The sequence below is a fragment of the Rhipicephalus microplus genome, chromosome 1 (assembly GCF_043290135.1).
Source record: "Rhipicephalus microplus isolate Deutch F79 chromosome 1, USDA_Rmic, whole genome shotgun sequence".
NCBI lineage: Eukaryota > Metazoa > Arthropoda > Arachnida > Ixodida > Ixodidae > Rhipicephalus > Rhipicephalus microplus.
The window spans coordinates 90962051-91098499 of NC_134700.1; the positions used below are offsets into that span (position 1 = coordinate 90962051).

The following is a 136449-nucleotide window of genomic DNA, read 5'->3' on the forward strand; positions in this document are numbered from 1 at the left end:
TGATGGCGTGCTGAGAAGGACCGTGTCACCACGCTGGAAGTTGACATGGCGGTGGCGGGCATTGTACAGCAGTCGTTGGTGGTCTTGCGAATCACTAAGACGCAGGCGAGCAATTTGACGTGCCTGTAGAGCTTTAGAGGTAACATCGCGGGCGTAGTCCGATGTGTGGGTAACGGTTGGGAGGAGCGTGTCAAAAGGTAGCGTGGGTTCTCGTCCATACATGAGAAAAAAAGGCGAGAAACCTGCAGTATCATGCCGGGACGTGTTATAGGCAAATGTCAAATGGAAGGACCGCGTCCCAGTCACGATGGTCGGTGGAAACGTACATGGCGAGCATGTCTGCGATAGTTCGATTTAGCCGTACTGTGAGCCCGTTGGTTTTAGGGTGATAGGCTGTTGTGTACATGTGACTTGCAGCGCAACAGTGCAATATGTCTTGTATAACCTGGGATAGGAAGTAGCGACCCCGATCGGTAAGTAGTTGGCGAGGGGCGCCGTGATGTAGTATCACGTCCTCTAGGGGAAAGTCGGCGACGTCGGTTGCACAACTGGTAAGAAGGGCCCGTGTGATGGCATACCGATTAGCGTAGTCCGTGGCGACTGCTATTCCCTTGTTCCCATTGACCGATAGAGGTAAAGGTCCAAGTAGGTCGAGACCTACCCTATAAAATGGTTCCGGTGGTATTTGAATGGGCTGTAGGCGTCCTGCTGGAAGGGTTGTTGGCTTTTTGCGGTGTTGACAGGATATACAAGAAGCGACGTAATAATGGACGGGTCGGTACATACCAGGCCAGAAGAAGCGATGTCAAACACGGTCATAAGTTCTTGAGACACATAAGTGACCAGCCATTGGAATGTCATGTAGCTGCGCGAGGACAGTCTGACGCATATGTTGGGGTATGACCAGTAGCAGCTCAGGTCCGTCAGGATTTATGCTGTAGCGATATAATACGCCGTCTTGGAGCAGGAACATGAGGAGAGACGGAGGAGTTGTGGGACCAGTCAGCTGAAGGATGATATCTCTCAAGTACATCACCACTGTCGTATGCGACGGTAGCCAAGCGTGCTTCAGCTCAGAAAAACAAAAGTACAGCCAAAATGGACCATAGAGGACGATCACCAAGCGTTAAAAGACAGACAAGCGACAGCAGGACACCGAAACCGCCAGCAACTCAGGATAACCAAGTGTCTACACCTTTCACCTCGGCAAATCCAAAGGCACAACAGCAACGTGCACCAAAAACAAGTGATGTGGATATGGTTATGTCACTGCTCTTCCTTGATTTGAAGGCAATCCTGCGTGTATTTTCACAGGCCAATGACCAACCAGAGGTGAGCGCAGCCCTTTCATTAGAGCCTCCAGCAGTACAACAAAAAATTGTTGTATAGCAAAATGGCTCTACAAATGAACAACTGTTTCTGCAACACAGCTGTGTTTCAGTGGAATGCCGATGGCCTTAGGTCCAAAAGCGCAGACTTTAGGAAGCTGGTCGCTCAGTATAGCTTCCCCGTTCTGTGTCTAAATGAAACCAACGTTGGCCCTGACTTTAGGATTTCTAACTATGTCACATATGCATCAAGAAGAAATCCAGGCTTGAGCAGGGCACTGTTATGCGTACGACGCGACATACCCTCTTTTGTTTTATTCTTGTTGGACTCGGACGTGCGAGAATATGTAGGGTGCAAAATTCAATTCCAGAAACTTACCATCATCATAATTTGTGTTTATTTGCAACCATCGACACGCATCTCCGAATCATCTCTTGTTCATTTATTGGGTAAAGCCGAGGTACCTGCCCTCATCTGTGGAGATTTCAATGCGCACAATACCACGTGGGGCAGTACTCATACCGATTCACGTGGGAACACACTCGAAAAAGCAATCGATCGATGTGGTCTTGTTGTACTGAATGATGGATCAGTAACGTTTTTAAGTAGTAATAATTATGCCAGCTGTCTAGAATTGGCTATAGCCTCTCCTGACATTGCACGAGATATGAACTGGTGTACAGACCTCGAAACACGAGGGAGTGATCATTACCCAGTTCTTATGGAACACCCAAGAATGCAAGTGCAAACGACCACTTTCATTTCGAAGCTAACTGACTGGAAACTATTTCGTGAACATACTGGACGTGACTTGGTGGGAGTCAATGAATTGGATACATTGATGTCCTGCATTAAAAGCAGTTATTCTCATGCGACAAGGTTTACAGCTGTCCCAGCAGGCCACTCCAGTGTAGATGCAGACTAAGAGCGCCTACGAGCTATTAGAAGGCGAGCAGAACGTCGCTATCGTTACACTAGGAGGCTTGAAGATTATAAGAAGAGTCAGGCCACACGCATCCAATCTAACCGACACATGTAAAAGTTAGGTCGCAAAAATGGCATGATTTCTGCAATTCATTGACCCCATTTACTCCACTTCCGAAAATCTGGCAAACAATCACTGATATAAGTCATCCGGTATCCCAGCAAAACCAATTCAGAGCATTGGCCATATCTCTTTGATTATCCGAGCGTGATGTCTCTAATAAGTTTTGAACAATGCTGACTGGAACTGGACAATTGGTTCACCGCACTACTGCACTGCCTAGTTCTGTAGAGCAGCAAATCCAAGATGCCTACACTTCATTACATGCTCAACTGGATAACACGTATTCTCTACTAGAGTTACGTACTGCTCACTAACCCACGTAAGAACAGCAACCGGTCCCGACAACGTATTGTACAGTGTTCTGAAAAATCTAGGACCCAACGGCATGCCTGTTCTTCTACGGATATATAACGACATGTGGACGAAGACGTACGTTTCAATGTGTTGGAAGGTCGCGAGAATCGTCCCACTACTGAATCCCGGTAAATCACCGCTTTCGTTTGACTCATTCCGACCAGTCAGCCTCACTAGCTGTGTATCTAAAGTAATGAAAAAAATGGTTGACAGAAGAATACAGTGGTGAATTGAACCTAACAACTCTCTTCCAGAACAGATGGCTGGCTTCAGGCGACAGCGATGCACCATGGACTGCGTTTTCGACCTCGTTACATTTGTAGAACATGAGATGAGCTGTGGAAACATGGCTGTTGTGGCATTCATAGATATTAAGAAGGCGTTCGACTCTGTGAGACACCTTTCTGTGAAGCACGGGCTTACCTCACTTGGGGTTCACGGTCGTATCCTTCAATGGATCGCCAACTTCCTATGTAACAGACAAATATACATTTCAACCAATAACGAAGACAGCGATCGTTTCAACATGAGCAGAGGCATACCCCAAGGAAGCGTTCTAAGTCCGCTTCTTGTCAATGCTGCAATGGCAGGTCTTCCAGAAGTACTTCCCGAAGCCTTGAACATATCCATGTATGCAAACGACATATGCGTATGGACGTCTCACAAATCACTGGAAGTGATCGAACGTCGGCTTCAACAAGGACTAGACGCAATAAGTGATTACCTCAAAGAGCGAGGCATGCAGATATCTCACGCCAAATCTGTAGTTCTGCGATTCACGAGTAAAAGAGTGAAAAACTTGAAGCTTTTTGTGGATGGCCAGAGAATCGAAATCGCACGAAAGCATCGCTTCCTTGGCGTTACCTCAGATAGCCAACTCAGATGGAGTCAGCATATTGCTGATCTAGAAAATCAAGTGAACAGCAGCATAAATGTTATACGTCGCATCGCGGGAACGAAATGGGGCGGTACATCAGCGTCTCTCCTCCACGTCCCTTGTGCACTAATCCGACAGAAAATTGCCTACTCTGCGCCAGTTCTCCACAACATCTCAGACGTCGCTACACCGACTTCAGCTGTTACAAGCACGAAGCTTACGCATATGTCTGGGGGTTCCACAGGCAACATCAAGTTCATTGACACTGGCAGAGACAAGAGAACCCAACTTTATAGTAATTAGAAATGTGGAGACATGTTGGCACCTCTTTAGTCTAGTCACGCAACACCATTCCCATCCGCTCATATCCAACATCGTGAACCGTGCTGAAGCACAAATACACCATGTGTACCAACAGTACATTTCCCGGCTTCCTGTGTCGACACATTGACCACTGGACCAAAACTACCCTCCATGGCTGCTTGAGCTACCAGCTATTGAAACGTCAATAGAAGGACTTCGCAGTAAACATGACGTGCCAACCGTTGCCGCTGAGCAGTTGACATCACAACATCTGTTTGACAGGTACCAAGGATACACTCACGTGTACACTGACGGCTTCGCCACCAAAGAGACAGTGACATCAGCATTCATAATTCCGGAATTGCACGAAGAATATGCATGTCGGTTGGGTCCCCTCTCTTCTTCAACAACGTCGGAGCTCGTAGCGATTTCGCTAGCCATAAGCTTTATTAAACTGTCAACGACCCCAAGAAAATGGCTGGTAATTACAGACTCTTTGGCAGCACTGGCATGTGTGGAAAGTGCAACTGCAAGACACATTGATGTGCGTATAGTATACGCTATACTAAAAGAGCTCTCAGAAGCTACGAATTCGAATAATCGAGTGGCATTTTAGTGGGTTCTCAGTCACTGCGGAATTAGGGGAAATGAAATGGCGGATGAGTTGGCGAAAACCACTCATAATTCTACGCAAACGTGCCTCATTCCGGTATCTCAATATGATGTAAATCGAATTTTAAGAACAACAAAACATGAATTATGCCTGTCTACCAGGTTCACAGACAAAACAAAGGAATCGATACTATATTCTGTTGATCCTAATCTTGAATACCAATTAGACCATGACCCCCCAAGACGTATCGAAACACTCATTCATCGCCTGCGACTCGGAACTGCTTACACAAAGCACTTCCTACTTCGTATTCATCGTGCAACCATCGTCAGCATGTTCATGCGGCCACGACTACGAGGATATCTGTCACTATTGCTCGACTGTCCGAAACACGACACACACCGAAGGCGACTAGAACAAGAACTGCAAAGGTTAGCGACCATTCGGGTTGAATAAAATACTAGGTCCATTCAAAACTAGGCCATCCAAAACAAATGGCAAAGCAATGAAGGTGCTGCAACAGTTCTTCGAAGAAACGAAGATTTGTGACAAATACTGAGCGGACAAAAGTTAAATGTGAGCGTGTCGTCTACGTGTTTGTTCTGCCCATATAGGAGAACTTTTGCTCTCACCCATGTAGGACTGTATATATGTACATATGCTATTGTTTTTTTTTCAAATTTTTATTTGTACCAATTAAGTGGAAAGGGGTAGTCATCACCAAGTAACGGTGACCAAAACTCCTTCGTTTATTTTCTATTTCAATAAAAAATATCTCTCAAGTGAGGATCACGACGTTGCTCATCTCCGATTTTGCCGAAGGCGGAAAGTGCCAGCACGCAAGTAGACTCGCCGCTCTCAGGAACGTCTGTTGGGTCGACTGGATGACGCGACAAGCAGTCGGCATCTTCATGGTGGCAGCCCGATTTGTAAACGACTGTGTACGAATATTCTTGCAGCCGTAGAGCCCACCGGCCGAGACGGCCACTAGGATCACTTAAGGACGACAGCCAGCATATAAGGCGTGATGGCCAGTGACAACTGTGAATGGCCGTCCATACAATATGGCCGAAGTTGGCCCACTGCCCAAACGAGCGCAATACAATCACGTTCAGTGATTGAGTAATTTCGTTCCGCTGGCAATAATAGACGGCTAGAGTATGCAATGACGCGCTCGCAGCCATGCTGTCTTTGTGCCAAAACTGCTCCGATTCCATGGCCACTTGCGTCGGTGCGCACTTCGGTTGGAGCGAGCGGACATATCAAAGTGGCCGAGAATCGGTGGCGTCGTAAGTCTGGCGGTCAGCTCAGCGAATGCTCTGGCTTGTTCAGGCCCCCACACAAAAGTCACTTCTTCAGTAGTTCCGTGAGTGGGCGCGCGGCGTGAGCAAAATTCCGCACAAATCTGTGAAAGTATAAACAGAGGCCCAGAAAGCTCCGAACGTCGTTCGCAGAGGTCAGCAAAAGAAAATCTTTGACTGCGCGGATTTTCTCAAGGTCGGGACGAACACCAGAAGAATCAACAAGGTGACTGAGGACAGTGAGCTGGCGGCGGCCGAAGTGACATTTGGATGAGTTCAACTGAAGCCCTGCCTTGCGGAAAGCAGAAAGAATAGTCGAGAGACGCTCGAGGTGTGTTTCAAAAGTCGGTGAGAAGACAATGACGTCATCAAGGTAACACAAGCAGATTGACCATTTAAAACTGTCAAGGAGAGCGTCCATCATTTGTTCGAATGTAGCTGGGGCATTGCATAACCCGAACGGCATTACTTTAAACTGATAGAGTCCGTTGGGAGTCATGAATGCTGTCTTTTCACGGTCTATATCATCAACTGCTATCTGCCAGTAGCAGGAACGGAGGTCGATGGAAGAAAAATAACTTGCTCCAATAAGGTAGTCAAGCGCGTCATCTATCCACGGCAGGGGATACGTGTCTTTTTTCGTTACATTGTTAAGATTCCGGTAGTCAACACGCAAACGCCAGCTGTTATCTTTCTTTTTGAAGAGGACGACAGGCGAAGCCCATGGGCTTGAAGAAGGCTCAATGATGTTCCGAGCAAGCATCTTGTCGACTTCTTTCTGGATCACGTGGCGTTCGGTGGAGGATATTCGACAGGGCCGTCGATGTACCGGATTTGCATCGCCGGTGTTAATCCGATGCTTTACGATGGTCGTTTAGCCGAGTGGTTGGTCATGCAGATCAAAGATGTCTTCATACGACGCAAGAAGGCCACGAAGCGCGTGTACATGCTCGGCAGGGAGATCAGATGCGATCATTTTTGTTATGCCATCTCGGGTAGTGCCCAACTCAAGACTGAGATGTGACGGTGTATCCTCTGTTAAAGCGGAAATGTTGTAGTCACTGGCCGAGGCAAGTGTTGCAAGGCATATTCCTCGGGGCAGTACTTGCGCGCAAATTCCAAAGTTGACAATAGGAAGACGTGCTACGTTGTCGTTCATAGTGATAATCGTGTGCGGGAACGTTACATTGAACAAAGAGAGAACGCTAGCGTTAGGTGACACCACATATTCTCCGTCGGTCACAGGTGGATCGGAAGAGACGTCCATATACGTCACAGCTCGACATAATAGGCGAATGTGCTCGACGGAGCATAGCCTTGGCGGCGCAGGAGCAGGATGGTCAACGGCGTGTGGTAAAGCAAGTTGAACAACACCAGCAGAACAGTCAATTAGGGTGGAATGCTCCGACAGAAAGTCTAATCCCAGAATGATTTCATGTGGGCAGTGGTCCAGGGCGTAAAACAAAACAGAAGTATGACATCTAGCCACAGTGACGCGAGCGGCATACATTTCAATAACAGTTGACGTTGCTCCATCAGCTACTCGGACTACAGTGATAGGAGCAGGCGCAAGCACTTTCTTGAACCGAGCACGAAGACTAGAGTTCATTACAGATATGTGAGCGTCAGTGTCAATGAGGGCTATTGCAGGTGTGCCGTCTACATTTACGTTGATCAGTTCTTGTGTCCAGGTAGCGTGTGCAAAGGAATTTCGTGTCGGGTCGTCAAGGCAGGCTCACCTCTAGGAGCTGCGCCCGCTAGTTTTCCGAGGACTGGTGGTGGTAGGAGGGAGAAGGTGAGCGGCGATGGTTAGAAACGCCCGCTTCGTAGAATCGTTGTGGATGTTGATTCTGGGAGGACCCGCACTCTCCCCCAAAATGTTACGGGGAAAAGGCGTTGGAGAAATATGTTTACTATCGAGAAAACAAGCAGGCATACAAGATGGAACCCAGTCTGCACGAGAGCTCCGACATCGTCCTCTTCCTTATCGAGTTTCGAGTTATCCGTGGCGCTACGTAGGAATATGTGGGGTTTAACGTCCCAAAACCACCACATGATTATGAGAGACACTGTAGTAGAGGGCTCCAAAAATTTCAACCACCTGGGGTTTTTTAACGTGCACCCAAATCTGAGCACACAGGCCTACCGCATTTTCGCCTCCATCGAAAATGCAGCCGCCGCAGCCGGGATTCAATCCCACGACCTGTGGGTCAGCAGCCGAGTACCTTAGCCACTAGACCACCGTGGCAGAGAAATTTATGAGGGCATTCCTCAAACAACGTTCCGCTGGCTAGTTTCTGACAAATATTGCGCCTGATAATAGTCATGCTCATAGACTGCTCAAGAGCTAGAAATACGTAGACGCAGATGGCAAAGTTCATGTCACGTTGAAAAGTGGAACGTGACACTTGTTTGTACCCATGCTTCTCGGGCGCTGCAGTGCTGTCAATCACCGCTGACGTAGCCGAAATGTCTTGGAGAGGCCTTTGGTGTGGTCTGTTAACTTTTTTGGTTGACCCTTGATAGAGTGCTACCTAATACTTCTTATTTTGTCCTCTAATGTCAAGTCATTTCTTACGAAGTACAACAGTCGGTTTGTATACGAAGAACATTGACGTCCGAACATGAGTTGTTTCATCCACGTCTGTGGCTCGTGAAGTTAAAGTTCGAGTCAGGTTTTCAACTATATACTCAACCTTCGTAAGAAGCTTTAGCTTGGAGGTTAGTTTTTGCAAGGTGCTTCGTGTCATGGCATTTGCATACAAAGTAAGCCATGCTGTAGTTCATTCACAAGAAAAGGATGTTCGCACCACTGCTACTAAACAAAACTTCTTCGACAAACGTAAAATGGCAGAATATGGTGTAGTGTGCGATGTCAGTGCATGGTAGGCAACCTCCGGTGATCAATATTTCCTGTGTCTTTCAGACTGGAGTTCCACGCTATCATATCCCAATTTCGGCACGTAGAACCTTTCAAAACGGAATTCTGAAATCATTAGAGCAGAGTAAAAGATGCATTTATCAATATAAAAGATTTTTTTAACCAAATTGCTCTCATTAACGTCAACCACGTCATTTTTATTGATAAGAAACAGCAGTGGATACAGGGAAAAAACCTTGTGGTACACCCCAAGTGGTTGTACTAAACATTCTAGAGCAGACGCCACGCAAGTGCGTGCATGTTCGGAGCTCAAGCCTGAAAATCTGGTCGGCAGCCAATCGTCCAGAACAAACGGAGGCGGAAACTGAATGAAAATACCTACTACTTAGAGGTCTTTTCTTCATTCCTTGGTGATACCAGAACTTTATTATTTGGTATACGCCAAAACTAACATAGCATAGCATTTGTGCACTTGGCACATGAATGAGACATCATCGCATGAACATGTCCTGCATTACACAGATCTCATTTTATACATGACGCGATCTTGTTTTTCTGGTGGCGCCTTTATTACGTTGATACTTCCGAAAATTTTCATTACATGAAATTAGTGTGTGACGAACTTAAATGACCGGTGAATACAAGAGGATCGCATTAACGGTAAACATGCTTGACAGAGATCTGTATGTCTTGGTCCCGAAACATCAGGCAAATTTTCAGTTTTTAACATTATTATTGAAAAACATGAACCATATAGACAGGAGAGTTCGTTTTATTCGCATGAATAATATGCATTTATATCACGCTCGTTAATGACACACATGAGGTGGTCTTAGCGCATGTGTGGCTGTTTAATTAGCCTGTAGATACTGCCGTTCCATGTCTCAAAATAGGCATGCAAAGACATGGATTTATGACGAACATGAATGGGAAGTCCTCAGATGAGTATCATGCCATGTATGTCTTGAACTGTAAGAAATAAATAGCACAATCTTGGTTCTTTTGGGGCTGCTTCATCAAACTTACAAGTGTCATGAGTGTATTCCGAAGATGTGTGACACGTCGTGGTATAAATATCATGTAATCCATGTCACGCACGTCATTACACGCATCACGCCGTGTTGCAACTTTTGTCTCTATATATCTATGGGGCACATACATTAATTCAAATGTGCAGCAATTAAAGTGGCAGTAGCATTTGATGACCACGACTGAGAGTTCAAAATCTGAGTATAATGTCATCCTTGTCATGACATTGCTGACATAGCCTACATACGCTTGCAGCAGTTCCAATGACTGAAATTATTTGTGTTGAATGGGATTAAATTACACGAGCGCAAGAAAAACGTAGGTGACTGGCTATATCGTATGTATGATGTCATGTGCATTATGGCGTGCATAATACGATATGTAATGCGCGTCATGACAGGATAGCATGTAATTAAACTGAATAGGTGTCAGCTGAGTGGGGATCATCGCAATGCGTTTAATCGCAATCAAATGATTCACCTTGAAACTCTAGAGTTCGGAAGGAGAGCGATGACTTCAAGCCACTGACGTGAATATTGACAGATATTTGAATACTATATCGCGTATTGCAAGACTTTATAAATGAGAACTTACTGTTTCCATTTACCCAGGTCAATCACATAAAAGCTATTCGATACTGCGTGTGACAAAATACAATGATGGCCCGCAATGAACTGGAATTTAGGTTACAGAGGGACGTTGGAATTGTGATGAGTGCTACAGCGTAGAAAAAGAAAAGGTTCATGAATTACAATCACAGGGGCTGGTATTTGAGAGAACACTTCACCTATTGGTTCCTAAATATCACTACGAGTGTTTCTTCACGTGAATATGCAGAAAATAGCCTGGAGGTTGATAACACTGTTCGTGGGCACAACTAAACAGAAAGGTGCTAAGAGCTGATAAAAGTGTTCGTACGCGTGATTTACCTTTTTGACATTGAAACTCGGAACGTTCGCTCGACTCAGGACTTTTCTAGGGTCCTTTCTTATAGTCGTGGACATTGTTACTTTTGATTTTGTTTATGTCATTACTGTTGCTATTCGAAGAGGCCGAAAACACATCGCTTTTCCCCTATGTTTCGCTAAAGCCCAATAAACCAAATGCAGCAATTACTTTTTCATTTTATTCGGGGAATTTACTGCACTGTAAAGATACTCTCCTATATTCCAGTGCTTTTCTCTTCTACATCCTCTCATAACCGGCCGAGCCTCCTCTCCCAACTGGGTATATCTTCTCCCTAAAGGCCACCGATCAGGCTCTTATCGCAAAGTTTCTTATCGCAAATGATATGCCACGCTGATAACACGTATGATGCTCGTGATGGCCCGAGAAGCGCGAGAAGAGATGCGAACCGCGAATGTTCGATAAATAGAAGGACCGTGCTTCCCAAAAATATCCGGAGACTTTGCTCCACAGAAACGAGCGAGGCATTGCTCAGCTAAAACTCTTCTTTATGTCTTCTGCTCCGCTGCCCCTCCGGTCTTCCGCTGGGCTTAAGAATCCGTAGATTATAGCTCTATGACGGAAAAAAATGTAAATGTTGGATAGTATTGTGTGCATTCACATTTTGTACTGCTATAGATAACCGCTTATGTATGTGTATACACGGGGGGTTGGCACTTTGTCAGGCTTCATTTGTCTTTACGCCAGTCCCCCAGGCAAACTGTGTATACGGGTTGTTTGAAACAAAATAAATAAATAAAATAAAAAAGAAGTAAAACTTGCTAAAAACTGGCTTGAGTTGTTTACCATCAATATAGAAATGAAGTAACAAGAGAATAAAACTATAAACCAGCGGCAGCTTGTATTGCATAGCTATGCACTGCTGCATTGTTTTGTGTTACTGTTGCAGATATGCACATATTTCACAAAACATGTTCAGAGGTTTTGAGTCAGTTGTGTGTGATTACTTGATAATCTCGGCCGCGGCGGCTGTATATTCGATGGAGGCGAGAACGCTGAGGCCCGTGTACTTTAATTTGATACATGTTAAAAAAACCCATTTGGTCGTAATTTCCAGACCCCCCACAACAGCGTCTCTCATCATATCGTGGTTTTAGCATGTTAAAGCGCAGCAACAATTATTATTATTATTATATTATTATTATTATTATTATTATTATTATTATTATTATTAGTTGTTAGCCTGTGAGACCCCTAACAAATGCGTTGAAAGAAAGTGGACCTTGATTCCGATATCATTTTGGTGTAATAGTCCTCTGAAGCTCAAAATGATTGAGCGTATTGCAATTTCTTTCTTAAAACGTTATGAATTGTATATGTCATGTCTCAAACTTTTTATTCAGGTCTTTGGGGTCTAGAAACGCGGGCTTTTCACGATAAATAATTGCACTTTGCAACCCTTTGCAAATGTTCAGTAAGCTTTGCAACCCATGCAAATGTTCAGCAGTGGAAAATGTCGAAACATTCAGATACCTAGGCGTAATTTTTCATAGTGGTCTGTCTTGGCAACATCACATAAAATTTATTTGCTCAAAACTGAGAAGTGTGGCATGTCTGCTTAGCAATACAACCTTGGTGCCTCTACCAGTGAAAAAAATTGATAGTTCATTCGCTAGCATATAGTGTCGTGAGATTTGGTATTACAGTCCTCGCATTTTGCTGAGAACGCTAGAAAACACGCGTTGATAATTTACTTCAAAATATTTTAAAAAGTGTTGTTTACGGTAATAAGGTAGATGGCAGTACTATTTTTCAGGATTTGGGCTTTTGTGTATACCAGAACTTGTTTATTAAACAGTTGTGCTGAGATACAATTGGTGTGAAGACTTTAAAGTGCCATATGTAACGCGTCGACCCCTGAGAGAAAAAAGCGTTTTCTTGTACCCCTGTTTTCTAACAGATATGGGGAAGCATGTAGAAGTGTATATATTTCAAAAAATTTCAATGCACTACCTGAAGAATTTCTTTAGCAAGTTCAAAAAAGCAATAAAGAAATTACTCGCTGAGTTGTAAAATCTTATGGTCTACTTGTATGTCACGTATGCTTTGGGTCCCTCCTCTGTTCTTCTTTTTTATTGACTTCCTGTAAAAAAACAGTGGTGTCGATCATTAGTCTGTTCGTTGGCAAAGAAGCAACAATAGTTTTTGTTTTCCTTGTATACACATCGCTGTAACCGGCTTTGCCGGGCCTGGTCACACAAGTCCTTGGGACTTAGACAGGCCCGTTCCTTTGTTTTTTTGTTATGGACGTGTACAATAAATTATTATTATTATTATTATTATTATTATTATTATTATTATTATTATTATTAGTGATAGCTCAAAAAGCCTTAAAAATTTTTCTTCGCTGAAAGCTTACTAGTAATTAATGTTCTGTGCGTCATACAGAAACAGTGTTCTGATGTTCCTTGTATATATAAAACTTTTATATTTGCGTTATACTGCGCGGTTTGTTGTCGGTCACAAGTGTACATCTCTATGAAATATACTGCAAGGGCCGCCCTCTGCAGGCCCCCAGGGCTTGTTAGGCTGCGTGCTCAGTTGTTAGCCTGTGAGACCCCTAACAAATGCGTTGAAAGAAAGTGGACCTTGATTCCGATATTATTTTGGTGTAATAGTCCTCTGAAGCTCAAAATGATTGAGCGTATTGCAATTTCTTTCTTAAAACGTTATGAATTGTATATGTCATGTCTCAAACTTTTTATTCAGGTCTTTGGGGTCTAGAAACGCGGGCTTTTCACGATAAATAATTGCACTTCATCAAAACAATTTGAAATGTGAGCTGGTTGTACACATGAGCTATAAGCTTAATTGGCCAGATTATTTAGTTATTACAATGAAATGGCATGTTCATTCATGCCGTGTTAAAAATAGTGACCCTGCGAAGGATTTCGAAACTTGGATGTCTTCGTGTTGGTAGCGGGAAAATAAAGAGCGGTTCTTTGCCTCAAAGAGCCCCAATATGTGAAATGTTCTTTCAATAGTCTGCGTCATTGTTGGTGAACTTCTCAAGACATTCACGCGAGATTTTTTTTAAATGCCACCAAATAAAGAAGGAAAAGTACGTTCACTTTGACAAGAACGTGAGTAGTTTCGAGCATTCATCAAAAGAGGCTTCTTGAGACCACTCTCGTAAGGAGTGTGTACAAAAAAAAAGGGCAAAAAAAAATGGGCGAAATGCCGGGAAAAATAGTTTTTTTATTTTATTCAGCGCAGTTGAAAAATTTGCTCAAATAATTTGAAAAATATACGTACAGAAAATAGGCTTCCGAGCCTAATAAAGCATTGTGCAAGAATTGTGCAATGGTTGGGCGAATTTCCGACGTGTGGATGCACTTCATGATCGTGAAGACCACTGGCGGGAAACGGGGAATCGCTGTCTGTATGATGATACATGTGGTGTTTAACGTCTCGAAACCACCACACAACTATGAGAGACGCCGTTGTGGGGGGCTCCAGAAATTTGGACCACCTGGGGTTTCTTAACGTGACCCAAATCTGAGCACACGGGCTTACAGAATTTTTTCGTCCGTCAGAAAAGCTGCAGCTGCCGCAGCCGGGATTCGATTCCGCAACCTGCGGGTCAGCAGCCGAGTACTTTAGCCAATAGACCACTGCGGTGGGGCATTGCTGCCTGTAGGCACTGCATCAGCAGCTACGCTTTTCCTAATGCAACATCTTTTCATGATGAAGAAAGCTACAGATGAAGCCAGTGATGGCGACTCTGAATACGAGTTGTAACTTCATCTTTTTACCATCTTGATCAATGTTTCCATAGTCGAAGCCACGGAGAAGTAGACACTTCTGGGTTTTTTATTCTAACTTCCGTAGCGATTTTAGGAAGCCGCAACCGAGAGCTAAATGAGTTCGCGGTGACGCTACTGACCTGCCCTTGTTCTGTTAAATTCCGTACTCGTTTGTGAAAAGAGAGAAATAATTTCATTTCTGTTATTTTCATAATGAAAGTTATTGCTTTTGACACTTTGCAATAAACTATTGCCATGTACTAAAGAAAATTTGCTCGACTCCATTTTCCCAAAATTTTGGAGAAAAAAAACTTGAAAACAAATGTCTAGTTTGATTGCTCCAAATTTCCGGAAATTTTGCATCTCTATAGCTGGGGGCTCATTTACACTTTCTCAAGCCTTTTCAGTTTCGCAATACACAGAAACACATGAACGCACGCACTAACGTTAAAAATGAAGGTCGCTTGAGCTTCGCCTTCAAGAGTATATCTGCGATGCGTAATCAAGCCTCGTGCGCAATGCCTTCTGTTGTGACTTCCTTCATTCATCCCTTGCAGCAGAATAGCAGTCATCATCATTATTGTGCCTCCTCACGAGCTGACGCTTGGCCTCGTGGCAGCGCCAGCTCACCCTTGTCTTTTTCTTTCTTTAGTTCCATTAAAGCCTTTCATCTGGCAAGACGTGTTTTTGCTTGATGTGAGCCGCGCCGCAGCAGAAAGGCTCACAGGTCCAACACATGATGCCGAAAACCCGAGACCTTTGACGACGCCAACATCATCAAAGTTAGAAGGCGCAACACCTCGGAAGACGGCGCCTGCGATCTTGACGAGCTACATCGACTGCGGGTGGCAGAATGGAACGACATCTTAGACGACGCCACAGCCTGCGGTCCCAGCTGAATGTCCTGTTGTCCGAGGCGGAAGACCACTTGCGAGGAAATCAAGCCGTCAGGGCAGCAGCAATAAGTGTATTCCTCGACCGAATAAGCTCATTTTACGGTCAGATAGAGGAAGTGGATGAGGCAATTTTTGAGGAGATGCCAGACGACCTGTTGGACAGTGAGACGTTAGACGCTGGAGAATACCGCGACAAGGTTGTTACTCTCACAGCGAATCTACGAGTCAAGCTGAATGAATGTCTGGCTCCTCCAGCCCCACTACTTACGAACGTTCACCCGTTATCATCTGGCAAAAGCAAGCTTCCCCAACTAGAACTCGTAAAATTTGATGGTAACCGCAGACTATGGCCGAGATTTTGGACACAGTTTACATCAGCAGTCCACAACAACAGCGAGTTAAGCACAGCTGACAAGTTCAAATACTTGAACGGTTTGGTTACCGGAGTGGCCGCGTCGGTCATATCGGGATTACAAGCTACTGATGAGTGCTATAAAGACGCTATTGAAATTTTAAAGAACCGTTTTGGAGATGAACAGATCTTAGTGCACGACCATTTGCAAGGTTTGCTGGATCTAAAGCCGGTGTCGTCGTCAGCAGACGTTCGTAAGCTTAGGCAACTTTACGACAAGGTACAGGTTCATATTCGAAGCCTCAAGGCGCTTGGCACAAACTCAACAACTTATTGCTACATGCTTCGGGAAATCCTGCTAAGAGTTCTACCGACGGACATGGTGCTGCGTTTTCACGAGATGCACAAGGCATCCTCGTCGGCTGCATCCTTTTCGAATGTGCAAGGCGATTCAAACCGTGTAACGGTTCCAGAAGATAACGATCTTCGAATGCTTCTGGAATTTTTCGAACTTCAACTCACTTGTCGGGAAGCTGTTGCTGAACAAGACGTAACAGAAACTCGTCGAGCCCCAGATAAGGGACGACTAAAACAGTCATCCACGTGACGTTTCCACGACAGCTGCTCTACAAAGTTCAACAAAAAGTCCACAACAATTCTTGTTCTGCCGGTCTGAAAAGCATCCTGCCGAAGTCTGTGATACGAAGAATATCGACTTCTCAAAAAAAAGGGAGATGCTCATCAAAGCTGGACGATGTTTTCGTTGCCTAAAGCAGGGCCACATGGCAAAAGATTCCAGAAGCCGGTTAAAATGCGGCAAGTGCGCAAGAAGGCACGCAACATCCGTTTGCGCATCCGATGACATCAAAAACGACAAGAAGGCGATATCTGCATCGGTAAATCTGGTGTCCAAGCAGGCAAGGTCAGTCATAATGCTCCAGAGTCTGACAGCCACCGTATTGGGCACTAAATCATCCGGTCGCTACCGAGTCCTTTTTGATGGCGGAAGTCAGCGAAGCTTCATTACAACCAAAGCTTATGGAAGACTTGGATGCGAACTAATAGAAGAAAAAAACATTAGCCATCGGTGTGTTCGGGGGTGATAACATAAGTAAAACCACGAAGAAGGTACGTGTATCGATTCTCCCTGCGAATCAGAAGCTTCCGATTTCAATAGAGGTGCTTGTGGTGGACACGACATGAACAGAATGTATTCCGGTACCAGAAGAAAACGTTATGAGAGAAATGAACAAGATGCACTTGGATACGCGAGCTCTCTCTTTACAAGGAGTAGAAGACAAACAAATTGCGGTCCTTATTGGATCAGACTATTATTGAGATATAGTAACGGGTATTGTGAAGCCTGTGTTCGAAAAGTTTAAAGCTGTCAAGACGAAACTGGGATGGACTGTGCAAAGACCATTCTCTAGTGCAGACGATGTTACACAGAGTGCCAGTATTGCAGTCCTACGATCCACAGTGACCGAGCCAGATATCTAGTAACTTTTGACTCGTTTCTAGGATATAGAAAGCACCGGTATCCAGGCCAAAAATGAAGAAACGACGGTAGCTGAATTGGTGCTGGCAACGTTTGAGAACAACATCAATAGGAAAAACAATCGATATGAAGTGGCGCTACCGTGGAAAAAAAGGGTTGAGATGGGTGAAAACTACGCAGTTGCACTCAAACGTCTGCACAGTTTGATGACGAAGCTTAGCAAAGACAGTGAGCTCTTAAAACAATACGAAGCAACTATTCGAATGTACCTCGAAGATGGATATGCTGAAAAAGTACCTTCAAAAGAAGACCAACCAATTGGACCCCGGTATTATATGCCACACCGAGCCGTCATACGAGAGAACTGATCTACTACGAAGGTACGCATCGTGTTTGACGCTTCGTCTCACGAATCCGGGATGAAGTCCTTAAATGACAATCTAGAAGCCGGCCCAAATCTAAATCCCGACGTAGTGACGCTACTGCTTCGTTTACGACGCTACAAGATAGCAATGAATACTGATGTTGAGAAGGCGTTCCTTCAAATTGGCCTGCAAGAACACAACAAAGATGCACTTCGCTTCTCGTGGTTCAAGACTTCACCTCAAGTGGACAGCGCACTGCCGGAAACAGAAGTTTGGAGAATGACGAGAGAGCCCTTTGGAGCTACTTCAAGTTCTTTCCTTTTGACTGCAACTTTAAAGCACCACTTGAGGTCCGAAGAAAATCGCTTTCCTTCGACAGCGTGGCACCATGTGTTGGACTGCTGAGCCTTTTTGCTGTGGCGCGGCTCACATCAAGCAAAATCACGTCTTGCCAGATGAAATGCTTTAATGGAACTAAAGAAAGAAAAAGACAAGGGTGAGCGGGCGCTGCCACGAGGCCAAGCGTCAGCTCGTGAGGAGGCTCAATAATGATGATGAGTGCTATTCTGCTGCAAGGGATGAATAAAGGAAGTCACAACACCTTCTGAACTACTAGATTAATTCAGTTTTCGTCGCATGCCTGAGCCGCGCCGTAAGAAAGCGAACGACTGGGTGCGTGACATTGGCCGTTTTAAAATATTGCTACGTAGCTGACGTATCAGCGGTCAGAAGACGACAACGAGGAAGTGGTCTGTCGGTTGTGCGTGCTGTCTTCCATCTTAGTCGACGCCATACGCATAAGTTTGAATATAGATTTTAAATAGACACGCCTCGTGTCATTTTTACGTAACATCTTTGTGGTGAACGTGCTGGGTACTTCCCCGTATTCATCACGAAGCTCCGCAACGGCCGCATCATCATAGGTCCAACCATGTCACAGGTTGAACAACCATCGTCTTCGCCACCTGCCCCTACCGTGACTTCTACATACGTCGTTCTGCCTCCTGCTCGTGATCACGGTGTATTTTCCGGTCAAGATGGCGTTGACGTCGACAAATGGATCAACCGGTACGAACGGGACAGCGCAAGCTACATGTGGGACCCGACTATTATGCTTGCCAATGTGCTTTTTTACCTCGATGGCCCACCATGAGTGTGGTTCGAGACGCACGAAGCGGAGATTACGAACTGGGACTCCTTTAAAGAGAAGATCCGCGACCTTTTCGGCGACACCGTTGGGCGGCAGATTGCAGCGCGGAATCAACTGGCGGCTCGTGCACAGACGTCGACGGAGTTGTACGTCGCGTACATTCACGACGTCATCGCCCATGCCGCCAGATTGACGAGCACATGAGTGAGTCGGAGAAAGTGGCCCATGTGCTGAAAGGCATAGCAGACGACGCATTTAATCTTCTAGTTTACAACAACGTTGCCACATTCGACGCCATCATTAAAGAGTGCCGGCGGTTTGAAGAAGCCAAGAGCCGCCGTATTACTCAGCGATTCACCCGGCTGCCCAACACGGCCGCGACCTCATCGTGTGAAGCCGCCCGCCAGTCCCCCACGTATGACAACGTCGCACGCATTGTTCGTCAGGAAATCGAAGCCGCCTGTCCGGCTCCTCTTCAGCCACCCGTTTTCGCAACGCTCGCCTCTGACCAACAACAGCCGTCAGTGGCGTTAATACAAGCTGTGGTGAGGCAGGAGTTTGCGAACCTCCGACTTCCATCAGCATGTCCCTTGACTCGCCCTGAAGTCCCGTCCTACTCCCGAGGACACGCTTGCCGTTCACCTCCAACAATGCCCTTCCGTAACCCTTCGGAATGGCGAACACCCGACGACCGGCCTATTTGTTTTTCCTGCCACCAGCCTGGGCACGTTTCTCGCTATTGCCGCCGCCGTTGGTCAAACCAACCACGTCAGACTTTCTCTACCTCGGCGCTCACGCATCCGACGACCCTTCGACGTTCAGTCGCCGTATCCTTCAATTTCTATTCGTCGTCATTTTACGAGCCTTCCACTGACGCCGCTTTGCCCGGTCGCCGCTACCCTGACGCCCCTTCGTCCGGTCGCCGCAGCTCTCGCTCCCCGTCGCCGCTACGTCGCCAATCCCGCTTTCCGCCACCTCGGCGCTTTTCCTCGCCGAGCTTCTCTGGATGACCGCAGCAATAAAACTAGATATTGCAGCTTTTAGAGGTGAAGCTGAAATACCAATGGCAGGCAAAAATCATCTACTGACGCTTCCCATGCCCCACAGCCTGCTTGAAGTACAAGTCGACCATGTTCCTGTGACCGCCCTCATTGACACAGGTGCGCACCTGTCTATTATGAGCGCTTCTCTACGCTGCCGCTTACAAAAGATTATGACGCCATCTACGACGCAGGCAATAGGCGTTGCCGATGGCGGTACTGTACCAGTAATCAGAATGTGCACTGCTCGTGTCAGCATTGCCGGTCGTCACGCCATGGTCCTTTCTGCCGTGCTAGCCTGCTGCCCTCATGACCTGATACTTGGCCTTGACTTCCTTTCGGCACACTCGGCCTTTATTGATTGTTCGTCTGGTACCCTCAGCCTTGATCTACCAATCTTTGCCGCCTACTCTGCAAAGCCCACCAGCCGCTTGAGCCCAACCACTTTCGTTCGCCTGCCACCTCGAGCCGTCACGTACGTGTCTTTGTCATCGACCCCTCCCGTTCCTGACGGTGATTATATCGTTACGCCAATTACTGACGTTCGGCTGACGCGCAGTGTTACTGTGCCCTATACCATCGCGACCATAGCGGATAACTGTGTGTTACTTCCGCTCCTTAACTTTGGTTTCACCCCTCAAGTGTTGCCCTGCCAGATGTCTCTAGCCCAGCTAACTGCCATAACAGAGGACGATGTCAGTGTTGTCGCTGTATCTGCTCTTGATCGAAGCGCAGTCTCACGGTTACCCAGCTCAGACGATGGTATTTTTCGAAACATGATTGGATCGGAGCTGTCGCCTCACCAGGCCGACGCTCTCTGCCAAGTTTTGGCCTCATACAGTGACATTTTCGACACCGACGATCGTCCCTTGGGCCCGACTAAAATTGTCACTCACCGAATCAACACTGGTGACTCTGTGCCCATTCACCGTCGGCCGTACCGCGTGTCAGCGTCCGAGCGAGAAGTGATTCAGAAAGAAGTGGCCAAAATGTTTACGAAAAACGTAATCGAACCATCAACGAGCCCTTAGGCATCTCCCGTGGTATTAGTAAAAAAGAAAGACGGCTCATGGCGTTTCTGCGTTGATTATCGCCACCTCAACAAAATTACCAAAAAAGACGTGTACCCTCTACCACGCATTGACGATGCCCTTGATTGCCTCCATGGCGCCACCTTCTTTTCATCTCTCGACCTCCGATCTGGCTACTGGCAAATTGCTGTAGATGACATGGACCGAGAAAAGACCACCTTCGTTACCCCTGACGGTCTTTACCAATTCAACGTCATGCCATTCGGGCTCTGCAACGCTCCAGCGACCTTCGAGAGAATGATGGACACGCTCCTACAAGGATTTAAATGGTCGAGATGTTCGTGTTACCTGGACAACGTGATCATTTTCTCACCTGCCTTTGCAACCCACCTTGAACGTCTTTCGACCATTCTATCCATATTTCGACGGGCCGGCCTGCAGCTCAATTCCTCCAGGTGCCACTTCGGTCTTCGTCAGATTACCGTATTGGGTCACCTTAATGATGCTGCTGGCGTACGGCCAGATTCGGTGAAAGTACGCGCTGTAACAAACTTCCCAGTCCCACGCTCTGTCCATGATGTTCGCAGGTTTGTGGGCCTCTGCTCCTACTTTCGCCGGTTCGTGAACAACTTTGCGGTACTCGCACGGCCACTCACCGACCTTCTCAAACAAGACGTCCCATTTTCTTGGGGCCCTCCTCAAGCTGACGCCTTCTCTCAGCTAATCACCGCTCTAACGACACCTCCTATTCTTGCACATTTCGACCCCGATGCTCCTACAGAAGTGCGAACAGACGCGAGTGGTCACGGAATTGGTGCAGTTTTGGCGCAAATTCAGTGGGGCAACGACCGTGTAATCGCGTACGCAAGCCGTCTGCTTTCTAAGTCTGAACGCAATTATTCTATAACAGAACGGGAATGTCTCGCTCTTGTTTGGGCGGTTTCGAAATTCCATCCTTACTTGTATGGCCGCCCTTTGCGTGTCATCACAGATCATCACGCGCTGTGTTGGCTTTCTGTGTTGACCCCACTGGACGACTTGGTCGTTGGGCATTACGCCTACAGGAGTATTCCTACTCGGTTGCTTATAAGTCTGGCCGTCTCCATCCGGACGCCCATTGCTTATCCCGCTACCCTATTGATCAGGTCGATGAACCAGACATCGAGCCTAGTCTCAGCGTTATGTCAGTGTCCCAGTTTCTTTAGATTGGTGATGAACAACGTCGTGGTGCTTCTCTGCGACAACTTATTGACCGTCTGGAATCTGCTCCGTACGACACGTCACTTCGCATGTACGTCCTCCTGAATGGCACGCTGTACCGTCGTAGCCTCTAGCCAGATGGCCCTGAGCTCCTTCTTGTCGTGCCGAAAATTTTGCGTTCAACCTTGCTGCACGAGCTTCACAATGAACCAACTGCTGGTCATCTGGGTGTATCTCGGACGTACGACCGCGTGCGTCGCCGCTTCTTTTGGCGCGGTCTCGCCCGGTCCATTCGCCGTTACGTGTCCTCCTGCGATAAATGCCAACGTAGGAAGCGACCTACTGCGCCCCCGGCTGGACTTCTTCAACCGATCTCCATCCCAACCGAACCTTTCTTCCGTGTTGGTATAGATCTTCTCGGTCCTTTTTCCGAGTCGAAATCGGGCAACAAGTTGGTCGCCGTTGCTATAGACTACGCGACTAGGTACGCCATCACTCGAGCGCTCCCCATCAGCACCCCTACTGAAGTGGCGGACTTTTTGCTCCACGACGTCATCCTACACCATGGCGCTCCTCGCCAATTACTCACGGATCGTGGCTGCGCATTTTTGTCCCTTGTTATCGACGATCTTCTGCACTCTTCCTCGACGCACCACAAGCTGACCACTTCCTACCATCCCCAAACAAATGGCCTTACCGAACGGCTAAATCGGACCCTAACGGACATGCTCGCGATGTATGTGTCCTCCTGCCACCATGACTGGGACCTGGCGCTACCTCACGTGACCTTCGCGTACAATTCTTCGCGCCACGACACTACTGGTTATTCACTCTTTTATTTACTTTATGGCCGTGATCCGACGTTACTACTCGACACCCTACTTCCAACCCTTACAACGCCGTCAACCGATTATGCACGCGACGCTATTGCTGGCGCCGACCACGCACGTCAGATCGCCCGCTCTAGACTTTCGGCTTCGCAAGCCACCCAGAAAGCCATCTAAGACAGCCGGCATGCTGACGTTCACTTCTCACCCGGTTCTCTTGTTCTCCTGTGGTGCCGAGTTCATCGAGTTGGCTTATCAGAGAAGTTGCCTCGCTACATGGGTTCTTACCGTATCATCCGCCAGGTAACCGACGTCACCTATGAGATCATTCCTGCATCTGAGACCACAAGCCTGCCTGCAACCACACCCAGTGATGTTGTGCACGTCAGCAGGCTAAAACCTTACCACCTGCCTACTGAAGACCGTAGTTAATGTGCATCGAGACGGCGCTTTTACCGCCGGGGGGGGGGGTAATGCTACGTAGCTGACGTATCAGCGGTCAGAAGACGACAACGAGGAAGTGGTCTGTCGGTTGTGCGTGCTGTCTTCCATCTTAGTCGACGCCATACGCATCAGTTTGAATATAGATTTTAAATAGACACGCCTTGTGCAATTTTTACGTAACAATATCATTGAATGCTTACCGTAAGCAAAGATGTTCAGGGCCCATTACGCCACAATCATTTCCATTGCGAATAGCATAGAGCTCAATATATGCATCCATAGGGCAACCGAAGGAGCTGTTCGTTTTGTACGTGGTTCTGGGGCTGATGATAAGTAAATATGCCCAAGCACTTTGTAATGAATGGGTCCTGAAAACACCCACTCGTTGCCCAATTCACATCTTTTGGCGCCAGGCGCTATCCTACGACCTTACCGTGCAATATAACTCGCTCCAGTGCGTGACATCCATATAGTGTTTTTTTTTTCAACATAGGTTAAACAAATCTTGCGGTTTTGAGGTAGAACGCCCACTTGTCACACAAACTGCCGATGTTGGATCCTCACTTAGAACGGGATGTTTTTATCGTTTACCTTATTTACATCTTTTCTGATTCTTAGGTCACAACAAACTACGCCAAAAACAATGCCGTAATATCCGTGAAATTACCCCTTTACCGCTATCGCGTTATTCACGTATGCCAGGCCTCCCCTTCTACCCCGAAAAAAATTTCCTGGCTACATCATTGTGTGTGACTTTATACATCATGACGCGGGGACATGACAGATGAGAACGTGATGTATAAACCTATTTTTCAGAAAATAAAAAAAAGCTGACTGTCACTGTCAGAATGTTCACGACTAGATGCATGTTCACGACTAGATGCAGAACAGGAAGGCGTCGAACAACGCGAATAGCGTAACGAGTGGGTCATCAAATGGTGCAACTAATTACAAAACCTTGTTCTTGTGCTCGCATTGACTGTGGCCCATACCCACTTCAGCTATTATTCCTGATCGTCGTCAGCCAGTGTATGAACGATTGGCACAAAAGTTCTTGCTAGTGTTTAGCGGATACCACGCTACTCAGAAAATTGACGGAAAATACCATCGTGAATACCGGCCTACTACGCCCTAAAATTTATTATTAATGCCCTAGTGGGTATCAACCAAGTGAACTAGCAGTAGTTGCGCAGTGAGTGTTTAAAAAAGGCTCTTCTCGCTTTCACTGTGACTGTGCATGCTGTGGTTACCGCGCAGGCCTGACGTTTCTTTTTTTAATTTCGTGCGATGCGGTTACGGACACCGGCGGTGGCAGTGGACAACTGCGCGTGACCTGAGTTGTGATCTCATAACAGCTTTCGCTGTAATTTCGCTGTGAAAAGGTCACTGCATATTCATGGAGTGATGAAGAGGGGGCGAAGCCGTAGGATCGTTCGGTGTTACCGTAAATCACCCGCCACATTCACCACTCACGCATGTAAATCAGAACCAAGTGGTTTACAGTCATATATAATGCTGATTGGCCATAACTGGTATGACAACGAGGTAGTCATTATCCATGATCGTGATCAGGAGCATCATCATGGCGTATAGTGGGTACCATGCATGCGCAGTGTGGTGATGGCAGAAATAGAATGTGTGGTCTAGAACGCGCTTGATCTTCATCATCAAGAGCGTCATCGTCAACGTCACGACGTTTACTGGTTGCCTTGCATAGGCTGTACCGTGATGGCAGAAAGAGGATGCATACTCTGAAAAACGCTGGTTCGTTGTTATCATCATCATCGGCATCGTCGTGATCGTTATCAGCGTCACCGGCATCGTGATCGTCGTCATGGCTACGGCGCCCACCAACGAACAAGCATCGATCTTAAGGGACTTAGCCCCTAATGGATAATGATGACAATGAAACGTTTATTAAACCACGCAGAAGACCAAGGTCTTCAACAAGCAACAAGTCAGAAATACGTCGCTACTGTTTTGTCCAGAAACACAGTACATACATAATCACGACAGTGCCTCGATTGATTGATTTATATGTAGAGATTTAACGTCCTAAAACCACCATATGACTATGAGAGATGCCATAGTGGAGGGCTCCTGAAATTTCGATTACCTGGTTTCTTTAACGTGCACCCTAATCTGAGCACACGGGCCTACAGCGTTTTTGCGTCCACGGAAAATGCAGCCGCCGCAGCCGGGATTTGATCCCGCGACCTACACGTCAGCAGCAGACCACTGCGGCAGGGTGATAGTGTTTCGAGAATCGCAGCGTCTTTTATGCCCACTTACCTTCAGACAGGAGGAAAATTTACTTCACTAACTTTACACGACCCTCAGAAACATCCGCCGCTTACATAACGACATGTTAGCTACAGGAATAACAGGATACGGACAAACTACAGTTCGCACACGTTGCAATACTAGATTACAACACTCTTAAACAACAGCAAAGGTATACAAAAATAATAAGTAATAATAAATCAGGAAAAAATAATCAACTGTTAAATAATTTAATTACTTTTTTCATAATTTTTTATTGAGTTTCATTCAGTGCATATTACCTGTTATTTGTATTCTGTCTTTTTGGTGTCAACAATGATACGTTTAAATGTATAATTACTTGTAAAATAATATTTCATCTTTCTGATGTATTCAAAGTTGTACGCAAAATACTACTTTTCTGTCTAAACTTATTAGTTGCTTTTGTTTTTTTTGTTGCCATAGCTTATGTGCAAACTGTTGTTGTTTCTAGTGGGAGGACCTCGTCAGGCGTGAATGTTTTTAGCCCTCTCCTTCCGAAGTGTAATTTTTCGTTTTGCACTTGAACAAACTTATTCATTCATTCATTCATTCATTCATTCATTCATTCATTCATTCATTCATTCATTCATTCATTCATTCATTCACACCTCATGCCCTCAGCTCATGGTTCGAGCTTAACTTCACGTTTTCGAGTCAGACAGGCTGTGCTGCGATGGTAGTGTGTTTTTCAGAGTATTATTTTCCCACGTAATCTTTGAAAACGACGCAAGCGGAAGTGCGATAACGAGGTGTTTTGCACTGTATTATTTTCCCCACGGTCCACTACAAGAGCCACTACTTTTCTTCATTTTCCACGCTGTTGACTTGAAGCAAAGTTGATCGAGACACTCAGTCTTTACGAAAAGTAAAATTTCTTTCTAGGCAGTGTTGAATTGAAATCACCAGCTGTCGGTTGGTCGGCTGGTGGGCCGTCGATCGACCAGCCAGCCGACCAAAATGTTTGTTCACAAATCCCGGCGAGTTTAAGCAGCCGATGCCATATTTACTGAACCCCATTTTAACGCATGAAAGTCGTCTAAGCGACCAGAACCATTACCGTAACTCAACCAGAGTAGCACTAGTGCCACCATGAAGAGCGCGCCGATGCGTGTCATTCCCGTTAATGTGTGCGTAACTGGGGTACCACGGCAGTCATTCAGGCCCCTTGACATCTTCCAGAGTCTTCGAGTAGGCGAGGGTCGGATTGATGCAAAGTGCGCCTCCACCTTCAATTCTCTCTTCAAGTCGGGCATTTAAAGAGAATTCTACCTCGTACGAAGAGGCGTCCAGCATAGTTCGAAAAGTGCGAAGAGCACTTTAGGGACCCGGACTGTCGTAAGCTGCTGTCATCGGTTGTCGTAACGCAGACAAAACCACAAATGAAACAGAAAGAAAGGAAGCAATCCAGAAATAGGAACAAGAAATAGAAAGTAAACTAGAAAAATAGAACAAAACAAAAATGTAGAGGAAAATGAGAACTATTTCTGGAAAACCAAAAAATAAAGAAACAAACAATAAAATGAGGAAGAAAAAAAATTCATCTGAAACAAAGAAGGCTGCCGAGCTACGTACTTCCTTAAGCCTTGGCACGACTTGCGCGAAACTCCCTGAATTTTCTTGTTGGGCTACTCTAGATTTGTCACCAAGTTCAATCGTTTATTCATTGAAGGGCCACTCACCAGGTTTGACAATTTGGAGCTGACAAGCGCAATGCATAGATGAGGCGATCACGTCTGCCAAAATTTGGAATGTTACGCGCCGCGGAAATGGGTCAAATTTCAAGATGAACGCTGCTCGTCCTTCCTTTGACGGGCGCGCGCCTAGAGAATGAGGGCATGACGTGCACGCAATAATGGCCCAATACGTACACTGTAGCGCAGTGACGTTGGTCCTGTACGTAGACGACTGTCCTCTGATTTTGCCAGCAGTGGCACGTGACATGGCGAAAACATTTAATGCTACATGCGTAGTTTATGTAATTTGTTTCTTGAAGAGAATAATTTATCTCTGTATAAATAATGAGACGCAATAGGAGAATGTGAGCGCCTTTTTTCTATTTTCTCCCGTGAAGTGCAACGAGATGCGTGGCTAATATTTCGGGGTGCTATTTTGGATACTGTCTGATTCCGCCACATATTCAAATTTCGTAACAGCGGCATTTTAAGCCAATCAGAGAGGTTGTAGCAGCTCACTTGGCCAATTAGCATCAATTAATGGCGGAACATAGCAACAAGGCGGAATTCGACAATGTCCAGAACAGCACCCTCGCATGCGTTCAAGTCCCCGCGGTCAGCGAATCGAGCAGGTGGCAGCCGTGGAACGCTGCTACGCGTTCACGCATTCATTGTGCTCATCTATTTTACCACGTCTAAGCCAGCGTTTCCAACTCATCCCGCAGGAACAGGCAGCACACATCAAAACAATGCTGGCCAACAACAACAAAAAAAAAGAATAAAGAAAACGCCGCTCGCGTGGACGGAGTTTCGGCCTGTTCGGGAACGTCATGCGCACATGACCTCTTGGTCAGATGCCGGAAAGGGTCGGAAAAAGATCTGGGGCCGAATTCACAAAGCTTTCTCTTTGGCTACGCATTTTCTTAGCCAAACGTTCTCTTATCTGGAGGGATTACTATAGCGCGGGTATGAATTTAACTTATTCGGCACTTAAGAGGGCAAGGAGGACACACGATAGCTGATGAAACGACAAGGAAAGAAAGAAGTGTGTGCCGATAATATCAAGGTAGCACGCATAGCGTCTAGCATCGAGAGTATACGATGACAGCCAATGATTTGCTGCATCCAAGTTTCAGTTCTGCGAGCGTCGGCTACAGCGCTTACGGGATGCCGCGTACGTTGTAATAGCCGTTTTGGCGGACTGTGCAAAGCCAAGCACTCGCCTTTCATCAACGACTGTAGCTAAAAACGAAATTGCTCGATGGCCTTAAGTCATCGAGCAATCCATGCACTATCTCGCCAAGTACAAGTAAACAACACTCCAGGTGTACCACATAAATGAAACCACACATAAATCGACGCATGCAATGTTTGAAAATGTGCCTCGAATGTCTTCCCCTATTTAACGCGACCAGTTACCTTACATTTCATTGAAGCTGCGCTGCTACTTAACTAATTCGGTGCAATCTAGCACGGTATAGTGGTGAACGTAAGGGTGTTTTGTACCTATAGTCAAAGGTAGCCTTTGTTATAATATTCTTATTACAAGACACATGAGCGACTTTGGTGCCTGCAGACGAATTGTGCGGAAATAGATAACAGCAGTAATCAAATGAATTTGTGAGCGCAATTTCGCTGGTTCCATGCACCGCAGCATTTTTATAAAGCCGGAATGCGAGAACGTGAATACGCTTACGCTTAGGTATATGTCTACGTAAAATGAGGGAGACTCGTCGGGAGGTGTCTCAGTGCTAATGCTTTTCACAAAACACGGTGCAAATATTTTGCCCAGCGTTGTTTGAGTGCGCAAAGCAAGGGACGTGTATACAAGTCTTGAGGTCGAGAGACGTTATCACACGTGCGAAAAGAATGAAAAGAGAGAGAGACTCTCGTTTCGGCTTCGCGAAAGCTTGAAATTGATAGATAATAAAGGCAATTTTCTGGCCCAGCAGACGTCAGGGAAAGTCTCCGCAAAACAGGGTCAGATGCTCGGAGAGCATAAAAAAGTGGAGTACGCGTTATATGAGAGTGACAGCCACTCAGAAAGCGAGATGAAGTGTGACTGTCCTTAGGTGTGAGAATTAATGCTAATTAAGAGAGTTGATTTAATGAGCCAAAACTTTCCTAAATAACGATAATGAAAGCAAACTGAGCATTCATCTAGTGAAAGTGACACTAGTGACAGTGAACTCATAATAGTTGATTAGCGTTGTCCCAGGCCGATATATATTTTTATTTTCTTATCTATATTTAGAAAACTATGAGAAGGTAGCGTACGTTAGAGCCGGCTATCCCAACGTCATGACAGTAATGTACAAGAATAAATAGCGCACGGTTATACAATCACACGTGGCGGTTTCTATCTTCTAGTAACCTTGGGAAAATGCATTCTAACTATTTTTTTCCATTTTTGACAAAGTTTCACGGGACGTTTTTGCATTTGGCTTCATTCGAAGGAATGACGATGTATCAGCAATAAGGCGAACACAAGCACTGCTGCAGTGGACGAGCTGGGAGTTGGTGACGTAATTTTTGATGGTTTGAAGATGGCATATTCACAGTGTGTAACGCAGTTGATAGTCAATAAGCAGCTCAGTGAAGAAATTGAAATACTAAGTTCTATCAGACAGGGATGCCCGGCCTCAGCATTGTTATTCGCCATCTACCTAGAACCCTTTTGCTTATCAATCATTCAAAACTCAAGTGTGCAAGGCTTTCAGTTACACAACACGGAGATAACATTACTCGCATATGCTGACGATGTGGCAGTACTCTGCCAAGATAGACAAAGTATATGTGAAGTCGTTTACATGGCAAATAAATTTTGTGACATGACGGGCAGTGTAATTAACTGGCATAAAACAACTGCCTTTTGGTACGGCAACTGGGATGTGAGGCCTGAGGTATACCTTAACGTAAAATGGGAAAGCAAACCCCTAAAGTACCTCGGTGTACCCTTGGACAGCTATCGCGACAACGCGGATTACTGGAAAGGTGAAGCAGAAACCCTCAGGCAAAAAACAAATGCCTGGGGTGGTCGGAATCTGTCTATATTCGCACGTGCAACTGTGTGCAACATGTTTTTGATATCAAAAATCTGGTATGTCATGCAAGTTAACTGTATGTCACGCGTCAATGTACAGAAGTTTCACAGGATTTTTGATGTGTTTGTGTGGAAATCACCGTGGGAACGTACAAGCCGGTCTAATTTATTCCAGTCCGTTAGTAATGGCGAACTCGGTTTATGTCATTTATTTATTAGACAAGTTGTCTCTCGGTTTATTTTCCTTCGCGATCAAAGAAACAAATTTCAGCAAACAGTGATAAAAGTAAGGCTGTCATCACGCATCCCAGATTTTGTTGTGTCTACAAACAGTGGTATGTGCCGATATGTGTCTGGTTTTTTGAGAGAAGTTATACAGTCTTTTGAGTTTTTGAAAGTGCGCTTTTCGCTGGAATATTTTGCCACTGTTAAGCGAAAAAATCTGTACAGGGATCTCCGTGATGTCTTGTTACCAACACCTTTGTACAGATCTATGTTCAATGGAGGACCCGGACAGGATGTTTTGAAAAGGGTCAAAAAGATGAAAGTAAAAGCAGGGGCGAAAACTTTCTTTTTTAAATTGCATTCCGGGACTCTCCCCGTAGAGCAGTGGCTAGCGGACAAGGGAATCGATGTACCATGGACAAACAATTGTTTACTTTGTAAAACACCTGAGACAATAGACCATGTGTTTATTCATTGCTGGGACGCTGTCTTTCATTGGGACATCCTTCAAAGAACATTGAAAAAAGATCTCCCCATTACAAGCCATGGCATTCGTTTTCTCTGTGTGGATGAGGACGACGGCATACCATACGACATGGTTATGTTAATTAGCCTTCACAGCATCTGGCAGACCACTATGGCTTACAGACATCTTGACCGGAACATACGTCCTGTCCGGGAGAACTTCATTGCAAATATGCGGTATATCACTGAGGTGTATAAACAAGAAGAAGAACCTCCCAGCTGGCTAACAATGTTAGAGGAATTATGCAACCTGAAAAAATTTTAATGTGAGCACTTCGGATCAAATATTGGTCCAAGTGTATTTTATCATTCATGTTTCTGTGTGAACACCTGTACAGAAAAACAAGTGATAAAAAAAAGCTGCAGTGGACGAGCGGTTACAGCGCTCAACTACAATCTACGAGGTACTTGGTTCGATTCGCAGAATCACTGAGCACTTTTTTTTTTCAAGAGGTTGCCCGGCCTGACATTATGCGTGGTGGCGGGTACTAAATTTTTGAGAAGTAGGTTTTCGCACTTGCTTCTTTCACATCCCTTTCGACCCAAAAGCGCTGTACTGTGCTCCTTCAAAAATTAAACAATTCAGGGTTCATAATTTTTTCCTCCATCCTCTCTTATCGCAAAAGTGTCCAGTGCTGAAATACCAATATCATACCTGGTATATTACTTTTCACGTGTTTGCATATTCGACCAGCAATCAGTCTTCACGGTGTTTTGAAGAAAATCTACACATGCAGTGAGCTAACTGCTTGCAGCCAAGTTGACTGCCTTTGTAGGGACACGCTTTTGTGCTAATTTGGTGGGCATCATCACATGCAGCAAGACCAAAGAGCAGGGACAGTTAGAGCTGATGCAAACAGAGTGATTAGTTTGTGTCTTCTCTCCCGCTATTTGTCATGCTGCACGCTTCAGTGTAATGTCGCTGTCAATGGTTAAAATGAACTATAGCAGTTAATCGAGTTCTGCTGAGAGGGTCCCGTATTGTCCAGAATGGAACAGAACAATGGCAATTTGATTTGTGTGATAAAGAGGTACCCTGCTTTTGGCTACTAGAATAAATTTCTAAACTGAAGTTTATTTTTTATTAACAACAGTTCCAGTGCAGATGAAAGGTGCATGGACAAAAATCGTGTATTCAGCTTGACTAGGTTTGTGACCTTAATTGTAATTGCGAACCGGTATCACAGTATGCATAAATATCACACACATATACAACCATGGGTGATAGCTTGCTTATTCTGATTAAAATGGAAAGGTTGAAATCGACATATTCAACCAACGCAATGTGTACGAGATATGCCATGTAGAGTAGCTATGCTCGAAACTAATCTTCGCAGGTTCGTTCCATTTTACCCAATTTCTTGCCCATGACTGTAGGTTGGTAAATGAAACTTCTTCGAACACACATATTCTGTGTAAGGTTACATTTATTTTTATGCAGTACAAAACAAATTGAAATGTATAATGGCTCAAAAGAGAAATAACTAGAAACAAATTCAGCCAAATTATTACCAAACTTACTCACCAATGACAAACGATTTCTCATTTAAAAGATACATACATGCATACATACATACATGCATGCATGCATGCATACATGCATACATGCATACATGCATACATACATACATACATACATACATACATACATACATACATACATACATACATACATACATACATACATACATACATACATACATACATACATACACTCAGGTGTAAATATTAAAATGAATGGCTATAAAACAACAATTCTAATACACTCATTTTGAATATACTACAGAAAGTAACTTACGAGAGATATCCACCGGCACTGTTATGTCTGAGCACGGTGTTTCTCGAATTATCTCGCAAAAGCTTGATGCATAGTTTTCTGCTGCTGCCCAGTGACAAGCAGTTTTTATAAAAAACACAAGAATAAAGCCCTTGACAATGTCATGCTAAAGAAAAGGGCTGTGCATCAATATTTTGTACATGTCTGCAATATCACTCTGTTTATTTACATAGCTTGGCTCATTCACAACCCACTAACAAAGCATGTTAGGACACTTGGGCTGAAAGTTGGCACAGCACGAGTAAATTCTAGACAAAACATGAATAATACAATTATAAGCTACTAAGCTCCTTGGTGCAAACAGTGTTTATATTGACAGCTATAGGTGCCATTTCGTTTCCCCAAAACACTTCTCAAAAGTAGAATCCACTTTATTTAGCTAAAAGTTTCTATTCTGGCGCGTCGTGGTGGCTCAATGGTGGAAGCGACTCTTTCGGCCAAGAAAACAAAGACCAATTATTTTTCCAGTTCGTGAATTCACCCCATGCTAACATTGAGGCAGCTGGTAAGAGTGCTTTTGGAGAGAGGAAACCACCACATTCCCACCAGTTGTGGCCTTGGGTAGCTATTTCACTTGGACAAAAATGATGAAAAACATTCCTCAAGAAGACTTCAAAGTTTGCACATCAACACAGTTCCCATACAGCTGTCTATTAGTCTGCTTGAAAAATATTGAGTTTACTGGTGGACAAAGACTGTACACTATGTGAGGTGATGCTCCAGTGCACTGCATGTATGTCTTGCTGCTGGCCTCAACTGCGATGTTGCTCAGCACATATGTGTAAAATAACAACGAATACTATGCCACTGCAAAGTAATTATGTGTCATTTGCATGAAACAGGGACCACAATAAAAGAACAAAACAACATTTGCCTTCACAAAGTTCAAAAATTGTAAATAAATTTCCACAGAGTTTTCACAGTTCATCTGAGGATAGTAATATTGATTGTAAACACATTCTTACTTCCACTAACAAACTATTTTAAGATGCCAGATTCAATATTAGAGTATACCAGCACTTTTGTAGGGCTAAAAAATTGTACAGGCACCTAGAAAAACACAAGTGAATGCATGGTATAGCTACATATAAAAATAAGTACTTTTATTTCTAGTCTGAGTAGAGCTGCATAGATGATAAGTCACTTGCATTACATTATGAACAAACCTTTCCGAGCAAAGTATACATTTAAAAAGTTACACTTATACAGTAGATAAGTAGACTGTTGAAGGACGGACAGGCAGTGGGATAATACCCAAGCACTAAAATCTTCTGTTAAGATATACTAGGAGTAGTGATGATCTACTTCCTTTCAAATAAAATAATCCACATAGATTCACTTCCCAGAGCTTATACACTCATGGCATCATTGGTGCTATACAAATGAGTGTACACTGAAGGATTACATCGACTAAGTACATGATTACTTCATCCATGGCTTTACTTCTTGTACTACAAAGAATGCAGACACAGTTACCATTGGCAACCATGGATGCTGTGATTTCTGGCATGTAAATGTAGAGGCACGCAGGCACTTAACACACATGTTAAAAACTTCAGCTCAAAAATATTTGCCCACTAACACTACAGCAGCCTTTAAATTAGCGTCATAGTTTGGTATCTTCCATGCAAAATTTAAATAATTTTGAATGCAAGCAAATGAACTGCTGTATAATGCACTGCTATGAAGTTAAGCAGTAGCTGCTCCTGACATCACAATGTGCTCTTTCTGCTGTTGTAAACTTTGAGCAGGAGAACAGTCACTGGCAGTCCCTTTATACTTGTTGGTCTTCTGTGCTCTGTTCTTGATACACTGTACATGACCGTGGAGCACCAAACCCCTTGTTACTGCTGGAACTTAGAAAAATACAGATCATTGTTACAACCATGCTACATGCAAGAGTGTATAGTTGTCAATTATGTGCTCATATTTACAGATATTGTATTTTCAGAAGCCAATGACAAGCCTTAACACACACACACACAAACAGTGAAGACTGAAAATATATTTAATATGATACAAGAGCAAAACTACAATGTTATAGATGAAGGCATGAAACTTCTGCCAGACATAAAAAGCCAATAAAGTTTCTTCTATTTTGACTTTACACTAGGTGCGAGAAGCAGACCACAAATAAGTTCACTAAGAAATACAAGTTAGACTGCATTACAACGCAACAGCCAATGTTCCCAACTTTAAGGCTGTCTAACATAGCCAGCTCACCGTACTGCGTATAGGAGCAAATGGGCAGTCTAGAAGACACAAAGAACTTGTGGATTATGAGAGTGCTTGTTGCTGACATCTATTATTCTAAATGAAGAAAACCTTTCAAAAATGCACTTCATCAGGGGAAATAATCATACGCAACAAACACAACGGGCTCCTACAGGTGCCACCAACACTCACCATTATTGTTGATACCAGTGGCTTGCCGGATAGATATGCTGCGTCCTGCACAGAACACCAAAGGAGCGCTCCATGACTTGGATTGCACGTGTGCTAGCTGCATCGCTCTGCTGCTGAAATAGGCTAGCCACAGACAGAGAAATGAGAAGCCATGGCTTTGAAACACACTGAACGTCACCTTTAGAGATCAACAATGCATACTTAGGTCAGGTACAATTTGTAGAAAAATATATATCACTATGCAATCGTGGTGAACATGTTCGGCTGAAACATAAGCAACAGCACTGAGAGAGAAAAAGCTGCATTAGGTAAAAGATGCAGTTACTGGCCCTATGTCATCTGAAGCTTCTTCAATAGGTCTTTCTCCTTACAAGTTGTGAACAGCCAGGCAATTTTCACCCACTTGCTATTTCCTTCCAGAGCACTTGATCCACAGAGGGAGTCACAAGCTCGAGAGCTCAATAAGGAATCAAAGTATTTGTGCTCGTTTCAAAGCACAAGCTTTTGAGCCTCAGATTATTTGAGTTTCATTCATAAGCTGCAGGCTTTCAGCTTTCAACATTCTCAATTATCTTGCAATTTAGTTCTATAAATGTTGAATAAGAATTATGTGTAATAATATTACAGGTATCCACTGAAAGCAACCATGCTTGGGTTTTCAATTTGTGCACAGTAAGTGGTGTTCACGTAATCGTATGTAATAAAGAAAAACTAACCTTGCAGCCAGCCGTTAGGCAGTTTTGTGCGCTCGAAGCTCCCAAGCAGATCGCAGTCCTTCCAGATGAGGCTGCCATGCATGCTTCCACGCCCCATCCGCTGAATGATAACAGTCCCAGCAGTGACATAGGCTTGCATAGTTAGGGAGAACGCGTCCTTCCTATTTTTGTACAGGTGCTCCAAGTAATTATGAGGATTGATGTGCCAGAACGTTCAACCGATGAATCACAGGACCTTAACAAACCAATCTCTGCGATCTGTGAAGAGCCAAAAACGAGATATTTAAAAACAATCATTGAAGCACTCACTTCTAATACTTAATTGAGGAAGCTATCACTTCGTTAATGTGACCAAAATCTGCTATCATCGCTTTGAAATAAACTGAAGCCTCATGTAAAATTTACGTACCGCAACATATATGTCCTACTGAAGTATAGTACTAGCACAGTGGTAATCGTCTATAGAACTAATTTTCCAAAATAACATAAATTTTTTAAGTGCAACCTGGCTTCTGAAAAATAAATTCACATTACCTTTCCAACTATCAAACGTGCTCAATCGACAGGCCCAATCTCATAATCAAACAAGAGCTCACTTGTATCAAATCACAAAAAACTTTTTATGTATTTGCTCCATAATATATGTATGTATATAACAGTAGTAGTATATTTTTCATGCTTCAACTTACCATAGAGAAACATTACATCTGATGGGCTTAAAAACTTGCACACGTTATAGAACTGCGTGAATTATAGTACTGGTGAAATTTAGTTCTGCAAGGTGAACTCACCGATGGCAGCATTTAGTAGCTGTCGGTGTCATGAGGAACCAAGTACGGCCAACAGGCAAAGGGCATCTGCAGACTGGAAGCTGCCAATGACAGCAATGAAGGGCTGGCCAGGCGTGCACGTCCATTGATAAAGTGTAAGAACTGGCCATGACCAGCTGTTGTCAAGGCTCTAGTGCCGTGAAAAACGATGGACAGACGAACTCGGAAACCTGTAGTTAGGCGGTATTGGCCTACAACTTCATCCAAAGCAAGGCACCGGTCAAATCTTTGCTTTTTCTGGGGGCCGAAGGGAAGCTTGACGTTCACGGGCTCTCGCTGCCACATAGAACTCTCAAGTTGTTACCGAAGAACAGTCTAGGCGCGCTTCCCAAGTAACACGATCCACAACAGAATGTAGCATCTCGCAGTTTTGGTTGATCACATCACAGCGCTAGGACTATGGTTATCACAAAAAGGAGAAGTGACGACTTAATAAACAAAAGCGCCAAGCTGCCCCACCACAACTTCGCCGGGCAAAACAGTTATCAACGGTGTCTTTCAATTTTCGGTCACACGAGCACAGCTTGTTCACAAGTCTTGGAACGTCAACACAGCACCACTGTTCACAACGAACATCGTTTCACTCCCGAACAGTACATTGCTCTCAAGTAAATAGAAGCGTACGGGCTAACTAGTGGCGAAGCAAGAACCAAGCGCGCAGTTCATACGTTTCCGTACGTACTTGGGGTCACTCAAGTAACGTGTCAAAACGCTGTCAATCCGAAATGTCGCACAGCACCCAACTGAGAGACTGGAAAGTCAAGCGAACGAACTGTTACCGGCACACAAACACACATTCCAGGCTTCTCGAGTGCTAGTTACCGTCGATACATCGACGCCGATCCCCGCTTGATAACCACACCGACGCACAGGCTTCGCTGCGCTTCACCGTACACCATTGCACTGCCACAGCTTTCCGCACTGCTCACACGCACTGAAAGAGCTGCTGTAATCACAACACATCCGGTCAAACGCTGAAGTAACTCGTGCGAGAAGCATTTGCTGAAAGTCGCACCGACCGATATGCTGTTTACGACGCCATGTTGTTTTCGACAACTGCACCGCACGTAAGAGAGCTCTTAGAAAGTACTTGCACTATTTTCACGGCATGAAAAAAATTTCTCTTATGTGCGAGGGGGGTGATATGACGAACAGGACAGGCATGCCAGATGAAAGAAGTGTTTTGGCAACGTCACGGAGTGAGCTTATGTAGAGGGTATTGCTTCACAACCAATCACAAGCTGTGCCTGTCGGCAAAGCCGTCGTCTGCTCGCGTTTGTCGTCTGCTTCGATCAGAGCATGCGACAGGGGATTCGCCTTCGCAACGCTATTATTCTCAGGTCAAGTGGCCGCGGCGTCGCACAAAATACATGTCAGTGGCTCGCTCTACCTTTGAATGATATTCGTGCGCCAAGTTAAATGGCTGGTAATTGACGCAAGGATGAATTCAGCCAAGGTTTGCTCCAGAATTGTGAGGGTTTGCATATTTTCGGTGTCATACAAAGTTACTAGGGTCATTTTATTCCGATTGCTTGCCATATTATCATGGTCCATATCGGTGTCTGAACAGTGAGGGTGAAGATGCATGATTTGTTTGTAGTTCCATGCGTAATCACGCGCACCCCTAATAGGCTTTGGTTTACAAAGTACGTTTTGTTCCAGATCGTCCCAAAGTGTATCGACAGCTGTATTTCAGAGATCGCAACCATTGGACAGTTAGAGCCAATGAAAGTACACTAGCGCACAAACTTTATGAACCACTCACTGAAAACTTCCTCTCATTTTTATTTCCAATAGCGTGCAAAGAATGTGCTCCCAATAACCTCTTTGGTGGTAATTTCCACCAATGAGGCAAGGATCTCGAGTCGCACTTTTAATTGGATGAGATGGGGCGCAACACAACAACATAACAAATAAGGTTGATCCTATGTCATGTCGCGTTCGAATGCACCGACCATTCACGTATCACATTGGTTTTCATCCAACCACAAATCTTTACATGCGTAGTTTTATGCCATTGACGCCCAATAGAATTCTTCAATTACTGCGACTTCGAACTTATTGGACGATGGTGGTTGTCAACACCATCCACTGCGTACAAGGGAAACAGCACGCGAAGCTCAAAGCGCCGAAAGAAATAAAAACGCACCAGCAGTCATCAGGCAGCCCTTAATGGGCGTGAATTAACTCAAAACCAGCCAGGGCACCAAAGTATACCGCTGCGGCAGCAGGTTCCAAGTAGCCACATTGTCCCTAAGAGTGGTCCGGACCACTCTTGGGATTTTCTCTCAGCCATGCTGTTTTTACGCACAATTTCGCTTCGTGAATCCACTTACGAGCACTTTTCAGTGACGTAAGCAAATATAGCAACTGCATCACCATCGCTGACATGTTCCCGGGCAGTCACAGCGCGCTTTATTTGCAGTGGCCGATGTAACAACTATGGCCTCTTACGACGTTTTTTTGTTTCGTGAATCGACTTACGCAACAAAATTTCTCTTGCGCAAAAATGTTTTCGTAAGTGAGTTTTGTGAATCCGGGCCCTGGCTTGCGAAGGCTGCGTGGAGGAGCGGCAAGGGTATCCAGCTTGCCTCCTCTCATCCTCGTTTCACTCTGCTTCAAAAAAAAGTTTTCTGAGCTCCTAATGAATCAACTGAGAAAAAGGAGGAGGAGTAAACATTTATTGAAATGGCATACTATGGGTGGGTGGGTGGAGCCCTTATTTTAAAGCCTCACTGGCCCGAGCGCCTCGCTCGACCTGGTCCAAGGTTGCCCACTGGTTTCCCAGGTCCTGCCGGGTGAGTCGCCCTTCCCACGACCTTTTAAATTCGTTTTGTGTGATGAGGGGTGAGTTGCGCTCTGCTGGTCTTTGTTGACAAGTCCAAGTGATGTGCTGGAGTGTTGGTGTGTCACCGCTCCAAGGGCAGTGGTCAGCAAATTGGTATGGCCGAAGTTTGCTAAGTGTGTGTATGTTGGGATATGTGTTCGTCTGTATTCGTCTCCCATTCCTGGATTGCTAGCGGGTGTGTTTACGGTGGGGTGGCGCCATCGTCAGCTGGGCCAGTCTTTGGCTCTTAAGGATATCTGGCGGCAGCGTAGGTGTGAAGTAATGTGCCCGGGTTGGCATGTCCGCGGCTCGGAAAGTTCATGCTCGAGCCATGCGGTCTGCCCGTTCGTTTCCTCCTACAGCTTCGTGGGCGGGACACCATGTGATGCCATGGTCTTCTTGGAGGCTAGATCCTAGCATGCGTAGGACGCTCTTGGGAAGGACGCCTTTTAGAAACAGTCGACAAGCCTCTTGGGAATCCGTGAGAACGTGCGCAGACTGTCGCTTGCACTCTGCTGCACGGATGGCTATTGCTATGGCTGCCGCTTCTGCTACGCCCGTGCTTTTCATACGTATTGTCGCCAAAGTGATCGCATGGTTTCGGTTGGTAATCACTGCAGCAAATGCGTTTTGCCTCGTTGGGTATAGACTGGAGTCTGTAGAGTAAATGTCGGGGTCATTTCGTAGCCGTTTTAGTGCCACCGCTCGTCAGCGGCCGGAATTAACATTGGGGTGCATGTTTTTTGGGATAGGAGCGCCATATATGTGTTCCCTGTCTTCTCTGGGTATTTGATGCCTTTCCTCACCGCAGAACTGTGGTGACAAGGGGTATGAAGCCTCTGAAGCAATAGTCTGCCTTGCATCGTCGAGTTGAGTCTCTCTCTCTCTGCGTGATCAATACAGGTGTGGCGTGTTCTTCATATGTACTATATTCAAACAAGCATTCCTAACGCTCTGTGTCAATGCAGTGTGGCAGGCCCAATGCAGCTTTGTAGGCAATGCGTATGAGTGTGTTGGCCTGCTCTGCTTACCGTCTGCGTGTGAGTTGGTACGGGAGAGCATATGTAATGCGGGTAATGATAAAGGCATGTACCAACCTCCTGGTGTTTTTTTTCGTCATGCTCTCTTTACTGCAAGTGACTCGCTTTATGAGTCTCTCTACGCTCCTAGTTGTGCGTTTCAGCGTTTTTAGCGTGAACGATGTGCTGCCTGTCTCCTCTATCAGCTTTCCCCAGCACCCTGAGCTCCGATACTTGCTTTATCTGGTTCCCATTTAGCTCCAGATTGAAGGTTGGGGAGCGTGTCCAGAGGGTGTTCTTGGTCCGGATTTGCATATATTGAGATTTTTCCAGCGCGCGTGTCATACCTGCCTTCTTGGTATATCCCTCAATTGTATAAATCGCTCGTTGAAGAGTGTCTTGGTGGTCTCTATAAGATCTTTTCGTCGCCCAAAGGGTGATGTCGTCGGCGTAGATGGCTACTCCAAGTTCTTCGTCTTTCTCCAACATTAGAGCTAATTTCCGCATCCCTATATTGAATTATGGGGGGGGGGACAGTATAGAGCCCTGTGGAGTGCCTTTAATTGCTATGTGATTATTATTACCTTTTAGAGTGCCCAATCCTATGAATGCCTGCTCTGTTGTTGAAAAAACTTTGAACGTAGTTGTAGGTTATCTCCCCACAGCCTATCTCTTGTAGGGCATCAATATAGTGTCTTGATATGTTGTCGAAAGCTTTGCGCAGGTCCAACGCAAGCAGGATTCTGTTCATTCTTCCAGGTTGTGGGTTTATAACTTCGTCGCGAAGCAGAAGGAAGACGTCTTGTGAGGAAATTTCCTGACGGAAGCCAAACATGCAATTCGGTAGGAGAAGTACCTCCTAAGTCGTGTATGGATGATCTTCTCGAAAATTTTACCCAAACAAGAGGTTAACAATATTGGTCGAAAGTTTTGGAGCAATTTTGGTTTTCCAGGGTTTGGTATTTCAATTATTTCTGCCTGCTTCCATTCAGGTGGTACGGATCCTCCTGTATTCCAAATAGTGTCATTGAAGAAACTTGTTAGGTGCTCTGTGTTGCACTAGCTAAGTTTCTAATCATGGTATTCGTGATGCGATCCGGTCCAGGCGCAGTGTTCTTTCTGAAAGATTGCGCTGCAGTGTACACTTCTGCAAGTGATATTGGTTCATCAAGGGCAGAGTTCGCTCGACCCATATAGGGTGTTATTGTTGTTCATGTTGGCCCTTCGCCCATGTACGTGTCTTGGAGCTCATGAAGAAGGTTCGCGTCTGTGCCTGCGTGGTCATTAAGCTTACGCCTCAGGGCTAGCGTGCTTTCTCTTCGTGTGGTACCAGGAGCATGCATATTACGAAGAATTACCGAAGTTATTTTCGTGCTTAGATTCCCCCGAAAAGAGTCACACAAGCTCCTCCAGTTAGGAGTGCACAGCTTTAGTGAGTACGCATTGGCTGCCTCCGTGATTTGTGCTATGCGCTCTCCAAGCTTTCGGTTGTGCCACTGCCTCTTCCATCTTTTTATGAGGCTGTGTCTTGCCTCCCATAGGTGGATGAGATGATTGTCGATGGCTGGGTTTCGCGGTGTTGTTTTAAATCGTTCAGTTGGTTGGTCTGCTGCCTCCTGTACATAAATCATCCAGTCTTTTGTCGTGTTGAGGTCCTGAGTATGAGTCCGGTACTCCTTAAATTTCCTCCAATCTATCGGACATGCAGTACCGGTCGGTTGCCTTATGCTTGCCGTTTGTATAGAGAAGCTGAAGATGTAATGGTTGCTTCCCAGTGTTTCGTATAGGCTCATCCAGGTTACTCCTCGTTCATCGCTTACAAAACTTAGGTCAGGGATGGTGTCTCTGGCCACGCTGTTTCTCAGTCTTGTGGGAGAGTCTGGTTGCGTGACGAGGACTAGATCATGAGCCTGCGTTGCCTTCAGCAAATTGATTCTTTGACCGTATCCCTTTTGTAGCCTCACTCTGTATGCCAGGCGTTGAAATCTGTAGCAGTGTGACTCTGTCACCTCGTTTCGTGCTGTTTATAGCATGACAGATAATTGGTGTGAAGTCCGCGATCCGATCTCGAGGCGAACTATAGACATTCGCGACAATGTTTTTCGGGCGATCTCTCTAAACAGGCCATACTGTTGCTATTTGGTGTGGTATTTCAACTCTTGGTACAGTTTCTACGCTAACAACGAGATCCTTCCGAACTAAATTAGCCGTACCCGTGTTGTTTGTGTTTGTGTGAAGTGTGTATCCCAATACTGAGCGTTTTGGTGTTCTTGCTTTTCGCAAACATATGAGATCAGGTGCAATAGAGGTGGATTGATCAATCAGTGTTAGCGCAGATTCTTTGTTGTGCAGGGAGCGGCAGTTCCACTGCCATAACTTGAGATTATCTTGCTGGCGTGTGATGGGTCTAGCCGTCATAGGGGCTCTCAAATGTATCCGTGTCAGTCGTCGCCGATACCTAAGGACAGAGGCCTCCAGGGCTTGAGATTCTCCGTTTCCTTGGTTTATTTACTCCTTCGGTGGAGTCTTCGACCTAATTCTTAAGATTGCCCAGCTCCGCAAACAGAAGTTGGAGTTGGGTTCCTATGTCTTGCAGCTGTCCCTCTACATTTTGCGGCTGGGAAGTGGCTGGTTGTGTTGCGCTGGCTTCCATTTTGGTCTGTTGATTTTGTGTGCTCTGGTTGATTGTTCCATTGGCCAAAAGTTGTTTAAGTGCTGCTACCTCTGTCTGTAGTGCCACAAGACTAGATTTAAGTTGCTTTTTTTCTTCGATTATTTTTTTATATTCTTCGTGTTGTGTGGTTGGTGTGGTCGTGTGAGATGCGACATGAGCCCAGCTTACCGGCATAGTGGCAGGCGGAGCTTGCTACTGCTGCTGCCCCATAGGTCCAGCGCTGGCTCCATAGGTCCAGCGCTGGCTCGAACGTCAGTCTGTGATTCCGCAGCTTTCCGCTTTGGCTGGTTTGTTGCTCGTTTCTAGGACCTTGACATCGATCTTGGTTTTCGTCGAGGTGGAGACTTGGAAGCGGTGCGTGCTGCGTTTCCATCGTGGCGTGTTGGGGTGCTGCGTCGGATCGTTGACCGCCGCTTTCTGTCGTTGCGAAGCTCCAATTCCTCTTCTTCTGATGAAAACCAGCGTAACTCCTTACGCTTAGAACTGTGTGCACGCTTTAATTTTCTGGCAGTCACGCTCAGCTGCTTGAGTTTCTGTGTACCGCTGCGGTCACCTGTGACGTGTTCTACTCCGCACGAGGCACACTTTGGCACGCAATCATGTCCGTCAGTTGGGTCTCTCGCTTCGCATATGCGGCAGATGCGAGCGTCTGGTTAGGGGCACACATCCGCACGTTGACTCTTGCTGCAGCAGGTCTTGCACACTTGCAACGTGGCTCAGTATCAGTGGCATGCCAATTATCCTCCGCAGTAATACACGAAACGCAGAGGAGTCGGGCCACAGAAGGTGATTGTCGCACTCTTCGTTTCTCCCATTATACGGGCTTGTATAATTTCCACTCCTTGCGTTCGCACTCACAAGTTTGTCATCAGCGTTTCAGAAGGGGTGCGGGATGGTATGCCGTGTATCACTCCCCTGAGTGCCCCATCACCAGTCACCGCGTACACGTTTACGGCGTGTGCACGGCCGTTTTTTGTGAACACGGTAATGCGACGAAGCCGCTCCGCAACTTCTTGCTCCAATGTCGATATAATGACTATGTTTAATCCTAGTTTTATCCGCAACAGAAAGTGCTCACTTGTTACGGCGTGTTGGCAAGCTGCGGTGACTGCCGCTGCCATCTACGGAGTAGTGATTCAGCGTAGTGGTAAGCTCTGGTGAGGCCTAATAACAATTTTGAAATCATCCTTTGGAAGTGGTGGGAGCTTGACTCTCTTTCTTCGTCGGGTTCTTGGTCGAGTTTCCTTTGTCTTTTCTTCGGGTCTCTTCTGCCCCCGTTTCCTTTTTCTCTCTTGCTGTTTTTTCTGCCTTAAGGTGAGAACGGTGTGCCAGTGGTCCTCTGTCGTCGTTCTCTCGAATGTTCCGGGGTGCCTTGTCGTTAGGTTGGGGCCCTGGATTTCGCTTGTAGAAGGTGTGGCGAAGTCCATGTCCTCAACGACCGTGATACTTGAAGTGCTTGCTGCTGATGGTGGTGTCGACGAAATGCCTGCGGCTCCATATCTCGTGCAGGATGCTGCGTAGTTGTCAATGTGGCTCCCTAGACGCCGGCGGCGTTGGAGCTGCCACGCCGAGATGGCGTTTAGCACAGCTCGTCCACCACTTGAGCTCACTCTTTTGAGAAGTCTGCGTTTCGTGCGTTCGTCGGAGGTTTACTTGTTTGGTGTCCAAATGTTCCCCTCAACTTCACGTATCGTTTGGTGCCACTTGTCTGATGGGCAGACACACTTTTCTAGCGCAAACACACGAATAATATGGAGCGCGACGTGAGCCACGTAGCGCTCGTCGAACTAATTGAAAAGCAAATTGTGGCAAAATGTTCCTCATCGGACACCCAACTGCCATGGTCTAACTAAAATTTGGTATGGGGCCTGGTGAGTTACCCTTCAAAATAAAGGTGACTTTGCATATGACCATCCAAGCTGCCCTCCACTGGTGTATTTGCTTGCGTAATTTTAACGTGGCTATTCCTAAAATTGATGGTTTTGCTGAACGCTCTTATGTCGATGTCTTGTATCGGAACGGTCTTCCCTGAAATACCACTTGTATCGCGCTCCTAAGCCCATTATGACGGGCAAGAGAGGTCTCCCTTATCGTAGATGTTTGTTCGTAGGACGCAGATAAGACTGCTCGTGTGCTGGCTGCCTTGTCCCTTGACGGATGATGATCTCTAAAGAGCTCATCCCATTCTTGAGTTAATGATGAATAAAGATATGTTATCGCCATTCCTTCAAACTTCGTTGTCATTGGGCATCAGTTTCCTTTATCGGTCAGATCCAATTAGGCGGCTGACTCCGGTTTGACAGTTCACGCTTCGAAAACTATCTGCATCTACCAATAGTTTGTATTCTTCGAAGAATACCTAATGAAGATTGTTCGTGCTTAGGTGTTGGAGTGGTGGGCCTGGCGCCCAATCTACTGTGAGTTACTTCTGCTGCATACCCGTCATTGCACGGGCCATGGTGAGTGGTTATAGGCCAAACGAGAACAGCAGAAAGGGTTTGATAGCATACACGACCAGTATTTCAAATCACTGATGTTACTTAATTGTGCTCGAGATACATTGACATCGTGCCATGCTGATGTTGCTATGTAGTAAGTCAGAGAGACAACCCCGAGAGCACAGCGATAGATAGATAGACAGATAGATATGTAGCACAAATACAAAAGAAAAAGAAAGAAAGAAACAGAAAGAAAGAGAGAAAGAGAAACAGTTGTAGTGCCTTAAGTGCACAAAGAAATGGCTCGCATATAAAAAAGACGCACCTAAAGAGCAGGAGCCCGAGGCACCCGTATAAATACAAAGAAGCGTATTTAAGAAGAAACAGAAGATGAAGATTAATAATATGCCTATAAATAGTGCAGAAACGTTTCCACGGGGCTATTCAGTGTATTGTACTACGTAGCCAAAATTCGATGACGCTCAGGATCACCAAAAGAACTAAAGAACTCGGGAATGCATGGCGGCGCGAAGGTGACATTTCTGCAACGTAGTATTTTGTTAATGACGTCCAATTCTACGCAATGTGGGAGCTTCATCTCATCACTCATACTACTTACGCTGCCAATGTCTGCGCACTGCGACCTTTAATAACCACAGTTGCACGAAAGCTATTTACGACGAAGCTGGAACTATTCATAGCACTATTTTCTCCAAATAATTGAAAAGGTAAGCTTCATCGTAATGAAAAAAAAACTTGACTTGGGGCTTCCTTCCGGTGCGTGTGAAGTTAAGGCGCACACACAGGACGACGAATATCAATATGACACATGCACAGCTGCCACTTTGACAATACTTGTATACTGTAGTGCGACACAGTATCACCAGAGAATGTGTCGAGGCCAGTCATTAAAAATAAAATGGGGCATTTCTAGATCAGGTGAATAATCAACATGACCAGTTTACACACAAAAAAAAACGTGGCTGATCCGCGTATATAGGAATCAGTATACGTAACATGAAAGGGAAACGTATTTTCGCAGAGGTGGTTGAGCGTTTTTTGTGCATTGTTTCATCAACAGCGACAAATCGCAAATTCATGTGAAGAACGACAAGCAGCTCGAAACTTGCAGCGCACATCTCAAGCAGCAAGCACGCCCGATATTAGAATACATAGAATGAGCGTGGACTAACTGTCACCGCGCGACACTTGAAGCGCACTGTTCAAAGAGAATGAAAGACGCACCTAAACGAGGGCGCAAGTATACACGGGGCAAGTGCAAACAACTGTCAAAATTCTTCCTTCGTCGTGTGTCAGCAGCGCGTTACTTTCCTAAACACCGTCGCAGTAGTGAGCGAAGTCACCTTCGTCATTTGCCGAATTACGCGTCTGATAAGCGCACGTGCAGGAGAGACCACGCTCTGTGGGGGCGGCGCTTCGTGGAGGCGACGACCTTTAGAGCGCGCCCAACGGTATAGAGAGTAGAGCATGCATCGAGGAACCCTACCCAACGCTAGTGGCACTGTATACGATACCTTTAGGTAGCCGAGTGGCGCATTTGTTTCCCGCGGTGGCCGCCTACCTGGAATCTTACAAGTAACCGTAGTGCGCTCTGAAGCTCGTTAGCTTTGAACTGGCGCTTTTATTTGCCTTAGATTCATCTCCTTAAGCTTCGAGAGCAGTTTTGGGGGGATTCGGCAGCATTTTTGAAAAGCATAGTTAAATAATGCTGTAGGTTTAGTAGGGCGCTCATTGTGAGTTGCTGCTTATCTTCCATAGCTGACGCCACTTGATCATGTGGCATAGAGTTACTGTATGTGCTACGTTTAGGTAGCAGACTTGCACAAAGGCAGTCCCTCGTTTTTTTTAGTGGAACACCTTCTACCAAATTTGAAACAAACTTTCTGTTCTAATTTCTAACACAAGGGCTCGTATTCAGTGTTTGCACTTTGGAGCCCTCGACCTTATACACGTACATGGTGACTGATGCGTACGTAATCATTGAACCAAAGCAAAAAAAAAAATAAAGACAGACGCTTGTAGGGACAAAAGCTACGTATCTTGACCTCTTTTTTACGTTATCCTTTAAAAAAAAATGGCAGCATATCTACAGGTAAATGATGGAGAGCGGGGCGAAGCATTCGTCCGTTCATTCGTTCTTGCTTCCGTACGTTCATGCATCCGTCTGTGCGACCTTCCGTGCGTCCATTCGCCCCTCCGTGCGTGCGCCTGTTCGTGCATCCACACGTCCATCCATGCGTTCGTCCCTGAGTTCGTCCATGCGTCCACCCGTCCGTGCAGCCATCCGTGTGTCCGTCCATGCATCTGTCTGTGTGTTCGTTCGTCCATCTCGTCAACACTCCAAGTACCACCACCTCGCATCTGTTCATCATATATTCTGTATATAGAAGCACCGCCATCCAGCAGACATTCCAAGGACTAAACGAGAGGTGGCACACGCAGTCTTTTTTACGGCTTGCGCTTCGGGTCTACTTCCCACCTTTAACTACCTCGAGTTCATGGCATATACTAGTTCACTGTATTCATGGCACTGCGGCGCAACGCTCGCTAAACCTTTCTAAAACCAAGGAGGTTACGCCCAGCGAGTATAACGTAGCAACCCTTTCTTGTCAGATAGTGCTCAATGTACATGCCAATGGCTGCTAATTGGGAATGGGAGACAGGAGAATTCGGCTTTTAGTTAACGCGCACGCTGCAAATTTTTATTGTTCAACAGCGCACAGGAGATATCTCCCAATGGCACCACCTTGCAGGTTAAAGCGTAAGACTGGTTACGCACTACGACAACGATGAGGGACGAACGGGGCCGCTTCAAGAAGCTTCGCCCCTAAAAAGAGGCATAAGACGCACAAAATTCTTGAGGCAGTATTCTGAAATAAACATGTACAGCGTTCAACTGTCATGTCTATAACGATGGAGCGTCGCGTGCGGAACGGCACGAGCGGCATCTGCATTGGCAAATACGCCACATCTGAGCGTGCGCGGTGCTTGTGATGTGCCTGCCTTGCGGTTTTCACCCTTCTTTATCTCCGCGGCAGCGATGACTGCTTTTGCCGTCGCATCGTTGTCAACATTATAGAACTAAAAAAAAGGAAACCAGCATTTGCACGGATAGGCGCCTTTTATACTCTAAACTTTTTCTCGCTTCGTGATATATCATATCAAAGCGCGAACGGTCCACTTCGTTTTTAGGGGCGAACCTCCTCCTATTCTAACCTGGTCACTTCTCACGCGTAACCGAGAGAAGAGACAAGAGAGAGAGAAAAAAGGAAAGGTATGGATGACCATTTCTCGTCTTATTTCCTAGGTGGCGTTACTCTGTCGCTCACGGAGGAAGGAAAGGTAAGGAGAGGGCATGCCCACCCGACGCAGGGCGTCAAAAATGTGGCGGGAATTACGTCACGTGCGGCCATATTCACTGGGAACAACGACGGCGTTTTGTTATTGTTGATGTAGTGCGATGCGGCACCGTTGAGGCGGTCCAGCGGCGGTGTGCGCGTTTTCATGGGCCTCGCACCTAACCGTGGCGTACTGCAGATGTTCGACAGCATCCATTCTTTGTGCCACATTGTTAGCTACGCGATTTTCCTCCGGTGGTTGTTGTAACCAGGTGTCTGAACTAGAAACCACGGAACGAGCGCGCGTATACGTGCTCCGAATTTGCAGCGTCCGTCAAAATTATGCTGAAAAACCATCATAGAAGATAACGACTGTGCTCAAGAATTCGTTCAATGAATGCCTCGTAGGTTAGTGACAGTTATGCGGTGTTGCTTCATATGACAACGGACGATGCATTTGCGGTCCACAGACCCTTATTAAGACTGTAATCTAATCTTGCTTCTCATGGTCCTGTACAGTTACCACATGCTTCTGCGCATTACAGTTCCTCTTCTGCTTCGCCTAAGATGCTCCCTCTTCACAATATTGTCTCGCTCTCCGCAATATTGTCTATATTATATCAAAACTCGTTAAAATGTCTACACGCACCTGCACAAGGTAACTAGGTGCACCTCACTAGATGCGCATGCTTGTGCATTAAGAAGCTGACAAAGCTGTTCGAACGATGTTGACCAAGTGATGTTTACCTTTTCTCCCACATTCCTTCGGCTAACTTTGCCACCTTTCGCCTTAACGCAATCCTGGTCTCCATTCTCCGTAGCTACTAGTGCGTGTGAATCACACTGGAGACGTGTTTTCATGCACTTTCGGGTGGTCTTTGCTGCTTTCATCCTAATGAAATCATGGCCTTTGGTATATCGATAGGAACCAGTGCACGTCAGACAAAAGAGGGGTGAAAACAAAGAGGCCGACGCAAACTCAACGGGCTGCCACGCACACAAGTGCCACCAACGCCGACTTTACTGGCATAATTACGGACCTCCGTGTTTATTGCAGGGAAGACATTTTTTCTTTTTTTATTGTTGTGTCTAGCCCACAGCCTGACCAAAAATTTCATAAAGCCTAAAGAGAAGTGCAAAAGGGGGAAAAGTGATCCGAAAGAAGCTGTACAAATTTCGGTGCCTGGTTCATCGCGCGGCAATGTCCGAAATATCATCTTTATTGGCACAAACAACTCATCAAACAAAAAAAAAAGCTTAACGTGCAACTTGCCGTGTTTATCGTAAACGCCGGCAGTGGAAGAGCACAACACCCATACGCAGAGATTTCGTCAACCGTATTGCGGCAGGACAGCGTGTTGACATTTGTTCCGCTGGTTTCGGATAACACCGACGCACGCGGCGCACAGGCCACGTACTTTTTGAGACAGAGAGGCAGTCGCGCCTTCTGCTTCGCATTCATGCATATGTAAACAAGAGAGAAGAATTTGCCCAGTCAATATGGCCGACTTCCTTCTTCATCGCGGCTTCACAACGAGTGACTTCAGGGCCTATCCTTCCTTTCCTTCCTTCGTGCTGTCGCTACTCTCCGAAGAGCCACTACTCTCCGATTGGCTGCTGTGCGCGCTTTGCCTGAGTGCGTGGAGAACGAGCGCCTCTCTCAATCTCCTGAATAGTCGCCGTACGTGGCGGATCGTTGGTGGGCTGTGGACGAAGCAGAGCGGCAGGCACGTTAAAGGAAAGCTGAAGAGATTTTAGAATTCAATCGAACTTCGTCTTTAGGAAGGACCGACATTATTGTCGATGATGTTCTATATGTTTTTGCGGTTGCAGCACCAGAAACTTTAGAACAGACGAAATAAAAGCTTGACTTGCTCCACCCCCACGAGCACGCCGAAAGTGTGGGCGTGAAAACATACGTCATATTCGTTTCCTTTTGCCCGGAGCAAATGTTCTTTCTTATCTTCAACCACGGCCTCCGTGACTAACTCATGACGTGCCGTTGCCGGAACTAATCGAAGAGGCCACACTTTATCAATGCTGCTGTTGCAGATGACGTAGCATGCCGAGAACGACGTCACCGTGTTTGCTCGGCGTCTCAAGAAGCACGGAGGCCACAGCCACCGTTTTTTTGACCGAAAAGTGCTATTGTCGTTCACTTTTGATAACTCTCACATCGCTTTTCTCATTCAGCATGGATCAAACTGTCCTTACACGCTCCTAAGTCATTTTTTTAGAAAAGTGCTTCAGCTTCCCTTGCGCTCGGCTTCTTTGGCTAGCGTCTCGTCAGTGTTACCACACGCCATCTGCATTCTTGAACGGGATTGGACGCATGGACGCATGCACGGACGGATGAATGGACTGACGCTTTACTCTATTCATCATCATTCACTTTGTGTACCTGCTGTGACTTTTTGCTTGCTTTTTGTTTTGCGCAGGCTCGTTCAGAGCGCTTTTGATGTCCCAAGCGGTTGTTTCATCCGCGGTGATAAATAGGGATCACTACATCAAGGTAGGTACATAACCAGCGCCCCGCATGCTCAAATGTGACGTATTTGCGGCTGCAGATGTCGCTCGTTCTGTTCCTAGCACGACGATTTATCGTTATAGACATGAAAGTTGAGCACCGTAGTTGGTGAATAAAAAAAACGTTTTTGAAGGCCTTTACAAAATATATAGCTATGCAGATATGTTTATGTATATGTAAATACACAAACCAACACTTCAGGCCTGATCCACTGAGACAATCATAACAAAATGACTGAAGGGTGCCGTGCACGTTATTGACAAAGTGCGTAATTCTTACAGCAATTCTCGAAGGCACATATTTTCTATGACAAAAGTTCACGCTGAATGATGAGTACTGTACTAAATATTAGTCAAGTTGATATTTTTGCTCATTTACTTCAAGAAATGTGATATAAGTGAATGCACTTTTCTTGAATGGGCATTGTTTTACTTTTAGATTTTTATATTCTCTCTTGAAGTTTACCATGTGCGTCAATGTACGTCACTTGTGTAAATTTTTTTCTTGTATATAAAGAAATATACTTCACTGTCCAAGATGCAACTTTTACGGTCACATCGAGAGAGCAAGGCGAAACATGTTCTCTGGTGCGACATTTCTTTGCATACTTGTCGCTGTCACGGCACAATCTAGGCGACGCGATCCCAATGCATATGCAGAAGACTACCGAAATTTTCCGCTACAGCGTCTTTCAGCGGTAAGTGTACTTGGTGTATTATAGACAGCCCTCAATAATCATATAGCAAAAAAGCATCAGGTTTCCTTAAGCGTACCAGTTCTAAAAGGAAAGCAGTTCAATGCCAAAATGAAGGTTTCATATGAAGCTTTACTTAACACGCCTGACCTAATATACCTTTTAAAAAGGCAGAGAACTTCTCGGCAAAAGTAATGGTATTCTGTATCCACCATTTCTTATTACTGTAGTGCTTACAATACGAAACAGAACTTCGATGATCACGTACTGGTCCTATCCTAGCTGTATTTGAACGTATATGCTATTGTTTTTTGGTATGGCCGGGGTACGACGACACAAACTAATCTTGAAAGACTTCACATACTACAGAAAAAGTTTTTACGATCAGTGTACAATGTACCATAAAACTCGCACCCTTCAGATTTATTTTTCAAAGCAAATATAATTCGTGTGTTTAACCTTTATAATTATAGGTTAAGTCTAGCGTTCAAACGTGAAATAAAAGAAAGCTTAAGGTTCCTCTATGAGCTATCTAATCCAGCGAAAAAAAAACACATATTCATATAGCACTCATCACACAGAACAGTGGAACGTGGTGACTGCGCGCACAATTACTCCATGCAGTGAATAACTTACACATTACCAACCCTTTTGAATTCATGTGATAAATCAAACATTGAAACATCATTTACTTCTGTAAGAGCACTGCGTGACCATTTCATGAATTTAGGCTCGCATAGTAAACAAGAGTGATGCTGATGTAACTGTTTATGTATGAATTAGCAGTAATTTTTTTGTTTCTGTGTCATCGTCGCTGCTGCATTGTAGAGGTGGCTGTGGGCCTTCTGTCAAGTTGCTCGTGTCTCAAGCAACTTTTACCCGCAGTCTCCTTCATCAATGATGGAAATAAAGAAGATATTATTATATTTATAATCATTATTTCTATTATTATTATTATTATTATTATTATTATTAACGATGAGTACTCTGCTTACGTAAAAATAACAACGTTACAATGGGGACTTCTAATTTCAACAGACTCCTCACATCCTTCAAACCAAGGAAAGCTTCAATGGAGACAACTTTTTTATTTGTATTAGTTTATACTACGAAAGCCCTGTATTCATTCAAAAAATCATGCTTGACGATTGTCATTTTTTTCCATAAAGCCCTGATAATTTCTTCAGGAAGAGCTAAAACGTATCCCGATGGTATGTTGAGAAAGAATGTAAAGCATAACGCACGGCTTTATTATATAACACTTAGATCAAAAGAACAACAAAAATTTGAATTTTCAAGTAAATGATGGCTGCGGCAAAACACACGAGTATAGGCTATGTAGATAGCAAGAAAGATCACCCTTGTTGGCTACAGTGGGCCTAATTGGCGGTTTTACAACTTCGTCTGGCGATGAAATAACAGGCTGGTTGTATGCATGCTATAAATTCCCATTTTGGCGCAGTCAGCAGTCATCTTACTAAATAAATAGTATATATATATATATATATATATATATATATATATATATATATATATATATATATATACATATATATATACATATATATATTTATATATATATATCGCGACGTACTTCTTTACACACCTTTATTGGGCATGGAAGACGTGACGAAAAACAGTCACCACTGAGGCACACAACAGACTCGAGGGTGATATCCACTAACCACGAAGACGAGGAACACTATGTGATAATACTTATGTCGAAGTAAATAAGAAGCGTATTGTTAATACCCAAAGTAATTCCCCGCGCATGAGAGCGGCCATCCTGGTCGCAACTTGCAGCTGTGGAGAGTACCTTGAAAAAGGCTTCATACGCGAGACATGCACTATCTTGGTACCGCGACAACGCCAGTCCCTTGGAGAAATCACAGGTTCAACGCGATAATGAATGGGCGAGGTCTGTTCACCCGTTAATAGATCGATGCCAACGAACGACTTGGAATGGTGCCGGCGGACACGGTATAGTGGTTGAAGCTCTCCGCTTTGAGGTGATGTCGGAAGCTTTCGGCGCTGACAAAGATTGCAGGAGGCGACGCACTCTCATGCGCTGGCGGACATCCCTGGCCAGTAGAAATGACCTTTAATGCAATCGTACGTTTTCTGAATGCCAAAGTGACCAGCAGTCAGCTCGTCGTGATAAACCTTAAAAATATTGGCTCGAAGAGAGTGACGGTAGATAGAAGTGACGGTAAAGAACGCGTTTATTGAGCTTTAACTGCCTGAGCTGTCGCCGAGGGCGATCACTAGGCTGCCGGAATTTCCTCTGAATGCAATCTATGATGCGTCTACAGTAAGCGTTAGCGAGTTGATGCGTTATGATAGAGCCGTGGTCGTCAGGAGGGGTCCTGTCAATGGCGGCTAAGGAAGAAACAAATGTGGAAGGACTATGCAAGCGTTCATCGCTGAAGTTAGTAACGGAACCAGTGAACGGTGCCGTAGGAAGTGGGCAGCGAGAAAGCGTATCCGCGTCCTAGTGATTTTTACTGCCCTTGTAGGTAATAGTGAAGTTGTACTCTTCAAGACGTATATTACATTGACCAAGGCGTCCCGAGATTTTCTGGAGTGTTGAAAGCCAACATAAGGCATGGTGGTGTGTAACTATGGTAAAATGACGGCTATGTAGATAAGGTTGACACTTCTGCACTGACCACACGACAGCCAAACACTCCTGTTCACTAATGGTGTAATTCTTTTCGGTATTGGTTAGGACGTGGCTTGCATACGCAAAGACTCTTTCACGTCATGATAGATCACGCTGCAGTAGAATACATCTGGTTCTGTGACTGCTAGCGTCAGTATGCAGGAGTGTGGGTGCCGTTTCATCGAATTGACGAAGTACTGGTTCGAATTTGAGGGCGTTTTTCAGATGGCAAAATGCTGATTCGCAGACAAGAGACCACTCAAAGCGAACACCGGAACTGAGTAGTTCGTGCAAAGGTGCCGCTATCGAGGCAAAGTCTCGTATGAATCGGTGGAAGTATGAAGGCAAGCCAAGAAAACTGCGTAAATCCTTGGTCCTTTCGGGACGAGGAAAATGTGAACGGCCGATATTTTATGGGGATCAGAATGACTGCCATCCTTACTCACAATGTGGCCTAAGACCTTGTCTTGCTGGCGAAAAGGTACTTTTTCGTGTTAAGCTGAATGCCGGCAGTACCCAGGCACATGAGGACTTCGTCTAAACGGTGTAAGCCTTGACGGAAGCTTGACGAGAAAACAATGATGTCGTCCGAATAGCACAGGTAAGCCTTCCACTCCAGGCCAAGCAGGATGGTGTCAATCATGCGCTCGAATGTTGCGGGCACGTTGCAGAGGCCGAAGGGCATTACATCAAGCTGATAAAGTCCATCCGGTGTCGAAAACGCTGTCTTTTCTTTATCGTCCTCATGCATCGGTATCTACCAGTATCCCGAACTTAGATCCAACCTCGAAAAGTATTGAGCTCCCTGTAGCGAATCCAAGGCGTCATCTATACGTGACTTAAGGTATACATCCTTGCGCGTGACCTTGTTTAGCGCCCGGTAATCTACGCAGAAGCGCATAAAACAGTCTCTTTTTTTCGAGCTAAGACGACAAGTGATGATCAAAAGCTAGCAGAGGGGCGTATTATGGTCCGTCTCAAGATGTCGTCAACGTTTTCTGCAATAACCTTCCGCTTAGCTACAGATACGTGATATGACCAACGACGAACGATTGACGTACCGTAAGTCTCGATCCAATGCGTGGTGATACACGTTTGTCTCAATATGCGAAAATGGGCGTCAAACGAAGCATCGTGCTTAGTCAGCAAGGCAAGCTGCTGTTGGGTCTGTGAAAGGGTCAGGCTGGAACTGATGGTAGTTTTGTGGGTGGAGATGGATGGGAAACTTTCAACAGGGAGATCTTCAGGGGAAGCGTCTTGAAACGTTACCATAGAGAAAGGCTCCGGTGTAGCGACGCAAGCGAATGTTAGGTCTTTCACAACAAGAATTTTTTTCGGGCATCCGCTTTGTTGCGCAAACAAATGCGAAGCCATCGTCCAAATTGACCAGCCCTGATGCGAAGGCTATCCCTCAGGTGACACAGCGGGTTGTAGGAGCACATCGCCGTGGTCAATGATATAAGACAGAAGTGTAACGATTCGCTGACTGTGCGGAGGTAGCTCAGTGACTTATGCAGCATAAAAACGAAGGGGTGCGTCATCTGCGTGAAGCGAATAGGTGGTATCGTTCATGTGGAGAACGCGTTGCTGGCAGCAGATGGACGCGGACGCCGTTGAAAGAAAGTCCCATCCTAATATTAGCTGTTGAGTACTTGAACTAGGTACTGTAAATTGTACATGGTGCCGAAGTCCATAAATGTAGACATGAGGAGTGCACATGGCAGAAGGTCGGATGGCGTCCCCTTGATCAGCGAGCTACATTGGTCCATCCTAGGGTGTAGTAACTTTGCGGAGACGCAAACACAAATTTCTGTGAATAACTGAGAGTCTAGCACCAGTGTCTATTAATGCCTCCACTTGTATGCCTTCCACTAAAACAGATATCATAATATGAGGAAGTTCCAGAGGAATTTTTCTAATCGCTAAACGCAGCTTTTCCCCCAGAAGCTGCGTAATTTAGTTCTCCAGGCGATGGTTTGTGAACTAAGAGACTTGTCGAAGTGGCGACGTAGAGCGACGAAGAGGGAACGGCGAGCGATGCCTGGCACTTCGTTAGCGAGGAGCTATTTCAGGAGTCACTGATGGCGAGGAGGAGCGACGGTAAAGCATAGCGTACGCACGGTGCTGGAAAGTGGTCGCAGTGGCAAAGTCATTCCGTTCGTAAGTATCAAACTCACGACGCTCGTCTCGCTGACTCTTGCTACAGACTCGTGCCATATGTCCACAATATCTACAATAGTAGCAGGTAGGTCTTATCGGGCGCCATGGTTGATAGTAGGGTTGGATGTCTGAACTGGCGACTATGAAGATCAGGTGTGCTGGCGCTGCTCGTACATAGTAAGGCTGGTTTGGCATGCTGGGTGCCAGGGACGTCAGGTGGGCTGACGTCATGGTCGTTGGCATCAATAGAACGAAGGCTGGAGTAAGTACGGCGACTTGCGCGTACGTTAGTGAGGCTTTGGATACGTGAAGGTGTGTGGACGCATTACCAGTCATAGCCGCCGACTTTTCCCTAACGACGTCCCGTAAATTTGTACTGGAGGTGTTCGAAGGAAGCTGACGTGCTGAAAAATCAAGCGACTGCATTCCCTCTCGCATCATTGCGCGGATCACGGACTGGCTTGTAACGAGGGGTCGGCAGTAGGGTTTTCAGGGATGGCTGCAGGAGAGTTGTCCAGCTGCAGCCGAGCAGATTCGAGTTCGTCCAGGTGCTGGCACATAGCTACGATGTCAGATACGGTAGCTGGGTCCTTTGCGACCAGAGCATTGAAGGCAACAGGCCCTATGCCTTTGAGCAGATGGCGCACTTTGTTTGTCTCGGTCATAGAGGCGTTCGCGCGTCGACAGAGAGAGAGAGAACATCCTCAATATATGAGGTATGAGACCCGTCTAGATATTGTTTGCAACCATCAAGAGTTCTCTTCGCCAGGCTGGCTCGAACTGCCGGAGTAGCGAAAACTTGTCGCAGATGTTCTTTCAAAATGTTCCAGTTGGGAAAGTCGATCTGGTGATTAAAAAACCAAGTCTTCGCTACGCCGGTAAGATGGAAGGAGACGTGGCGGAGCTTGTGCGGATCGTCCCAACGGTTCGCAGCACTCACTATTTCGTATAGGTGTAGCCAGTCGTACACGTCCTCAATTCGGAGCCTAGCAAACAGAGGGGGCTCACGAGGGGGTCCACTGACGATCCAAGAGTGAGTAGCTGCGGCAGTCGTAGCCAGAGGGGTGAAGAGAGAAGCGCCTAAGGGTTCGTCCTGCGGCATGCTGGTGGACACGTATTCTAAACGGTGACCTGAGCGTAGCTGCAGGAGGTAAAGCGGGCGAGCAGGGACGGGAAATCGAGGAGCGACCTCCACCACTTGTGACGTAGTCCTTACACGCCTTTATTAGGTCTGGAAGACGTGGTCAAATACAGTCACTTCCGAGGCACAGAACAGACTCAAGGGCCATCTCCACTAACGGTGCAAATGAGGAATACTATGTGATGATGGTTATGTAAAGGTAATAAAGAAGCGTAGTGTAAACGCCGCATATATATATATATATATATATATATATATATATATATATATATATATATATATATATATATATATATATAGGAAAAGATGCTGGTACACGTACGAGAAAGCACGCAGTTTCTTTATCGATTTACGTTTCGGCCGTGACACGGCCTTTGTCAGAGAATGAAAAGTGAACAAGGCATATTCCGTTTTCAAGGGTCACTGATATGTCAAAATAACGTCAGAAGTTCAAAAACAAACGTTGGTGACAATTCATTTTGATCTGTCACTTCATGAAACAAGATAAGTGCTACAACTAATGGCATATATGAACAGGAAGCCATCGCATCGTTGAAACATATAAACCAGTGAAACGATTATTAGGCCGCGAAAGAGACACGAGAGATTAGGGCAACATGCGCGGCAAAACAAATATCATGCACACCTATTCCGGCACGGCACACATAAAAGTACTGAAAGACCACCAAACAAAATTTTACAAGTCACTATTGTCGCCATAAAAACAACAGAACAGGCGACTTTAATGCAATATGCGGTGAAAACAGAGGGTGGGGTGCATGAAAAAAAGCGTGTGTTTGACTGGAGGGGAGAGGATAGCGTATGAATATGATAAGCTTTGTCACCCAGAAAGTTCCGGAGCCCTCCACTACGGCGTCTCTCATAATCAAATGGTGGTTTTGGGACGTTAAACCGCAGAAATCAATCAATCAATTGTCACCCACAAAGAAAGGTGACACGTCCGATGCTTTCATTTATCCCAGCGTGAAGACTGTTGAATTATTGATGAGGTAGGGTTCACAAACTTCTCGGTCATGAATAGTTTCAAATCCAGACTGTAGTATGCTATCCTCGATGTTTACAAAGTTGTGACTTGGCATCTGGTACGCGCCATGTATCTAGGATGGCAAAGCAAAGCAAAGCGTGGGTTCTATGGTTGTTAAAGTGTAACCTGAATGACGCCTTGGTGTGACCGATGTATTGCTGGTGGCCTGTAGAGAACTCAAGCATGTAGACAACATTAGCGCTGTCGCAAGTGAAGTCTCCGCTGATGCTCATGGTAAAGCTTGAAGCGCTGCTAGCTACAGAGGGTGAAGTTCTCATGTGTGGGCATACCTTACAAAGGGGTTTATTGCAAGGGTGAGAGCCAACATAGTTCGATCGGCTGTTTATTTTAGACAAAGTTAAGGTATCACACAGGTTTCGCGATCGACGATAAACCACTTTGGGTGGTTCCACAAAGATGTCTTTTAGGCGGTTATTTTGAATTAAGATGTGGTGTTTCTTGAGAATGTTGGTCACATTTGGAGTTGATGCTGAGTGCATTAAATGAGATTCACACTGCTCCGTGAAGAGCTTGTTGATGGTTTTTTACCCTTGGCAAATCTTCGCAATTGATGTTTTTCACCTTCGTGAGGGCGTCATCAATGATTCGTGAGAGGTATCTTTGTATGGTTAGTGCACACCGAAGGTACTCACAGTTACGAACAAACTCATTGTTGTCGGAGCAGATGCGTTTAAAACGAATGGCCTGACTGTATGAAATGTTGGTTCTGCAGTGTTTGTTAAGGTATTGATGTTTGCCGGTTGGTTTCTTGTACAGTTTCACCTTCAGTTTTTGATGGTGCAATGTTACCATGACATCAAGAAAATTGGCATTGGTAGCTGAGTATGAATGCGGAAACGAAATATTTGGATGAACATTATTGGAATCCTCGATAAAAGAAAGAAGATTGAATGAGCCATGGTGCCATTTTAAAAGAGATACCATCAATAAAATGTTTGTAGTAAAAAGGCTTCAAGTCATGGAGTGAAACGAACTCGTTTTAAGTCATTGGAGCCAATCCTAGTGCCAACAGAAGTTCCACTTATGTGGAAGTTGTCTTGGCCATTGATTTCGAAATTGTTTAAATAAAGAATTGACTTAATAAACGTGGCTAGTGGGGATGAATCAATCACTTTGTCGAGATAAGACTTGTACGTGCGCACAACAGCCCTGATACCATCAGAGGGTGGAATACTAGTGTACAAAGAGTAAACATCCTGAATTACTAAAAAAGAGCCAAGAGGAATATACAAATTCTTGATATCGTTCAGAAAGTCGTTCGTGTCTTTGATATATGAAGGAAATGTAACAGGAATGAAACTGCTAATGCTGTCAAAAAGAACGTGAGATGTTCTCAGTAACCGTACCTATTCCAGACACGAGCGGTCTACCGGGACTGTTTTCTTTATGAATCTGAGGCAGGGTGTAAAACCTACCCGCCACCGGGCACAAGGGAATAAGCGTACGCAACGCAGATTGAGCGATTTTGTTGTCTTTCACAAGGTCAGCCACAACATCACTGACAGTGCATCTGAATTGTTCTGTTGGGTACCACAGACGCTAAGGCGTCTGTAGTACGTCTTTCAGTACTTTTATGTGTGCCGTGCCGGAATAGGCGCGCATGATATTTGTTTTGCCGCGCATGTCACCCTAATCTCTCGTGTCTCTTTCGCGGTCTTATCATCGTTTCACTGGTTTATATGTTTCGAATATGCGATGGCTTCCTATTGATATCTTCCTTGAGCTGTAGCACTTATCTTGTTACATGAGGTGACACTATCAAAATGAATTGTCACCTCTTCTGAACTTCTGACGTTCTTTTTTCCTACATATCAGTGACCCTTAAAAGCGGCATATGGCTTGTACACTTTTCATTCGCTGACGAAGGCCATGCCACGGCCGAAACGTAAGTCGATAAAGGAACTGCTTGCGTTCTCGTACGTGCAGCAGCTTTTTTTCTTATACGTACCAGACCCCTGAACTCTTCCACTGAATATATATATATATATATATATATATATATATATATATATATATATATATATATATATATATATATATATATGGCTGCACCGAAACGCGGAGACCTGCGCAGGACCGACCACTCGTTGGGCAGACACTGGTTGGACCGACACCTTGGCCGACCGTCCAGGATAGACACCGGTGTACTAGCTGTCACCAGTCTCGGCCTCGTTGGAGTATGGCTGAAGCTTTTTAAATGCTGTCTTTGAAGAATGGTCTCTGGACGGTTGACAATGCACGGGAAGCTAGGTTATTTGTCTCTGCTCGACATAATTGCCCGTTCTTGCGTGGTCGCAAGACAGGCAGGCGCTGATCATTAGGTGATGCCGTGAATAGCAGCACAATTTAAGATGAGAAGCACTTTAAGGCAGGGGCTTAGTCCATCCTTCCAGTCACGTTCACACATATCCCTTGATTTCTAAAGCCTTTCCGATAGTTGCGTGACGTCACCTATGTGTCCACGCGTGTGCCGCGTTCTAGTATTCCGGAGCATCGCCATGGCTTGTACTAGTGTTGTAAGAGTCTGTGCGCATAGTGGGAGCGAAATACTATGTAATGTCTTCGAGAAGCTTTTTCGGGCACAAACGAAACATTCTGCACGTAGGTTTCTCTCATGAGAAGAAACCATACGACTCCAGATAAGGTTTAATCTGCGTTCGCCAAAGAAAAAGAGCGGCTGTTATGAATTCGCTACTCATGAAATACACTACTCGTAAACATAGCCGACGAATAGCTATTCTTTCATATATGTTTAACTGTGGTATACGCACGAAGTTGTTAAAAGAAAAAAAAAACACGCCACAATGATACGCGTGAAAGCGCCTTCCAAGGCGGCTTTCTACATCTGCAGTAAAAGGAAATTACGTTTTTATTTTTGAACATTTATGTACTATTTCTTGCCTCGCATCATTAGAATGTCATTTTTATTGTCGCAATACATTGCTACATCACACGTGGAACATGGGACGATGACTGCTACCATCAAAATGCAGGAAACAAAACAGAGGGACCAAATCAGGCGTAGTTTATGGAAGTAGGAGCCATATAGAAGATATTTTAACTATACTGTGGGAAGAATATCCTTCTTAGCACTGCTCATTTATAAGTGAACCCCACTTGTTAACTACTCGTTAACTGCTCGTTAACTGCTGGTCCGGTCAAACGCTGCGTCACAAACGGTAATGTTTATCTGCGTGGGAGCACTATTGAAAACGATTGATTGCAAAGGAAACGAATGAAAGTTGAAAGGAGAGTTTTGAATGATTTCGATGGCACTCTCAACGACGCGCTCCACGTAATTATTAAACGGTCTTCACCTCTATGAGTCAGTGTCTGGTCTCGCACGTCATAGCCACATACAAGTTAAGGAAGATCGGGTGTAATCAAATGCAAGAAAAACTAATTTACGTCTTGGCTGCCTAAACCGGTTCTCACGAATGTGACAGCGCCGTTGCTAGGATGCTGCATGAAGTTTCCGCACGTAATCTTGACTCTTTTTCAGTGAGATGAAGCCCCAAAACTGTAGCGAAAAATGCGTGAATCTACATGCAAAGTGAGCGAGTACAGGAGAAAAAGAAACACAACAGCTGCGGTGGTATTCTCCGCCAGGTGCTTTGGAGATGCATTGCAAGCCTCGATATTGATTGATTGATATGTGGGGTTTAACGTCCCAAAACCACTATATGATTATGAGAGACGCCGTAGTGGAGGGCTCTGGAAATTTAGACCACCTGGGGTTCTTTAACGTGCACCCAAATCTGAGCACACGGGCCTACAACATTTCCGCCTCCATCGGAAATGCAGCCGCCGCAGCCGGGATTCGAACCCGCGCCCTGCGGGTCAGCAGCCGAGTACCTTAGCCACTAGACCACCGCGGCGGGGCAAGCCTCGATATTGCACGGGTTTTAAAACAGCGCCTTTTTATAACGGGATTAGAGTCTTAAGTGATCAATGCGATTGCAGATTCAGCACTTCGTTTATATGTGTACCCAAACTGTGCACGTGATCGACACTTTTATAACACCACTAATCAATATATCATCCTAAATTGCACGTAATTCCGCGTCCTCACTTTTGTACTTACTTGAGAAATATTGGCTTTCAGATGACCAATCAAAGTAAAAGGATATATGTTCTGATGAGAGATTACAACTTAAGCACTCCGTATGACTGCCTGTCCGCGAAGAAAGTTAATCAGTATAATGATACCGAGTATGAATATGAATTAAAGGCACGATTCAACTGGACAAAGTTGTAAGTAATTCCAGAACTGTTTTGTAGTACATGAATAATTACGTCATAAAATAGTGATAATTATTTCCGATTTTTTTTAAAAAGGTGAGCTATGCCCAGTTTTCATGAGCGTGCCTTATTTAAATATGTCTACCACATATTGATTATTATCGTATTAATTGATATATTGATGACTAAAACTTGCACAACAAAAAACACGGACTAAGCTGTCCGTGTTTTTTGTTGCGCAAGCTTTAGCGATTAATCGGTACCACCTCACTCAATTTTCAGTGTTTTTGTTATTTGCTATAGTTTTCCATCCCGAAACCACACTCATGAAGAATACCTCAGTGGAGGGCTCTGGAAACTACGACCACCTGAGGGGTTCTAACCTGCCCTTGTAACTGAATAAAACACTAGGGCCTCTAGCATTATTGACATCATCGCAAATATGACAGCCATTGCAACTATTTGATCCGATAACCTCATTACAAGTTCGTGTTTCGGAGCATAACATAATCTTTTTAAGATAATCACACATTTTCGCATAGTCGTAAGTGGCGCAGTTGATCTTAGAAAAAAGGGAAAGCATGTTAGAAAACACTACGGGAGAAATTAATTTATTAAAGAACGAGAATGAGTGATTACCTGCTTCAAAATACGTTTTTTTATTGATATGATATATAAGAAGATGTTGGCACACAAATATGGTACCGGCTACTCTTTAGCTCTTGAGTGAAACTTGCAACACGTATCTTAAAGTAAAACATACAAAGCATGTGCATTGAAAATAGAACACTCTGGCACAGATATGCAAAGATACACCTATACGCACACATCACAACAAAATTAGAAGGAAATGTTCGAAAGTAAAAAAATGAAGTCTGTGATATCGTCGCTCGATAATATTCGGTCCAACCAGCACAAAATATTTGATCCAACCAGCACAAAACAGCAGAGCACACGCCTGGTCCTTATGAAGATGTATTCGCTTGTGTGTACATAATAGTCGACACGTCGTTCACCTCAGTACACACATATGATGGGTGTCACGTGATACTGCACATAATAAGTACATGGGTTATACAAATGAAATTCGTTATTCTTAGTACTTGTCAGAAACTCCGCTGTCTTGTAAGAAACGTGTTAGCGCTTTTAAAGCGTGCGACTGTAAAACTCCAGTTGGCGACGGGCCCAGAAGTTTTTTCATGCTTGTCTGCGGTCTAATGCGACCAGTTCCGATTTTAGACTGCATCTAGGCGTGTCATGATGTGGACAGTCTATGAGAAGGTCACATATGTCTTCATCTATAAATCCACATACACCATTGGGAGCCTCAGCTCTGCCAATTTTGTGCAAAAAATGTTTTGTGTATGCGGTGCCTAGCATTTATCGGTGAATTACAGTTGCGAAAATTCTACATAGTTCCAGCGTAATTTTGACTTAAATAAGTTGATCGATGTGATATGAATAGCAGCTATATGTACTTTGGTCAAACCAAGCAGTTTTGCTCATTCTGAAAGTTGTATCCTTTATAATACTACGCAATTCATTTTTCGAAATTAGTAACGAAACAGCAACATCTTTACGCGGTGCTTGTCGTGCTGCTTCATCAGCATCAGTGTTTTCACGAATGTTGCAATGGCCAGGTATCCACTAGAATTTGATGTCATATTGCGCCTTGTTTGCTTTGGTGGCCTCTTTGAGTGTTTCGTATGTCATACTATCACTAATTACTGTCGTGTTTGTACTGGAGAGTGATCTTAATGCGGCCTGTGGGTCACTGAAATGTACCGAGTTTATAGCATCTGCTGCCGAGTTTATAAACTTTATAGCATATAAAATAATGAGAAGCTCATCTGTAGTAGATGACGTCATGCGACATAATTTGAATGATTCCTTTATATTGAGCTGTGGTACAATGAATGCCGATGTTAAAGGCGTTGTAATACTTGAGCCATCTGTGTAAATGTGTATGTACCCTGGATACCACATGTGTATGTGATAAAGCGCTAGTTGTTGAGCAGCTTGGACGAATATGTCTCTCTTTCTGGTTATGCCATCCACTGAGAATTCAATGCTTGGTATTGCATGCAGCCATGAAGGATAGTTCATTTCAGAGCTCCAAAATTCATTTCTTGGTAATATATGTCCATTAATCCGTATTTATTTATGAGCATTGCTTTTATCTCTTCGTATAATCTCCAGTGCCAATGGGTGGTCCTTGTGTTGCGTCTGTAAGCGAAAAAAATGGCGGCATGTTTTGATTGTTCTCTTGACTAGAAAGGGTGGTTGTCGAGTCTCTGCTATGACAAGACCGCTGGAAGTCGCTCGTGGAACACTAAGGCAGACACGCAGTCCCCTAGCTAATAGTTTTTGAAGTCGCTTTTCTGATGTGCGGGAAAGGCCGTGTAAGACTGTTGCAGAATGTGCAACTTTTTGTCGTATTAAAGCATTGTGAACAGCGAGCATGGATGATAATGATCGGCCCCTTGATGCTGCGGAGTATATTCATAGCATATCCACCTCGTTTTCGAGTTTCTTTATGTGAGGTGCCCATGATAGCTGCCTATCAAGTATTACTCTGAGAAACCGATGCTGTGTCACAATCATTAGAGGTTCTCCTTCTAAATTGAGATTGAAGTTTTTAGCTTCTTACGGGTGAAGGGCAATACAGCTGTTTTTTGTGTGCAACAGAACCATTCCTCTTTCTTTTAAAAATTTGTTAATAATATTAATGCCGTCTTGCAATGCAATCTAAATTTACCGTACGTCCGTGCCTGATGCCCAAATGCACACATAATCTGCATATAAGGAGTATTTCAACCTAGAGGGCAGTCTTATAGCTATATCAGCCATAACGCAGTTGAAAAGAAAAGGGTTGAGTACGCTTCTTTGTGGTACTCCCTGTCTGACGTCGTGTTCCGCACTCTTTCCTTCACTCGTCTGAATAAATATTTTGCGAGCTGATAAAAATCTTGATATTCACCGCAAAGACCTGCCGGACAGTCCAAGTTCCAACATACTGAGCAGAATATGAGTGTGACTGACTGTGTCAAATGCTTTTTTGATGTCTAAGAACACTGTGACCGTTAAATCAGAGCAGACATTTATAATGTAACATAGTTGTGATGGTTAAAAAAGCACTCGCAGGCACTCAACATGAAAATTTTTATTAGGTGCACTTGTGCTTAGAAAAAATTGAAACTCTACGTGCAACAATATTTTCGGACGTGGTCGTTAATTGGTCGCCAAATAGAATAATTCTAAACCGCAAGGCATTTTTTTCTACAATCAGAGAGTGAACTTTTCAGTGTTACAGCTGCTGGGCAGGACAGCTCCCAAATGTACGCGTCCCGCGATTATTCTCAACAGAACAATATCCAACTATCGCGAAACTTCCCAAATAGAGCCGCTCCAATTGGCGTAACCTGTCTTGAGTGGCGCTAAGATTTGGATGCGGTAACATCAAATGCAGAAAGAGAGAATCCCGATAATATAAGACGTACATATCAACCCATTTTTGCTGACAGATCTTATTCTGGGAAAGCCAAACAAGAGACCACGAGAATATCTTATTGCTGCTTCCATATCCTACTGCACGATACAAAAAAATAATTATAATCTTGACCGAGTGTAGTGACGCTTGACAGGAGCAGTTTGGGCTATAGTAAAATTCATTGCTTTTGATAATTGAAAACTTCCTTACAGAATAAAGAAGGGTGAGAATTACAAGTGCTGCCAGTTTTGAAGCAGCGAGGAGGCTGGCTCATTTGTAGCGTAACCGGCGTCGACATTCATTATCATCTTCGTTTTCTAGGTGCAGCGCCGCGCCTCGAGCTACCGCGCAGTTCATGCTGACAGCTCCAAACGCGTGCTGAACAGAATCAGTTTTCGCGCCTGGTGGTTCCCATGCTGGCATCCGCCGCTACCGCCCTCTTTAAAATAAAGTGGCGAGATCTTTCACGCTTTGCCACTCGCCGCAGTGGTGACCCGTAGAGCCCATCATTCGATGGGTGGTCGCTGCCATGCCTCGGCGACTCTGCCCGACAGTGAAGTATTTCTAGCCCACCTACCCCCAAGTATGATTCGTGCAGCTCGCGCAAATGTCACGCTGATTAGCCTCATGGCACAGTCAACGGCGCACGCCACACTACCTGACGCTTTCCCAGTAAAGCTGCGTCATCTCGTTACTGCATCAAATTCCAGCCCACAGCCCTACGATGACCTCAGCTCTGCAGTGCTTGCTTGCTATAGCCAAATGTACCACGACGTTAAGGCTTCCCTTGCGTCACAGCAAGTGGTACTAAGCGGCCCTCTGGTCTCCTTTGACCGTGACCCCAACCACACCACCTCCAACTTCACGTCCTGCTATCGGCGCAGCCATAAGCGTTCCTGCAGCCATAAGCCATTCCAGAGAGGGGGACATTTTTTGAAACCTTCAGCCGATGGTCCGACACTCTTGCCTGCCACTCACACGTCTTCGATGACCTCAATGTTCCGCGACACCTCAGAGGCGCTATACTCCACGACGGCTACCTTGTCGCATGCCTCGAAGTCTGACGCAGACATTATTTCGTCCGCTAGTCGCCCGATCACGGAGATTTCGCCGTCAACGACGTAAAACCAACGCGGCCTCTTATCGACCCTGAAACTCGGCGCGAATTGCCAGCAGGGACCAGCATCGTCCTTAATGTCTCACGCAGTACAAGATCTCGCCCCCTAATCATCTATGGCGAAACTTGCAGAATGCGGCTGCTATGACTGACACGCCTCAGGACGACGTGCCTGGTCCAGCTGTGGCAGAATTGACCCCATATGCAATTCCTGTCATTACAGACTGCCTACAACCATGTTGACATGCGCATGACCTCTTGTGTGTTGACTACCGAAGGTGCTTCTGCAAGTTTAGGTGCACCGACTGAGCCTCCTCCAGAGCATACGCTTCGCTGGTTCCTAAGTCACTTCTAGTTCAAAGTTTATAACGGGGGCCGCGAGCCAGCAGGCATGTACCTGAAATGCCGCCATGTCTTTCGACAAGTCGCAAGCGTCGTTCACATCTATCTGACGCGTTGGCCACATACTTGCGATGCGCCTCACTAATTGCAGTGCAAGTTGTGTGGTCTATCCACTCAAAAACCTGTGGCAGCACGCCAACCACAACAAAATGTTGAAGTTGGTGTTGCGTTAATATGAACTTCCACACAAGCACGACCAACCCACTGCTTCCTGTCGACATTCATGTCAGCACCCTGTACAGAGTCGGAGACGCCAGCACCACCATTACTCGCCGATGCATGGTTGTCATGAATCCGCTGCGACACATCGGACGATTTCAACCACATAAAAGGCACAGGTTTTTAGGCGCCCTTCCACAGCTCCATGTGCAGGCACCTTTGCTGGTCCTGCCGGGTCATCGTGGGACCCATTCGTCTGCGACCGCACGGCCCTGGAGTCTAGGGCTTCGCCCCCACCCACTACGGTTCTACCATTGCCACCGCAAGAATTTGAATTTGGATTTGATAAGATTTTATTTCTGGAAAGATACAGAAAAACGAAGCGAAGGTAAGGGTAATTCGGCCTGACGTGACTTGGGTACGCCTAATGTTAAAACGTTCAGCAAACAGTGCCACATTGAATAATAATTATCAAAATGCAAGAAGCAGCAAATTAAGAGAACTCAACAATAACATAAATGCAAAAATAGGTTACATAGACATAAAGAATCAGGCATCGAAGCTCTTTTCATTGCATATAAATAAATCCAAAAGGCACACACTTACAGTATTGTATTACATATTCAAACGTTCATATAATACACTCACATATTCATACATACGTCTGCACATAAATACGTGCATAATTCTGTACATACACGCGTTTTGTACATAAAGGTAAGAGTGTAGTATACGTGGAACCTAGCGAGGAATTCAGTGAGGACATGATGTTTACTTAACCCACTCAACGAGGAGATATTTTATGTGATGTTTGAATTGCGTTAAATTAGAGGATAAAATATAATTGTTCACCTAAACGATTCAGAAGCTGTGGCCCGCGATATGCAATTAGGACGCTACCATACCCAGTCCTGGTAGCAAAAACGTGAATTAGTTGCCTACGGATCGAGTATTTCAGTGCGCCTTCCTGTGTCATAATAGTGTGCAGTTTATTTTTATAAATGTAAAGTAATAGCTTATATTCATACACCTGTCTTGCATTGAGTGTGCCATGTTTTATAAATAGTAGACTGCTAGACATTTCCCTTGGGTTCCCACGATAGTCTTCGAATAGACAGAGGACTTTTTTCTGTCAGATTTTTAGTTTATTTAAATTATTCTCACTTGTAGTGCCCCATACAAGCATACTATAATTAAAACGCGAATAAAAAACGGAGTATATTTTTCAGCAAAACTTTTATAAGTGGATTTATTTTAAATATACACCAAACAGTCTTTCTTAGTTCGGATGTGAGACTATCAAAATGGGTATTCCAGGATAAATTTTATTTGAACCGCACACTTTAAGAAATTTTTGGAATTTAACCTATTCCAGCCTTTCATTTTCGAAAAAAGATGTTAATGTTGTCCTCGTAGGGCTTGTTGGTAGGTCGGAATACGATGTACCTACTTTTATATATATCAAGCATGAGCTTATCTTGATCAAGCCATTTTTCTAATTTGAGTAAGTAATCATTTACCTCAGCTTCAAGGTTCATAAGTATTCTACCTGTAAAATATGTTAGTGTCATCAGCGAAAATAATCAATTTTGGAGATCGTGAAATGTCACACAGAATAATAATATAAGTTATAAATAGTGTAGGCATTTGTAACTTACATCGTCCTCATCCCTGCATAATCACAATCACCATCATCCGCTTGTCTCTTTGCCCTCATTGCCACTCTGGTTCATCATCATCGTCATCGTCTGTGTGCTGGCTCTGCCCGTTCGTTTTGCGAGGTCTTTCCTCAAATAAACGCTGTCGCAGCCAAGACTACCAAGACTTCATACGTGGTGGAGGTGTATTTTCGGTCCTCTGACCTCCCGCAGCCCGCTATACCCCCTGGAGCTTCGTTCAGGCCGCCGCTTGCTCCCACAGTCAGGCAGCATGTCCCAGACCGAGCCTGCCGGCACTGATGTCATGAACCACGCACCGCCGCAAGCTGCCCCTCCTACTTACATACACGGACATCAGCGGGAACCCCCGCTCTTCGCTGGTAGTCGTGGAGAAGACGTAGAAGACTGGATCAACGACTACGACCGCGTAAGTGTCGCTAATCGGTGGGACGAGGCCACCAAACTGCGTTACGTCCCATTTTATCTGACCGGAGTCGCAAAGACATGGTATTTTAACCACGTCATTGACTTACCCGACTGGGCTACCTTCCAGCAGCAGCTGCGGCACGTCTTTGGGACACCAGACATTCGATCCGCCGTCGCGAAGAGGACACTCGATACTCGCCGACAACATCGCGGTGAATCGTACACTTCATACATCGAGGATGTCCTCGCACTCTGCCGGCGTGTCAATAAATCCATGCCGGAATCGGACAAAGTGCGCCACATATTGAAAGGCATTGGGCCTGTTGCCTTTAATGCCCTCGCTGTGCAAAACCCAGCTACCATCGCTGATGTCGTTGCGGCATGCCAGCGCCTTGATGCGCTGGACTCCGTCCGCCTTCAACCAGACATCGGCGATCACCACTCCACGTCAGATGGCCATCTGCGTGACCTCATCCGGGACATTATACGCGAAGAATTGCGGTACATGGGCTTCACACCTCCTACACCGCGACCTACTCAGCCTTCGGGAATGCCCTTACGTGACATCATCAGGGAGGAACTTACATCCCTGACTGGCTCTGCACCCGTACAGCCACCTGCTTCTCACCCTTTAGCCACGTACCCTCAAGTTGCTGCCGTGCCTCCCAGCGACGCCCACGCGACATTGCCACGTCCATCCTACGCGTCAGTTGCTGCCGCTACCCCTGTGAACTATCATTCCGTGCCCCCTGACCCTTCGGCCCACCTGACCGCGCTATCTCCGAGTGCCCCGAATGCCTTCTATTCTCCACCGTGGCGCTCGTCTCGCCCTGTATGCTTCTACTGTGGCTATCGCGGCCACATATTCCGTTTCTGCCGGAAGCGCCAGCAAGATGAGCGTCGGAACGATGTGCGTGAACGGGATTTGTACAACGGGGCGTCTTATCAAGGTCGGCGTTATTCGTCTCCCCCGCACCGGTCTCCATCTCCTCCTGCATCGACTGCACCACGAAACAGCCGAAACACGAGACGCCGCTCGCCTTCGCCCTTCCGCCGTTCCACTTCTCCACTTCGGCCCGCCTCATTCGCCTCTGATATTCGTTCGGAAAACTAAGTGATGCAGTTTGTGGAGGAAAAACTGCATTCGGAATTAGAACTGAAATTCCTCCATTAGGCCCGTGTAACATGGTTTCTGTGGAAGTGGAAGGAGTGCGAGTCGATGCTTTGGTGGACTCAGGTGCGACATTGTCTGTGATACGTGCTGATCTGTGTGAACATTTAAGGAAAGTAATGACGCCTTACGATGGTCCCACGTTAGTTGCTGCCCAGGGGAACATCATTCGCCCTTCCGCGCTTTGTACTGTGCGTGTTTTCATCGACGGCATCCGCCATCATGTCCAGTTTGCTGTCCTGTCCCGCTGCTCTCACCAACTAATTTTAGGGTGGGATTTTCTATCATCTGCTTCCGCGGCGATTTGTTGTGGACAACGCGTCGTTCACCTCGCTGACACCGACTACATGCTTGACGACGATAATCAGAAGCCACTTCGTCTGGTCGCTGCGAAAGACATCGAACTCCCGCCACTACAAGAGCAAATTGTCACCATTACGTCCAACGGCATCTATCACGGGGATGTATTGGTCTCACCGTCACCACTTTGCGTTCGCAAAGGTATAGTTCTTCCGTCCGGTGTCGTTCGTTTTTGCAATGGCTCGGCACTTGTCACCGCTGTCATCTCTACACCGGAGAAGATCTTACTGCCACAGGGCACTACTGTGGCCCGTGTTGCTGACTTCGAGCCTGTACTCGTCATGCCACTTCAGGCCATCGCATCTAAAGAACCTTGCCTCGGTGAGCATGTTTCTTCCTCCGCCTTTACCACCACTATCAGCAGCGAATTGACATATTCACAGAGGCAGCAGTTGCTCGCATTGTTACAGAAACATGCAAATTCTTTCGATATTTGCTCGTCTAAGCTGGGCCGCACTAATACTACAGCACATCGAATTCAAACTGTTGGGACATCTATTGTACACCGCCGACCCTACCGCGTGTCTCTAACTGAAAGAAAAATTATAGAAGAAAACGTTGCGGACATGCTTAAACGGGAAGTCATCCGTCCCTCATCTAGCCCTTGGTCATCTCCTATTGTTTTGGTCCATAAAAAGGATGGCTCTGTGCGGTTTTGCGTGGACTACCGGGCGCTCAATAAGATCACACGCAAGGACGTGTACCCTATGCCACGCATTGACGACGCCCTTGATTCTCTACAAGGCGCGGAATTCTTTTCAAGCATCGACTTGCGTTCTGGGTACTGGCAGATCCCCATGCATGAAGACGATAAAGAGAAAACGGCATTCGCAACCCCCGACGGGCTATATGAATTCAACGTGATGCCTTTCGGGCTCTGCAACGCACCCGCGACTTTTGAGCGCATGATAGATACCGTGCTGCGTGGCCTGAAATGGAAAAGTTGCCTTTGCTACCTGGACGACATTATTATCTTTTCGTCAACGTTTCCTGAGCACCTAGAACGATTGGATCAAGTTTTGACGTGCCTTGCCGGCGCCGGGCTTCAAATAAACACGAAGAAATGTTCTTTCGCTAGCAAATCTATCAAGGTCTTAGGACACGTCGTTAGCAAAGATGGCATCCGGCCCGACCCTGACAAGATTTCTGCAGTCCTTCACTTTCCGCGCCCCGAAAAACCAAAGGAGCTTCGCAGTTTTCTTGGCCTTGCCTCCTATTTTCGCCGGTTTATCCAGAACTTCGCTTCTATTGCTGCTCCATTACACCAACTACTTGCTTCCAACGTCCCCTTTCTGTGGTCTCAAGAATGCCAAACAGCATTCGACCTGTTGAAGCGGGCACTCACGTCTGAACCTCTGCTCTGCCACTTTGACGAAGCCGCACCAACTATCCTCCATACCGACGCTAGCAGCCTTGGTATAGGAGCCGTACTTCTACAACGCGACAAGTCTTCCCTAGAGAAAGTTATTGCATATGCCAGTCGCATACTCACCGCTGCTGAAAAGAACTACACTATAACTGAGCAAGAGTGTTTGGCTGTGGTTTGGTCGGTTCAGAAGTTCCGTCCCTATCTCCACGGGCGTCACTTCACAATCGTTACGGACCACCATGCCTTATGCTGGCTTTCTACACTGAAGAACTTGTCCGGACGCTTGGGTCGGTGGATACTACGCTTGCAGGAGTACGACTTTGATATAACTTACAAGTCAGGCAGAAAACATCAAGACGCCGATGCTTTATCTCGTTGCCCGCTTCCAACTACCCATATGAGCGTTGGTGAGAACTCAACCACCACATCTACCAAAGTTCATACGCTCGCATCAATAACGCAACCCTTTTCGGATGACGAGCCAACATTTATCTCCCGCCAGCGGTCCGATTCATACTGCAGACGCATCATGGACCACCTTTCGGGAGTTTCTCATCCACCAAACGCGCGACTCCGTCGTCAACTCCTGCACTTTAGGCTGGACAATGGGGTTCTCCACCACCACGTCTACCACCCTGACGGTCAGCGCTGGGTTCCTGTACTGCCACGCTCTCTCCGACTTCAGGTGCTCGAAGCCTTCCACGACGACTTGACTGCTGGTCATCTTGGTTTTAAAAAAACTCTTGACCGCATTCGATGTCGTTATTACTGGCCTGGCCTTTCTTCTAGTGTAGCTCGGTACGTCGGTTCCTGCTACCCATGCCAGCGTCGTAAACTCCCCACGTCGGCACCTGCTGGACTTCTACAGCCACTTCCGTGCCCTTCAATGCCGTTCGAGGTTGTAGGTGTTGACCTTTACGGGCCTCTCCCCGTCACATCTGCTGGCAAACGATGGATAGTGACTGCCGTGGACCACCTGACACGCTACGCTGAGACTTCCTCTGTTATTACAGGCTCAGCTGTGGAAGTTGCGGACTTTATTCTTCACGCAATAATATTGCGTCATGGGGCTCCTCGTGTACTGCTTAGTGACCGCGGCAAAGTGTTCCTGTCACAAATTGTAAATGAAGTACTGCGCGCATCTGGAACTACTCACAAGACAGCTTCAAGCTACCACCCTCAGACAAATGGTCTCACAGAAAGATTTCACCGAACCCTTGCAGACATGATAGCCGTTTACGTCCAACCCGACCACAAAAACTGGGACACTCTTTTACCATTCCTGACATTCGCTTACAACACCGCCGTTCAGCGAACAACTTGCTACTCACCGTTTTACCTCGTGTACGGACGCACCCCGACTACCTTTCTCAACGTCTCCTTCTTTAGCAGCCATGGGAATTCATGTCAGTCTTCTAGCGAAGAATACATTTCCCGCCTGGCCCAGTCTCGCCATCAGGCTCGCATCAATACTGAAGCGAGACAGCACGAGCGGAAGATCATCTATGACGAATCCCACCGCGTTGTGTCTTTCCAACCTGGTGACGAGGTGCTGCTTTTGACACCTATTCGCACTCCTGGTCTCTGTGACAAATTCCAACCACGCTTCATCGGGCCATACATTGTTTTAGAACAGACTTCGCCGGTTAATTATCGTGTGACACCACTCGTCGCCCCAACAGACCGCCGCTACCGCAGCACAGAGATTGTACACGTTTGTCGCATGAAACCTTTCACGCGACGTTCCCCATCACTTTGACTTACGGCGGCCAGGGTGTCCGCTTTCAAGTGGGGGGGAATTAGTGTGGGCATTTGTAACTTACATCGTCCTCATCCCTGCATAATCACAATCACCATCATCCGCTTGTCTCTTTGCCCTCATTGCCACTCTGGTTCATCATCATCGTCATCGTCTGTGTGCTGGCTCTGCCCGTTCGTTTTGCGAGGTCTTTCCTCGAATAAACGCTGTCGCAGCCAAGACTACCAAGACTTCATAATAGTAACGGTCCAAGGATTGAATCCTGAGGTACACCATTTTTTGTAGTTTTTATTGGGGAAACAATGTTACCCCCCTTTACACATTGTTTTGTTTCGGTAATATAACTTTCTATTAGTTTAGCTGCCACGCCCCTTACACCGTAATCATGTAACTTGGATATTAGAATATCATGTTTGACTGTGTCGAAGGCCTTCTTCAAATCAACGAAAAGACCTATGGTGTACGTTCTGTTTTTCATGTTTTCTTTAATATCTCCTCTTTCGAATCTAGTAGCGCCGACTCCGTATATTTACCCTTTTAAAACCCATACTGTGCTTTATTGATTATCAAGTGCTTAGTGAAAGAGCATTGAAGTCTGGCGTGCATTACTCCTTCAAAAACTTTTGAGAGTACCGGTAGAATGAATATCGGGCGGAAGTTCGATAATACATTTTTGGCACGGCTTTTATGAATAGGACAAACGAGGGCTATTTTTAGTTCTGAACGAAATAAGCCGGTTTCTAACATAGTGTTCATGATGCATGAAAGAAGGTGTGAAATTAGTGACGCTACATATTTTATCGAGTTGGCTGCTATTTCGTCAACACATGCAGGAACATTGTCACGTATTTTACAGATTAACTTTTCAACTTCACAAGGTGTAACTAGAGTAAGGAAGAGTGATTGTGATAGACGCTTTCTATCTGCTACAGGCGGATCTGTTGCACCACAAGATGAGTCTGTGTAGTCGCCAGCGTTAACGAAATATTCGTTCATGGCTGATAGTGCTTCGACATCTGCCTTATCGTCTGCAAAATCAGTGATAATATTATCACCTTTTTTATTAGATTCAGTTAAATTATTCACCTCATTCCACTTTTTCTTGGGATAATGTTAGAGTCTCTGCGCCTTCTCACGTTGACGACCTGGACTGTACACGCATCCTTTTGTATAGCGTCGACACCGTTCTTGTATACTTATGCCCAATTATTTTTAATTTCGGACTTATTTCTGCGGCAGTAATCTGTCGCGCCGTCTTCATGGGAATTATTTATTGCCATCATTTTGTAGCGGCAGTGCAGCTCGAGCTGACAGCTTGAGGTGCGTGCTGAACAGAATGAGCGTTTGCCTCTAGTCGTTCAGACGCTCGCAGCCGCCGCCACATTGCTTCAGCCCTGTAAAATAAAGTGGCGACATCTTTCACGTCGCTCTATTTCTCGCTACAAATCTATCACAAGTTAGAACTAAATTCTTACAGAAAGACAAGCATGGTACCCTGATCATTTCAATAATTATTCATTATTCACTCACGGCCTAACAAAGCTTGCCATAGAGGAGATGGGTAGATATGAGCGCAGGAAAACAAGATACAACAGTTAACAACAGTGAATTATACGGCAACAAGCAAAAGTTTAAAACAAGAAAAGCGGGAAAATCGGCAGATCCCACGTACCTTGTGAATCGATGTCATGCGAAGCATGCGCATGGAAGGAAGTCAGGCACATGAACTACACGCTTTACCAGCATGAACTGTGGTACGCTGAAATGTTTCATTAGCACGTGATGGTGGTTACGAGTGCACTTATCGCGAGTACGCGTACCTCTGTGACGTCTTTGTGACATCCATGGGCCAATGGGTCATCAGTACGCAACCAGCGGGCTCTTGACGTCTTCCTAACATGGGCCAAGTGACTGAAATGTCAGCACCACCAGCAGTGTTATAGTTGTTACGATAATCTTCCGTTAATGCGGCGATGAAGTAGGATGTATAGTTTAGTTGCTTGAGATTATTTATGTCTGTTATGAAAAAGTGGCCAACGACCTCTCCGTTACTCGCCGTGGGCTTGAGACCTTGTAAGACTATGCCTACATAAAACACATCTTTCATGTGTTGTGTGAACCAGGTGTGGTTGTGTTTTGAAACATCGACATTAAAGTCGCCCAAAATCATGAGAAGGTGGTAAGCTGATGTGTAGCGCTTGTGCCAGCGAAGATGCCGGCAGTAGACCCTGCTATACAAATGAGCTTCAGTGGATGACGCTCCACTTTGACCGCCGTTATCTTGACGTGACGGCTGTATGATGGAAATGCGTATGCACTTTTTATACCATTAGATAGCCAGCACTGCAAACACAACTGACATTTCACGAACATTACTGTCTATTTGAAAGGTATTTCTGAGACCTAGCGTGGCTCTCTGCTGGTAGAAACCTTGATTGACATGCCGAATGGTTGGGTTCGAATCCTGCTGGGACCCTGACATTCATTCTTTGCATTCGTCATGTGAATGCAGCCGACACCACATTTTTAATCACACTCAAGTGTTAATATCGCTCATGTGTGTTGTCGTCGTTTCTTGGTAAATACTAAGTGTCAATCCACTCACATACCCGCATACCGATACCACATACCCACCAGTGGGTATGTGCGACTGCCTGGCGGGAAGTGTTTGAAGACGTACGTGGTTAGATTGTGGTAATATTTATGTCATGGCCAATGAGTCATATTCGTGAAACCATTTTACTCTCACATACTGATTTTTGTTTACCCAAAGTTCAGGGGATGATGACGAGAACACCTATACGTAGTTGGCTAGATAGATACGTAAATTGACGCCAAAAGTTTTTGCACTCCACACAGATAACTAACCAGCGATGACGAAAAGTGCGGCCAAATACGGCTGCAGACGTCACAGCCGAAGCCGAAGTGCCACTGGAGAATCTCCCGCGGAAAGCGTTCCCCGGGCCTTGCGAATGCGTTTCTGCGAATGCCATGTTGAAGCTGCACTGTCTGCAACGCCACTTTCTCGGCTCGCCGTTTTCACTTCCATTCGCCTCAGAATGCTTCGCGATCATAGTGCGCAGTTGCTCTTTTCGCTTCGCCCCCCCCCCCCGCCACACCTGTTCTTTGTCCGTACAATTGCTTAGGCCAAGTGAACATATTTTCTCACAGATCAGCTGTCGGCACTGTTTTTGCAAAATGGTGTGGTGTTCGGATGCTCGTACGATCCGCGCCTTCCCCATCAGCACAGAGGTAATATAAAGACTCTAGAGGAAAAGCTGTCCATAGGGCTGTCCACGTTTGAAACTGGATCCAAAATTTTCTTTCAAACCGCGAACAGTTTGTTTGTGCGTACCAAGCATCATCATCCCGTCGTCAAGTAGTCTCAGGTGTACCCCAGGGTACAGTCATCGGTCCCCTACTGTTCCTAATTTATATAAACGACCTCCCTAATTATATATCGTCAAGTATACGTTTATTCGCAGATGACTATGTCAACTATCGCCTTATTAATGACTCTAATGACTCCTGCATTCTCAAAAAACAATCTAATACCAATCGAAACGTGGTGCAGAACTTGGCTAATGACTCTAAACATTAACAAAACGTCTGTCGTTTCTTTTCACCGTAGGAAACATTACCAGGCTCCAACATACTTTATTTTCGGCTCTAAGTTGTCCCCCATGGACTTCTATAGTTATTTAGGTATAAACATAACTCTCGATTTTATTGGACACCCCACATTATAAACATCTGTAATGAAGCAAATAAAGTTTTGGCTAACTCAGACGAAACTAACGCCTTGTCCCTCCCCCTGTAAAACGTTTAGCTTACCTAACATTAGTACGCCAGAAACTCGAATACGCTAGCACCGTCTGGGACCCGCATCAGTCTAATCTATCTAAAATTTTGGAATCTATTCAGAATATGGCAGCAAGGTTTATTTACGCTGAATATTCACATCACTCAAGTGTCACTAATCTGAAAGACCAAGCCCAACTTCTAGAATTGCGACGCAAGGCCGCTAGACTAACCCCTTTTCACAGATTCTTTCATTCGTTGTCGGACGCATCCAGTATCTTGCCCGCACATCGAATCTCTTCTCGTACCAGCCACCGCAACACTGTTTATCCTGCGCATTGCCCCACAACTGCCCACCTTCACTCGTGCTTTGTTCAAACAGCAAAGGATTGGAATGATCTTTCACCCGACGTCGTGCACCACACAAGCCCAGTTCTGTTCAAAACCCACATCGAAAGAAATTTGTACCACAGCCCACCCCTCATGTAACACCCCGTACTGGGGCATTTGAGGTATAATAAAATAAAATGAATAAATAAATGCAGCGTTTTTAAACAGATTTCTTTCATGATGGACTGGTGGGGCCAAGCCTGAAATCGAGCATGTAAAAAGGGTGTTTTCACTCCACATACGTTGATGGCTATATGTTGGGTTAACTGCGGCCGTCTTCGTTTTTAGAGGACCAGCAGCGAGTAGCTAAATTCGCCCAAATTTGGTGACGCTTGGTCGTTTATGATGGACCATGACTACATGCCACACCGTTATGACAGGAAATGCCGACAAACCAAGACACAAGGATGTTTTGAGCCTACAAAAACCTCATACAAAATGGTTGTTCTCGTTTTCGTGTGTTTCTAATAGATGGGTGATTTCAAATCCCGTGAATATGTCTGTGTGTAGATACACGCATTAATTTGACTGGAAGAGGCATCGAAACACAGCACTCTGAAACCGAAAGGTTCATGACATCAATGTTTTGATACCATATACTTCTTAAAAAGTAGGCACATTTTCAGTGACTACATATATACTCGAACATTTAGGCAGTGTTAGAAGGAACAACTAAATTGACGAATGATTTTTCGTAATTGTGGCAAAGGCAACTTTACAGAAACTTACTACAGCCCTAGGAATGCTTCTTAGGAGAAGGCGCAGGCTTGTTCTATTGATAACAATTAGGTGCACGCGACGTTTCTCAGCAAAACTCCAAAAATGACCCTTTGCGTCCCTTCTTACGGCCATTAGATCTCAAATACTCAGTGACGTTTTTTTCATGAGAGGAACCTCACGGGTCAGTGGGAGATATGCGTCCCACTTTCTTGAATGCTTCATTTCACCATTCTAGGTTTTCATAATTTTTTTTCATGCGCTTTCTCTACACTTTATATGTGTTTACCGAAGCCGGTATTTTGAAGATTATGCCATAAACATTGCTAAACATGTCTGCAGTTAAGGATATTGCTAACTTTTCTTCACAATAGGTACTCGTCTTCAATGGCTTCTATCACATTATCGGGGTAGGAGCTACCTTCAATTTCGTGCCGGCATTCGATGAACGCTACGAGTTTTGGTGTCACGCCCACAATCCCGTCTTGTCCACTCAAGAGCATACGAGGAGAAGCCTTTTGCCAATGTTGTAGACTTCTTTTCTTGAAGCAAACCCCACACTTCCCTGACGGCTTCTAGAGAGGCCACAACCTCGCTGTGCTTCCCGCCAGCATTTTTACGAAAGGATATTACGAAAGAAAGAAGTTCTTTGCACTGTTTGCTTGTCTCCTCCTCTGGTGGGCCAAAATTAAATTACCCATCAACTGGAAGAAAAAATAGCAACTAGCCAATGATAGAGTGGCATGGCGCACAGAGGGCGTGCAGGGTGCACTACTTGCACACCTAGTTTTCTTTTTTTACTTGATTCACATGAATGATATACGGAAAGGCAGTGTTGTGTCATCGCCGAGGAAATGATAGGAAACTACCTGTATATTCGCTTTTTGCCTTACTAGTACGTAGGCGAGGTTCTTGACGTTGATGGCACTGTGTTACAAAACATTCGTTAGTTGCCTTGATTTCAAATTAGAGGACATACACAGGCTGTGGAAACTTATAAAAAGTGCTAAGAAACTCTGACTTAATTTCAATAAGGTGACATTAGGCATGTTGGCCAGTCTAGTACGTAGCATGTAGTATGCTGGTGGAGATATATGAAACACACAGCCCAAGTACCGACAGCAACACGGGGGGCTGTTCCCTTTTTGTGTGCCTGACGTTACTTGCGTTGTGCGTTTCATAATGCTGAATCTATTTCCAGTGCTTTGTCCAGATCTTCAGAACCATCTTAAACACATTTGACGTCTTGAGGACGGATTTAGCGCGTATACTAGCATCAATTGAATATGTATTTGAAGCTTACTAATCTGTACCTGCCCTTCCGTTACAGCCATTCTTACAATGTCAGCATGACTGCATTAACAACAGGGAATCACTCAGAACCGAACGACGCGTATTACGAAGAAGACATAGGTAAGACATCTCTTTCCAAAAGCGTCTTAATGCTATTTGTAACTAGGTGAGAGTATGCAGACAACCCTTTAAAGTGCGGTATTAGGAAGTATTGAAGATTCAAATATATCGCCATGTACCTTTGAACTCTTTGTAACCCTTTTTTATTTGACGTTATTTTTGTCCAATATTTTATGCGATGCAACTGCAATCTGCTTTAGAATTAGCTATCATCTTATAAGCTGTATTGAAACAATCCTATTATGTCTCGCAAGTAACGTGTTGAATTAGTTATTGACTAATTCATGGACATTTGCATTTTATAAAGACTTATTACTACCTTAGGTGCTACAGTTAGGATACACCTTAAAGGGCTGCTAGGGAGTTGGTAACGCTTTTGATGAACTTTATCAAAACATATCAAACTATGTAGCCGGAGTGGCGTGTTATTGAGTGACAAAGCTTTTGAGAGTTTTGGCCTTGAAGAATGTGTAGCCAACAATACATGAACAAAGAAGCATATGTACAGCCATGAACACCTATTTTGCTAGGCATAAAAACTTCTAAATGGCAGCCAGAGCTTGACTAACACGGCTATATATGTATGCTGAAATGATATGTAAGAGCTGAATAAGTGCAGTGACAGAGCGCCACAGACGCCAAAAATACATGCATCACAACAATAATGCATTTGTTTCCAGTGAATGTGGTTGTTTCGGACGGCGATGTATTAGAAAACAGAAAAAAAATGCAAACGTGAGAGGGGGGGGGGGCTGAAGCCACTCTGGCTACGCCACCCATATACATATATATATATATATATATATATATATATATATATATATATATATATATATATATATATATATATATATATATATATATATATATATATATATATATGTATATATATATATATTTATATATATATATATATATATATATATATATATATATATATATATATATATATATATATATATATATATATATATATATATATATATATATATATATATATATATATATATATATATTGTGATGAGCACTGATGACTAAGAGCAGCGGAATCGGGGCTCTGGGCGCGAGGAGCTAGCTGGAAGAAGCAGAGGAAGATGAAGTGGGGAATAAGAACAGCTGGCGCAGGAACGGGAGTTCTTGCCCTACGCAAATTGCCCTGAAGTGAATCATTAGCAGTTATCATTACAGATTCGTTATCAGTTTGTAATGCACTTTCTGCGCAGTAAATTCAGAGCTGATGAATACGTTTCGGCATTTAGTACCGAAAAACGTAAAAAAAACTGAATTTGCTATGGGTACCAGGCCACCGCGGATTATATTTGAACGAAATGGCGGACTCTTTAGCAGCAGTATCCCTGGGGGGGCCCACCATCCCAGTTTTGCCAGATACGGCTTACGTAACAGCGCTAAGGTTCCGAAATGCTTGCCTGCAATGGGGAAAAGGTAATTTAGATAAATTCAAAGATTTCGAGCATTTCAGCTATTGCTGGAATCAACAGTGGTGTGTATCTCGCCAGTTAGAGGTCACTTATACCAGATTGCGCTGTGCAGTTCCACAACTAAATTATTACTTTAACAAAGCTCGGCTCAAGGTGTCACTGCTATGCATTTGGTGCAACGAAATTGAAACAATTGAACATTTCTTTTTATGCTGTCATCGTTATTCTTATTAGAGAAAAAGATTTTTAGTAGCCCCATTACAAAAGGTAGGATACAAGTAAATCTACCAGTAATTTTATCACTTGGCGGAACTTCAATTGGTTACTGCCACAGGGATGTATGCTCCGCTGTGTTTGATTGCATCAACGCAACTAAAAGATTACCGTGCTAGTGAACCCCTACCTTTTAAGATCTTTAGTTTATAATTCGTAGTAATGTCCTTCAAAAACAAAAATGGTTTGACTGCTTTCTCAGCAAACATTTTTGTTTTTTGGTAGTAGTATTTTAAGGTACTTTTTCAGATTGGCTTCATTTTCATTTTAGTTTCATTTAAGTATCCTGGCGCCCGGTTCTTGGCCCATCCCCCTTTGTGGGTAAGCGCCATCCATCAGAGGTCATCAGCATCAGCATCAGCATCAGGGTGTTGTTTCTTGTTCTCTGTCTAGTCCATGACAATGGCGCAGTCCGACAAGTAAACCCTCTGCAGAAAGCCACCGGTACGTGTCTTCGTGGTTCGTCGGCAACGCGGGCTTCTACATCAAGGAACGCCGTTCACGCTTCCTTAACGATGGGGTCCCACCCACCACTTCAGCCAGCCTTCAGACCACCTGTGGACGGCGTCCAGGCCTCCCCTGTGGTTCTAGGCTATGACCTGATTGAAACCCTGCCACCGTTTCACGGCAGGGATCCGCACCGGCTCCTGTCCCTTGGGAATGCCACTCACGCTTCCCATGGCCTTCATTCCCATTGCAGTACTCTTTCAACACACGAGCCACCATTGAACGCCGTCCAGGCTACCCTGCTCGTCAATCTCGCTGGTGTAAGTGGTGTAACCGCTACTTTCTTCAAAACCGCGATCACTGACTTTTCGGGCTTCACACCCGACAGCGCCGCGGACCTGTGGCGTACCATCGCGTTACTCCGCGTCAAGACTAACGAACTTACAGCATCCATCTGTGAGCGAGCTCCTACAATGTTGCCAGCAGTGTGTGACATTAACGCAGTGTTGAATGTAGCTGCCTCACATGACCTTTAGGCAAGCACACCGGAGCAACGCAGGGAGCTTCGGCCTTCTCTCATCGAGCTCTCACACCAGCTCGACTGCTTCGCGTCGGTGATCTCTGCGTTGCCACCTGCCACCTCACGATCACCAGCCGTCTGCGAACTACCGGAATTCCACGGGGTCCGGAACAGCGCCGACAGCTGGGTGGCAACCGTCAACGCTATAGCAATGCGCGAGGCCTGGACGGAATCTCAGAAATGGACCGTGGCTGTAAACCGTCTTCGGGAAGGTGCAGCGGCGTGGCACCGGTATGAAGGCTTCAAGCAGCAGTCTTGGGTGGAGTGGAGCTCCAAGCTCATAGCTGCCTTTGGCCGGACGCTCTCCGATCTCCCTTCCTCCACCCAGTTCAACCTGACGACTACCGAGGATAAGGCGCATGAGGGTTTCCGCCTCCAGGTTGTAGTCATGCGTTGCAGTTCACTTGAGCTTTCAGACTCTGTGCCGTCGTTCAATTCTAGTTCAGCTCGGCCAAAGACCACTATCGAAGACGGGCCTCGTGAAGGATGTCACTCAAACGACATACCCACACTGAACCAGCACGAATGTGCAGCAGTACCCTGCATAAGCTTTGATGACCTCTTGGCTGAACGATCCGCAGGGTACACTGAAACATGCTCCAAGGCAGGCGTTGCTCTTCCGATGCCAGGTTCCACACCGGGACCCATCTCACGAACTTCCGTGCCAGAAACCAATGCCATTTCCAAGACAGAGCTGTCGGAGACAACCGTGGATAGCAAGGAGACAATCTTGGACCAGTGTGTACCACATCTGCAGTCATTGGCCGGGCGTGTGAGCCACATCGATGCGTTTCAGGCAGAGAGAGCCAGCATCGGCCTTTCTGGCAGCATGATGTACGATCTTGCCGACGACGACAAGCACGCCATTCTGACTCCCAACGTACAACCTGAACGTCGCGCAGACCCCCATGATGTCGTCACCATGGAAATCGCCCCTGATTGTTCAGGCCATGACCAGCTCGGTCAAAACAAGAGCGATAACAGCAAGGAAGCTGCCGGCACGTCGCATCATGATTGTGTCCAGTGGCCTGTGGGTGCTCACACTCACCCTTTGTTGCGCAAGCATTTTCCGGCTCAGCATTCAAATGCGCATAAAAACCACACCACCCCACTCAGACGACATAAATGTCTTCTCGGCAAGCAACGACTGCTCCAACACACCCACTGTCGCCCACCAAATCTCTACACCATGTTACAGCGTCGTAAGTGGGTCCGGCAGCGGCATGATGTGCAGTCGCTACAGTGTCTTCTGCTTCATTTTGCAGATTGCCGCCAGTCTGGGAAACCACTATCTCCACTTGCATGTCCCTTCCAAAAGCCACCTTTGCAACGCGCCCTTCAAACGGCATGACGAAGCCTTCAATAACAGCACGTGCGCCAAATCATCGACTCTCTGGGACGTGCCCGCTGCCACGTGGTGCTCGCCCGTCGGCTGGTCCATGATCAGCTGGCCAAATTGCACACGGCGTGGGACGGCAGCGACACCTACCTGGAGGCAAACGGACATAAAAGCATCGTCGCCGACGCTCCCCTTCAGTGGGTCCGGCAGCGGCATGATGTGCAGTCGCTACAGTGTCTTCTGCTTCATTTTGCAGGTAGGGAATCCGTACCGGTATAAATGCCATAGAAGTGACAACCGTTTTTTGCTGCTTCTGCCGGACCCTACCTGCGCATGGTTTTTGAGTGTTGTCACTAGTGTAAAAATTGTCTTGAGATTCCTGTTACTTTTGTCTGGTGACGTCGAGACCAATCCCGGCCCCGCATCCAAAACTGAACAAATGTTATTAGAATTGCTAGCTGGGCAAACACTTATTAGCGAAGATATATTAGCACTCACCACAAGGGTTGCAGCGTTCGAAGCCCGTCTAACAAAGTTGGAGTCTAGTGTCACTGATAATAACGATCTTGTGAAACGTGTGCCGGAAATGGAGATTAAAATGAACGATCTACCTAAAGCAGCGCACACACTTGATCGCAAAAACGACGACTTGGAAAATCGATCACGACGAAATAACCTTATAATACATGGATTGCTGGAACCACATAATGAGAAACCCGAGCAGCTACTACCGTCGGTCGTGAACCTTATATTAACGAAGCTTGATATTGAATGTGACAACATCGAACGCTGTCATCGCTTCGGAACACGCAGAAGCGACAGTCCAAGGCCAGTAATTATCAAGCTGCTCGATTTTCGAACCAAATCTGAAATCTTAAGCAAGGCTAGCAATTTAAAAGGAACGGATATCTTCATCAACGAAGATTTTTCAGTCAGGGTTCGACAAATCCGCAAGGAACTATGGCAACACTCTGCTGACCTAAGGAAAGTAGCCAAAAAAGTACGACTACAGTACGATCAGTTAGTAATTGACAGTGTTCGCTACGTCTGGGACAACGTCGCAAAGTCAGTTATTGAAGCGTCTAGCAATCGTATTCCCCGTAGCAATGAATGAATTTCCGGAAGCCAGCGTAAATTAGTGCTGCTGAACGTAAATGCTCGCAGTTTGGTGAATAAGACTGTAGATTTTAATTGGCTCATCCAAACTTACGCCCCATCACTAATTTGTGTTACTAAGACATGGTTAAATAATACTATTTCTGAGGCTGAATTCCTACCCCCGGGTTTCTCGGTGCTACGTAAAGACAGAGAGGACAGCCGCGGTGGCGGTGTCGCCATCTTCTTAAAGAATAGTTTGAAGTTCTATCCATTACCCGACCTTCCCGAGTCAGAATCTTTATGGTGCAAAATCAGCGTTGGGGGGAAAATAACCGTATTAGGCGTAATATACCGGCCTCCTGGTACTGACCACGTTGTTTTTCCTGCTATTAGTGATTATATATTGAAAAACAGGCTTCACAAATTTAAACTGATTTTATGTGTTGATTTTAATGTACCGCATGTTGACTGGAATTTACTCTTACCCACTGGTCGCGATAGGGCACCCAGTGAAGCTTTAGTTGACCTTGTTGTGTCGTTTGATCTTACCCAAGTAGTCGATGTTCCTACGCGGGAAAATGCAATTTTAGACCTTGTATTCTTGAATGAGGCTGTACAGCAGAATGGATTTGAATGTGAAGCAGTGAATGGGGTATCTGACCACAAGGCAGTCCTTCTTAGATCGAATGTTGCCTGTGAACCCAAACTTCCGACGTACAAAATGGTTCTGAATTTTACTCACGCGGACGACAATTCAATTCTTGCAGTTCTAGCAGCGTCTTTTGATGATTTCTTGTTCAATAGCAACCAATGTCATGTGGACTTGTTAGTTGATCAGTTTTATAAAATTGTTGAACACTGCATACACACATATGTCCCACAGAAGTGCCTAAAACGAAACCCTCGGTATCCTTGGCTAAATAGAGAAATTATTCAGCTTACTCGGCGAATAAAGCGACTTCGAATGCATCGTAACACTCTCCTAAATAACCAGCACTTATTGAATTCTCTGAAAACAGAGCTAAGAGAAAAAATGCATGCTGCCCGCAAATTCTACTATGAAAGTTCGTTAACAACCTTTATAAAAAACGACCCATCTAAATTCTGGAAAACTCTTAATCCTGCAGGCCCGACATCTTGCTTACTTATTGTGAACGAGCAGCCCTCTTCGGATTCTTTAACTATCTCGGAAGCGTTCGATGGTTATTTCAGATCAGTGTTTAGTACAGATGATGGTACCAGTCCCGCTTTCGGTCTTGACAGTACATTGCCTGCCTTCCCAGAACTACAGATTGGTTACGCTGGAGTTGTCAATCTCCTACTGAACATCGACACAAATAAGAGTGCTGGCGCTGATAACATCCCTAACACGTTTTTAAAACGTTACGCTGAATGGAATGCGAGGTATTTAACAGTCATTTTTCAGAGATCCCTTGAAACAGGAATTGTACCGCAGATTTGGAAAAATGCAAAAGTTGTTCCGGTGTTCAAATCTGGCGACAAACAAGTAATTCCAAACTACCGACCTATTTTATTATTCTGCACCTGCTGTAAAATTCTAGAACACATTATTCACAAACATGTAGTCACATATTTAACTGGAAACAACCTCCTCTCCCAAAATCAACATGGCTTTCGTGCAGGATTTTCAACAGTCACGCAGTTGCTGGGGTTTACGCATGACATCGCTTCGACTTTAAACGATCGCGGTCAAGTGGACGCCATTTTTATTGACTACTCGAAAGCGTTTGATACTGTTTGCCACAATAAACTCCTCTTCAAATTAAAAGCCTTTCTGCGCGGCACTCACGGCATTCGCTTGTTATCTTGGCTTTCAGATTACCTAAATTTAAGGCAGCAGTTTGTCGCGTTTAACAATTCGCATTCGTCATCCCTCCCTGTCACATCAGGTGTGCCGCAGGGCTCGGTCCTTGGGCCTCTTCTTTTCCTAATTTATCTCAACGATGTTGTCGAAATAACAAAAACTACAAAGGTCAAACTCCGTCTATACGCCGACGACTGTGTCCTCTATTCTTGTATTAGTACCTCCCGTGACCAAATACAGTTAAATAATGTTTTTTCTTCTTTCCGTACCTGGAGCTCAACGTGACAAATGGTACTAAACCTTAACAAAACGGTAAGCATGACATTCACAAACAAGAAGGAACCCCTACGTTTTTCCTATGGCCAGAACATGAAGCATGTCAACGAATAAGGGTATCTTGGCGTAACATTCTAACCGAACTTAAAATGGCATAAACATATAAACCTAATCTGCTCGAAAGCGCTCCGAAAATTGGGCTTCTTGAAGCGAACGTTAAAAGATGCAACTCACGAATGCAAACTAACAGCATACAAATCCCTGATACGGCCTGTTCTTGAATACGCCTCCGTTGTCTGGTCACCTCACTGCGCATGCGACATAGCACACTTGGAAGGTGTTCAAAAAAAGCAATAAGATTCATATATCAACGTTATGATCACAATTTTTCGCCTTCGTCACACGCTGTACGTCTATCACTCAAATCACTTGAACACAGACGTACTTGCGAGCGTATCGGCACTTTACATAAAATCGTGAACAAGATAATCACCATTGACATGCCCTTTCCCTTTGCCAACTCCGTTGCAAATACTCGCAGGTCAAATCCCATTAACATCACACCCTTCATGCCATTTCTAGATTGTTTTAAGTTTTCATTTTTTCCTTTCACAGTGGAATTGTGGAATAATCTGGATGTTTCTCTCCGAAAGTTGCCTACCAATAGTTTTTTGAGTGAACTACCAAACCATGTGTTTTGTTAGTTTAGTGTGTATTCACTGTTATGGACCCACTCCTGCAATGTCTCGAGCTGTGAGACAGCAGTATTTGTAAATAAAAAAATAAAAAGACAGACCACCGAGGTACAACCAGTTTCATACCCCCGAGTCTTCATCGACCAAGGTGCGAGCGAATGCCAATGCCCAACGTCAACAACGACACTGTGGCCGACCAAGGCAACAAATACAGCCTCCGCGTACCAAGTCACAGCCTAGACGGGTCCGACCCAGGCGAGGAAATCAATGCCACCCGCCAGAACTGTTTTCACCAAGTCTTCCGAACACGTCGAACCTTGGACAAGATGAACTGCAGCGACAGAACTTATTCCGCCCGCCGGAAAACGAACTGGAAGCGTTGCAACATGGCCGATGTTATAGACCGCCTCAACACAAAGTCGTAACACAGAGTCGCTATCGACCAAAGTTTACGCCAAACCTCAGCAAACCTCGGCGTCTTAACCAGTATTTCGAATGACCACGGCGACACATTCAATGTCGGCCACTGGATTTTGCTCCAAAATATTTTCACACGAAGTTCAAGCGTGGAAGAGTCCGACTACCACGATGCAGCCAACCGCGCCCACCTGAAGCACTGTCGGCAGCTCCACGCACTCGCAGTCATGGCCGAGCGTGATGAGCACTGATGACTAAGAGCAGCGGAATCGGGGCTCTGGGTGCGAGGAGCTAGCTGTAAGAAGCAGAGGAAGACGGAGTGGAGAATAGGAACAGCTGTCCCAGAATCGGGTATTGTCTCTTGTTCTCTGTCTAGTTCATGACACTATATATATATTGTTAAGGCGTTTAATAGCCGGTCCACAGCGAGCAAGCACAATGGCGACAGTAACGGCCAAGCACGGGCTCTCAGTGCGAGCGGCGTCCTTGTTGGGTAGCCCCACTAGAAGGTACTCAAGAGTTCGACCCATTTCATAGTTCGGAGGCTTCGCTACAATTACCCCGGGGTCGAAGAGGGAGCCGCCTGGCGACCTAACAGCTTGTTATTATGAGCGGGTCATAATAAGCCTTCAGGCGCTCCTCGTTGACGATGTCTCGCCCACGGCGGCGCATGTCCGAAGATTGTTCAACGGGTTCGATCAGATAGTTGACGGGTGAGGTGCGCTCGATGACACGGTAGGGGCCTTCGTATTTGGGACGTAGTTTGGAAGAGAGGCCAGCGGCAGAGGTCGGGATCGAGAGCCATACAAGCGCACCAGGAAGGAACGTGGGCTCAGAAGTGGTGCTGGCATCACGGATACTCTTCTGCCGCTCTTGCTCTTGCGTCGTAAAAGTCTTGGCAAGCTCGCGACACTCTTCAGCAAGCCTGGCTGTCTCGGAAATAGGTTTACACTCAGATGGATCCGGCGTGTACGGGAGTATCGTGTCCATGGTGTGCGACGGGTGCCTTCCGTACAGCAAGTAGAAAGGTGAAAAACCAGTCGTGCTCTGAGGGGCGGTGTTGTAGGCGTAGGTGACGAAGGGCAGTATATTATCCCAATTAGTGTGGTTGGCAGCGACGTACATAGAAAGCATGTCGCCGAGGGTGCGGTTAAAGCGTTCGGTGAGGCCATTCGTCTGTGGGTGGTAAGCAGTAGTTTTGCGGTGGACAGAATGGCACTCCGTCAGAATGGCTTCGACGACTTCCGACAAGAAGACACGGCCTCGATCGCTGAGAAGCTCTTGGGGTGGTCCGTGGCGCAGTATAAATCGATGCAGCAGGAAGGACGCAACATCGCGCGCAGCAGCCGCAGGGAGAGCGGCGGTTTCGGCGTATCGCGTTAAATGGTCAACGGCAACGATGGCCCAGCGGTTACCAGCCGACGTCAGAGGAAGTGGTCCATACAAATCGATACCTACGCGCCCAAAGGGACGGTCAGGGCAAGGTAACGGTTGTAGACTGGCGTGCGACATGTGAGCTGACGGTTTACGGCGTTGGCAAGTGAGGCAAGAGCGAATGAACTGCTGCACATAGCGGTACATCCCGCGCCAGAAGTAGCGTTGTCGAATGCGATGGTAGGTTTTGAATACCCCAGAGTGCGCGCATTGCGGATCAGAATGGAAGGATTCACATATCTCTGACCGCAGACTGCGGGGTATCACGAGTAACGACTGCCGGCCGTCGGCGTCGTAATTGCGTCGGTGTAGAAGGCCGTCACGAATGGCGAAATGGCGAGCTTGACGACGCAATGCACGCGTGGATGGCTTTGCGGATGGATCAGACAGCAAGTCGATCAGCGGGCCGATCCAATTATTCTTTCGCTGTTCGGTAGCGATTATGTCAACGTCAATGGCAGAAACAGCAGCCGAGGATACTGAGCAGAGCACATCACCTTCAGGCAGAGGGGAGCGCGAGAGGGCGTCGGCATCAGCATGCTGGCGTCCATTGCGGTACAGCACGCGGATGTCGTAGTCTTGTAAACGAAGAGCCCAACGGGCGAGACGGCCTGAGGGATCCTTCAATGATGAAAACCAGCATAGTGCATGATGATCGGTGACGACATTGAATGGGCGACCATACAAATACGGTCGAAACTTTGTAAGAGCCCAGACGATCGCCAGGCACTCTTTCTCCGTGACGGTGTAGTTTGTCTCAGCTCTCGTGAGCGTACGGCTTGCATATGCTACGACATATTCAGGGAATCCGGGTTTGCGCTGCGCCAGGACAGCGCCGAGGCCTACACCGCTGGCGTCTGTGTGCACCTCCGTCGGGGCCGTAGGGTCGTAGTGGCGTAGAATGGGAGGAGATGTCAACACATGGCGGAGCTTCGCGAACGCGTCGTCGCACTCAGACGACCACGAATTGAGGGACCCGTTACTTCCAAGGAGCTTCGTCAGCGGTGATATGATCGTGGCAAAGTTTCGTATGAAGCGTCGGAAGTACGAGCACAGGCCCACGAAACTACGCAGTTCTTTGATGGACGCAGGTTTGGGGAATTCGGCCACGGCCCGAAGCTTGGCTGGGTCAGGAAGAATGCCATCCTTGGACACGACGTACCCAAGGATGGTGAGTTGCCGTGCTGCAAAGCGGCACTTCTTCAGATTTAGTTGCAAGCCGGCATTGCTGACACGTGCAAAAACTTCTTTCAGACGTTGGAGGTGCGTAGAGAAATCTGGAGCGAACACAACAACGTCATCGAGGTAACACAAGCACGTGTGCCATTTCAAGTTGCGCAGAACGGTGTCCATCATGCGCTCAAAGGTCGCAGGTGCATTACATAGACCAAACGGCATGACGTTGAATTCGTACAAGCCGTCGGGTGTGATGAACGCAGTCTTCGGTCGAGCGTCATCAGCCATGGGTACTTGCCAGTACCCCGAGCGCAGATCGAGAGAAGAAAAAAATTCGGCTCCGTGAAGGCTGTCAATTGCGTCATCGGTGCGCGGCAGTGGGTAAACATCCTTGCGAGTGATCTTATTGAGCCGTCTGTAGTCTACACAGAACCGCGCAGAACCATCTTTCTTCGCAACAAGAACAACAGGAGACGCCCATGGACTGTCCGAGGGCCGAATAACGTCGCGTCTGAGCATATCATCAACCTGCTCGTTAATTTCCCGACGTTCAGCAGGTGACACGCGGTAGGGACGTTGCCGTAATGGTGGATGGGCACCAGTGTCGATACGATGCGTAACAGCGGACGCACGACCGAGAGAACTTCGCCCGACATCGAAAGAAGAACGATATTCTCGCAACAGGTTCAGAAGCTGGGAACGCTGTACCGACGTGAGGTTGTCATCAATGCAAGGGCCAAATACATCAGGAGATGACGAATCAGAAGAGGAAACAGCACTGATGGTACGCAAATTGGGACAACGCGAGTCATCAGGTACGTCCAGGACTTGTGCGTCATCCACTGGTTCCACTCTGCCGAGACATTCCCCTCGAACCAAGGTAACAGTGTACGGGGATGGGTTGGTCACGAAAATAGAGGCGTTGCCCTGGGTGATTTGCACGGTCGCGAAGGGTACTAGCAACCCTTTCCTTCGGCAAGCACGGTCGGATGGCGAAACGAGTGCAATTGTGTCGGAGAGTCCAGCGCAGTAGACAGATACACCCATCGTGGAGCTTGGAGGCACTATGGTATCGTCTTTCACGAGAATCTTCCTCACTTTCGAAGAACTGTCTTCCGGCGTCAAATGCGAGAAGGGGGAGAGCTCAATTTCGGCGGCGGCACAATGGATGACGGCGTCGTTGCGGGAGAGAAAATCCCACCCCAGGATGACGTCATGAGAGCATGCGGGAATGACGATGAATTGGGCGACATACAGAACGTCCTGAACGACAACGCGAGCTGTGCACCCTGCTGTAGGATGGATACGATGCAAACCGGCGGTACGAAGGGACAATCCAGAAATTGGCGTCGTCACTTTACGAAGCAAGCGGCAAAATTTTTCGTCCATAACGGATACTGCAGCTCCTGTGTCAATAAGAGCAGATGCGTGAACACCGTCCACAAGCACGTCAATGACATTAGATGGGCGGCTCTGAGGGCTTTCACAATGCGATAGCATCGCAGTCCTTGCCTCGGGGACTGCGACGACTAGTTTTCCCGCTCGTGAGCAGCTGAACTTGGCCGCATGGGGGATGGGGAACGACGTCGTGGAGACGGTGACCTACGAGAAGATGAAGCTAGGCGAGTTGGCGGTGGCATAGACGGCGTTTCCTCGTGATAGGTACGCCTAATCTGTCCAGCAACAGGCGACGAGATATGAGACGTCTGTACGCGAGTGCAATAACGTGCTACGTGGCCGGCGTAACCGCAGGCAAAGCAAATGGGCCGGTTGTCGGATGTGCGCCATCGGTTCGCCGGGGTAGGTCTTGTCCATGACGCAAGAGCCGATGGACGGAACGGTGGCTGGAAAAGCTGCAGGGGGTGCTGGAGCTGAGTCTGAGAGGTCACGTCAACATACGTAGCCGGCATACCCGCTGCAAAGGATGGAGGTCGTGCGGCAACTTCGGCGTAAGTCAGTGGGGCGGGCACTTGAACGACTGTAGGCGGCCTGGCGACCACTTGGGCGTAACTTGGGGGTACAGGAGCCGGAAGCTGTTGTGGGTGGTACGCAGGCATAACCTCCGCTATTTCCTGCTCAATCGCTCGGCGGATGGGGGGGGGAAATGGTAGTGGCCGATTGTTGAGCAGCCGGTGGGTGGGCGAAGGGCAGGAGAGAGAACTGCCGTGCGATTTCCTCACGTATGACGGACTTGAGGTCTGCCAGCAGTGCCACCTGGTCACAGCTCGCCTCCAAGCCTGCAAGCCCTGCATCTTGTGGTGTGGAGCGACGGGTCATCGAACGCTGCCGGCGGAGCTCCTCGTAGCTCTGGCACAGCGTGATGACCTCAGCTACTGTGCCTGGGTTTTTGGCCAGCAGCATCGTGAAGGCATCATCGGCAATGCCCTTCATGACGTTCCGGATCTTGTCTGATTCGGACATGCTGTCGTTGCATTTCTTGCATAGGTCCAAGACGTCTTCAATGTAGCTGGTGAATGATTCACCGGCCTGCTGAGCGCGTTCGCGTAAGCGCTGCTCGGCTTGCAGCTTACGAACGGCAGGGCGGCCAAAAACGTTGGTGATAGCGGTCTTAAAATCGGACCAGGTTGCGAAATCAGACGCGTGGTTGTTATACCACATGCCGGCCACACCCGCGAGGTAGAAAACCAGGTTGCCGAGTTTACCTGCCTCGTCCCAATGATTGGGGACGCTGACGCGTTCGTACATGACGAGCCAGTCCTCGACGTCGGTGCCATCCGCGCCGGTGAAGACAGGTGGGTCGCGGATGCGGGGGACACCGGAACATGGCGTCGGCGCAGGAGGAAGCGTTTGCTGAGCGGCGTCCTGTTGCATGGTTGAAGGCACGGTACGGGATCTAAGCTCCAAGGGCATCGAATGTGAACCAAAGATGTTTGAAGGGCACAGCACTCTCCACCAAAATGTTAAGGCGTTTAATAGCCGGTCCACAGCGAGCAAGCACAATGGCGACAGTAACGGCCAAGCACGGGCTCTCAGTGCGAGCGGCGTCCTTGTTGGGTAGCCCCACTAGAAGGTACTCAAGAGTTCGACCCATTTCATAGTTCGGAGGCTTCGCTACAATATATATATATATATATATATATATATATATATATATATTGATATTTTAAGATGGCGTCGAGTACACTCAAGACTCTCCTTTATTGACTCGAGTATGTGCCCCACAACCTAAACTTGACTGGTGATGATGACTATGTACAGATGAAAAGATGAGACGCATAAATAATGCTCACACTTATTTTCCCCGCGCACTTGAGTGGCCGGCCCGGCCGAGACTTAGGCGGGAAAGGTACGGCGCACAAAGGGTTTAAGACGTGAAACGTGGACTATCTCGGAGGCACGGTAACGACGGTCCGAGGAACCCTCGACGGGAGTGACAAGGTAATTGTCCTCAAGGCGCTGACAGGTAGCGACATGTTCGGCTACGGTCTGAGGACTCTGCACCCAAGTGCATTAAAAGCGAGTCGCAATGCCTTTTAGCAGGTGGCGCACACGGTCGTTTTCCGCCATATGGTTGTCGATGCGGCGGCAAAGGGCGAGAACATTTTCAATGTAAGAAGTGTAAGACTCGCCGGGGCGTTGAACACGTGCACCAATCTTTTTCTTGGCAATATCCGAGCGCACCGACGGGTAGGCAAAAATCTGGCGGAGCTGACGTGTAAAGGCAGGCCATGTCGGAAAATCTGTGGCATGGTTGAAAAACCACGTTTTTGCGACGCCGCTCAAGTAGAATGCAACGTGGGTGAGTTTGGCAGGCTCATCCCAGTTGTTGATAACGCTTACACGGTCATACTCCTCGAGCCAGTCTTCAACGTCTTCACCCGGAAGCCCTGCGAACAGCGGAGGATCCTTTTGAGGGCTGGTGACCAGGTGAGAAGGGTTTCTTGGCGGTGGGAGCGGTGGCGAAGCTGGCACGCTGGGCTGGTTGGCTTGCGACATTACCGGACCCAGGTCGTTCAAGCGGCGGCCTGAACGGAGCTCCAGGGATGTGTTCTAGAAGACGCTGGGGTGTCTGAGAACGCGAGAGGACGCAGGAACCGGGCTCCACCACTTGTAAGATGGCGTCGAGTTCACTCAAAACTCTCCTTTATTGACTCGAGTACGTGCCCCACAACCTAAACTTGACTGGTGATGATGAGTATGTACAGATGAAAAGATGGGACGCATAAATAATGCTCACTATATATATATATATATATATATATATATATATATATATATATATATATATATATATATATATATATATATATATATATATATATATATATATATATATATATACATGCACACGGGTCATTTCATACTAAGGGTCCAATTTCGACCATCTGCGATCATGCTGAAAGAAATCGTGAAGGTATATGTAAATGTGACATGTAGTTATTGGGGCGTTATACTTCAGAGAAAATTTTTTGTTGCCTACAGGGTGATTCAAACATTGGGCGCCCAAGTAAAACTGTCACGCTAATTTATATAATATTACTGGTTTGAATAATTACTATAAACAACTTTTTCATTATTCTCAAGGCACTACTTTTTCATGGCTATGATAGTTTATTCATTTTGGTTTGAAGGTTCTTTTTTTTTGCTTTCCAATAAATTGCAATATTCTGCTTGTTTAGCGTTTCTCATAAAAAGAATCTTTTCCATCGCTATCATCTAACAAATATCCTCCGCCTCTCTGACGTTTTGCTTGATGCTCCTTGTTCCCATATTGCCCACACTGACAGCCGTATATTACTGGTGAGCCTGCTAATTCTTTTTCTTCACTTTTTGTTCCCGCTCGTTCTATACGAATACCTCAACACTTTCCATGCCCATCTACTATCCTTCAATTTCCTAAGCCTCTCTTTAAAGCTTATTTTGCTCTGAGCTTCCCTTTCTTCAAACCCTGTTCATCCCACATCGCCTTTACAACCTCATTTGTCGTCCTCCCGTGAGCGCCTAACGCGACGTACCCCGCAGTCCTTTGATTTACATCTATTCGCGATTGCACCTCATGCTTCATGCACAGCGCCGAGTTAACAAACGTAAGCTCCGTAACCAATAGGACTAGCTTTCCACAGCCATTGAAATGCTTCATATCTATTGTATTCCTGTAAAAGTCTGTGCTTCATTAATGCAACATTTATCTTTCCCTTCGCTGTATGTGCTTTCTTTCCCTGTATCGCAATATATCTATCTCCCTTATTTGTATACCCATACTCCGATGTACTTGTGTGACCCGCAGGTCGTGGGATCAAATCCCGGCTGTGGCGGCGGCATTTCCGATGGAGGCGGAAATGTTGCAGGCCCGTGTACTCAGATTTGGGTGCACGTTAAAGAACACCAGGCGGTAAAAATTTTCAGAGCCCTCCACAACGGCGTCTCTCATAATCAAGTAGTGGTTTTGGGAGGTTAAACCCCACAAATCAAATTCGATGTACTTGTACTCCCTTACCCACTGTATTTCTTGGCCCTGTACTGAGACCGCCTGGTCTTACCATTCACCATTAGTGAATACTATCAATACACTTTTTGTTCCACATTTGTTGTGTAAAATACCAGTCCTAGTGCCTCACCTTCTGTTCTACATATATCTGGTAGCTGGTATACATTGTCGTAACTGTGTTGTAGGCCCGTGTACTCAGATTTGGGTGGACGTTAAAGAACCCCAGGTGGTCGAAACTTCCGGAGCCCTCCACTTCGGCGTCTCTCATACTCATATGGTGGTTTTGGGACGTTAAACCCCACAAATCAATCAACATTGTCGTAACTGTCCGCAAGCAGGTCATTATTGTCAGCACATAATAAGCCTAGAAATTTCTGCTCAACCATCGCACTGACTTTCTAATGTGACAAATTAAACCCAGTGTTGCTACATTCTAGCTCTTTTTCCATCCTCACCATGTACAGCATGAATAACAGTAAGGACAGCGAGCATCGCTGTCTCACCCCTGGCTGATTTCAACGCTGTCATTGGTACTTATTCCTGCCCGTTATATGCAAACTATACTTTCTGTGTATATCTCTCTCAAAAGCTGTATAGATTCGGCCCTATTCCCACTTTCTTCAATATATCCCACAAAATGCCCTGCTTAATGTTGTCATACCCCGCAGTGATGTCCAGATAAGCTACGTATAAGGGGCTGCTTTCTATTTTACGTATTCCTATACACTGAGTATGAACAAACAGGTTATTGTCTAACCACTGCCTGCCGATTCGGACTTCATTATGAAGTTCGTAAATGCGAGGCGCTAACCACTGAGCCACACCGAAGGATAATTCATTATAAAGCTCTCCCAAAGTATTTTGCTCTCCCGCCTTGGGTGGCGGCACGCCACGTAGTGAGCATTGTTGTAATTAAAGGAGAAGCGTCTTACAGCGGCGACCGAAGAGGAGTATACTGGCAACACTCGTGTACATGACGGCAGCCGCCACCGGAGAAGGTGCGACCAATAGTATAAAACTCCTAAATACTGTTCCACATTCACGCCATGGTTAGGAGTGTTGCTGACTGACACCGCTAGGTCTGCATGCAGATATATACCAGATAATGTGCAGGTGAGAAATACCGCCACCGTAGCTAAATTACTAGAGCAGTGGACACGCTATGAGTGCAGTTGGCTTGGTATCTGCGGGCGGCAAGCTGTATTTTGCTAGGCTTTCATTCCGTTACCGAGATATTTGAGTTGCTCCGATATAGTCAAAATACGATCCCCAGCACGTTGCATGGCTTTATCTTTTGTAATTTTTTATCAAGCTTCTGTCTGGAAAGGAAAATGACCTCTTAAACGTCCCTTCCTTTGTTCAATATGGACGATTGTGTGAAAGTAATTATTCTTTTTTTCTTGGAAATCCAGGTGCAGGAAAAATAGACCACAAACTGATGACCATGAACTATGATCGTACTTGCTTCGTTTTTGCTGTGAATATTAGTTCCGAAAGATTCGGTAAGTGGTTTTGATACGATGGATTGATGTATTAGACATTCGCTATAAAAAAAAAACGTTTGCAGTGTGGAATGAAATAGTCAATAAATAATGAGTCACAGAAAAGGTAAGTCGAATGGACTTGGTTCGACTGTGGCGGGTACAGAGATACTTATTTTCGATTTTACTTTCTGGTATCTTAGCTACCCCAATGTAAGTGGCCACATCCAACGTGAACCAATATTCATGAAAAAACGTGAAGAATCATTGGACTTCGCTTTCAAGAGAATGCAATCGCGTGTGCCCATAGCGCATCAACTTCAACTACACCGCTAACAGCAAAAAAACTTTTCTGTGCGTATCATTAATCGTTTCATACTATCATACAATGCCGACGGGAAGCACAGCTCAGTTGTGCACAAGAAGGAAAAATTCCTTTTGCTAAGTAGCGAAATGACCGTTACGGTTTCGCAAAGCACCACACGTACCTGCACAGCTCCGTTCTTTGTAATCGGTCAGCCCCTCTAAACCACCCTCTCGTTTTGCAATGCACGTCTGGTGCAATAAAACGACTCTGTCACACAACATTACATGCCTTCAGGAGACTCCACCCATCATAAGAAATATTAACAGTGTTTCTTTATGACTCACTTTGAAGCACTGGTGTTTGCGGTAGAGCATCTTTGTACGCCGAACGCATGCAATCTCACTCGAACCAAAGATTTTAACTTTTGTTTATTTGCATCTATCTTGAATTTCGTTTCATAATCAATGCCGAATTTCGCTCACAACAAACGACGTCGACACTGAATTTGTTGCTGTACTCTATGATTCAGGCGAAACGAGCTAACGTCATGTGCATGCCATTAGTATAGAACACCTACTCTGCCCCATGTAATTCAAGCAGTATTACTGCCAAGAAGCTTTCTTGAGTTGAAATGCTTAGATACTGTGTATCGGGCGATAAAAAACACCCAAAACATTAAGCGCAGGTGCAAGCTAGCCTACCGGGCTCAACTATGACTACCCTCCCTGCCTTGTTTCTCTTTCACTCATTCCCTGAAGTTAGCGAAACGGCCTTCATTAATGATGTTGAGCAAGTATCGAGGAGTAAAGTTCTTTCGCAAGGCAAAACAACAGGAAACTTTTGTATTTGTTCAAGGTTAGTGATATCGCATACTTGCCGTCGTAGTGAATACTACTCATGATTTATTTCTTTAAATGCCCTAACTTAGCACCAGCTCAATGAATATCAGTTGATTTGATTGATATGTGAGGTTTAACGTCCCGAAACCATCATTTGAGTATGAGAGGCGCCGTAGGGGAGAGATTAAGAAATTTCGGCCACCTGGTGTTCTTTTACATGCACCCAAATCTGACCACACGGGACTACAACATTTCCGCCTCCATCGAAATTGCAGCCGCCGCAGCCGGGATTTGATCCTGTGACCTGCGGGTCAGCAGCCGAGTACCTTAGCCACTGGACCACCCCGGCGGGGCTCAACAAATTTAAAAAATCTATCTTAAAACGATGGGAATTGTTTGCGCCCTCAACGAGCCTTGTAAGAGTGTTCGAACTTTTGCGCGTGCCGTTTGCCACTTGTGCTTAGGTCCCGCCAAGCCGGATGAGCTTGGTGGAGCAGCGGTGTGGGCTGTCTCTATCGATGGGTGTCGTTTAGTGGTGGCTGCTTCTCGGCGCATGCACGGCTACGCGAAGGGCGGTGACAGCTTCTCACAGACGGTGGTCGTTTTATATCGAGCTTTGAGAGTATCACACTGAAAAAGCGTCTAGAAGAAACTTTTCTGGAAGCACACACCCGGTGATTCAAACCTGCGACCCTTCACGGCGCAACAGCATGACTTAAATTACACCACCGCATCAAATACGTTGTCAGGCTGACTAACAGAGAGCTTTCTAATTATATACTACACTTACCGCTGACGGTACGCAATTCTTTGAGATGCTTCATCTGAGCGAAAGCTTACCTAGTTCTCGCAAGATGGCACGAAGGATGCGCTTGAAAGGTCGTTGCTCTGCTGACTCGCTTACACAGTTGGCATGCGTGCCTATCACCCTTAACTGCAGCATGTGGTTACCCCATTCTCGCTTCCTCGAATTTTGAGGGAAGGGTGAGAGATATTTGTACGTGCGGTGCTTTCACATTAAAGAAAAGACAGCCTGAAAGCAACTTCGTTCACTGCAGTGACTGTGTTTGTGCCATAGCAGTGAGCTGCAGGCCTATCTAAGGTGACTATGCAACCTGTTGCTGTCGCATTCAACACTTCCCGCTTGCGATGGTACTGTAATTTTTTTTGAAAACAGGTAAACTCACACGCTTAAGCCGCGAGGCACCCCAAGTGTAATGAGGCTAATCTGAGTCTCACGAACAAGGATTATTCGTTTTTTTAATCACACGAAAGCGGCAATGACAAAGCGAAAACATATACCTAGCCCACAGGTGGCTTTATGTGAGACCCTATGTCGACCTCGGCTTTATGTAATAATCACGCTCACATATGACGTTTAAGGCTTTCTATCATGTGAACAGAGCTTAGACAATCTTGCACTCTATTTTCTCGTGTGATATAGTTTCAAAGTTGACTGTCATTACCAGTTATACTCTATTTATACTCACTTTTCTAGCAGAAAGCTTATGCAACTTTCCTCGTTTGACCGCGAGAAGTGCTTTTGCTAACTTTTGCTTATCTTCGCGCAGGGTGCATCTTGGCAGTGACAGAGGACATTCTTGATGCAGAGTACCGTGCAAGAACATGCAAATATGTATACAGAAGATATTGTGGGATTCGAAGTATTAAACTCTACAAGCATAATTGTAGGACTGAAGTATAGCTAAGTATTATCCAGAACCATACAAATAGTTGTGCATAATTGCCTATATGTACAGTAGGCACGTAGTAATAAAAGTACAGCTGGAAACATACGCTCCATGTTGGAATTGTCTCTTGATATATGTGCCATTGATGTTTGACGCGACCTGGTAGTGTCAATAGATTGGAGGAACTAGTAAGTATATCAGCAGCGTTGTATGTCAGGGTTGTCACTTACACCAACACTGACACGCATAGAAATCATAAAAAATCATGGCTGATGAAGGCACCACCAAATCTGAATGAAAAGATGTAAAAGCTTAGTGGTGATCCTTTTCATTCCTACGTCCCATACCAAGCAACAAGTTCACACAGCACTGTCGCTTCCCGGTGCTGCTTTTTATTGCGGTAGCAATGATATGGACACTCACGATTGGATTCGGCCGCCAGTGTCAGCGTCGACATCGCTGTAACTCACTGTATATGTATACTTATTTATGCATGTGAAGATGCAAGAAAAAAAATTGAGAAGACTCTGGCACGCAGAATCGATCTTGGGTTTTCTTCATCGTGAGTACGAGGCGTTAATCACTGAGCCACTGCGGAGCACGTCCTTCAACGTTGAAACGGCAAGCTATTTATGTCTACCACTTACCTCTGCTGACGAACATCTCGGGGGGAATTATCGTGTTTTCAGCATTACCAGCAAGATGGCACAATGAGCGCGCGTCGCATCATCGCGCGACGGTGCGCGCTCTCATCCTCCACGCGTACTTTGCCCCGCTTAGAGGAGGGCATGACACTCCCTCATGCGCCCTCCGTTTGCGAAAAGCGCGTGCTTTTCGGACGCAAGAACAACAACTGAGGCAACTGAGAAGTGCCAACTAAGACGCTTATTCACATGCATCTGTACTTGTGAATACGTTTCGTGCGTCAATTTTTCGTGAAAAATGCAGGGCACGTTTTTATATGCTTTCCATTTTGCGCATGACCTTCCAATTTGTGGCTATCGCATTCATTAATCCGCCTTTGCGGCATAGCTGTGGCTTTTTTGTAGATGCGATGCATTTTATGAGCGAGCTTCATCCGGTGGCGTCCGCGTTACACTGCACATGCGACCACACTCTGCCACTCTGCTCTTTTTGCACAGGTGTCCAGACACCCTCCCTTCTCTCCTCTCACCGCGAAGCAGCTAGTAACATCATTTCCTCCTCTCATTACTCCTTAAGCGCGTGCTCTTGGTCGGTTTCAGTCACTCTCGCTTCGCTTCCGTTCAGAGCAGTTTCTAACGTCGAACTCGGCGCCAGTTGCAGCCGCAGCGCATGCAGGGCTCACAATGCCTAATGCAAACGCCTGCGCAGGCAAGGTTATTATAAACTCCGGGCCAGGTTAGCGCAAGCCAAGCGTCGGCGTCGAGCTATCCCTTCTCGCGAGATCGAATCACGGCTGTGCCGGCTACATTTTTGATCAAAGCGAAAGTGCAGTAGGTCCGTGTGTTCGGATTTGGGTGCACGTTAAGGAACCCCAGGGGGTCAAAATTTCTGCAGCCCTCCACTATGACCTCTCTCATATTCATATGGTGGTTTTGGTACGTGGAACCCCGCATATCAAGAAAATGCATTTCGAAATGCCTCAAGCACAGTGGTTGCTCCCTAACCACAGGCGCTCACAGACATTGCTGCCAAACTTAAAGAGCCACTGGAGAAGTTCCCCCCGAAAGCGGGTGTTCTCCCCGGCGAATGCTCGCTTGTTCGGTGCGGCATTGTTGCAAGCGTTTGCAGGACACGCCCGCCACCAGCGCTTGCATTCTCGTTTGCAATTTAGCGCGACTTGGAAGGTTGCCGGAACATCGGTACGCAGTTTCTGCCGGCTCTCACCCTCCCGTGCCTGTTTTTGTGCCCGGATCGAGTGCACCATCAGCTCGGCGAATGGGAGCTCTCTCACGTTGCCACGGACGACACTCTTCCAATGTTCTCTGTTGTTTAATCATGCGGAAAATGTTTCTGGAGAAACTGACGCAGGCGGGTTCGGCGGCCTCACTGCGACGGCATAAATGACATCACTCACAAAGCAGCCAATGGCGGGCATGCTTGGGTACCTTGCTGAGCACGACATAACTGGAAGCACATTCAATTTAGACGGCTGGTGACACCCCTGCCGAACAGTTTTCGCTTCTCTTAGCCATACAGAGCTTTCACTGTAATATTCTCAATAGCACATTAACTAAAAACGTTTCTGGGTCACTCACTGAGAGAGTTTTATAAAATTACTCCTTGTTTCAAGAGACAAAATTGTTTACCAATTTGTGTTCTACCAGTCTTTGTGTTTGCACGTGTTTATGCGTCGTAGCAATGTATCTTATAGCCGTAAGTAGAAGGCTGCACAAACGCGGTGCACTTCTAGGAAACATAATAAACTTCGTCCGTGCTTCTTCAAATTAGTTTCTCGATGGTATTAACCTCGGTCAACAAGAAATGCGAACCTTATGAGTGTATTTACCCACAAGCAGCTGCAGTGTACGCCGACAGCCTGAGTATCCTTACGCAGCACTCACAATTGGTACCGATGGGTGCGACACGTCTTTACCTGTACAAAATTTAGAAGTAGAAATAACCCCATCAAGCGAAGGATAGACTAAAAAAAAAGGATGCGTTGCATGGCATCTAAACTGCAGCTATGAACCAAGATATGGTCACTGGCGCAACATGGTCACGTATTTACGGTTACGTTGGCTTTTTTGAGATAACCACAATGCAACATGTCTTTTTTTCTTATTTTTGATAGACATTTTTCCTCATAGTGTTCTTACTACTTCTCAGTCTTAGCATATAAGTAATTGGTTGCTTCACACATTGGTACCATCTCCTGGGCTCAGTAAGCATACTGTGCAGGCTGTGAGCGGACAGCACCATGTAGTCAAATATAATCTCGTTGCATTAGCATTTCTCGATTCACGCGAATAGTAGCTTGTAAATAACATAAATAGGTACGGGCAAAGTCGATTACGTTATCTAGTAGTTCGCCGCGTCCGTACAGCTTGTACTTGTTGCTAGGAGGTATTTATATGACGTGTAAACGTTTGCAAACGCGGAGAGTTGTAGAAGATAAATTTATAAATAATTTGCTTGCTGGAAAAAAGGACTGATTTGATAAATTTTATCAGTCAGTAATCAATAGAGGTTGCTAGTATATGTACCATTGAGCATGTTTTTACTGGAAACATTATCATGGCGAATTAATGGCAAACCATGTGCGAAAATGAGCTTTTCTGCCATTTTGTCGGCACATGTGCACTGAATTTTGCACTATTGACATACAAAATCATTTTACTCCACAGTTTAATGCTTCCTGGCAACAGATTAGCACAAGCTAATACGTCCTGCCTATTGTTATCGCTCTGTAAAGAGGATCGTGAATATGGTCCTTATTGTGTGTATTGAAAGCCACATAATAAATCTACAAAAGCGCAGAAGTGCACAAAACCTAAACAAAAAGCTTAGCATGTTAAAAAAAAATGTCCTAAGGCAATTTAGGAGGAACGTATTTTTCGATGACACGCTTTTCAAACCCTGGTTTAGAGTTTTACGAATTTAAGTTTAGATCACGAAAAATGTTTTCCGCTCGAAATATTTTAGGGGAGGACTTTTCACTTCAGGAGGATATAGTTCTGAATTTTCTTCAAACAAATCGCTAATGGTCGATCACCAAGTTTAGGATAGTTGCCGGGGCCTTACGGCGCCCGTTCATTTTACGGGTTAACGACCTCCTCTGTAAAGTTACGACCTGCTCATGCCGCTGCTCCCTGTGTGACCATATTTGCTTTTGCTTGTTTATTTTTTTAGTTCTCTTATGTGCCACAGCCCTAGGAACAGCATGCCATGGCGCTACTACTTACCCTCATCGTTGCAGTCGTCAAACTTATTTTCTGCACGTGCGTGCCTGCGTTTGCTCGTTTTTTTCTTTACTAAGGCGCTTTCACAGAGATTGAGATCCGGTAGTGGAGACCCTGGATCCAGCCACCGTGGTGCTTCTGACAACTAGAATTTGCTTCCAGACGTCTAATCTGTTAATTGCTCGATCCACGTGTTAGAAACTGAAAAAAAAAAACAATGAAAGGAATCCGCACGCACGAGTGCACCACGTCGTTCGTGCGTCGTCCGCTATGTGGGTAAGCCGTGGCGGCATTTATGGTCCCTACGAGCCAATTTTGGACCCAAACGCTTCCATAGGAGTTGCGCCGATGAGCAGGTGATAAGTTTATAGAAAAGGTCGTGCCCGGGTCATGTGAACATGGCGGCCTTCTTTCTTCGTTTTGGCGGGAAGGCCAAGATGGCTTCCCTTCCTCCCAGCTTCAACTCAGCGCACAACATTACAACCCTTCCGTCTCGCGAGGGCGAGGAGACCGCGGAAAAGGCACGTACGCACTTTCGACTTCGCCCTTTCAAGGCCAGCAGCGAGTGCCGAGCTCTTTCACACATTCTCCTGTACAGTCACCGCCTGCCTTTTGCTTCCGTTGTAAATCGGTTCGCCACTTGGCGAATTTTGCTCTGTGTCCGGCTCGAAACCGAACTTGTCTCGCGTGCGGTAAACGCGGACATTTCCAAGCCGCATGCAATTCGGCCTCACGTCAAGATGCAGCTGCTTCACTGGCTTCATGTAACGACCAAGTAAATACAGTCACCGTTTTAAATGTGGCTGGTCCCCACACAACGTCTGAGCCTATAAACCGTTGTCGCAACAGTGGGCGATGTTCCCCTGATTTTCCTAGTGGATACTCATGCATCCATCTCGGTAATTGCCGCCGCTGATTCTTATATACAATTTATAGGCGTTAGGATTTCTCCTTCGCACATCGTCCTGCAGAAGTACTCCAAAGAAACAATCGAGAACTTGCGATCTCTCCCAGCACAAGTCAGGTATTGCAGTCGTACTACTTCTGTCACTTTTTATGTCACTGCAAACGGGAGCTCCTTACTGGGTCGTGATGCTGTACAGGCATTATCCATGAACAATCTCTGTGCTTTCAAGACTTGTGCCCAGGTCGACACGCAACCAGAACTTCCGGCCAAGGCGCCCAGTGAATTTTGTCAACTGTTCACCAGTGAACTGGGTTGTGTGCGCGGCTTCGTGCATAAAGGGGTGCGTCGACCTGATGCGTGTCCTTGTCGTGCCAAACTTCGACGCCTTCCACTTCTGCTCCGTAAGCAAGTTTCTGCAGAACTGTCTGTCTTCAAGCCAGTGGAATCACCGAGCCTCTCTTCGCTTCTGACTGGATGTCTCCGCTCGGCACTGTAAAAAAAAAAAAAGATGGCTCCCTGCGTCTTCGCGTGGACTTACGTGAACCAAACAAGCCAATCGTCATCGACGGGTTCCCGCTTCCACACATCGAAGAGCTTCTTCAACAGCTGTCCCGGGCGGTATGCTTTTCTAAGTTGGACATTGCGTCCGTGTATCATCAAGTTGAACTTTCTAAGTGCATTAGAGGCTTAACCACATTTGTTTCGCATGATGGAATGCTTCGTTATCGCCGCGTGTGCTTTGGACTCGCGTCTGCCCCTGCTGTGTATCGAAAAATGATGTCTGTGATGTCTAAAGGTTGTAAAGGCGCACTGGGCAATTTGGACGACATATTGGTATGGGATCGAAATCGCGAAGAACACGATGCAAACTTCCAAGCAGTTTTTACCCACATTAGAAAATGTGACGTGAAGTTAATAAGTGCATTTTTTTCTGTGAGTGAATTGCAACGTTTAGGCCACAAGATCCGTTCCCCCTGCTTAACTCCTGTTGATTCAAGAGTTCAGGCTATTGTGAATGCACCACATCCTACTAACGCCAAATCGTTGTAGTCATTTCTAGGTCCTGTTGGTTACTATGCAAAGTTTGTGTCACATTATGCAGATGTCGTTGAACCACTGTGCATTCTACTTCGGCAGGTACAGTTTTTTACCTGGTCAGCTGAAGCTGAACAGAGCTTCATTAGAAGCAAGTCAGTCCTTGCCTCGAAGCCAGTTGTCAGTATTTTTAGTGAGAAGCTGCCGATCGTCATCACAACGGATGCGTCCGATGTGAGCTAGGAGCTGTGTTTCAGCAACAATTGGGTGATCAACTGATCACCATTGTGTTCGCCTCCCGCACATTGTCCCCTGCCGAGCACAGGTAATTTACTGGAGAGCGTGAAGCTCTCACATGTCTTTTTGCTTGTGATAGATGTATCGTTTATTTGTGGGTTCGACACTTAACTTTGCGCACAGATCATCAAACTCTTGTTGCACTTCTTTATGCAGGCTCCGAAGGCCGCCACCCCCTTCGCATTTCTAAGTGGTGTTCTAGACTCATGTACTACAATTTTAGTGTGTATTATTGTAAGGGTGCCAATAATGTCATTGCAGATACCTTGTCACGTCTCCCTCTTCAGCTACTGGTTGCTAAAGAGCGTGAGGGAGAAATCGTTTCCTTGCTTACTTCTTGCATTACCAAAGCGGAGCTTCAGGCTGCCACTGCAGCCGTTCCGACATTGTCTCAAGTTCTTGCATATGTACATGAAGAATGGCCTTCCAAAAGTGCTCTTTCAGCTTACTTTTTCCTTATTTCAGCGTCAAACGGGAACATTTTTGTGCTGAAGACTTGCTTTTTCGTGTTGAGTGGGTGATTGCCCGGCTTTTTTTTTGGCACAAGCTCATTCAGCTTGCCCATAAATCGCACCCAGGCATTGTTTGCACTAAACAGAACCATCGTGACAGGTACTGGTGGCCCGTCTTAGATAAGCAGGTTGAACAGGCACTCTACAACTGCCACATATGTCAGGTGGCTGACAAGTTAGCCAAACCTTCATTTGCTCCCCTGCAGCCTGCTCCGTGGCCAGATCAGCCATCATTGGTCCTTTGCACAATGTTCCCCAAAATTCTCGGTTCATCATTTTTCTCAATGACTATCACTCCAAGTGGCCTGAAGTTTCTTACACACATAATTTAATTTCTGAAGTTGTTATAGCGTTTCTGTCTTCCATTTTCAGCAGAGAACGTTTTCCTGATGCTATAGTATCAGACAATGGTCCTCTTTTTTAATGTCTCCAGTTCGAGACTTTTCTTTTGCTCAGTCACATTCAGCATTTGAATTCATCTGTCTTTTACCCACAATCAAATGGGCAAACTGAGCGGATAAATCACGCCCTGAAGGAACACATTCAGATTGTACAATTTGAACAGCCTCCCCTCAAGCAAGTGTTGACTGAATACTTGACACACAGGTTTTCTCCGCAGGGTACCACAGCAGTGTCATCTACTCAACTTCTTCATGGTAGGCAACCTCGAGCTGCTCTTGACATAGTTTCCTTACATCACAACACTTCAGTTTTTCTGAGTCAGCAACTTCAGACAAGAGTCTTTTCCAGTCAACAAGCAACGAAGCAGTATGTTGACAATCGTCGTGGTGCTAAGTCCCCGAAAATCCGAATTAGTGACACAGTCAAAGTTCATGTCCCAGGAAAATGTCCCAAGTATCGGGGTCAATACAAAGACTTGGAACAGGTTAGCCCAACATTTTTTTTTTCGGTTGAGTGATGGCAACATGTGGAACTCTTCTCGTACTGTTGTTTCTCATACGAATTCGGCTTCAACACCTTAAAAGTCTGATCACTACTCTTACAACCCTTCACAGCACTTGTTAAATTATTGTATGGGGCCTCCATGTTTAGAAATTTCGTCCTCAAGGGGAGAGGACCTTACAGTAGGCACAGCTCCAGCTGAAATTCCTTCGGAAAGTCTTGCTGCTACTTCATGTGATTATGCCGCGACCGGAAGTGCATAGTCCGGCCTGGCGCCTTTTCTATATCTTGACCGTGCAGTGGAATCGTCGAGCCAGCTGCAAAAGCGCCACGCTCGTAAAAAGCTGACTAGACTTCAACGCTTCGTGGAGTATGTTCTAGATTGATGTGGAAGTTGTTCTCTTGTTGTTGTGCTAAGTGTTGTTGTACTAAGTGTTTCTGTACTAAGTGTATTCTTCGATGTTTCGTCATGTGTATTCTGTTTTGTTGTATTTTCTTACCAGTGTATTTTCTTTTTTTGAGGGGGAAAGCATGTTGTGTTGTGCTGTTCAGTTTCGGTTTCTTTTTTAAATGCTATGTGGCACCTCGTGTGACAGTGTTTTGTATCAAATGTATATATCTGTAAATGAATGAGTTGGTGACGAGAGGCGGCGCGAGACTGACGTGATTTTCTCGCGGCGCTGTATGCCGAAGTCGTGGGTGGTTGCTGGCGGCGGCGTCAGTCTTCTGCAGTCATCGTTCTTCTTCATTGGCGTCACAGCCACAGCCAGCCCCGACGCACTACACTATCGAAGGAGCAGCATGATCATGACAAGTAAATCATGACATACATGTCATAATTTTCATGTTATGACTAATAAGTTATGCTCGTCATACAGTCATGTTATCCCATAAAAATTTTGGTATAGATCCAATTGTGCAAACGGCCAGGAGAGCTAAAAGTCGTAGGCGGCTAGAGAGATATACACGGTATGAAGGAAGGCAGGCAGATAAACCGGAAAGCAAGTATCTGGTTTGTTACCCTGCACTGGGGGAGAAGAAATGGGAGACAGAAAAGTAAGAAACAAGGAATTAGAGAAAGAGAGCGGGACAGAAGCGAAAACACACACACTCACACGCTAGAATGTCACAAATGGTCGACGGGGCGGGTCGATCGCAGAAACTTCAGGAGGGCCTTCGTCGCTTTTTGGCGTGAAGCTTGATCTTTCCAGCAATCCAAAAATAATTTTTCGGAAATGGCTGGTCGTCGAGGTGTGTAAACACTGCTGCCAGGGACTGTCTGTGCCATTAGTACTAAGGGCACTGACACAAAACATGTTCGACGGCTTTGTCAGCGCCGCAATGGTCACACGAAGCACTGCTTGGTCATCCGACATAGGCGTATCAGTCGGGGGGGGGGGGGGCATTGAAAATGCTAGCCCCCCCTCCCCGCTGAAAAAAGTTCCCCCACTTTCAACAGTGCACCATGGTCACTCTTGGCAGCAAACTGGGGAAACTAACAAGTGACGTGAAGTTTTCCGTCACAGCAGTAGTCACTAAATTTTGTTCTTACGGAAGAATGGTGTTGGGCATTGTTACAAGAGAGCGACATTTCACCAACATTTTTGCTGTGATGATTGTCCTTGCAGGCTCTTTGGGTGCGGGTCACCCGAGCAACGGATTTGCGCCTCGTCCTGTAGTATTGCAAAGCAGGCAAGCGTTGAATAGGGGCCGTATATTGTTACATCACTTCTTCATGCTTTTATTCTGCTGTCACTTGTTGATATAGTTACCGATGGGAACGAGCGAACTGTTTATGTCCCGGTCAAAGCATTTGCAGCTTTCGCAAAATAATTTCCTTCGAAAAAGATATACCATCACCGCTGCTCTGTCGAAGCTGTTGCGAGCCGTTGAGTGTGACGATTCGTTTTTAAATGCGAAGCATTTCTAAGCGTACTTCGGAGACTTTGAGCATATCTATCTATCTATCTATCTATCTATCTATCTATCTATCTATCTATCTATCTATCTATCTATCTATCTATCTATCTATCTATCTATCTATCTATCTATCTATCTATCTATCTATCTATCTATCTATCTATCTATCTATCTATCTATCTATCTATCTATCTATCTATCTATCTATCTATCTATCTATCTATCTATCTATCTATCTATCTATCTATCTATCTATCTATCTATCTATCTATCTATCTATCTATCTATCTATCTATCTATCTATCTATCTATCTATCTATCTATCTATCTATCTATCTATCTATCTATCTATCTATCTATCTATCTATCTATCTATCTATCTATCTATCTATCTATCTATCTATCTATCTATCTATCTATCTATCTATCTATCTATCTATCTATCTATCTATCTATCTATCTATCTATCTATCTATCTATCTATCTATCTATCCACCGACAACATTTAGCTCTCCTGGCCTTTTCGATAATGGTATCGATATCAAACTTGGTGTAGCATAACATGACTGTATGAAGAAGATATTTCTCTAGTCATGAAAATCACGACATGTATGTCATGAATGTCATAATTTACCTTTCATGGTCCTGCAGCTCTTGCAGTGGTTTCATTCACGTGGCATGTTGCAAAACTGGTATGGTATGGCATGATTGTATGGCGAACACAAGCGACAGACCCTAGTATGAAAATCATGACGTACGTGTTATGTGACAACATGACGACATGCCACGCTCAAGATGCGCTCGTGGCCGTTTCGCTTGTGCCACATATACCAAATTTGGTATTGCAGTGCATGAATGGACGACGAAGGTACGTGACTGGTGCAAACATAATAATCATGAGGGGCCGGATCCACAAAACTCACTTACGAAAACATTTTTGCGCAAGAGAAATTTTGTTGCGGACATGTACAAAATATTGATGCCCAGCCCTATTCTTTAGCAAGACATTGTTAAGGGCTTTATTCTTGTGTTTCTTATAAAAACTGCTTGTCACTTGGCAGCAGCAAAAACTATGCATCAAGCTTTTGTGAGGTGGTTCGAGAAACATCATGTTCAGACAAAACAGTGCTGGTGGATTTCTCTCTTAAGTTACTTTCTGTATATTCAAAATGAGTGTATTAGAATTGTTGTTTTATAGCCATTCATATTAATATTTACACATGAGTGTATGTATGTATGTATGTATGTATGTATGTATGTATGTATGTATGTATGTATGTATGTATGTATGTATGTATGTATGTATGTATGTATGTATGTATGTATGTATGTATGTATGTATGTATGTATGTATGTATGTATGTATGTATGTATGTATGTATGTATGTATGTATGTATGTATGTATGTATGTTATTATCTTTTAAATGAGGATCCGCTTATCTTTGGTGAGTAAGTTTGGTAATAATTTGGCTGAATTTGTTTCTAGTTCTTTTTTCTTCTGAGCCATTATACATTTCAATTTTTTTGCTGCATAAAAACTAATGTAACCTTACACAAAATATGTGTGTTCCAAGAAGTTGGTTCATTTGCCAAACTACAGTCATGGGCGAGAAATTGGGTAAAATGGAACGAACCTGCGAAGATTAGTTTAGAGCATAGCTACTCTACATGGCATATCTTGTACACATTGCGTCGGTCGAATGTGTCAATTTCAACATATCAATTTTAATCAGCATAAGCAAGCTATCACCCGTGGTTGTGTATGTGTGTGATATTTATGCATATTGTAATACCGGTTGGCAATTACAATTAAGGTCACACACCTGGTCAAGCTGAATACACGAATTTTGTCCATGCACTTTTCATCTGCACTGGAACTGTTGTTAATAAAAAAATAAACTTCGGTTTAAAATTTTGTTCTAGTGACCAAAAGCAGGGTATCTCTTTATCACAGAAATCAAATTGCCATTGTTCTGTTCCATTCTTGACAATAGGGGACCCTCGCAGCAGAACTCGATTAACTGCTATAGTTCATTTTAACCATTGACAGTGACATTACACTGAAGCGCGCAGCATGACAGATAGCGGGAGAGAAGACACAAACTAATCACTCTGTTTGTGTCTGCTCTAACTGTCCGTGCTCTTTGTTCTTGCTGCTTGTGATGATGCCCACCAAATTAGCACGAAAGCGCGTCCCTACAATGGCCGTCAACTTGGCCGCAAGCAGTTAGCTCGCTTCATGTGTAGATTTTCTTCAAAATACTGTGACGACTGATCGCTGGTTGAATATCAAAACACGTGAAAAGTAATATACCAGGTATGATATTGGTATTTAAGCACTGGACACTTTTGCGATAAGAGAGGATAGAGGAGAAAATTATGAACCCTGCGTTATGTGATTTATGAAGGAGCAAGGTACTGCGCTTTTCGGTCAAAAGAGGAGTGAAAGAAGCAAGTGCGAAAGCCACCTTCTCAAAAAATTAGTACCCGCCACCACGCTTAATGTCAGGCCGGGCAACCTCTTGAAAAAAGAAAAAGTGCTCGGTGACTGGGAGTCGAACCAAGTACCTCCTAGATTGTAGCTGAGCGCTGTAACCGCTCGTCCACAGCAGTTTTTTTTCCTTACCGGTTTCGCATAAGGTACACACATCAATATAAGTCACTGTAAACAGTAACATACAAACAGATGTGATGACAAAACAGCCGCGGAACGATTAGTGAATAAAGTGCTAGAATTCCTTCAGGTTCACCAGGGGTTCGACGCTGGAGAGCCATTCCGGAACAAAATCTTGTTGTTTGAGTATATCAATGTACTGAGCAACGCTTTCGCGGAAGAGCATACGGGCCGGACGCCTGTCAGGGTCACAGTAGTAACCGGCCATTCTTGCCCGCCATAGACAATGGCGGCCAAGCAGCATTATAAGATCAAAAGGCGGTCCCTCCTCTTTTTCTACTGTTAGAAACCTGATACCCAGTGAATGTAAGGGAAGTTCCTTTTTTTAGAGTTCTCTGTAAAACATCCCAGAAGTAAACCCCTTCTCAACAATGCAGAAAAAACGTTATCTATTGTCTCCGGCTTTCGGCAGATCAAACAGTTCGAACCCCATGGCATATAAACTCCTCTATCTTCTAAAAAAGTCTTAACCGGTAGTGTTCCGGAGTGTAATTTAAAGAAAAAGCTTTTTGCACTAGGTTGAATTTGCATTTTCTTAACACGCTTAAGAACATCATTGCCTTCTCCCCCGCTAATAATTAACCTATACATAGGAACTGGAAAAATCATGTCGCATATGTCTTTATGCAATTTCTTTCGCCCGACCGAAAAAAGGTATTCATTGGAAAACCGAACTGACAAGAACCGGGCACTGTCTGCAACTTCCTTAAAGAAACCTCGCGTGGCTCCCGGCATGCTTGCGGTGCTAACCACAAAGTTAGACAGAACACGACAAAGGCGTAACTGGAATACTGTTCTTCAGAAGGGGTGTTGAACATCTCGAAAGAAAATAAAACAATTAACTAGTTGTCGCACGAACAGATGCGACAGGCTTAGTCCCCCCTGTTTTACTCTTCGGAACAGATTTGTCCTACTACATTTTTTTCCAAGTACACCCCTATAAAAACAAAGCGAATATCCTATGCAGCTTTTGAAGATGCACCCGTGAGCAACACAAAACCTGCATCACATACCATAATTTGCTCATTAAAAATATGTTGCATACAGTGGCTCTGGCGAACATTGAGAGACAGTTGCCATTCCACTGCGCTGTCCTTTCGCGCGTTTCTTTTATTTGTTCAGTCCAGTAATCATCGGTGTCTTTGTAGTGCTGGAAAGGCACGCCTAGATATTTTACTGGAGTATTAAACCAGTGAACGTTAGCATAGGTATCTGGGGTTGATGTCCAGTCTCTGTGCCACAACCCCAGACACTTTGCCCAATTAACCCGACTTCCTGTAATTTCTCAAAAATTTTTAACAACGGCAACAGTCTCTTGTACACTCTCTTTGGTGGTGCAACACACTGCTACATCATCAGCGTATGCCAAAACCTTTACCTCGGCGTCAAGCAGTCTGAAACCACGGATGGTCTCGTTTTCCATTATGGCCAAGCATAAGCTCTCTATGTACAATGCAAACAAGAGTGGACTTGCCGGACATCCCTGGCGTACAGAACGTTCCAGCCTAATGGGAGACCCCAGGACCTTGTTAATAATTAGTCGTGTAGTAGAGTTCTTATACGCCAAAACTATGCCCTCTGTAATCACCGATCCGACATTGACATGTTCAAGTATAGAGAATAACACATCTTGCGGAACGCAGTCAAAAGCCTTTTCTAAATCAAGCTGGAGGATCGCAACATGAGAATTAAAAGCATCGCAACACTCAAGGACACATCGCATTGTGTGTGTGTTCATCAATATTGAGCGCCCCTTGATGCCACACGTTTGGTGCTCCCCAACTATTCCGGTGATTACGGACTGAAATCTACCTGCCAATACTTTCATGAGTATTTTGTAGTCAGTGTTGGTTAGCGAAATGGGCCTATATGACGAAACTAGTTTTAATTTTGCTTTGTCATCCATCTTAGGTATTAGAATAGTGTGCGTCTCGGCAAATGAAGGTGGTAACGCTTTGATTGCGTAGGCTTCCTTGAACACAGCTTGTAACACTGGTGAAACTTCTGCTTTAAAAGCTTTATACCACATCGCACCGAGACCGTCAGGCCCCGGCGACTTCCCAGCGGCGAGACTATCTATTGCATATTCAATTTCAGAAACGGTTATAGGCCTCTCTAACACTTCTTTCGTTTCGAGGGATAAAGGCGGCATCCGGCTCAAGAAAGTGTCCTTGAACTTCGTAACATCTACTAATGCGTCTGCGAAGAGACCCTTGTAATACCGAAAGAAAGCTTCAGCGATAGTGCTGTTAGTATTTAGCAGAATTCCATTTTCCTCTATTTCGTCGATGTGATTACGACGCGCTCGTGATTTCTCGATTCCAAGTGCGCGCTTGGTAGGAGTCTTCCCCATAGCCCACGCCTCTGCTCTCGCTCGAATAAGGGCTCCTCTGTAGCGTTCCTGCTCTACTAGCTCAATTTGTCGTTTCACCGTTCGAATATCTTCTCTATATGCACCGGGCTCCTTGCTTTCTAATGCTATCAACTTCTTAAGCGTTGTTCTGAGTTCATTTTCTTTCATTCTTTCTTGATATTTTAAAGTACTAGATCTCGATATGGCTTTCATTTTAACGCTTTGCTTCAAAAGCTCCCATTCCTCGCCAACATTACAGGCTCTGATCACTTTAATGTTCTTAATTCCCTCAATCACAAAATTATTAAAAATGTCAGCCCGAAGTAGTTTAGCGTTAAACTTCCATAAATCCCAACTAAATTTGTTTTATTTTTGTTTAAGCCCCACGTTGCATTGTACAAGACAATGGTCAGAGAAAGAGACAGGTAAGACTGTGTAAATATTGCTCTTAGCTAGCGTCTCCCCTGCCATGTATATCCTATCAAGACGTGCGTGACTGGTTCCCTGAAAATGCGTAAATCGAACTTCGCGACCTGCTTCGAGGCACTCCGCAACATCATCCAGGTCAGATTCATTCAGCAAGTCATAGAGCACTTCAAGACTTCTGTCTCGCACATGGCGGTTACTAATTCTATCTTTCGCCCTGAATACACAATTGAAATCCCACAATAAAACAAGCTGTTTTGGTGTCCGTAAATGTTGCCTAATTAACGAAAACAAAGTTTCTCGGTCTGCCTCCACATTCGGCGCATAGACACAAATGACGCGTCATTCAATTGCGCTAATACTAAAAACACAAGTCACTGTTCTACCAGAGTCACAAGAAAAGTGACTTTCAACAATCAATCCAGGAATCTTTTTACCAAAAAGAACACAACCGGCCGAAGTTCCGTTTGCGTGACTAACTATGGCATAATGTTTAGACGTAAACCGCAGCATAATGTTCCGGGTCTCCTCCTCACCTTCCACTTTTGTCTCCTGCACGGCTAACACGTCAATATCTTGGTCAATTAACAGGCGATACACTTGAGCCTGCTTTTTCCTGGAGGCCAAACCTCGGACACTTAAGGTTGCAAAGCTCAATGCCCAGTGACTAGCCATCGTTACTCGCTAAAAAAAGGAGAGGATAGGCCCGGAGCATCGTGCTTACCGTGTACGTCTAGCTCCCCGCTAGACGTCTCCGAGGCCATCCGGTGGTCCGGCATCAGTTAGCTGCTGGTCCCTTGGAGTGCCAACTGGTCGGTCCACAGGTAGATTGGACCTCGCTCTGAGGCCCGAGCGCTGCGCCGGTTTCGCCTTCGCTGGTGGTCCCTCAACTTTGCTCTCGTGAGCAGTGCTCGCAGATTGCTCCAGCGAACGCTTGACCGCCGAGCTCGGGTTGATCCCGCGGGTCGTTCCGTGCGCTGGCATGTCGCGTTCTCTCGCCGCATGCGTCGTTATATCCACCAATTGGCTTTGTGCGTCTTCACTGGAATTCTCTTGGCTGGTGTCCGCCTTAGCCGTTTCTTTCTCCTCTGGTTCGGACGCTGCATCGTAATCCTCAGGCAAAACCGGCCCGCGTTCAACCAGAGAACTAGCCGCGTCTCCTGCCCCCTTAGCCACGTCTTCCGCCTCAGCGGCGTCCATTGTCTGCTCTTCGATATCATCGCACGTTGCAGCGCTCGTAACTGCTGCATACGACCGGACGCACTGAGCGCCTCGATGTCCAAATTGCCGACAAATTGAACACCGTGGCACCCTGCAGTCTCGCCGTACATGACCAGTCCCTTTGCACCGCAAACATTGCATAGGCCTGCCCGGCGCCACAACTAGGGCCAATTTACCTGCAACGCGCACTTGGTGCGGAAGGTCCTCCACCGTAACTCCACTCTTTAACTTGAGTAGCACGGTTCTCGTCGTCGACGCTTTGTCGCCGACGCCGTCGACTCTCCAGCGCTCACGATTCACTTCGACAACGTTGCCGAAGGCCGCGAACGCCGTCCGCACTTCCTAATCGGCGACTCCGTAAAGCAGCCAATGAAGCCACAGTTTTATCTGCCGGTCCTGGGGATCGACGATGAGACACCGGTGTCCCTTCACCTGAAGTTCCTTGAAGGCCAGCAGTTTCTTCGCGTCTTCTCCGTTCAGTGTAACCGCCCAGACATGATTAATCTGGTACGCTCCGAGTGCTATGATGTCCGTTAGCACTCCCATGGGGCCCAACGCGTCTCTGAAGTCTTCAACCCTGTAGGGTCTCGCTCGAACGTCTCCGTGCAAAAACACAGTATTTAAGGCAACGCGTCCTGTTGGCAGATGAGGCAGAATCACTTGGTACTCTTCAGTTGACCTGTTACCGCGGCCCTCAAGCGCCGCTGAAGCCGCTTCGACGGAGCCCTGCATCCTGCATCCGTTCACTACCGTGGCCGAAAGCAGAATGCTCCCGCTCGTCCACTGCAGCAGTGCTTGCATTCACCCTATTGCTGATATATTGTCATTCCTTCGAATGACGCCAAATACAAAAACGTCCGGTGAAACTTCGTCAAAAGTAGAAAAAAATAGTTATAATGCACTTGCCCAAGGTTACTAGAAGATAGGAACCACCACGTGTGACTGTATAACCATGCGCTATTTACCTTGTACATTACAGCCATGACGTTCAGATAGCCGGCTCTAATGTAGACTACCTTCTCATAATTTGCCAAATATAAATAAGAAAATAAAAATATATATCTGCCGGTGACAACGCTAATCAACTATTATGAATTCAATGCCAATAGTGTCTTTTTCACTAGATGAATACTCAGTTTGTTTCCATTATTGTTATTTAAGGAAGATTTGGCTCATTAACTCACAACTCCCCTAATTATCATTGATTCTCACATCTAAAGACAGTCACACTTCATCTCGCTTTCTGTGTGGCTGTCCCTCCCTTAAAACACGTACTCCACTTTTTTATGCGGTCCAAGCGTTTGACGCTGCTTTGCAGAAACTTTCCCTGACGTCTGCTGGACCAGAAAATTGTCCTTATTATCTATCGATTTCAAGCATTCGCGAAGCCGAAACGAGAGTTTCTCTCTCTCTCTCTTTTCGTCCTTTTTGCACGTGTGATGTGTGTGATGACGTCTCTCGACTTCAAGACACGTATACACGTCCCTTGCTTTGTTTTCTCACTCAAACAACGCAGGACGAAATATTTGCACCGCGTTTTGTGAAAAGCATTAGCAATGAACACCTCCTGACGAGTTTCCTCGTTTTACGTAGACACATACCTAAGCGTAAGCGTATGCACGTTCTCGCATTCCGGCTTTATAAAAATGCTGCGGTGCATTGAACCAGCGAAATTCTGTTCACAATTTCATTTGATTACTGCTGTTATGTGTTTTGTTTGATTACTGCTGGTATTTGCGCCTGCAGACAATTCGTCTGCAGGTACAAAAGTCGCTTCTGTGTCTTGTAATAGGAATTTTGTAACAAAGGCTACCTGTAGGTACAAAACACCCTTACGTTCGCCACTATACCGTGCTCGATTGCACCAAATTAGTTTAGTAGCAGGGCAGCTTTATTAAATGTAAGGTAACTGGTCGCGTTAAACAAGGGAACATATTTTAGGCACACTTTCAAACATTGCATGCATCATTTATGCGTGGTTTCATTGATGTGGTGCACCTGGAGTGTTGTTTACTTGTACTTGGTGAGATAGTGCATGGATTGCTCGATGGCTTAAGGCCATTGAGCAATTTCGTTTTTAGCTACAGTCATTGATAAAAGGCGAGTGCTTGGCTTTGAACAGCCCACCAAAACATCTATTACAACACGGAGGAAGGAAAAAGGTAAGGAGAGGGCATGCCCAGCCGGCGCAGGGCGTAAAAAATGTGGCGGAAATGACATCATGGCGGCCATATTCAGTAGGCACAATGGCGGCGTTGTTATGGTTACGTGTTGCGCAGTGAAGCTGGTCTAGCAGTGAGCGGCCGCGGCTGGCGGCGGAATGTGTGCCTCCCCAGGTCTCGTGCTGAGCCGTGGCGGACAATATCTGTGCTCTGCGCCACGTTATTGGTTACGCAGTGTTCGTCTGGCTGTTACATTACTCTTAGCAACGTTTACAAATCTCTTTGTCCATTACGGGGTTTCAACAGTGCGTAGAACAAGTGCATATCCATGTGTCGTGCGGCGGATGACGCGGATGAAGCAGTTAGTGTTCAGCGAAATGGCGTTGGGCACCATGACGAAGCTGAATGACGACGAACGCCTTGCAGGTCAGTGACGGTTGAGCAGTGCTCCTGCTTGTGACAACGGACGACGCTGTTGAGCGCAGCAAGACGCCGTGAGGACCATGTGCACATACGTAGTTTCGTGTTGTGTGTGTAGAGTAACAACTTGCATGTGCGTATTAAAACACCTTTCCTGTTCCGCTTGGTACACTCTCCACCAGCATTGCATGTAATCTCAACGTAACAGCAACCACGTTCAACTGTCACTAGCACCGTGCTCAAAGTCACCACGGTCGCAGAATGCTGACGCAGGTGAGTTTCACGCGGAACACGGACACAGTGGCAGGACGCTGCGTCAGTCGCGTGGCGGAATGCAACCGTAGAAGGCGCACGACCGATTGTGTTGTCTGTACAGTTGCTGAACTAATGACGTGAAAGCACTCGCCGTTGTCAGTGCATCTAGCGCGTTCTTTCGTAGTTGCTTCGTTGTCAGCGAGCTGTTACTCTTTGTTATTACTCGGACGAAGTGATTTCGCTGAAGGTGTCCCGCTGGCTCTGAGTGATGAGCCCAGTTCCATTAGTTTCAGATCGTCACGACACACGCGCTGCGCAGCCCACGTGCTTTCCGAGCCGGAGAGAGAGTCGCGCCTTCTGCTTCGCATTCATATGTAAACAAGAGAGGAGAATTTGCCTACTCAATATGGCCGACTTCCAGCTTCATCGCGGCTTCACAACGAGTGACGTCAGGGCCTCTCCTTACCTTTTCCTTCCTCCGTGTATTACAACGTACGCGGCATTCCGTAAGCGCTGTACAAACGTAGATGCAGCAAATCATTGGCTATTATCGTATACTCTCGATGCTAGACGCTTTGCGTGCTATCTTGATATTATCGGCACATACTTCTTTCTTTCCTTGTCGTTTCATCGGCTACGGTGTGTCCTTCTCGCCCTCTTAAGTGCCGAATAAGTTAAATTCATACCCGCGCTATAGTAATCCCTCCAGATAAGAGAATTCTTGGCTAAGAAAATGCGTAGCCAAGAGAAAGCTTTGTGAATTCGACCCGAGATGCGTGCCATGTAACAACTTGACTACATGCCACACTCATGATGCCCTGGCGGTCGTTTCACTAGGTTAACTTATACCAAATTTGGTATTACAAGACGTGAATGAATGACGATGGTATGTGACTGGTGCAAACATGATAATCATAAGATGCGTGTCATGTAACAGCTTCACTACATGCTACGCTCATGATGTGCTTGCGGCGGTTTCGTTAGCTTCACAAGTAACAAACTCGGCATTACACGACGCTAACAGACGACATAGGTAAATGACACATTCAAACATGATAATCACGACATATGTTTCACGTAACAACATGACTGCATGCTACAATGATGATGCGCTCGTGGCCGTTTCACTAGCTTCATATATGCCAAATGTGGTATTACGTGACGCCAACCGATGACGTAGGTATGTGACTGGTGCAAACATGACAATCATGAGATGCGTGTCATGTGAGAGCATGACTACATGCCACAGTGAAGGCTCCCATAAATTTCGACGTGACGTGGTGCGCGTGCTCACCGGCGTTCATTTCGTCATGCCGGCGTTGCCACGTCATGGGCGTCGGTCCGCGTGTGTCCGCGCGTGTCCTTGTCATATCCCAAGAGATGTATGGGAAAAATGCGGCGCCGCTATTGGCTGAAGGAGGTCAAGTGATCTAAACACGCTTCCGGTTGGTAGTGTTTATTTTTGTTTCTTTTTACGCAAGATGGCGGCGTCCTGAGAATGGTTTTTGTGAAGCTGGTTGTAGCCGTACGCCGTAGAAATTTGGATTTTTCGCTGAACGCGTGGCTGTGCAGATCGTTTTACGATGGACGCAGTGGTGTTTACTTTATTCCGGGAGTGGGGTGCAAGCCTCTTTTACAACGACGCGAGAAACATTCGTTAGCGGTGCCGCGCTGAAGCCCCGCTGTGTACAGATTGAGCCGTCCGTGCGCCGCAGGCATGACGGACGCCGAAATGTTTGAGCGTTTTGTTGCCAAATATTTTCGCGGATATTGGCAACGTAAACGCGATTTGTTTTACAATGGACGACGTGGTGTGTGTGCAGATTGTGTTGTGATGGGCGAATTGGTGCACAACGTAAATCCGGAAGTGTGTGCATGTTCCTTTGGCGCGATATTCATCATGAGATCGTGTGTTTGCGATGACGCAAGAAATCCTAGGACTTAATTTTACTCGCGTTCGAGTTCTGGCTTATTCAACTACGGTGTAGAAAAAAAAGACGTGAGGCGGTTTGTGAATACTTGTTCATTTGTCGATACTCGGCTCGATGCCATTGAATTTAAACTTGATGCTCCTACGTCACTTACGTGACGGAAGTACGTCAGCAGAGCCGTGGTGGACTGCGGTATGAATTACCTTTGTGTTAAAAAAAACACAAAAACGTGCAGGATGCATTTATAGTGTGACCTTGCTTCTATAGGCGCGAAGCTTGAAAAGAAAGACCCTTTCGTACAATAGACTTGTATAAAAATTGTGTTTGGAGGCTTGAATAATATGCCTTTAATCGTCATTGCCTTACTGACAAAGTACCACATTTTCTTACCCTCCATAGGTAGTGCTCCGAAATGAGGCACTCGCCGACAACTAAATCCTCAACGATAATACTAAAAAATATAAATAATGATTCTTTCAGTGCGTAATTATTTCTTTACTTTTAGAAACTTAGCCGTGTCGTTTTGTCTCCGAACTTAAGATTTTATGATAACTAGATGAGGTGTACTCTAAGTACTCTTTCAAAACAGGTTTATATTACTTAGCTCTTATTTGTACTATATTGTAGTGTCATTATTCATAGTACTCACCTGATATGATCTTGCTATTGAAAGCATGGTGTCTCTAAACAAGGGAATCGCGAAGCACATGCGATTCACTTACAGCACATGCAATTCCCTTGCGATTTTAGTAGTGGCTACTAAAGCTAGCGTCGCCGGGCCAAGCGTTTCTGCGGCAAAAAAAAAAAAAAAGAACTCGCAGTTTTTTCCAGCAAGGTCTGTTCTCGTCCGCAGGTTGGTCTCTGTTTATAGAACACGTAGCGCCAGTTCATTGCCTTTGTTTCTTTCCTCATTGCGAAACCGCCCAGAGGATCGTCCTGTGACAACACGATTTGTCACTTCCGAGCCAGCAAGCGGAAAGTGAACGTTGGGTAACTTCTGTAAAGTCCTTGGGTGATGTCGGTGCTATGATAAATAAGTGAATAAATCTCAGAGTTTGTGAAACAAATACATCCAATACACATGTCAGCAGCCGATTAGCGTTTTTGGTGCAGTTAGTCGTGGTTCAAAAGGAAATTTCATGCGTTTTTTTTTCTTGCCTAACCTTCAGTAGTCAGATCGGTTCGTTCGATAGCGGTTTGAGTGACTGTTAAACGTCATGAGCGCGCGGCTGAAGAGAGTGTCCGTGGGATTTTCAAACGGCTTTCCGCGTCTGGAGAACGACGGCTCGAAGCTGCATGCAGTCAAAACAAGTTGTGCAATCTGCGGGAAAGTGTACTGGTTGTAATTCAGCGATGATTACTCTGTCGGATAGCTTGTTTCCTGAAGGCTGTAAGACCGCGGGGCTCTTTTAGCTCATTCAATTAGGGAAAAAATTTGTTGATTCGATAATGTGTTGTTTTTTTTACTACGCGGTTCGATGGGCCCTGTCTGTTGCTTTTGCACACTACTGGATGAAACGCTGCTCATGTGAGAGTTATTCCTTCAGTGGAGTCGATTTCTAAGACAGAGCGTTTTTCTGATACTTGCAAAACGGCGTTAATTGCTAACATTTGTTGGAAGTTCTGCAGCCCTTAGACGCCAACGTGCCCCCTATCAGCCAAGCAGGCGGTATTTATGATAAGGGCGCTACTTAACGGAATGTGTGGGCAACCGGGGTTGTCGATGTGGTGTAGGCCTCAATACTAATGAAATGATTTATATTCTTTTCATTTAATTCCGGATTGCCTAGTTACAGGGTGGTTACTGAGCATAAAGCTGTTCACAATGACGCATGGCTCTAATCCTGCACTAAAAATTGTAATACTTGACACGCCTTGAAGCTGACTGGCTCATGCTTGCTTATATCGGTATCTTGGCAGAACTATTTTTCCAACTTAGGTGGAACATATAAGTAGCACTGTGGAACTTTTGCTTGAACTCGGTTTGGCCTTGGCTGTAGCGTTCTTGAGCTGTTGCTTGAACTTGGGTGTAGCGACGTTGAACGTTTCCTGAACCTTCGCTAAAACTTGGCTGCAGCTGTGTTGAAACTTTCTGTTACGACACATCAGACCTTTCAGGCTTGCTGAAAGTTTAACGCACATATATACCTAATAAATCTGATGAGGAAGTAAATGCCGCTCCGGCTGAATTCATTATTAGTTCTTTATTTTTTGAGCCTTGAAGGTGAGAGGTATCATTGAGGGTGGTGAGTAAAAATACCAATAAAATAAAACATTTGTTCATTCGAGAGGCAGTGGTTAGGAATTCGCAAAAACGTTGGTTGTTGTTTATGATGTGATTATAGCAAAAGAGTGGTTCCACTTGAACATGGTGCGTTGCAAGAATGATTGAGAGAATATATGGGTTTTCGAAAATTTGACACTTATTTTATGGAAAAAAAAAAGTGCCGTGGCGTGCAGTGCGCTGGAAAAATTAATGTACCATGAAGAGTTGAGTGGTAACATTGTGAAACAGGTTCAAACGGGGGAATTTTCGAAGAGCGATGCCTAGAGTGTCGGTCACGTAATTCGTTGATATTGGGTTCGGGACCTACCAATGTCAAAGGTCTTTTCTTGTCCGCTTTATTTGTGTGCTGGCAGATTACAATGACAAGGAGCAAGTGTTCAGTTCTATAACAAAAAAAAATGCAGAGAGCCATGCAATAGTTGACTGCGTGTAGACGTTCACGTGTTTTTTTTTTTTTTTACGGCTTCACGGAAAGGGACATGCTGGCCTAATCAACTGCACTTTCCGTCGGAGCCGGATTGCGGTAAGATAAAAGAATGTCGCTGTTTTTTCATTTGATCACTTCACGGAATAAGTAATCATGATATGAGAAGCAAAGGGCAGCCGACGTTTGCTGTTTCGCATGGTGATGCGGCCACAACACTGTCTTGCATCTTGAATTATCTGATAAGTTATTCAAGCTATTGGAGATACAGATACTGATACATGTTTGGAAGACGTATTGAGACACAGATACTTGATGCCAAATGAGTATTTAGATTGGTTTCCAGGACACGCATATCTTCAAGTAAGTTTCCATCGCTTCAAAATGCACCATTCAGCTCAATGGGTTCCATCGATTTGTATAAGTGCAAGTGGTAAATAAACTTCCTAGGTACGAGTTTAAACAGAAAGCAAAATACACATACAAGATATAGGAATGTGTAAGAAGCTGACGAATGCAGTAGCTAAGGCAAAATAGCCTTCTTTTCGAAAACTAAGATTACACGAATAAATTCTTACAAGAGGAGTTTCCTAGATGCATGCATCGAGTTAGCAGCTTCTAATACTTTGTAGCCATGATGACATAGTTCCGGAAAAGTGACTGGTCAGATCCGGGGCCATGTATTTCCTTGACAAGCGTCGTGACGTCTTCAAGGAGCTGATTCTTTTCTTCTTCAGCAACGAGGAGGTTGATAGGAACGATGCCCATATGCGCCGCTAGAAGGACAAACCACACATAATAAAGAATAAATAAAAGTAAACTGATGCCGGTGTTCTTTTTTTTTGTCTACGGATGCCATAGGGAAAATGTTGGACCCTATATTTTGTTCACCACTACTGGCTCCTTGTTAAGTAACTATCTAACGGCCCTCTGCAAATATCGTTCAGAAAAAAAATATACCTGAAGTATGGAAGTGACGTTTGTTCTGAAGTTTCTAGCGAGTCGTGTTTTTATTGTTCGAAAGAATTTTACAAGCGAAATAAACGAACCCCTCTGTACCACTGCTTTGGATGCTCTCAGTAGTGAACTAAGACTGAAATAAGACCAAATCTTTGTTTGGCAGAATATCAGAGTGATATATTTGTGCTTCAATCTTTATAAAATTGGCAGAGTTAATTAATGCGCTACATGTATTTACACTAAAGGAACATCTTATATGTGAGTGGTTTAGCACTTTTTCACCCTACCAAACTGTCTTATGAGATGAGTGCCAAAGAAAGTTATTCATTGTGGAAAACCTCTGCCAGGCGGAATCAAGACATTTCATAAAATAAGTAATTCATTACCCCTCAGTGCCACAAATGTATAACGCGTCATACCGTGCCACGTAGAAACATTGCCTACATTAGAGGATGTAAGCGAATGAGAATATAGGAACACAAATTCTCTCTTTTCGCGATGGTTAAAGAGAAATCTATCAATAGACACATGAAAAGCTACTTATTTAGTATTTACAAGTATTACCAAGACAATCGAAAGAGTTTATCGTATTTAAAGTAGGAGAGTAAGATGAAGACAAGAGAGTTAGTAGTAGTTTCGTTAAGTGAACAGCTAAGATAGAACAGGTGCAATAACACGTAAGGTGCGTTATGATAACTCGCAGGGATCGCACGCAGGATATTATACGCGATGTTCTGAATAAAATTGTAACTCTAAAACGACTTTGTTTATTGCCCACTTTTACCCCAAAATACAATAGCGAGTCATAAGTGGGAACAAGTATGCACTGCGAAAAATTCGCAGTCATGCTAGTGCGTCCCTTTGCGAGTATATCGCAATGCTTGCCGACTTGCAACCATTCTATGTCATGTCTTAATATATATATATATATATATATATATATATATATATATATATATATATATATATATATATATATATATATATATATATATATATATATATATATATATATATATATATATATATATATATATATAAATTGGTGGTCTCTTAAGCTTCGCCTTTAGGGGTTGAACGTGATAGCGATATCGTGTTTTGGTGCGTACTTGAACAACTTAGTGGATACATTTATTTTATCACAGAACTCGAACAGTCTGAATTGCAGATTTGCACTTCTTTGTACGATGCAATTGAAAGTTCAAAGTGACTTGTGTCAGTAAATTTTTTCGCATATAGCTGCATTTGGTGTATGCGTTAGCATGCTTTAAAATACCAGTAATTATAAGCGTGAAATGTCTTCGAACTTGCAATGCACCAGGTATGGGATCTTAAGAGTATACGCGTGGTAATGTGAGTGCCACTGGTAACGATCAGCCGGCTTTAAACCATTGAATCATTATGATAATCACATGTGTTGACACCCGATGGCAATGTACGTTTTTACCGCGAAATGTTACTGAGCGTTTTAGTGTGATGACTCTATAGAGGACGCATACGTTTCTAGACAATGAAAGCTATTTTCACTGCTTTTCCAAGCAGACGAGTGAGTGAGTTAGTATCAACTTCATTGAGGTCTTGAGGAAAAAGAAAGCGATGCCAAATGCCGCGCCCTATTGCGAAAACCAGTGCCACTGGGTACCAGCGTCCAGCACCATGCCTGAATATGGGACCAGTATCGCGCTAATACTGGGACGCTGCCGCGGCAGCGTCCAAGATCCAGCGCAGGGAGGCGCTGGGTACTCTGCGCAAAATACCGTCACAGGGTTGAAACAGGAATGCCCATTCGCCATAAATAAATAAATATAAAATCAAAAGAAGTGATTTTGCGCACATTCACAATAAAAATAAAAGAATTTTTAACTCCCAGATTCGAACTTGTCCCCTTCGAATTACAATCCTAGTACTCTACCCACTACGCACGCCAGAACATGTGGGTTGTGTTGTAGAATGACTAGCTGTCCTAAGAACGTGCCGTTCAACTTCACGTTTACAAATTGCACAGTCAAACAAGATTGACGCGGTATTCCTTTCCAAATAGCAATTGCGTGTTGAATCAACAGTGATTACCGGCTTTCGGGCCCCGAATGACGTGAGCATATTGGCAAGAGCGAAAAGTTTTTTGAAGAATTTAAGTTTTAACTCTGAAAAATCCCAAATTGACTGGAGGAGCAGCCCCAGATTGACGGCTATTGCTGCCGACATTTTTTTCCCTTTCATAGTCACTTATCGCACTTGCTACTGGCAACATGTCACGAGGTTGTGATACACGCAGCACTTGAGAGGAAGCACGCAGGAGTCAGGGCGGTGTCAGGCGAACTGTTTATTGGGCGAACTTGTGCCCAGCAAAACGGGGCCAAACACAACTCATAGCAAAAGCGGCGTGAACAGTCGTCGGCCGACGGAAAAAAAAAGAAAAGACCAAAGGGCATGACCTTAAACTCGAATAGGCCGTCTGGTGTTATGAAGGCAGTCTTCTCTCGGTCTCTCTCGTCTACTTCGATTTGCCAGTAGCCGGTTTTGAGATCCATCGACGAAAAATACTTGGCGTTGTAGAGTCTGTCCAGAGCATCGTCTATCCGTCGGAGGGGATACACGTCTTTCTTCGTGATGTTGTTCAGGCGACGATAATCGACGCAAAAACGTAGCGTTCCATCCTTCTTCTTCACCAACACCACGGGTGATGCCCGCGGACTCGTAGACGGCTGAATGATGTCGTCACGCAGCATTTCGTCGACTTGTTGCTTGATGGCCTCGCGTTCCCGTGCAGAAACTCGGTAGGGGCTCTGACGGAGCGGACGGGCATATTCGTCGGTTATGACGCGATGTTTCGCGAGAGGGGTCTGACGAAGCCTCGACGACGACGAGAAGCAGTCCTTGTATTGGTGGAGTAAGGCTTTGAGCTCCTTTTGTTGCTGCCTGGAAAGGCTTTGATTGACGTCGAAGGCGGGCGCGGACACTGCTGTCGACGTTGCGGCTCCCTGAGAATCAGTGAGGGCGAAGGCATTGCTCGCTTCCACAAATTCGCTTAGATGTGCTACCGTCGTGCCCCTATTACAGATGATGTACAGATGATCTAAACTGACTTGCTCGTTACATATGTGCACACACGATAGAATATTGGATATTTTTTTTTCGTGCAAGTGACGATATACCATGCAGTATACAGCCGGCGTGCCAGTGTACGGATTTGCAGTTATATGGATACTTGCAACTAAGAAACCGCCGAAAAAAATCCACGAAGAATGCCATCCGCTGAACAAGTATGCCAGTGTGTTAGAGCGCTAAGGCGTAATAAATTACCAATTCTAAATTGCGTGTTCTTACATACGAGTCAAAGAAGTACTGGCTACTACACTCGGGAGGAAGCTTTTAATGACAGCCTGCGTTGCTGAAAATTGATTGATTGTCGTCGCTTCTTGTGCGGGCACCGCATACGATGAAAAATGGTTGATTTAGGCTCAGGGATGTCTAAACTCTTTTTTACAGTCATTCTTACACTTTCAAATTGTGCCTACTTAAAGATAAAAGCACTGGTAGCATGTACACCGACGCGGCCGGCACGATAGGCCTAATGCTCGCTGGGACGGGGCACCAGGTAAGGCCACTTTCGACGCAGAAGAGTTCTGATGCTTGAAGTTTCTGCATTTGAGCTTCGCAACATTTCTAAATGTTACCTAAACTGTACTTGGAGTAAGTGAAGGTCAATCACTGCCAGACATGCATTTTTGAAGTGGCGATATCGAGTGACAGTGTTTTTCTGCTTTCTGCTGGCAGTGTACGTGTAGAGATTTGTGTAGAGTTTTATCAATACCAGCAACTAAAGACCGCCCAAAGAAATACTAATGCAATGAACAGAAAACGTATTCTAAGGAGTCAATTCATGAAGGCGTACCAAATTACCAACTGGAAATTTTGTGTTTTTACCTATCAGTCAGGGAAGTACCGGCTAAGTGCGGCCGGCAGCTTTCAGTGACAGCCTGCGTAGCTGGAAGCGAGACGCATCAATGGTCAGCGCTCCTTGCGCAGATATCGACAAAAGACAAAATAGTTGATTTAGGTTCATAGATTCCTAAACTATACTTTACAGTTATTCTCACACTTTAAAGTGTTGTGTGCACAAAGCAAGGAGCGTCGGTTACACATGCACCGACGCGGCCGGCAGGATAAACCTAATGCTCGCTGGGCCGAGTAAGACCGGTCTCGACGCGATGAGCTGGGAAGGTTGAAGTTTCTGCATTTGAGCTTCGGAACATTTCTAACTGTTACCTGAAGTAAGTGGTAGGACAGAAGGATCCATTTACTGGGTGGCGGAATCTGAACGACAGCCGTTTCTCTCACCTCCTCTGTTTAACCTTGCGAAGCGATCGAGAGAGGTCATTTACGTTTTGTAACTTGGTGGCATAAAGAATTGCCTGTTTATGTTAGGAGTTGCATCCAGCTCGAGGCTTATAAATACTGCAACAAAAAATCGTTACGGCAATCAAATCAAATCAAATCAAATCAAATAAAAGTTTATTTCATCCACAAGTTTGTGTGTTGTGGAACACGAGGACTCGAGAAAAAGTGGAACTGTTCACTTGAGAAGCCTCGAGCACCCGTTGTACAGGGCATACAGTGAGAGCGCACAATACATGTACAGTTTTTATGGAACATAACGCTTAAACTGATGCTCCAGAACAATACAAAAGACAATAGAAATGCAAGATAATAATATATTTATACAATGATAAATTCTTCCGAAATCATGACAACAAAATGAACTTTACTTTACACAATTTCTAGATGAAAAACAAGAAAAACCGTAAAACTTGGAACGGTGTCCAACAGAAGCTGTACCCTTCACAAGAAGAAAACGAAATAATTTTTGGCGACAAAAAACGCTTTGATTGCATGGTTTATAGTTGTCTTTAAGTCAATACCACATTCATGGAGTTCATTGAAGAGTTTTGGAAGTGTTTGACGAAGCATTTGTTGTGATGCGTGAAAATGGCACTTTCCAGATATCATCATTGCGGGTATCATGAGCCCTTTTACTCGGTGTCAATTCGGATAATTTACGAAGCAGTCCTTCTGTATCGTGTTAATACTTTCTGGCTAGATTGATTGGTTACTATTTATGAGCTGACGTGATATTATATTTAATATACAAGGGTTTCGTGTGCGCACGCAGTTTTTTCAGCACACGCAATGTGACGTGGTGCTGTTTTTGTAATATAAACAGCTGGTTGAGGTTCATTAGCGTCGTTGTCCCCCAATCTAAACAACAATAGTTTAAATTAGAAGGAAGTAGGGCATTGTGAATATGAAGTTTGATGGCTGTCGGCCACTAGAATTTGAATTTCACCAATACTTCTACTACCTTAGCTACCTGTGTAGCAATATGATTATTATGAATGTCCTAAGATGAATTCTTTAAAAAATCCTCGAAGTGATTTTGCTGAGTCAACAATTTCTATACGCGAGTTTCCCAAAGTAAGATTCAATATGGCTGGTTCAGGTGGTTGCCGAGGAGTGAAGATAATGGCTTTAGTTTTGGCTGTGTTGATATCAAGCAAATTGATTAGGCTCCACTTGTGTAAGTCACCGAGAGCAATGGTAATGCTACTATGAAGAGTATATTAACAATTGCTGCGAAAGAAAATGGTTGTATCATCCACATAAGTGATGTATTTTTCTCCGTGGTCAGTTTGTGAAATGTCTTTTATGTAAAAGATAAATACCAGTGGTCCGAGAATGCTCCCTTGAGGTACACCTGAAGTAATTTCTTTGTGCCGAGATAAGTCGCCTTAGATGCAAACACATTGCATTCTATGTTGCAGAGAAGACGTTGCAAGTTCAAGTGGTGTTCCTCTAATTTCAATACTTCAAGTTTTTTGTCAGTGTTCAGTGACAGTCGAATGCCTTGGTAAAATCAATATGAATGCGAGCTATGAAACGTTTTTTCGTCAAATACTTTTAGAATGATTTCTTTTTGCATGACAAGGGCAAGTTCAGTTGATCTCCCTTTTATAAAACCAAATTGAGTCGGGCTGATTAGGTTGTGCTTGTTTGCAAACCAAAATATTCCAGCATAAATGATCTTTTGTAAGCCTTTAGAAAACATGGGAAGTAGAAATGGCCTATATTTGATAAATAATTTAGTTCTCACCTTTAAATATTAGTAACTTTTGCTATTTGCATTTTCATCGGAAATACACCTGTACACACCACAAGTATATAAACATTCATGCGTTGAAGTATTATGATGTCAAGAACATGCTTTACTGGCCTGATTTGAGTGTTGCCAATATTGCATGTTATTGTGTTCTTTATAGATCTGCACACATTGTCTATTTCACTTTCAGTTGTCTGACTCATATGTGCTGGGTACCGAGCACCTCCACCAGTTGTCACCTGCTAGGAGCTCGAAGAAACGTACAAAGAGACGCGACTGTCAAAATCTCAGACACGAAGAAGGATGTCTCCACTGGCACGCGTTGCTCGTCTTCGTCGTCTTCGTTCTCCTGGCACAGAACTGGCTTACTGTTCACTGGCACAGAACACCAGGCGGCAATGTGCTTGCCTAATTTCTATAAATGCCATTTATTGCCTCCGTGGAATGAGAGCTTGAAACTACATTCACAAAATAGTTATTAAAGTCTTCTGTTAACCAAGTTCCTTGTTTGACTGGATTGTTCAGTGTTAGTGGATGAACCTCTGCATTTATTGATCCTCTATTTAGTAGTTCATTGATTATCCTCCGCATTATAATTATTTTATGATTGTTCCCGTTTTCGAAGTAATTGTACAGATAGCTTCATTGGACATTACGAAGAAATGCATCACTTTTGTTTCTTTGCAGCCGAAATGTATCCCAATGAGCCGCACTACGCGTTTTCAGGAATCTATTAAAAATTTTGTCTTTGTTTTTAATCATATGAAAGCACTCCTCATTTATCCAGGGCTGACGCGCTTTTTCAATTTTTTATGCATGATTATTGGAAATAGTTTCGAATATGATTCCAGAAATAGACACAGACATTCATCATATGCACTGTCAGAGGTGTTAGATTTGTGTACAGTATCCCATCTTATTTCTAGAAGGCTGTTGTGAAACTTCTGCGAGGTTTTTCCGCTGATGTCCTGAACTTTTTTCTTTGGTATAGTTGTATGGTCCGAATTAGGCGTTTTTATAAACGAAAAAGTGGGTAAGTGATCACTAATGCTTAATGCCAATATGCCGCTAATAACTTCGTGCTCTGGTAGGTTTGTTATAAATTGGTCAATTATGTTTTTGTTGTGTTTGTCACTGGAGTGCATTCTCTAATCACAATATTTGCACAGCATGAAAATGATATAGCGCAAAACTTGTACTTAGAATTTGAGTAACATAATATGGGTTTGTTAAAATATCCCCTTCTAGTATTAGCACTAGGTCATTCTCGCTTGCATAGCTCAACAGACCTTCCAAAAGTGCAATGAATTCATTGACGATTCCATGTGGAGAGTGGTGCATGACAGCCATGATATATTTCTGCGGTACAATTGCGAGGCACTCTGCATCCAGCGTAATAATACAATATTCAGGAAGTAGGTCACAAGCGATGTAATTTTTGATGTTTAGTAGAACACCACCACCGCCCTGCGGTTTTGGTGAAACGTGTTGTAATTATCATTTATTATAGCCTCGCAGCCTGAAGTCATCCGCGTTTCAGTTAGCTCAATTATGTTAAATTCAAAAGAAAACTGGTCTAACAAAGCCTTTAGCAAGTTTTGTTTATGATTAGCAGGTCTTATATTAAGATGGAAGCACGATAGTCCACCAACGACTTTGGAAGCTGCGAGTCTGTTCACATCTACACGACTGATGCGAATATGGCCGGTAAACGTGGGGCCATGCGAAAAACATGCAATAATGGCTGCGATAAGTACGTCCACCACAAAAATTTCGTGTGCTCGGGACCTGTTCGGGCAGCATCTGTCGATGCCGTCGAATCAGGCGTTTTATATTCAACGACACCATGACATACCACGGCATACGCTAGATAAATGTGCACGCTGCGCTGGTAGAAACAGCGCGTGCTCCAGTATTCACCAGCGTTGCCAGTGAAAATTCCAGCACCCTCATCACAGCGGTTAAGCCAGCACCCTTACCAGTGCGAGACAGCTATTTCCCAGTGCGCCCAATGATGTAGCAGTAAATACCAGCGTGTACCAGTGTCTCCAGCGTGTACCAGTTCTAAAAAACGTACTCGCATCACGCGGGGGATGCCGTTTTCTTGCAATAAAGCGTCGATCAATCCGGTGATTTCACCCAGCTCGAAGCTGGTAGACAGAGTCCTTTTTCGATGGCCCGGGCCCTCTGGACAGCCCTGAGCTGAGTAATAAGCTCTGTGTTTCGAAGCGCTGAGCCGCAGGAGAACTGGTCGAAAAAATATGTGCCCACGTTGGCAGGGCACAGCCAGAGCATATGTTCGACATTGTTATATACGGCCAGTGTGGGCATACAGTAGCAAAGTCAAGTTTGATCGTGCTTTGTGTGTTTGCTGTGATAGATGCACGAGTCTGTAAATCAAGCAATCACTTAAAGACAGTTAAAGACTCGTACACACATCCCTCTAAGCAGATGGAGTTACTTTCACTGTATTTTTTGCAGATGCGTAACACAATGTAGATTCCACAAAATTCAGAAACACTCTTCTATAAACTCTATTTTGAAACAGGACCCCTATACACATTGTTACATTAAAAAAATGTTCTTTTTTGTATCTTTGGTTGATTTCCGCCTATGTTATGTACCGGACATAATGGAACATTGCTTTGTTAACTGCAAACATGTCATTATGTTCTCGGATATCGATCAGCGAACATTTAAAAAGCTTTGTCATTAATTTCCATGCCATAGGCTACCTTCTACGAACTTCGTTTGATGAAGTGCCATAAGATAATTTTTTCCTCATAGGTATGCACAGATTATGAAAGGCACGTATGCAAGATCATAATGCAGAGCCTACCACTTTTTCAAGCACCACTTTTTCAAGCACTACTTATTCGAATGGCTATTCACCCTAAGAACATTTACGACGACGTAGAGTTTAGACCGGATTGGTATCCCAAATAACTGAGGTGTTCAGCTCTTTTTCTGTATGACACGCCATGTTAGCCATTTAGTGTTCCTTAGTAACGTTTGAGTGCTTAATGTCACCATGTGATAGTACCTTGGCTTGCTTCAACTGTGCATTTAGGGCCCATTCTAACGATCTCTTTATTAAATACCAT

General features: G+C 45.3%; 3 protein-coding genes across 5 annotated transcripts in view; 1 reads left to right on the forward strand and 2 right to left on the reverse strand.

The window, feature by feature from the left end:
* Window positions 1–32079: 32079 nt before the first annotated feature.
* Window positions 32080–37931, reverse strand: LOC142788225 (uncharacterized). Its single transcript, XM_075884829.1, has 4 exons — window positions 36771–37931; window positions 35980–36237; window positions 35264–35386; window positions 32080–34713 (listed from the first exon to the last, which is right to left on the reverse strand). Exons 2-4 carry the CDS (start codon window positions 36116–36118, stop codon window positions 34547–34549), a joined length of 429 nt encoding a protein of 142 aa, XP_075740944.1. The 5' UTR covers window positions 36119–36237; window positions 36771–37931; the 3' UTR covers window positions 32080–34546.
* A 14267-nt stretch (window positions 37932–52198) lies between these two features.
* LOC142768463 (uncharacterized) lies at window positions 52199–102721 on the forward strand. Its single transcript, XM_075870443.1, has 5 exons — window positions 52199–52350; window positions 63482–63630; window positions 81768–81850; window positions 99711–99800; window positions 102497–102721. Exons 1-5 carry the CDS (start codon window positions 52231–52233, stop codon window positions 102628–102630), a joined length of 576 nt encoding a protein of 191 aa, XP_075726558.1. The 5' UTR covers window positions 52199–52230; the 3' UTR covers window positions 102631–102721.
* Window positions 102722–125702: 22981 nt separating this feature from the next.
* LOC119178505 (juvenile hormone acid O-methyltransferase-like) overlaps window positions 125703–136449 on the reverse strand; it is a 56236-nt gene continuing 45489 nt past the window's right edge. For all 3 annotated transcript variants that reach the window (XM_075884968.1, XM_075884949.1, XM_075884972.1), the window contains one exon: window positions 125703–127004. In XM_075884968.1, coding sequence (XP_075741083.1) covers window positions 126847–127004 — 158 coding nt within the window. In that variant the 3' untranslated portion in view covers window positions 125703–126846. The remainder of the gene's footprint in view (window positions 127005–136449) is intronic.

What these genes read in the sequence shown, in the direction of transcription:
- LOC142788225 (XM_075884829.1), bottom strand. Translation starts at nt 36,118, where the DNA reads ATGCAAGCCTATGTCACTGCTGGGACTGTTATCATTCAGCGGATGGGG. An exon ending in GCCTAACGGCTGGCTGCAAG is followed by an intron (nt 35,387 to 35,979) that starts GTTAGTTTTTCT and finishes GTCTGTGGCTAG; the next exon opens with CCTATTTCAGCAGCAGAGCG. An exon ending in CACTGGTATCAACAATAATG is followed by an intron (nt 34,714 to 35,263) that starts GTGAGTGTTGGT and finishes TATTTTTCTAAG; the next exon opens with TTCCAGCAGTAACAAGGGGT.
- LOC142768463 (XM_075870443.1), top strand. Translation starts at nt 52,231, where the DNA reads ATGTTCTCTGGTGCGACATTTCTTTGCATACTTGTCGCTGTCACGGCA. An exon ending in GTATTACGAAGAAGACATAG is followed by an intron (nt 81,851 to 99,710) that starts GTAAGACATCTC and finishes TTGGAAATCCAG; the next exon opens with GTGCAGGAAAAATAGACCAC. An exon ending in TATTAGTTCCGAAAGATTCG is followed by an intron (nt 99,801 to 102,496) that starts GTAAGTGGTTTT and finishes ATCTTCGCGCAG; the next exon opens with GGTGCATCTTGGCAGTGACA.